Raw genomic sequence first — 104,653 nt, 5'->3', positions numbered from 1 at the left:
GCCTTTCTCTCTTCAGTGTGGCACTAAAGAAGATGTCAAGCAGAATATGTTGGCAACTCTTTGTATACTGTGAAAGTGAATGGCAACAAGCTCTAATAAGGTTAAAATAGCACAGTGAAAGTAACATAGTGAACTCTGGCACAAGGCACAGAAGAACCACACGTTTACATTGAAGACACCAGACAGACAAAGAACTGAACCGAGCAGAGGGTGTAAATAGACCAAACACTGGAGATAAAGACATAAGGGTACATGATGACAGAATTTTCTTTTTTGGGTGAATTATCCCTTTAAGATGAATAGCATAATCTTTTCCCATTTTTAGGAATCTTCATGACTAAATTGTTATACTTTTTTTTTTTTTTTTTTTTTTACATTAATGTGTTAATATAAGTGAAAGTTGATTTCATATAAATCCTGTACATTTAATAGTGTGTAAGTTGTCTGTTATTGGTGGTGTTTCGCTCTGATATGGGCTGTGCAGCTGAATGTAACTGATCTATAGATGCTGTACGTCACCGTCCACTGTGAGTGAGGACGTGATTCGAAGCCAAAGATCTAAAGGGGGAAAATAAGTGAGTTTCCGATGTAAAACACAGCACTTTAAAGTGATATTTTCCACATGCTGGGGCGAGGTATTATTATGGGAACTGATCACCTGAAATTAGGGATGCACCGATACGATACCAGTCTCCGTACTGCGCTCGTAGCTACTCATAAAAATGCAGTGTGTGTAGTACAGTGTTTGTGTCTTATTTATATAGTTTATTTATATAGCACATTTCATACACTATGGCAATTCAAAGTGCTTTGCATAGAAAATAAACACAAAATAAAAGCAAGGGTAATTAAAACAGTTATAAAATTGAATTAAAGTAGTAAAATGATGATACATTGAATAAACATCTCATCTGTCTAAACACTGGTGTATCTTATTTTGCATATAGTTTTATAACACTAACACTGTGTCTGTAGTGTTTATTCGGCGCGGCTAAAGAGATCTATTGGACGTCTCCGACGGACCCGATTTTTCCCTAAAATCGGAAAGGAGGAGCTCTAGGACTGACTCACGGGGTACCCTCGGGTTCACTGCCCCATCAGTCCAAACCCCAAAACCCATTTGTTGAACCTCGAGTCTAATCACGTCAAACTCGCTCCTCCACCGCAGACCCAGGCCATCAGCATCGTTTCATCTCTCAATTTCTCCAATTAAGTGATTTATGTTTCTCTATTACCCAATTCTCAGTGCCATTTGAGTTCAGTTCAGAATCAAAAGTAAGAATACAGTGCAATCAGTCGGACGTAAAGTGGATAGAGTTATAAAAATAATTAAAAGAGATAAAACTATCATATTTTGTACAGCTGCGTGTGAGATTATCCCATGTGGATTGTACTGTGTCTGTGGTACTTAATATGATCTATGAGAAATACTAATATAACTCATAGTTAATATGAACTTATATGAAAAGTTACAAATGCAGTGAAAATACAGGTATCGGTATCGGCAAGTACCAAAGGTAAAAGTATCAGTATTGCTATCGGACTCGTTCTGGAATGGTTCTGTAAAAAGTGGTATCGGTGCATCCCTACCCGAAACACATGCAATAACCCTGATCAGTTCTTTAAATATACCTTGTTTCATCTGCTTCACGTAATTGTAATTGTGCACCCAATCTGTTGGTCAAGACATATTATTCAGACCTTATTATATGGCCTTTCTCGTCCATCTCCCTCAGCGGTCAGTGCTGCTAACCCTACTGGAAATGATTGCTTTGCTGCATGAATTCACTATAGTGGGCTTATTACTCCGCAAGTATGAAGAACGAGTGCCCAACCCCATAGCAATATGTATTTATATACAGAAACTGCTGTGCTATTTGTGCATGTCAGCTACAAAACTTTTATTTACTGTACTATGCAAAAGAATTTGATGCACAAAGTGAAGAGTTAAAATATTAAAGTATCACAGTTGACCCTGTTTTTTTTAGCCATGATATGATAGTTATGCTGAGCTTCACATATCAGGAAAAATAACATCTTTGTTGCTCATGATCCTTTATAAAAAGGAATGAATGTATTTCCTTATGTTAATAAAAAATAATTCCCAGGTTACTTTTTCACATTTGAGGTTTCAGGTGCGATTTTTGGACACTTGCCTTTTATATTTTCTGTGTTTTTCATCATCTCTGTTCATTAGCCTAAATGTTCCTCCAATTACCTGCTGCTGTTACTCTGAACTATAGAGAAAGTCATCTAAATAAACAATAAAATCAAGAGTATTTTACACCTCTGCCTGTGGTTTCTCATGTTTAAACTGGGATTTTTTCCCATGGTTTTAAGATGGTGAGCTGGGAATAGTCCATCATTGGTTAATGGTTTACACAGGGATCCGGAAAAACAGTAAACATGCTGTTCACGATGATCCAATCTTAAGGTAGGCTAATTAAATATTACTCTTGAGATTTTCAGAAACAAATGGCATTCCAGCCCGCCAAAACGGACAAGGTTGACTCTATACGTTGAAATTTGGCGTCTTGGGTAAACCCGTTGTCTGCTGTGTATGGGTCGAGCCTACAATAAATGATCTATGCCAGGGCAAGTCAAATGGCGGCCCCCAGATAATCTTCATCTGGCCCTCAAACGAGTTTTTGATGTTAAAAAACCCTCGCAGTCTGATATCAAAGTGCCGACTGTGCAAAGGTTGAGCCTTCGCCAACTGCAGGTAAAACAGCATTCAGAGGTGAGTTTAACAACGGTCCACGGCACGTGAAAGTAAGCAGTTACAACAGAGACTTATTATATCAGCGTTATTAATTTAGAGGATTTTATAAATTGAAGATTAACACCACATCAGCAACATAAATTCATCAACTAGCCATTCAGAAACGTCCTGTTGCTTCTTGAGTCTCTCCGTCATTGTCCGACTCGACTCCAGTTTAAACATAAAAGGCAGAACAGTTTCTGACAGTGCTTGTCTGTGTGAAGTAATCGGAGCTGCTAACACACACACACACACACACTAGGGCTATAGTCAAGACCACCTTTGTCGAGTCCAAAGACAAGTCCAAGACCAGGACTAGTCGAGTCCAAGTCAAGACCAAGTCCAAAAAGGTTTGAGTCCAGGACAGGAAAAAAGTCTTATGCATGACATTATCAAGACAATCATTTTGGGTTATTATTTGTTGATCTAAAAGCAAAAACAGTGTCACAACACCCAGGATTTTTAAGTATAGACATTCCCCTTGATATCATATAATCTTAATCTAAAGAAAAAAGAATGATAACATGTGGTGATACCTCATAATAGCAGTGTAAAGGCCTGTTCACACCAGGACAAATTTCGCACGCGTTATTCGCCGACGTTTAACGCCTCGTGACTAAACAAAGGGCGCCTATGTGAGTGTGCACACCGACGCGAAAAACGCCACGCATAAAAGCGTAATTTTTTAAAAACGCCTCGGGTTAGTTTTTTTTGGTTTGACGCGCCGCGTCAAAAACTATCCGACCAATGAGATTGGCGCTTTTGCTCACGTGTCTGGAGCTTCTGAAGTTACAGTAAAACACAAAACGGTCTTGCCGAGCACACAAACGTAACGGCGAAGAAGATGCGCCAAGTAGCGTCTACACACCATAGATATCCATAATAAAGGTTAGATGTCTCGTCCGCGTTGCTGGCCAATGGCCTTTATTATGGATATCTATGGTCTACACTGCGAGGAAGAAGATGCAAGGCCAGATGAATGTAGAGCCGCTGGTCTCGTTGGTGTCGGAACATAAAGAACTACATGACAAACGCGACAGCAACTACAAAATATAATAGGACTATTTCTGTTTTACATTAAGCGCCATCAAATGTCAGGGAATGAATTTGCATGTTCACTCGGCTCAACGTCAGCGAAAATCGCTTGGGTGTGAACACAAAAAACGCGCTGAAAAACGCTGACAAACAACGCGCGCCGATATTCGTCCCGGTGTGTACGAGCCTTAAGAACAGATACAAACACCAACCCACTACTATTACCACTGCTAGGTATAGTAGCCTACTGAGCATTTGAGCAACTAAATACTCGTACTTGTCAATGACGGGCACTACAATCTGCGGTAATCTGCGGAGGTTTCTGTGGAAATCTGGGGGTGCATACTACAATAATACGTTACTGGGAACATAAAAAAGACACCTGGACTCGGTCGAGACCAAAAGCCATATTTGGCAAGACCAGTGGCCGAGACCGAGACAAGTCCGAGTCCGAATACCAGCGAGACCAAAAACGGTCTCGAGTCCAAGACCGGACTCGACTACTACAGCCCTGACACACACACAAGCTCTTGAAGCTCCACCCTCTGTGTCGGGAGCAGCAGACTCTTTTGCATTTAAAGGGACACACACGGAAAAAATGCGTTTTACTGACCTTTAAAAAGGGACCCACTTAACATGCTGTAAAAAATTGTCTGTGGGGTATTTTGAGCTAAAACTTCATATTCACACTCTGGGGACAACAGAGACTTATTTTACATATTGTAAAAAGGGGCATTACATCACCCCTTTAAGAGTTTTTGGGCACATACCAAATTTGTTCAGTCACCTGAGGAAGAAGATACGCTGATGGGCCTTCTTCACGACTCCGTATGAACAGAACAGGTGAGGTCCTTGGTGATGTGAACATCGAGGAACTTAAAGCTGTTGACCTGCTGCACTGAGGTCCCATCCATGATGATGGAGGAGCGTTCATTATCCTGTTTCCTGAAGTCCACCACTAGCTCCTTGGTCTTACTGATGTTCAGAGAAAGGTTGTTATCATGGTACCAGTTTGTCAAAGTGTGCACCTCTTCTCTGTAGCCTGATTCATCGTTGTCTGTGATCAGGCCTACCAACGTTGTGTCATCTGCAAATTTAACGATGACATTGGATGTGTATGTGGCCACACAATCATGTGTGTACAGGGAGTAAAGGAGAGGACTGAGAACACAGCCCTGTGGAGCTAATACTAATAAATTTACTAATACTAATCAATTTAAAACCTATATATGTTTTTTTTTCTGGGTTTTTTGGTTAATATTCTGTTTCTATCCGTTAAAATAAACCTACCATAAAATTATAGACCCTTCATTTCTTTGTAAGTGGGCGAACTTACAAAATCAGCAGGGGATCAAATAATTATTTCCCCCACTGTATATTCTCTTGCCCGTGTTAAAACAGGATATTTCATGATCAGTCGTATCAAATTACATTCATAATCATCCTTACAGTCGTTAACTGTGTCCCCAGCTTAAGCTGCCCTAACTCTTCTTTAAACACTTCAGCGTGTCTGTCTAGCACGTCTGCTAACTTCAGTGCTGTCTTCAGTGCTAACTTAAGTGTTGAGCCATCCTCTCAACACTTTAGACTTCTACCACGACCATTGTATGTTTTTCCGTACATTTTGGATTTCCACTGATCCTTTAGTCTGGCCCAGCACATCCATCTTTTCACCAGTATACATCTACAGTTTCAATCTACAACAGTTTCTCCCTCTTTCCGTGTACGTGATTTAAATGTATATCTATGCACAATTTCACTTGGTTTAGGATTGAAATGACTTGTGAGGACATTTGCCAACTCTTCGTATGTTCTCTCTCCTGGCTTTGCGGGGCACAGTAAACTTCTCAAAAAGCTATACGTTTTAGCCCCAACTCCACTGAACAGCACGGCCTTGTTTTTCTCAGCTGCCTCACGGTCATTCACTTGAAAGAAATACTCTATTTCTGCGACTCACTGTCGAATGGGCTCACCTTTCCCACCAGCATCGTGATCTTGACTCTTTAGACCTTGCCTTTATCTCACGCTGGCTGTTTCACTTCAGTGAAGATACTCATACGGCCATTAAATGCTCATAGAAGCATTTACTCCGTCACACAAACTCCATAGATCCTCGTCGCCAATTATGTGAGATTCTGTAGTGCAGCAGAATATGGAGATGGAAAGATAGATACTGTATATTTGACGTCTTTATTAACAGATGTTTACCCGGGAACACACAAGTAAGATCTGGCACTAAACACGGGTTACAACAACATTGCTAACTCAGATACTCAGCCACCTGTTGCAGAAGCAGCCTCTAGTGGTCACAAATAACCTTATACTTCACTACAGAGCGTGCATGAGTTCCCTTTCGTTAGGGAACTCCTACGTCTCGTCGGAGGAGTTTCCAACGAATTTGGATCACGCTAGGGAGACCAATTGCCTTCGAGTGAATTAAAACGAGCCAATGAATATTGGCATGCAAGACTTGCATTCCGCGCCCCGCCTGTCAGTGCGGGTATAAAGCGGAAGCGAGCGCATACACATATGCTTTTAGCTTCGGAGCCGACCGGTGGTGTCCTCTGAGTGGATGAGCTTCAAGATTAATAATTTATCTTCACGCTCAACGAGTCTGCTGTTTTCTCCGAGACCTCTCTGTGTTGGTGTGACGGTGCTTCAGTGATCTTCGCGATCTCCCGGGGACCAGCTGCTGCTTCACGCGATCTGCTGTTGTTTCAAAGAGCTGTTGTCACGGCTGGTATTCGGTTGAGTGCGCACAGCGAGCTTGCAGTTTTCCCGCTGTGTTGCCGCGTATATCCCTGTGTGCTTCAGCACAATAAGAGAGCGTGTTCTGTGAAAAGAGCAACACGGGTAAGGATCGCGTCCTTTTCAGGATGACGTTTCACCCGTGTGTTTCTGGATGCGGTCGTTTCCTGTCCTCATTTGACGGCCACAATCACTGTTTCACGTGCCTGGGCTTAAAGGAGAACTCCGGCGCAAAATGAACCTTTGGTCTAATAAAACATTGGTACCTAGTCAACCGTTATCTGAAATTTGTTTTCATGATAATCGAATGTAAAGAGTTTTATCTCTAAAAACTGTTTAGCGTATGACGCTAGTAATGGGGACATATAATAAGTAAAAAGAAATCGCTAGTTTATACCACTAAAAAGGCTCAAAATAACCCCACACGAACACAGTAACATAATGAGGGTCCCTACATACAAAACGAAGCATTGAGAACTTTGTAAGTGTACAGACCGTTTAATAAGAACATAAAGATAAAGACAGTCCACTTCGTGTATACAGACAGGAGCCATCTTTGGAAAACAGTCTCGACTAGTCAAACCACAAACGCCATTCATACAGTTCAGAAGTTCACTGAACTTCATACAGTTCAGCTCACTTAGCACGTCGTTCGTGGTTTGATTAGTCAAGACTGTTTTCCAAAGATGGCTCCTGTCTGTATACACGAAGTGGACTGTCTTTATCTTTATCTTCTTATTAAACGGTCTGTACACTTACAAAGTTCTCAATGCTTCGTTTTGCATGTAGGGACCCTCATTATGTTACTATGTTCGTGTGGGGCTATTTTGAGCCTTGTTAGTGGTATAAACTAGCGATTTCTTTTTACTTATTATGTGCCCCCATTACTAGCATTATACGCTAAACAGTTTTTAGAGATAAAACTCTTTACATTCGATTATCATGAAAACAAATCTCAGAGAACGGTTGACTAGGTACCAATGTTTTATTAGACCAAAGGTTCATTTTGCACCGGAGTTCTCCTTTAAGCATGATGGGACTGCGTTCGTGGGTGGTTTGTTCTCTCATGAGAGCTTGACCACGGCGGCGCGTTGTTTGTCTCCCCTTTCTCATAAGGGCTTGAGCCGCTCAGCGTGCCGTGTGCCGTCGAGCTGCCGGCTGACAGCGCGGGTTGTCACGGCAACCCAGCGCGCGTCATTCGGCGCTCTAAATGTGCGCCTTTGACTGTTTCCCGATCTAGTTCCTCTTCTGGTGGCCAACGGTGGAGGGCTTTTTTGGCTAATAGCATTGGTGATTAGAGGATTACAGTGAGCGTTCTCTGACGAGACCATCTCCTCGGAACCCTCACTCCTCTAGCGCATCGCAAACATGCTGAGACTGTGTTCGTGGGTGGTTTATGCTCTCTTACGAGAGCATGACCACGTCGGCACGTTGTTCGCTTGCCTTTCTAAAAACGGGGGGTTGAGCGCTCGGCGTGCCATGTGCCATCAAAGTATGGCCACGTTCACTGTTTGGCATGCCTGGCAGCTTGGGTGGAATCTCTGGTCCTTCTCATGAGGGACCAGCTATTTCATTCAGGGCTCCAGGGGAAGATCAGATGTCGATCTCTGCATCGGAGAGAGGGTTGTTACACTCTGGAAATGATGACGCTGAGTTCCCACTGTAATGGTGTGTGTGCTCGTGCTGAATCGGATTCAGACTCGACGGCCACACTTCCCGGGCTACTCTGGGGGCGCAGTGCAACGCGTAATCGCCTTGCCCCGCCCCCGTGCCTGCCCGGATGCGTGTGAAAAAGCTTTTTGCAGTGTGGAAGCATGTTGGTGCTGTGGAAAGCCAAGCGTGCCAAAATCTGCAGACAAGTTTTTTCCTTTCTCACTACCCTTAGTGGCTTTGACTACACAGGGGTAGTTCTGAGTCGGGGTTGAGCTGTGCAAGTTATAGCACTGGCCCTCGGTCAGACGATGTCCACACTGGTGGTCCAGAAGCATTCCAGGGCTAAGCCTTGTGGGGTACGAGACATCGCCAAAGTTCGCTTTCTCTGTGCTCCTATCTCACAGGGTTTGCCGTTTTCGGCGACACTGTTGGAGACTGTGCCCAGCGGCTCTCCACAGTTCAGAAGCAGGTTGAGGAGGCCAGGAGCTGACCCGATATGCTGTCGACTCGCTCCTGGTTTCTCCTCGGTCTGTTTGTCGCCAAGGGTGTCAGCCCCCTGTGGAAAGGATGTCAGACAGCTTTATGCTGACGTCTAGCTTTCGCAGGAGGACGGCGCCACCTGTCTCAGCAGCCCTGAGACGGGTGACACAGGGGTGGAGAATTTGTCAGTTCCTGTTCGGCTGCTGGCTCCCGGAGTCCAGTGGTACCCACATTTGCAAAAGATAGAGCAATTTCTTCCATCTCTGGGTTACAAGAGGTGCGGACTGCAGTGAGTGACGCTCCCATGCCTCGCCACTCCTTTCCCCCTCTTCCAGCGCTCAGATGGCAGTGACGCCGCTATGGCCTCGTCACTCTTGTCTGTCACTGGCCAAGGAGGCGCGGAAGCTAGGACTCGACTCAGACCCCACCCTCGGCCGCAGCAATGCCTCCGGGGGCGGGTCCCTGCCTTCCACCTCGCTGCCCCTCCGCGGGTACTCCGGTGGTCCGAGTGGGTTCGTTGGTTCGGTCTCGTGCTTCCGAGGCCGTCCAGGTGGCTCATTCGCACCATCCGGTTCGGCTATGCAATTCAGTTTGCCCGTCGGCCTCCCAGGTACAGGGGTGTCCTCTTCACCCAAGTGCGGAGTGGCGACGCCCCTGTCCTGAGGAAGGAGATCGCTGCCCTGCTGGTGAAGGACGCGATCGAGCCGGTCCCTCCAGCCGAGATGAGGGTTCTACAGCCCTCTGGGTTCTACAGCCCTTACTTCATTGTACCCAAGAAAGGCGGTGGGTTACGACCAATCCTGTCTGCGTGTTTTGAATCGGGCCCTTCACAGGCTCCCGTTCAAAATGCTTACGCAGAAGTGCATCTTCGAGTGCATCCGTCCCCAGGATTGGGTTGCAGCGATCGACCTGAAGGACGCGTACTTTCATGTCTCGATTCTGCCTCGACTCAGACCGTTTTAAAAGATTCGGTTTGCGTTCGAGGGTTGGGCATATCAGTACAAGGTCCTACCCTTCGGCCTGGCCCTGTCGCCCCGCGTCTTTACGAAGGTCATGGAGGCGGCCATTGTTCCCATGAGGGAATGTGGCGTTCGCATTCTCAGCTATCTCGACGACTGGCTGATAATGGCTCACTCGCGAGATCTGTTGTGCGATCACAGGGGCCTGATGCTCCGGCACCTCAGCCGTTTGGGGCTTCAGGTCAACCGAGACAAGAGCAAACTTTGCCCTGAGCAGAGGATCTCTTATCTCGGTATGGAGCTGGACTCGGTGAACCAGACTGCGCGCTTCACAGAGGAGCGCGTCCAGTCAGTGCTCAACTGCCTCAGATCCTTTCGAGGCAGGTCAGCGGTCCCACTGAAGCAATTTCAGAGGCTCCTGGGGCATATGGCAGCCGCAGTAACGCCGCTCGGCCTGTTACATATGAGACCGTTTCAGCACTGGCTTCACGATCGAGTCCCGAGATGGGCGTGGCAGAGCGGCACGTTCCGGGTCAACATTACCCCGCACTCTCGGCAAACCTTCTGTCCTTGGTCGGACCCTGCGTTGCTACGGGCCGGAGTTCCCTTAGTCCAGGTGTGAATGGCGACTCCATCCCCAGGCGGTCCAGCTGATTTGGGGAATCTTCAGAGCCGCTCAGATAGATCTGTTTGCCTCTCCGGACACGACCCACTGCCAGTGGTTTTATTCACTGACCGAAGGGTCTCTCGGTACAGATGCACTGGCGCACAGCTGGCCCCAGGGCCTCGCAAATATGCGTTCCCCCAGTGAACCTTCTCGCACAGACACTGTGCAAAATCAGGGAGGACGAGGAGCAGGTCTTGCTAGTTGTGCCGTATTGGCCCAACCGGACCTGGTTCCCAGAACTTATGCTCCTCGCGACAGCACCTCCTTGGCCCATTCCTCTAAAGAAGGACCTGCTTTCTCAGAGACGGGGCACTCTATGACACCTGCGTCCAGACCTCTGGAGACTCCATGCCTGGTCCCTGGACGGGACGCGGAGGTTCTAGGTGGTCTACCACAGGCAGTGGTAGACACCATCACTTCCGCTAGAGCCCCCTCTACGAGGCGCCTCTCTGCGCTAAAGTGGAACCTGTTTGTCGAATGGTGTTCCTCCCGTCAGGAGGACCCCCGAACTTGCTCGGTCAGAGTCGTGCTTTCCTTCCTGCAAGATGGGTTGGAGCGAAGGCTGTCTCCCTCCACCCTCAAAGTGTATGTTACCGCAGTAGCTGCGCATCACGATGCAGTAGAAGGTAAGTCTTTGGGAAGGCACGACCTGATCATCAGATTCCTTAAGGGTGCTAGGAGGTTAAACCCACCTCGTGTTTTGCACTCTGTACCCTCTTGGGACCTAGCTTTGGTACTTAGAGCTCTTCAAAGTCCTCCTTTTGAGCCTCTGTCGACAGTAGAGCTTAACCCTCTGGGGCCCAATGTGTTTTTGGGGTCCTTGAGATGTTTTGACATACTCTGACATTTGTGCTTTTTTCAGTTGCTTATAAACATATTACTGGCAAAGGTGTAATTACACTCTATTTAGCACACACAGGGCTACCATAATCTGTTATCAACATGTATGTACATTTTTGTATTTTTGAGAGAATATTGTTTATGCGTGGTTATTGAAAAAACTAAAACTTAAAGTTTCTGAAATAAGGCCACAAAACACATACTAAATATCTGTCCACAAGACTTTTGACTAATGGATGTTGTCGCCTAGAGTTTTTTCTTCAAAATGATCTGAAAATCATCCTGCCTTATCATTCACATAAAACAATAAATTGGTTTAAATTTAAAAATGACACTTTTTGTTGGGAAAGGCAATATGCGCAGGGGTGTGACCTGCTGTGATTCACACCTGAGAAGACAATGGGCCCGCATAATGAGCGCATAATGGGGCTGCATACTAATGACCCTTTCATTCAGGTGTGTCACTGAGCCACAAGAATGCAATGACAATATATATATATATATATATATATATATATGCCTATATAATACAAAATTGGTTCGCAGTTCCAATTATTTATTTATTTTTCAAATTGTGCTTGCAAATTGTATAATATCAAATGTAAAAATTTCTAGTAATTGTGCAGTTAATTATCATACTATTTTTACAGAAAGTTTGGGAATGTATCCCAAATGTGTCACTAATAAAACACAATACAAATAATTTAAAGAGGAGGCTTATATTGAGCTTTTAAGATTTACCTAAGATTTATTTATATGTAGCCTACATATATTTTTGCTATTTTAATAAAAAGGTTACAATTACAACAACAATTAAAATTTTAACTATATTTCAAATGTAATCTTTCTTTGTATTATATACTAAAGTATACATTTTATCATACATATTTCACAGTTGCGGATTAATTAGTTTGAATATAGCTTACAATCGAACAAACACTATAATAACATCTTAGCAAACAAGCTTATTTGATGTGGCAGTATTTTACAGTAAAAACGACATCTTGTCTTTCATATGTAACATATCGTTTTTATGATTAGGACATATAAATGTTAATTTGCAGTTTAATACGTTGCTTATACAAAAATATTTTATTTCAACATATTTCAGTCGATTTTTACTCATCTCAGTATTGGAATATAGTTAGGTAAAAGCTGTTCATTCATTCCACACAAAAACGCGATTCAAACAGTCTTTTTGTTTACAGACACTATTCCATATCGCGATTAGCACAAAGCACTTGAAAATAAAGAATGTACCTATTTCCTCGGCTGGATCTGTTGCTCCTCCAAATGAAACTACCTGTAGCCTACTTCTGAGGTAATTTTTTCCAGGATTAATATTAAGATAGTACTATTATTCCTCACAGCGTCGTAAATCTGAGTCTCTTTCGGTGGGTTATCCAGCTGATGTGGGCGTGGATCGCCTCAGAGCGTTTGTGTTTGAATAGAGCGCGCGCTCCGTGGGCATGGTCAAATTAACTTTAATGAGCTGAGACGAGAACGACTATCATCTCTCTCTTTTCGTACAGATTACATAAAATGAGAAATTTTTTTTTTATATAAATTACTTCATTTAAAAGAAGATAATTCAGGCTTCATGCCTGTGTGCCTGTATACCTGTTTGACTGAGTATTTGCAGAGTTACAGTTGATTTTTCGGACGCGTTTCAGAATGGACTTCACTGACAGAGAGAACGCAGAACGCGCATCATGTTTATTTTTCTTTATTAGGCGAAAAGCACAACACTTTGTTTTTATTATGAGGTTCCACCAAAAAAATACAAACTTAACAGGATCGAATGATGTACAACACTTATATGTAAGATCAAAATTAACAGAGTAATTTGTGTCTCTTTTGCACTGATAAGGAAAAAAGTGAGCTGGTATCGCCGGCGAGACCGCCGACCCCAGAGAGTTAATATCCTGTCCATTAAGACAGCGCTCCTGTTAGCATTGGCTTCTTTCAAGAGGGTCGGGGATCTGTAAGCATTTTCGGTCGACGAATCGTGCCTGGAGTTCGGGCCGGCCCTTTCTCACGTTGTATTGAGACCCCGGCTCGGATATGTGCCCAAGGTTCCTACCACTCCCCTCGCGGACCAGGTAGTGAACCTGCAAGCGCTGCCCCTGGAGGAGGCAGACCCAGCCCTAGCTTTTCTCTGTCCCGTCCGCGCTCTGCGGGTTTATATCGACAGAACGCAAAGCTTCAGAACCTCAGATCAGCTCTTTGTCTGTTACGGAGGCCAGCAGAAGGGGAATGCCGTCTCCAAGCAGAGGTTAGCCCACTGGCTAGTGGATGCTATCACCAGAGTGTATGAGTCTCTAGGTGAGCCTCCCAGGTTGCCTGCTCACTCTACTAGAGGTGTTGCCGCTTCCTGGGCTTTGGCTTAAGGCGCCTCGCTGACAGACATCTGTAGAGCTGTGGGCTGGGCGACACCTAACACGTTCGCTAGATTTTATAGCCTCCGTGTTGTACCCGTTTCCTCCCGTGTACTCGCTACGGCCAGTAGCGCGAGGAATTAGGTATGTCGGCTTGCTACGCCATTCCCGCCCCAGGGGCCGGATACGTGCGTCTTTTTTGCTCCGTTGGTTCCCCAACAAACGGTTAACCTTGTGAGTTCCTCCATCACCATGGCGTTTTATTAGGGATCCCAATTCGTTGGAAACTCCTCCGACGAGACGTAGGAGTTCCCTAACGAAAGGGAACGTCTCGGTTACGTATGGTAACCCTCGTTCCCTGAGTAGGGAACGGAGACGTCTCGTCCCGTCGCCATGCTTGCTGTACCTTCGCGGAGGACTGGACACTGTCCGGCTCCTCAGCGTAAAGCATATGTGTGTGCGCTCGCTTCCGCTTTATACCCGCACTGGCAGGCGGGGCGCGGAATGCAAGTCTTGCATGCCAATATTCATTGGCTCGTTTTAATTCACTCGAAGGCAATTGGTCTCCCTAGCGTGATCCAAATTCGTTGGAAACTCCTCCGATGAGACGTAGGAGTTCCCTACTCAGGGAACGAGGGTTACCATACGTAACCGAGACGTTTCTTTTTGTCCTGTGACTTCACTAAAAAAACTCTACTTTTACAACCATGGCAATAAGCTCTTTTTTTTTTTTTTATAAATATATGAAGGCACTCAGTTATAGACTAATCCAGTGTAGTCAGTTTTAGGCTACTATAACAAACCAGAAAGCAATAAACGAACAACAGGCCTACTGGAATGTATAGTGGAGTCAGTATTCATCAAGCCTCTCAGTGAAGCAGTTTTATATAATTGTTTATTTGAATATAAATGTATATTTAACAGTGTTGGATATGTGCAGCTCTTAAAGTGACAGTAGCCTAATAACCCTACTGCTGTCTTTGTTAATGTTCGTCTAACAATAGTCAGAGATAATCACCAATTACTCTTTATTAAATAACTTTAACGATGAATCTATATTTCATTTATACAGAGACTATGCCGAGTTATTTTACGTTTACCTTATTCAATATCTGTACTTGAAAATTGTGATGTTTCACTGTTAGACACTTTTACATAGAAATAAAAAACATGCATGTATTTATATAAAACTCTTATAATGACACATAATTCCTTATAAGTAATTCAAGTAATAACATTTTATTTAATTAAATGTGGAGGATTTGATCTTTGATAAGATGATTGACTAGTCGTTTTACGTGACAGGATGCGTAGAAGAAAGAAGAAATACACTTAAAAATTCCATAATTTAACAAAGTATACTACAACTTCAGGTTATTTAATAATGTACTTTGAAAGTATACTTTCAATGCATTGTTACAGTGATCATTTTCAACACATAGTTAAACAATATGCATAAAATATATTTAAGAAAAGTGCAAATAAATATACTTATAAAAAATAAACAGAACTTTCACTTCAAGTATATTTTTGTAAAATATATTTTTTAGAAAATATACTAAATTACAATTATTTTAAAGTGTGTTAAAAATTGTATTGTGAAAATAATCAAAAGTATGCTGCTAATATACTTTTTGTATATTTAAAAATAGTAATTTTTTTATTAGTATATTTGCAATGTACTAATAAATTAGGGAATATATTACAAATACAATAAAGTATACTTTTTTTCACTAGGGCAAGCATGAAAATACGCATGTACTTAAAGTGTACTAAGTATACTTGAAATTGTCTCAATTTAGCATCAAAAAGTACACTAAATACACTTAAAGTTATACTTTAGTATAATTTAATTATAACTAAAATACATTTAGTACAAAAGAAATATCCAAAATAGCACACTTCAAGTTAACTAATCATTAACACACTTGAAGTATACTGACAATTAGTCTGGCTGCAAGTATACTTAGTATACTTTTTTTTCACTAGGGTTAATCTAAACTTTAATTCAAATCTTGTTTGAACCAAACTCAAGATAAGTGTAAACAGTCAGAGGTAGGAGAATTGTTTAACATCCAATAATATTAGCACAAGCAAAGCTGTAAATGCGAATATGTATTGAAAGTTAGACAGCACATTTCAATAATCACAGGGAAAAATGGAATAGCAGGAGAGAATTGAGAAAAGAATGACCTATCTGCGAATGTTCACAAAGTGGCATTATTGCGCTCATGCAGGATGAAGTCAGGTGGTGGTGCGTAATTTGAGAACTGTCAAGCACTTAAAGCAACACTATGTACAATTTTTTACCTTAAAATAATGTTTCCAAAATCTTATCAGTGGTTCATCAAGTCGTAACAGGGTGAAAGGCACTTCTGCCATGGCCTGACGGGGTCTGTGTCGCTTTTACTGGCACTACTGAACTTCGGGGTTCGGGTAGTAACCCGACCACAAAAAGAACTACAAAATTCGACTGCTTTACGTCAAGCGCTACAATAGTCATTATTTCGTTTTTCTTCGTTTCTGATGTCGCAATACATCATCCTTTCATGAAATCATGCAACATACTCTACCTTGTCTGTGGACATCGTTCATTCTAAAGCCGGCGCTGGATAAACAGCGAGTGTGCGTGCGACGGTAGGCTAAATTATTTACGACAGCTGTAATGGACAATTTCATTTCCAACCTGTAGGGCGACCGAAGAGGAAAAGTTCCATGGTGTTGCTTTAAAGGCTGCCCTCCAGTGTTTGTCAGTGGAATTACAACCACTCTGCTTCCATGTGATTTAAAAATCTAAGAGCGTTTCTACGCGTTGATTCTTTGCACGAGTATACAATTCAGACCCTCGGCGGGTCTTTTCGGTGCTAAGTTGCACAAGCACGTTTGAAGCAGGATTTTTTTTCCGCTGCCTTTACGCGCAAATATGGACAACAGGAATTGTACGTCTGTTGTTCGCTCCCATACAAATTTGATCAAAATAGCACCATGATTCAATGTATTAGGTTTAAAATTGGTTAGCTAAGCAAATTTTCTGACCAGGAGTTATCGTTATCTAACGATAGAATACAAGGCCTTTTAACTGTAAATGGAGAACTTCGTCCATCCAGTTTTATTCACGCTGAGAAGAAGATTTCTTCGTTCTTAACAGGCGGTTTTGATAATATTAAAATGTACCTAATGCAAAGAGATTTCTTCGTCTTTACAGGGACAATTTTAACATTATGAACTGCAGTTTATTTTAGCAATTAACAATGGTCAATAATGTTAGACATATGGCAGCCGTTAATGTGCTGAACTGAAACAGGCTTTGTGCCAGTTTTTTAGTCAGTGAGTTCGCGGCGTTGCGCTGCTTGTCTCAAAATTCAAAACGCACGTACAAAAATTATACCAATAATACATACGTACATACATTGACACTGAGTTGCTCACAAACAAAGTTTAAAATGTTCCCGCATTAATCTCCACCATATAAACTGTTGCGATTCTCAGCTCAAATAAAGGGAATATCATTTTAATAACTGATCATGGATATGATCTAGCCTGGTAATACCAGACTCTGCTACTTCACTTTGCTTCGTAGACAGAGTCTGGAATAGCATAATAGAGAAGTGTTTTCTCTCTCGCTAGGGGGCGCTTGTCTGAAGTTTAAAATCATTGGTTACCCGTAAGCCAATCAGATAAGTTTATTTATGACATATGTTATGCGCCGACACAGCCGCATCGAACCACAGACATCATGCATCAAACTCAAATCTATGATCGAACTTCCACTGTAAACCTGCTGTAAACACTTGATGATGCAGCGAAATACCGGAGTGAACATGGCTGTAAACGACTTTTTTGATCGGTGAGTGATGGAGGGAGAGAGAGAGAGAGAGAGAGAGAGAGAGAGAGAGAGAGAGCGAGCGCACTCTCACGTCTTCAAACAACACGAGCGCTGTCTTGCTCTCTCTCCCTCGCGCATATTAATCAAAATCAATCGACAAGATAGTAAAAGGTCGGAAGACCGCGGTTTCACGTGGAGCATTTGGAGATTTTTAGAGATTAGAGACTCTAGGAACAACATCTCAATGAACAACATCTCAACACTAAATTATAAAGGCCTGTCTCATATAGACGCCTGTCTCAAATACAAGCCGGTGCAGTTCGACGATTTGGGCAAATAAAAGCCCGGGCTATTATTTGAAGTTTTACGGTATTTAAGACCTGGAAAAGAAAAGAGACACTGACCTGTCAAAAGGCTCCCCCAGTTTCTCGCTGACGATCGGTAATAGTTGATAAATTAAACTTTTTCCCAAAGGGAGTAGGGCCACAACATCACCTCCATTCAAAATGTTTAATACACACTCTTCGTGTTCGGGCTTCAGTTTGCAAATGCCGGGAATATTCTCCACAACAGAGCGAATTGCATCCGCGTCTCCGCATCCGCGTCTCCATATCCGCGGTTGTTTTCGATTTCCCTGACCTAATCTTAAACTCGGCGCTTAGTGACTACGTCACGGCTCTCAGCCCGCCCTCTGTTCGTTGATTGGCCCGGCTGTTTTCAGGCCGGAGGAAAACGGATAGATAGGCCGCTATCTAAGACTGAGTACAGAAGTGAAATGAATTTGAGCGGAAGTACGAAGTCTGACGTAGTCAGGCTAGATATGATCATGAAACGCCTTCAAATTATAATTTACCCTTAACGGGAATATTTTGCCAACGTATCTGTATGAACAACTAAGTACAACTGATTATAATCAATTATCCATACAGGGAGGCAAAAATAGATCAATTTTCTATATCAATAATCAATCACTAGTATTATAATTAAATATGAATATATCAATTGTCTAGAATAGATCGATTCTCAGGATAACTCTTAATGGAATTAATTTGTTATCGAATAATCTGTTTGTCCAGCAAACTGACCGTACGATCTTTTATCAAATCTCAAGAGGAGTTATCCTTCTTATAGACTTTCAAGAAAGACTGTTTCTCTGGCCATAAAAAACAGCTTTCTCGTTCTATAAAAGAAAATACTATTTAAAGTATCAACAATTGTAAAGCTGTAGCTTTGACCGAACATTAAAGGGACTTCGTAATATGAGCAAGAGACGGAGTCAATAAATGAATATAATGTATTTAATAAAGGAAGCTATGTACACTCACCGGCCACTTTATTAGGTACACCTGTCCAACTGCTCGTTAACACTTAATTTCTAAGCAGCCAATCACATGGCGGCAACTCAGTGCATTTAGGCATGTAGACATGGTCAAGACAATCTCCTGCAGTTCAAACCGAGCATCAGTATGGGGAAGAAAGGTGATTTGAGTGACTTTGAACGTGGCATGATTGTTGGTGCCAGAAGGGCTGGTCTGAGTATTTCAGAAACTGCTAATCTACTGGGATTTTCACGCACAACCATCTCAAGGGTTTACAGAGAATGGTCCGAAAAAGAAAAAACATCCAGTGAGCGGCAGTTCTGTGGGCGGAAATGCCTTGTTGATGCCAGAGGTCAGAGGAGAATGGCCAGACTGGTTCGAGCTGATAGAAGGGCAACAGTGACTGAAATAACCACTCGTTACAACCGAGGTATGCAGCAAAGCATTTGTGAAGCCACAACACGCACAACCTTGAGGCGGATGGGCTACAACAGCAGAAGACTCCACCGGGTACCACTCATCTCCACTACAAATAGGAAAAAGAGGCTACAATTTGCAAGAGCTCACCAAAATTGAACAGTTGAAGACTGGAAAAATGTTGCCTGGTCTGATGAGTCTCGATTTCTGTTGAGACATTCAGATGTTAGAGTCAGAATTTGGCGTAAACAGAATGAGAACATGGAACCATCATGCCTTGTTACCACTGTGCAGGCTGGTGGTGGTGGTGTAATGGTGTGGGGGATGTTTTCCTGGCACACTTTAGGCCCCTTAGTGCCAATTGGGCATCGTTTAAATGCCACGGCCTACCTGAGCATTGTTTCTGACCATGTCCATCCCTTTATGGCCACCATGTACCCATCCTCTGATGGCTACTTCCACCATGTCACAAAGCTCTAATCATTTCAAATTGGTTTCTTGAACATGACAATGAGTTCACTGTACTAAAATGGCCTCCACAGTCACCAGATCTCAACCCAATAGAGCATCTTTGGGATGTGGTGGAACGGGAGATTCGCATCATGGATGTGCAGCCGACAAATCTGCGGCAACTGTGTGATGCCATCATGTCAATATGGACCAAACTCCCTGAGGAATGCTTCCAGCACCTTGTTGAATCTATGCCACGAAGAATTGAGGCAGTTCTGAAGGCAAAAGGGGGTCCAACCCGTTACTAGCATGGGGTACCTAATAAAGTGGCCGGTGAATGTATACCGGTGACTACAATTACATGGAATAAAATGTATATACAACAAAACAAAGCAACAAACAATGAAAGAGAATGAGAGTCAGAGAGTGATAGAAAGAGATAGAGGATGAGAGAGATCACGGAAGGATCACAGAATGGCAAATTACCTGGACAATTAACCTTTGAGAGACAACACAAGGAATCACAAAATTACTCTAAATGGGAAAACAACCGTAACAGCTTTTAGATTTCGATATGAAATACGATACTTGCATTGTTTCTTTGAGTGGTTGAGGAAAGAAAGCGTGGTGTCGTTCCTTCAGAGCTTAGTGTTCTCGTGGTTCATCCGGGGCGAACAGAGTCACGGAAAATTTAAATGTCCATTGAAAGTAAAGTTTGCCAGATAATTCAGGCTAAGTTCATTTCACTCGTCGGTGGAAATGAACAAAGGAGAATACGAAAAGGGAAAACAAAAACTTAATGAAGACTGAAGAGAAAACAAAAAGACAAACTGAAGACAAAACAAGACGGACTGGAGAAGGTTGAAGAGAGTTGAAGAGGGTTGAAGAGCGCAATGAATACGCTGGTCAATGACTTTAAAGGGAGTTCGAGATCCCACCTTCAGGGGTGAACTGACCAATCGACTTGGAGTTCTCATTTGCATAAGTTATGAGGGGTGTCAGAATTCGTAATTTACACTACCGAGAATGGAAAACATATATTCACATATTTTACTGTATGCTCATTCTGACTTGGTCAGACCGAGAGGATTCTGAAGGTATCAAGAACTGCACAAAAAGGGCACAGAAATACAGAGATACATCTCAATGCATAATTACAGGCACTTAGAGTTCCACTGATACACTAGGAAATCATAACTAGACTAATGTGAACTGGGAAACATGCAAACACACAGGAATATATCGTATCCAGTTGGCAGTGGTTCATATTCTGAGTTTAATGTAAAAGTCTGTGTATGTGTGTGTGTCATGTCTTTGCTTCGGCCACCTGGCATTCCTTTCTTGCCGGGGTGGGGGTGTTGAGCGATACGAATCTGTTTGGAGCTTGGACCCAGAGCTGTGGAATGTGTGTGTGTGTGTGTGGTGGTGGGGGGTGGGGGGTGTTCTGGTGGTGCTCTAAGGGCCCATAAATGGTGTCAAAAAGGCCGTCTTCCCCAGACTTTCTGGAGCTAAGCTGGTGAATTATTAAACAAAGAACAAGTTGACAAGCTTTCCTGAGACTCAGAATGGTGAAGTCATGTGAGACTGTCCAGATACGCTACAGGGGAGTGAAGGAAAAGTGATATAACTAGTAGTATAATTACCGTTGTCAGAAAGTAATAAGTAATAATATTACTTTTTAAGGAGTAACTAGTAATGAGTAGTATTACATTTTTGAGTAATGAGCCCGACACTGGAGTCAATACTCAACATGCGACTGTAGGCTGACGTCTGAATGCGGCAGACTCACTCCTGAAACTAAATGAGGGTTTTTAATTCATTGACAAACTAAAACCATTTCATTTATACAAGACATAAGTTTACACCAAACACATCAATGAGAAGTTTGACATCCAGCAATCAAAAAAAATTAAAGGATTAAGTTTTTCATTCCTTTCCACAGTTGCCTTTGGCTGGCACACTTGGGGACTGAAGATTTTTAGTATTATGTATTATTTTATGTATTATGTCTTTTCTTAAACTGATGTTTATTACTGCTAATACACACGTGTTAACACACACACACACACACACACACACACACACACACACACACACACACACACACACACACACACACACACACACACACACACACACACACGTGTAATAAACATCCCCAATTAGTAAATAGGCTTGTTAGTACACCAAAATGTTATAAATTGTACAAAACCTTACAGATTTATAATCACAGCATAAATGAACAACGCCAACAACTATATACAATTTTATTTTATACAATCACTGTTACATGATCTATATGTAGCAAATCTCAAATGCAAATAAACCATGCACTTTAAAAAATCATTCTGCTCTAAAGTATTAAATTTAGAAAAAACATCAACATTGTAAAACTCTGTAAAGCTGCTTGGAAAAACACGATACAAACAAATTGACACACAACTATTATGATTAAAATGCATGTAAATGATGTTTGGTGTTTTTATTTCCATCCACAGCTCCAGGTAAAGATGCTACTTCTGCAGTTTTCTACAGGAGCTGTAAAGCTGTACCATTAGTCCCAAAACAAGGGCCTTAGAAATGGAGAGACGAGAGATAAATCATGAAATATGAACAAGCTGACCCGTAAGATAGGATCAACATTTAGTATGCAATGTTCAAGTGAAATTGTATAAATCATAAGAAAACTTTTGTTACTGGCTCATGTCATATTACAGTTCTCATTTTTTTTATTGGTGCTTTCTTAGTGTTAATCTCAGTCTTAACTTACTGCCGCAAAGTCTCCATGGAAAAGCCCTGGTCATTCAGAAGAATCTTCACATACTGGTTGCAGCGAGACCAACGGTCATCAGAATCTGTGCATTTTTGAGACGGTTTATTGCAAATGGACCTTCATAATCAGAAAGCACAAAGCACAGCATCAGTACAGAGTCTTTAACAAACATGATATTTGCTTTTAATTGAGTGTAATCATTGTTATAACTATAATTTGTGTGAGAAACAGACCAACATTTAAATTGTTATTGAATTGTTAATGAACTATGAGATCTAGGGTGGATGTAAAGAAAACTTAATTTATGAATAATTTGAATAATTTTTGTTCCTTACAAAAATGTATTATGTGACTCCAGAAAATATGGAATATGCCTCAAAAGTCGTTCTTTTCTGGTGTTTTTGTGTCTTTTTAAAGCTTGTAAGCTGAACTCTCCATGAAATTGCATGGAAAATCTATATAATGATAAACCAATACAAACCCGTTAAATGTCATCATACATCTTGGTCTTGTGTTTGAGCTCTGCAAGATCTCGACTCCATCCTCCAGTAATAAGCCAGCATCTAACCTAGATGTGGAAACACATTATACAGATAAAATTATTAAGATTGATAATGCCATTCTTCATCTGCTTCTTGCACATTCATTTAAACAATTTCATAACAGTTTAAACGGATGAAGGCGATGAACTACAGATGGGCGGATTCATTTGCTTTGTAAGGTTATCTGATATAGCAAGAGCATTGCAAAATTGCTAAACTGCAAAAATAAATAAATTAGACATAATAAAATAAATTATTAAAATAATAATAATAATAATGTTTCATTTCTAAGGCTATAAAAATGTTACTGAATGATCTATCAATGCATTTCCAGCAGATATTGAAATAATAAAGGGTCTCAATGAAATATGTGCAGTGTCGCATGTTTACTGTAAATTGTCACATGACCAGAGCTGTTTATTTCCTGTTTGTGCCAAGAGAAGAGGATGGCAGCAAGAAAGCTTCCAAAGAAAAGATTAGTAAAGTATGTTAACATAAAGATAGGACATAGATTGTTGGTACACATCATGTTTAAGGTGTCTAGTATTGATATATGCATTTGCAGTTACTCAACTTTGTTTAATGTGGTCATAGACCTCACAAACATGTCACCGGCAACAATAGTGACCGGTGGGATAACCCATTGTATCTACATGCTAATACACATAGGCTAACTGTTCTACCTTACTTTCTGCTGCTACCTAACTTTCTACCTAATTTTACACACACACACACACACACACACACACACACACACACACACACACACACACACACACACACACACACACACACACACACACACACACACACACACACAAAGACTAGCTAGCTAACTAATTCTACCTCATTTTCCACACACACACACGCAATTACAGGTAGGCACACACACGCACACCACACACTCCACACGTACCCCGCACACACACACGCACCCCGCACTCACGCACACCCCCCCCCACACACACACGCACACCACACACACACCACACACACCCCACACAAAGACTAGCTAGCTAACTAATTCTACCTAATTTTCCACACACACACACACGCAATTACAGGTAGGCACACACACGCACACCACACACTCCACACGTACCCTGCACACACACACACACACACACACACACACACACACACACACACGCACACCCCCCCCCCCCCCCCCCACACACACACACACGCACACCACACACACCACACACACACCACACACCCTACACACACGCACACCACACACCCCACGCACACCACACAACCCACACGCGCACCACACACCACAGACCCCACAGACCCCACACACACACCCCACACACACACCAGACACACACACCGCAGACCCCACGGACACCACACACCCCCCACACACACAAACCAGACACCCCACACACACACACCGCACACCCCACACGCACACACACACACCATACACCCCACACATACATCCCACACGCACGCACACCACAGACACACGCACACCACACACCCCACACACACGCACACCACACACCACAGACCCCACACACACCACACACACCACACACCCCACACACACCCCACACACACGCACACCCCCCCCACACACAAACCAGACACCCCACACACACACACACCGCACACACACACCACACACACATCCCACACACACGCACACCCCACACACCAGACACCCCACACACGCACACCACAGACCCCACGCACCACACACACACCACACCCCCCCCACACACACACACCAATTGTGACCGATCATAAAACTCATTTTTTCACACACTTTTCCATGAAAATTAAAAGAAATTATGATTGATTGTTTCAAAGGGATACTAATGACACATGATTTGGATATTTTTATGTCTGGGAAAAATTTTGGGATTAAATGGGTTAATGTTTTAAAGGCTAGTTCACCAAGAGAAAAAACTCTGTCATGTCATTCATAACCGGTGTGTCTTTCTTTCTTCTGCAGAACACAGAAGAAGATATTTTTAATAATGCTGGTAATAAAACAGTTTTGGTTCATTGCATTTCTTGTCTAAACAATGGAAGTCCATGGGATCTGAAACTGTGTGTTACACAAGCATTCGTTAAAATCACATCTTTTGTTCCTCAGAGGAAAATAGGTTTGGAACAACATGAGGGTGAGTAAATGATAACAGGATTTTCCTCTTTGGGTGAACTATCCCTTTGAATATTAAATACACAGTTCTCATTGTTATGGAATTTTTCAGTTATTACTCTGATTTCAGTGATTCCTAATGATGGCCTCATCTGTTCTCTCGCTTGTAGTGAGAGGGGGCCTTTGGGTGATAATTTACTGTGGTTGGGAGTCAGTGGAGGTAAGGAAAAGCAGGTGGTCAAGGGGTCATCTTGAGTGCATTTGTACGTTATAGCCTAAAGGGTTAAGGGGGCATTTACCTCTCAGGGCCAGGGAGAAATAGAAAAAAACAAAGTATATCTCTCCTGTGAGGGGAGGGCAGAAATAAGGCCTTGGAGGACACAAGATATAAACAAGACAGACACTTGTAAGGTATGGACTGTCAGTTGACTTCCTCCTTTCCTCAAGCAAGAACGTGTGTACAACACACACACACACACTCTCTCTCTCACACACACACACACAAAGAACGGGGTGTTCTGTTACAAGACTGAGCTTTATTACCCCTTGGAATGTCCCAGAGAGTGGGATTCCTCCTTATTCTTGCTGAGAAGAAGTAACGAACCCGGGTTTAAACCTATATATTCTATGTATATACATATAACCATGTGATACATGCATCTAATGTTCCATCTCATGATTTTCCTTTATGTTGTTTGGTCTGTGTGGCCTTGTAAACTCTAATGTGTTAATGTTGAGACGTGACTTGCATACTATGAGAAACAGAAATCACTCTGTAGCATGTTTAGTCTCGATAAACTCCAACCTTCGTTCCCATTTGTTGATTTACATTACATCTTGCTAACTTTGTGATGCAGGGGTGTTATAAGAAATCTTGAAGGTTCTTTCTCTTAAACACCAAATTAACTGACATATTCAGATGTCCTGCGAGATTCACCCGGACTGTAGCCCGCAAGCTTCAGAGGAATGGCCAGAGTCATAAAATGCTTGAACATTCCATGCCCTCCCCCATCTCTGCAAGAGAGATAACAGAACTCTAACACACACACACACAAACCAACACACACACATAATGGACCTTTACATTAAACTCATAAAACGAGCCATTACCAATTGTATACGATATATTCCTGTATGTCTGTGTGTTTCCCAGTCCATGGTAGTCTAGATATGATCTCCTAGCGTATCAGTGAAACTCTTGAGAGTTTATAGTTATGTATTAAGATGTATCTTCGTATTCCAATTATGTGTAAATGTTTTGTTTGGTACCGTTTTAATTATCTCGTTCCAACTGATTTGGTCAGATACAGAAGATTACAGTAAAATGTATGTTTTCTATGTTTTTACCATCTTGTGGAATGATTCTGACAAATTCTGACTGGTCATAAAAGAGGCCGACACGGCCATAGTTTAACTTTGACAAGACAAAGAGAATTTGGCCGCCAAAAGTTTCGTTGAATGTCATTGGCCAGTTCGCACCTCAGAGGTGTGGACTCCAGTTCCTCTAAAGAGGACTGAACCTCCCTCTGGACGCTCTCTTCCTCCCTTGTCCTCGTGTTATAATGTAACGTCTCGCCTCCGGGCGAGCTCTTCGCCTTTCTTTTATTTGTTTCTAGTTTAGTTTGTGTTTTTCAGTTGTAGATAAGTCTCTGTGTTTAATTCCAATCGACGATTGAAAAGAAAACCCCGTGACATATCTCTTCAGCAAATCCATCTACAAGGGACCTTTAAACGAGCGCGCGCTCGCTTTGAAGGAGAAACACGCGCACGTGACCGCGTGACGCGCCGGACCGAGCGACGCACGCGCTTCTTCACCAACCATGCAAAGATGTAACGTTAACTCCGCGTGATTTCCCCGTAGAGATCTTTATTTCTTTTCTTTGTTAGTCAAAGTTTTGTTTTCCGTAGTCGACTCAGTTCACTTCCACGAAGTGAAACGAACTTAGCCGAACTATCTTCCTTTGGTAATGTTACCCAAAGACTCTGAACCTCCGTTCAACACGCGCGCCAAGCAGCACCACGTGACGCTTCTTAAAGGACTCCGCTCACGCACGCGGCCAGACAAGGCCGCGCAGGAATGCCGGACACAGAGAGACCAAAACTTGTGCAAGTATCTCTTTTGAAGCTTCTCAGAAGCATTAAGATTATGTGTTTCGTGTTGTTGCAGAAAGGTGAAAGTCTAGGGAAAAATCGTACCCATGCTCTCTCTCTCTCTCTCTCTCTCTCTCTCTCTCTCTCTCTCTCTCTCTCTCTTACTCGCTCACGCGTGTAAGTTATCCATTGTCCAAACTTTACGCATTTCTCGTTCATTGATGTCTTATTGTATTGTTCATTGTTGTCTATGTGTTTGTAAATACATATATATCCCGTGTAACCGTAGTAAATACATAAGTAGTCATGCCTCTATTAAATTAAATATATATTCATTTGATTGATGTACTCTCTCTTTGCTCAGTTTCAAGTCCCTTAAGTGCCAAAGATCTTATGCTACAAGCTTACTAAAATTAAATATACCTTAAAAAGTATGTGTTTATAGGGCGGGAAAACCAATTCTTCTGGCCAGAGAATTGCGTTTCCTGAAATCCTATAAAGTAAGATGATATTGTGGATCCCACAAATATGATCCTGACAATTGAGCTAATTCATTTTACCTGTTTGTGAAACATGGTCCGTGTAATTAATTGCAATCAACTTGTGGTTAATTTCAGGGATTCACATGCATGCATGCAGGTAAAATGACAGATCCTCCCTTATCGGGAGATTTATTAACATGTAAGACTGATCTACTCCAAACATGTATGAATAATTATTAATTACCAATTATTAATTATGATATGCAAATTCCCCACGGATTAGATCCGCCCTTGAATCCTTACATTATTATGGTGGAGAAATATGCTAGGCACACTTTAAACTTGTTTTTGAGCAAAAAATCAGTTTTCAATCTATGTCTATATTGTGATTTAATATTGTACGCGCGCCTCGGGTGAGTGAACGCAATGCGAACTCACCGGCTGACTGAAGAGGCACAAAGGCAGTCCATGTCAGCGGAGCACATTGCAAACTGCTAAATTCGCCTAAACGTTTTAGTCGTTGTAATTGCTAAAATGAATTGCAGTTCGTAATACTGATATTCACGGTTAAAGTATTGAATGTAAACTGTAGTTCGTAACAAAAGAGATATTACCTCAGTAAAGACGTTTACATGTTAATATATTTTCTTTTGATCAGCCTGTTTTCAAAACGAGAATCTTTTGAGCAGAGCGAGAGAGGATCTGAATTACAGCGATGCTCCTGTAATTCAAACTAAAAGGCCTGATATTATAGTCATTAGACTAACGAAAACTCCTGGTTTCAACTTTGATGTAGCTAACCAAATGTTAAACCAGAACATTTTAATCATAAAATGCTATTTGATAAATGTATTTGGATCCGAACGACAGACGTGTAATTCCTGTTGTCCCTATGTGTGTGTGTAGAAAAAAAATCCTGCCACTCCGTTGTGTAAAATATAGCATCAAAAAATCCAAAACCTAAAAACATTTTAATCATAAAATGCTATTTGATAAATGTATTTGGACCCGAACGACAGACGTGTAATTCCTGTTGTCCCTATGTGTGTGTGTAGAAAAAAAATCCTGCCACGCCGTTTGGTGAAATATAGAACCGGAAAGAAATCCGTCGAGATTTAAATTCCGCACTATTTGTGATTTATGCAGCAATTGAGGCGTGTAATTCTTTGCACGTCCTCTGAGACAGTCACATGTGAAAGCAGGCGGGTTTGCAATGCTACTGCCAAACACTAGGGCGCGCCCTTGAGTTTTCCAGTATCAGACTGCCTCCACGTCCTGACTTTACCCTCCATGAACGAAATGTCGCCATCGTATGGACAATGGTAACAAGGTCATCCTTTCCTAAATAATTTTCTCTCAGCACCATTTCAGATTGTTCCAGTGAATTCCTGAAATTGTGTTTCTAACTTTCAATGCATGTGCAAGTTCCAGTTTTAATAACATGATTTCACTCCTGACTGTGTACACTTATTTTGAATTTGGTTCCAACCACATTTGAACTTAAAATTTAAAAGTAAGTATTAGCAGTTTCTAGCAGTTTGTGGCCACTCCCCCCTCTAAGTCAGCTCATCACTTAGTTCCTAACATCATTCTGTTCTGAAGTGGCTTTCTCCCAGCTGGCTTTATTTTGGTCATTATCATAGTCGTGATCATCATCAAATATAATGCCAATCCTTCAATTTCCTACACTTATTCAAATTTGGTTTGAAACAAACAAATTTCAAGATTAATTTGAATTAAGTCTCCGTTCCTGTCAGGAATGGTTTTATGGCTTTATTTCTATATTTCCTTTTTCAAATTATTTTTAATAAATTTGATTTGATATGTTATGACAACTATTCTAGAAATTACTTAACATCTACGCATACGCTCGATTTGAATTGTATTTAAACCAGTTGGAATGCAATTTAAACCAAGTTCTCTGTCAGACAGGTGGACCACTAAGAGGAAGTGGCCCAAACCCTTTGGGGCCCAAACACCCCACTACTGCCTGTCTTCTCCCGGGGTCCATCCCTACTTTATTACTTTTTATTATTAATTTTTTTTATTAATAATAAAAGTAATAATAATAAATAAATAAATAAAGAGGAGTAAAAAAAAAAAAAATTTGTAAAGAATTTTTTTTTGTTAAGTTATTTTGATAATTAACATCATTTTCATAATTTCCTTTTTACCATTATTTAGTAAAACCTTTGCTTCTATTTTCTACATACATAATTACTCAATTCAGTTTAAACAAGAAAGCTGTCAGTCACTGTTAAGCCACTTGTTCACACTGTTCTGTATTTATAAGTAGAATCCACTAAAGAGCTGTGGTGAGTTGACAATCATCTCTGCTTGGAGCCCAGCATGCTGGTTCACCTGACCTGCGTCACCAGCGCTGACTGAGCACGGGTCTCGGACTTTCCCGTGTCTCTCCGTTGGTGCGGCCCGCAACACAACACCACCAATTTGGCACTGCCGGTTGCGTGAGAGGGCGCACATCGGTACAGATATACGGAAGGGCCCGGGACACTGCTGTCAAGTGTTTGGGGACGACAGAAAGATCAACCACGATGCTGACTCCAACCCGAATGACCTCATTTCACCCCAGGCAAACTAGGAAAAGGTATTAAACCCATCCACTTAGTATTGGCCACAGAATCTATGAATTCCCCCGGTCATTGAAGCGTTTGGCTCCCTCCTCCTCTCCGAGCCACAAACCGCAGGCTTAGGCCTCCTCTTCCCTTGTAACACTTCCTGTGTACTATTGACGCCATTTCATTACAGACCTTTCCATCTGTGATGGTTGCATGTTACTTCAAACTTTGCTATCTTGCCACTGCTCTTTTCTGTTGTGCTCTGTTCCTTTCAGTTCACCTAGAAGACAGAACCTATCTGAGACAACAAGGAAAGCTTTTAATCAGAAAGTTAAACCAAAAGTTATTTGTTTATAGTAAAATTAGACCATATCTACTGCATTCTGTTTCTAAAACATATCTTCATGCCATTATATTGTCCACTCTGTCGTATTGTTTACCTGTTTGGTCACTCACAACAAATGAGATCCTTGAACCTGTAGCGAGACTCTACAATAGAGCCTATAAGATCCACAACAGGCTTCCAGGCTGGACTCACCACTGTGTTGCACTATCTTTGAGTAATGCCTTGACATTTCAGAACTATAGAATAAGCCATGGTTTGAACCTTTTTTATCAGATCTTAAATGGTCATACTACTGCGGGATTGACTGCGCTGGCTCCTAAACTCAGTTCAAGGCTCGTATGCACTACGAGATCTGTCGCAAATGGACTTCTCCCTATACCGGCTTTTAGGAACTGCTATGGACAGAGATCTTTCTTTAATTTGCTCACTAGAGCCTGGAATGAGACTCCACAGCACATCAGATCTATTACATCAATAAGACTATTTAAACAAACTTGTGCTCGCCATCTGATGGACAGGTATATCTGTGACCACTGAGATGGCTTTATGGCCTCCTGCTGATGCTTGTTTACTGGTTTGTGTGCTTGTTGTGTGTTTGTTATTGTATGGTCTTGGAGTTCTGTTGTGTTTGAGGTATTCATGTTCTGCAGAACAGGAACCTGCTGAAAATCAGTTTTATGCTGAGTCAGGCCCGATTGCTCTTAATCTTTTCCTGTTTAAATAAAAAAAAAAAAAAAAAAAAAATAAAGGAACGCTGAATAATAGTTTGACAAACCAAGCCGTTAGCATCAACAGGTGACCCCTAAGCTACCGCCCTGTTAAATTTTATTCAGGCCCATGCTGACCTACCTAAATTGTCCCACCGAATGATTTAACTGTCTGCATCAGTTAACCAAAATTTTCATACACGGCATAGCCCGTATTATAGCTCGTTAAACGTAGAACGAAATTGCACTGGTCTCTCTGCATGTGTTGTGTTCCTCTCGCCCACAGTGAAGCCAGTATGTTCCGGTCCTACAGTCCCACAACCCGCTGGGACAACCTCGACACATGGCTGACGGCCATGACGGCCAACTTCCTGCCCGAGGACGCTAGTGACTCAGAGCCTCGAGCCAAGAGCATCGCAGACGTGGACAAGCTGACGGCGCACAAACCAAGCCAAAGCTCCCACGACAAAGACCGGTCAGACACGTCAACCTCACTTGCCAGCTCATCACACAAGAACGTCTCCACGAAAGGAGCCGCATCGCCCTGGAGCACGAAGTTGCAACGCTAAGGATGCAAGCCGAGGATGACAACGACCCCTAGCTACAAGAAGGAAGTGGAAAGACTTCAAACTGCCCTGTCTGATCTTCATCTGCACAATAGACCGAAGAGAGCAGTCAGAGAAAAGAACCAGAGAGGAACTCGACGAGAAACTCCGACAAAAGTGAAGCCCCTTGCAAAGAGCAGAGACTGAACTTAAAGAGACTCAAAAGCCTTTCCAGGAGAGGCCTGCCACTAACCACGGCATGGCTCCCAAAAGACTTAACAAGCTAAAAGAAGCTTACACCAAGCAAAAGACTATGCACAACTCTTTTAAAAACAAACATTTGCGACATGCTGGTTGAAATGACACTGCTAAACATTAGTTCTCTTGCGAGAGTATCTCTCGTACTGCGTAATAGCTTTACGCTAGGGGAAAAACTCTTTTCCACGAGATATTGAAGCCAAAAATTATCCTTAATTTTTTATTAATGTAAAACGCTTTGCAGCAGCAAGCAGACATAGGCGAAACAGCTCGCGCGCCTATTGGTTGCTCTGCAGCAAATGCAGCAGCCTATCGAGAGAGACTCTGCGTGACGTAATGACCAATGGGGGCAATTCGCGCCCATATCGTCACGTCCCGCCAGAAGGGGCGTGGTCTCACCCTATAAATATGCTCGTTAGGCTGGTACAAGCTGATTTTTATCTCTTCAGCGACGCACAGCGACGTGAGAAGCCGCGCCGTCGAAGCAAGCCTTTCAGCGGGACGAGCTCTGGAGTCGCTGGCCTCGCCGCCTTCAACTGCCGTACCTGCTGCGCTTTCCGGCGTTCTATATCCTTTTTATACTCTGTGTATCTTTACTCTGTTGAGAGTGTTTGCTCGCTTACTTGACGCGACTCACACTTCTCTCACAAAAGAGCTGCGTCTTTTTAAAGATGCCTTCCTGTGGCTCGTGCCGCGCCCCGCTCAGCGATGGAGACCGGCACGTCATCTGTGTTTCCTGCCTGGGTGAGGATCACGCGGCTCTCGCGCTCGCTGACGGCGGATGCCCTCATTGCGAGCTTTTGCCTATGGTGACTCTGAGGACTCGCCTGGCATCATTCTCCGAGCCTTCACCGCAGCCCGCCGTGGTGCCGCGCCGCAAGAAGCGCCGCGCCCAGCGCGCTCCCGAGCTTTCTCCAGCCCACCAAAGCTCGCCGGTTCGCCCGCCAGCTTCGCCGGCTTCGCTCGAGTCGCTCACTGACGGACAACGGCCGCCGCCTGCCGCCGCGTCCATCCACGAGTTTGACGAACCCACCGAGGCGTGTTCTCTTCTGGCATCCGATAGCGAGGATTGGGCGAGCTCCGTGGACCTCCCCTCCGCTAGCGTTTCCCGCCAGACCACTGGTAAGAGAGCCGGCATTGAGACTGAGCTGATGCGTCTGCTCTCTCAGGCCGTGGAAAGCATCGGCCTCGATTGGGAGGCGCCCGCGCAACCGCCGCGCAACAGAATGGACGGACGCTTTCTCGGAAATGACGAGGCTCCGTCAAAATCAAGGCCCGCGCCCTTCCTCCCGGAACTTCACGAGGAAGTGACTAAATCGTGGAACGCCCCCTTCTCCGCCAGGCTGCGTACCTCTACCTCTGCTGCTTTCTCCTCGGTGGATGGCGCGAAGGACAGAGGATACCTTTCTGTTCCTCCTGTGGAACCAGCTGTAGCGTCTCATCTCTGCCCGCCCTCCGCTGGACGGCGCGCTCACACGACGCTACCATCTAAAGCCTGCCGAGTGACGTCAGCCATGCACGGACACGCTTATACCGCCGCCGGGCAAGCAGTTTCAGCGCTGCACACTATGGCTATCCTGCAGATCTTCCAGGCCGACCTTCTCCTTAAATTGGACGAGGAAGGACCCGGAGCGATCTGCGTGGCGGACCTGAGAAGCGCTACAGACCTCGCTCTTCGCGCTACTAAAGCCGCTGCGCAGGCCATAGGACGAAACATGGCCTCTCTCACCGTGGCTGAGAGACACTTATGGCTGACGCTGTCCGAGATGACGGAAGCCGAGCGCTCTGTGTTCCTCGACGCGCCCATTTCACAAGCGGGCCTTTTCGGATCTGCCGTCAAAGATTTCGCGGACAGATTCATGGAGGTGCAAAAGACTTCGCAGGCCATGAAGCACTTCCTTCCGAAGCGCTCGAGCTCCGCTGCAGGCCGCTCAAAACAGCCGTCTGCTCGCAGTTCTCAGCCGCAGCCTGCACCGCCCGCCGCCGCCGCTTCGCAGCGCCGCCACGCCCGAGACCAAAGACCGCGCTCTCGCTCTGCTGGACGCCGCCCCCCTCAGCGCGGGCCCCGGCCGAGGATTGAGATCAAGCCCGAGGCCTCAAAATCTTCCTAGCCATTCTAGGAAAGCGACGGTGTTCAGATCCCGCTGCGGCCAGATTTCCACCAAAACTTCTCGCTCGGTCAGTTCCAAACATCGCGACTGTCCCAGTGTATTTCGCAGTGAGCCAGCCGGTGTCTCAGCCCGTTTGCCTGCACACAAAAGCCGTTTTTACGGCTACCCAGATAAATCCAATAAAGAGTGCATTTTCTGGTGTTCCGGCCACGGCCGATGGTGTTATGAGTGTTGTAAGAATGCCCACCCAGTGCCCATTCCCACACCCAGACACAGCCCGCCACGGTGCAGGGCTAGCACAAAAAAAATCGACTCAGGTCGATTGTGCAAACAATGTAGTAAACGCGCCCATGTCACCATGCCCGCTCACACTACATGCTGCGTGTCCCTTGGTTTCTGTAAAAACGAAACCAACACACATTCAGTCGGCCATGACCGACAATGTTTTCAGTGTAATAAATGTGCCCGCAGCCCCGCGCCCACATTTTCTCACAGACACGCCGATTCCTACGGGATCTCCCCCGCTCGCTTTTTCTGCACAATCTGCCATAAAAAAGCTGAGCGCGGCCAGGCCGCCCGCTGTGATCAGCGCGCCCCCCGCCTCGAACGCTGTAAACACGGTGTTGTGTTCCCAGTATGCCCGGGCTCTCGAGCTGCCGTTTTGCCGCGACCAGAGCCCGGATTTCATTCTGCCTCTAGCCATTCACGCAGATGCGTGGTCAAAGCTTCCCGGGGTATCAGAATGGGTGCTGAACACTATAAAGAGAGGCTATTCGCTACAATTCGCTCGACGCCCGCGCCGTTATACGGCGCGTGTCGAAACTACGGTGAAAAACGAAGTGTCTCATCTACTTCGTGCCGAGATAGCGAAACTACTGAGCAAAGGGGCTATAGAACCTTTATCTCAGGCTCAGAGCGAAGGGGGCCTATACAGCAGATATTTTCTGGTACCGAAAAAGGATGGGGGTCTCAGACCCATTTTAGATCTACGACAGCTGAACAGAGTGCTTGTGAAACGCCAGTTCAGAATGCTTACGACCAGGAAAATCCTCGCGCAAGTGCGCCACGGGGACTGGTTTATGTCGATAGATCTGAAAGACGCCTATTTCCAAATACAAATAGCGTCCCATCACAGGCGATTCTTGAGATTCGCCTTCGAGGGCCAGGCATATCAATACACAGTCCTGCCGTTCGGCCTGTCCCTAGCACCTCGTACATTTACGAAGTGCATGGACGCGGCGCTCGCACCCCTGAGACTTCAGGGCATGCGCAGGCAGGGATTAACGCACGGGCCTACTGGGCACTTGCCCAGGGCACTGGGCCAGCAGGGGGGCCTGTAAAATGTACTGTGTCTATTCTTTTCAAATAATTATTTTTATTTTATTTTTATTTTCAGTAAAATTGTGTTAAATATTGAGGAATAATGTGATTTTTTTTGCAGTTGCAAAGTATTAACTAGTAAATAAATCAAATAAATAATTGTAATGTATTGGTGCGCTGTTGAGAAGGACATCTAGAGGCGAGTGAAAAGCATTGCGTAATATAAAAGTCACGCGTAAGACGGTTACTCAAAAACCAAAACAAAAATGAGTTTAAAACCACAACCAAGACAGAACATAGGCTAAGTTGTTTATGTTTTACAATAGTAGCCTATGGGCTTATTTTTTTTTAACGAAATGTCAATCTTCATCTTTATAACAGAAGATATAATACAATACAACAATCTTCAAGATACAGCAAATCTTCAAATGTGTAACGGATTGTCACCTTAAAAAGTGTCTTTTGTGGTGGAACAAGCAATGCTATATAGCATCTTAATTTAATCTTTGTTTTATTATTTTAGTTCATTAACTAATTGTTAACTCAACTAATTTAACGTAAAGACCTGGATACTAGAATTAGGCTACTAATTAAATAAATGTCAACTAGCCTAAATGCATTGATTAGAATTGCCATTGACTAAAGATTTTCTAGTCGACGACTAGTAGTCATTCCTTTAAGCAATTAGTCGACTAATCTCACGTTAATATTAATTTCTGCTTAAATACTGAGTGGAGGCATATAGCCTATTCCGCGCTCAAGCAAGCGCATGCATAAATATTGCCGCAAAGCACTGGCAAAAGCAGGCTAATGATAATATATGTCTGGAAAAAAACTAGGCATTTTTATTGTTTAATAATATATATATATTTTTTTAAATCAGTGTCTGCTGCAAACATATCTATATCTCTGCTGTAAAGTGGATGCGCCTTTAGAGAGAAATGCACCTTTCATATCATATCAGCCTAATCAGCCGGTATTTGCTTTCGATTCGAATTTTTTCGTTTAAAAGTGGACATTTCAAGCTTTATATAGAAATATTCATCATGTATGTGAGGCTATACACTGTGTTTCAGTTTTTTTTTTGAGACGCGCTCCAGTTCACGCCACGACCATGAAAGCGCGCCCTGTTTGTTTTATTTTATTTTACAAAAGCACAACGTTTTCTTGTTATTGTGAGTTTACAAATATAAAAGTAGCTACTTGCGACTGATGCATTATTCTTTTCTGTATAGACCTATGACCAGAAAAGATTGAGTAGGCCTATTTCAAGTTGTTTCCACTGTTGATAGGAAAATGCAAGTGTTCGCGCCGACGCCTGCCATGCAGTGCGCACTGCACACTCCGCACACGCACTTGGATATGCATTTATCTAGGTTAAAGTTAGAGCGAGCTGCCATGCCAGACGGATAAGTCCTTTTCATGTTTAACAAATCAAATCATGCATTTTCTACATACCGCGAGTAAGCGCTGCACCAGTTTGAAAAAGGTAAAAGCATAATGAGCGTAACGAGCGAGAGGCCCCACACTGGGGGATGCAGAGATGTTGCTGCGTCTGTTATTATTAACATTTCTGATTGTTTAAATGACCAGCCCTCGGGGGTCCCCTTAAAATGCCTTGCTTGCCTGCCCACTGTTGTCCAAAAAATTGGTGAAGGGGGCCTTTGAGACATCCGTGCCCAGGGCACATCATCGCCTTAATCCGTCCCTGGGCATGCGAGTCCTGAACTACTTGGACGATTGGCTGATTCTAGCTCGATCACGATCGGAGCTCATAGAACACAGGGCCGCATTACTCGAGCACCTCGAGGAGCTGGGCCTCACAGTCAATTGGGCGAAGAGCTCACTGTCTCCCAGTCAGAAAATTTCCTTTCTGGGAACCGTGTTGGACTCGCTGTCCATGACAGCACGCCTGTCACCAGAGCGCGGGCTAAATATTCAGCGCGGCGCGAAATCCTTCCGCCACGGCGCGATAGTTCCGCTCAAAAGGTTTCAGAAAATGCTGGGGCTGATGGCCTCAGCAGCCTCTGTACTCCAGTTGGGCTTGCTCCGCATGCGCCCACTGCAGATGTGGCTGAAAGCGCGGGTTCCACCCAGGGCATGGACAGCGGGTCTGTTTCGCCTCAGGGTCGACCTTCAGTGTGTTTCAGCTCTGGAACCTTGGAAAATAACCGACTGGTATCAGTCAGGTGTGAGTCTGGGGACCGCTTCGAGTGTGAAGGTGGTGTCTACGGACGCCTCCACCTCGGGGTGGGGAGCGCTGCTCGAGGGCAGACCGCTAGCTGGCCTGTGGTCAGAACGGGAAAAGCTCCTTCACATAAACTGCTTGGAGATGATAGCAGTCGACAAAGCGCTACGGCGTTTTTGTCCCCAGGTAACAGGCCACCACGTCTTGGTCCGGTCGGACAACATGTCAGTGGTGGCATACATAAATCGCCAGGGCGGCGTCAGGTCACGAAACCTTCACAGGCTGACGGAACGCCTCCTGGTCTGGGCTCAGCACAACCTGCTCTTACTGAGAGCAGCGCACGTGCCTGGTCAACTGAATGTGTGACCAGACAGACTGTCCAGGAACAATGTTCCAGCAGGGGAATGGTCGCTGCACCCGCAGACGGTCCAGCTGCTGTGGAAAACGTTCGGCAGAGCACAGGTGGACCTATTCGCGTCCCACGAAAACGCTCATTGCCCGGAGTTTTTCTCGAAAAGCAAGGACGCGCTGGCTCATGTTTGGCCCCGCTGCCCCCTATATGCTTTTCCTCCTGTCTCGCTCCTGCCTCAGGTGTTGGAACGAATCAGGGAGAACGGATGCCCAGTGCTGCTCGTAGCTCCGCTCAGGACAAACCAGACGTGGTTCCCTGCCCTGATGCAGCTGACCAGCACTGCCCCATGGCCTGTACCATTGAGGAGAGACCTCCTCTCTCAGGCGGAGGGCTCGATTTGGCACCCTCACCCGGAGTTGTGGTCCCTGCACGCATGGGCCATCAACGGGTACCTGCTAGCCTCCCAGAAGGAGTGTTAAACATGATCGCGCAGGCAAGAGCTCCGTCTACCAGGCGGCTCTACTCCTCGAAATGGTCTGTTTTCTCTGCATGGTGTCAAGCCCAGAGCTTTTCACCTGTGGAATGCGGGGTTTCGGAAGTGCTTTCCTTCCTTCAAGAGCTACTGGATAAGGGCAGGACCCCATCCACGCTCAAAGTATATGTGGCGGCCATAGCAACGTTTGCAAAACCGGTGTCTGGCCAGTCGCTGGGGAAAAACGACTTAGTCGTGCGTTTCCTTAGGGGAGCTCGGAGGCTGAACCCTCCCAGGCCCCCTTCAGTCCCGACGTGGGACCTTTCCACGGTCCTGGAGGCCATGAAAGGCGCCCCGTTCGAGCCAATCCAGCTGGTGGACATGAAACACCTGTCGTTCAAAACAGTGTTTGTCATGGCTCTCGCTTCAGTGAAGCGCATAGGGGACTTACAGGCGCTTTCAGTAAGCGCGTCGTGTATGGAGTTTGGGCCTAATGACTCGAAGGTCATTCTCAAACCAAAGCACGGGTATGTCCCGAAATCCCTCAATACACCGTTCAGGGCCCAGGTAATTTCCCTGTCCGCCGTTCCGGTTCTCAGTGAGGAGGAGGATGCGAGTCTCCTTTGCCCCGTCAGGGCATTGAGAGCTTATGTGTCACGCTCGTCTGTTTTCAGACAGACGGAGCAGCTTTTTGTTTTGTTTGGCGGGCGTTCCAAGGGACTCGCCGCCTCAAAACAGAGCCTATCCAGATGGATAGTGGATGCCATTGCGTTTGCTTACTCTGCAAAGGGCCTACAGTGCCCCTTGGGTGTCAGAGCGCACTCCACGAGAGGCGTGGCCTCTTCGTGGGCTTGGTCGAGCGGGGTTTCCCTGCAAGATATCTGTACGGCCGCGGGCTGGGCCTCGCCGTCTGCATTTATAAAATACTATAACCTGGAGGTACCCGCCTTACAAGCTAAGCTTTTGGCGGTCTAAAATTCAGTGCTATCTGCCCCGCTGTGCGGCCCAGATGCTGAGTTTACTGCAGCCCCATGAGTGTTGACACACGTATGGCCACCCAGATCAGGCTGAAACTTTCACCCTGGCTGCGCGTTTTATTGTCATATGATAGCCCCGCTGGGTGCTTTTTTTTATAGGGAATGACGCTTCCAGCCTCTCTTCCTCCACTCTATGTGAGTTTATGGTGATTATGCACTACATGAGCCCTGGGCTTCGGCCCTCGGGACTTTGGTGTTGGATCCCTGTACGCACGGCGTGTTGCATTGTGTTACCCTAGCGTAAAGCTATTACGCAGTACGAGAGATACTCTCGTAAGAGAACGTACTCGGTTACTAACGTAACCTCAGTTCTCTCTAGAGAGGGAACGAGTACTGCGTATCTTGCCGTGCTTGCGTATACGCTCTGGTTCGCTTCAGCGATAAAAACCAGCTTGTACCAGCCTAACGAGCATATTTATAGGGTGAGACCACGCCCCTTCTGGCGGGACGTGACGATATGGGCGCGAATTGCCCCCATTGGTCATTACGTCACGCAGAGTCTCTCTCGATAGGCTGCTGCATTTGCTGCAGAGCAACCAATAGGCGCGCGAGCTGTTTCGCCTATGTCTGCTTGCTGCTGCAAAGCGTTTTACATTAATAAAAAATTAAGGATAATTTTTGGCTTCAATATCTCGTGGAAAAGAGTTTTTCCCCTAGCGTAAAGCTATTACGCAGTACTCGTTCCCTCTCTAGAGAGAACCGAGGTTACGTTAGTAACCGAGTACATTTCCATGACAATGAAGGGTTACAAGAAACACTAGCTCCAAATAGAGCATACGTCCCCTTTAACGCCAGAGTGTAGGAAAACTACCCCAGTTTTAAACTACTGTTAACCTACAGGCGTGCTTTTGGTCGTTGCGATCCAACCTGAACACAACGTGCAATACGCATTTTTGATCGCTGGCTTGTCTAAATGCAGATAAAACGATAGCTGGAATTGACATCTCTACTTTAAGTAAAATAGCCTTAGATTTCCAACTAAACTTAGCACGTTCGGCAGTAAAGCGTAAGTCTGTTTGACGAAGAAACCCCATCTCAGCAGCTTGTAAACTATACCGATATCTATTCTGCTTTACTTAAAAGAAATCCAAATTGTAATATGACTAAACCTGTGTCTAACAAAGAAAGCTCAGGAAAAAGTTAATGAAGTTCCTAAACGTAAATTAGGGAGGAGCGAGCCCATCCAATCTTTCAATCAACAAACAGAGTATATAAGCAGCCGCTTACCTCTCCCTAGTATCAGCTGTTCCAGTATGCATTACTGCCGCAAGGAATAATGTCCGACATCACGGAAATCCAGCTCTTTCCTTCAGACGACGAACTGTCAAGCCTTCCTGGGACACAGCCAGTCACACCCCGCGTGAGATCGAATCTTACGGATCATCTTCATGAGCGTTCTGATCGAGAAATCCAGCGCTCATATAAACCACGTTCCAAAAGGCAACGCTCTCCTCTATCTTCAAGATCGCCAGTTTTAACTGAGCCTCGTCCATCTTCTCTCCATTCTTCCGCTGCTAATACACCGATTCCACCCATTTAAAAATGTTCAGTCAACAGCCTACGTCAAGTCCTCTCCAGCTCCGGAATCCATTTCTCCTGCAGATCAGCAAAAGCTCAACTCTACGATCTTTACATCAGTTCTTACAGTTCCAGCATTCCATCAAACACTTCAGCATCTTATAAAAGCAAGACTCGCACCTCTTCTACCTCCGTTTCTCTCCCGGTTTGGCGTTCTGAACCCACACAATCCCAACGCGCCGATCCAAAGCCCGCCGGCGCCGCCGCGCAATAGCATCCAGCTGCAGCTCACACTTCCTTGTCCGCCGGTATTTCCACCCGGCCAGCAACAGCGGCCGCAAAAAACAGTTCCGCTTCTTCTCCAGCTCTCACAAACTTCATGCAGTCAGCCCCACTCCCCAGGCAAGAACCAAACTCACAAACACATTCCTCCGACTTCCCTCTGCTTCTCCAGTTCTCTCTAAACTTCTTTATAATAACCCTTGTGCCAGGTCACCCTCGCACACCGTTACATTTTCTCTCACCCTCAAACCAACCTACTCAAAGAGCGGATCCTAGCGCGAGGTTGCCTTCGCTAGCCATCTTCCCTCTTTCCTTCCATTCCAATTCGCCTCACCCCTTTTTCCCCTTCTATCTTCCAATTGTCTCCTAATATTCTTTCCAGTTCACATCAGAGCGTGAGGTTGCCTCAGCAAAGGATTTCTACACTTTTCCACACAAAACCTCCCCTTCCTCTCACTTCAGGCCATGCCAGCCATCTTGGACACCAGCAGTGTTCTTCTTCTTCTTCGTCTTTTACTGGCGACTTGCAACCAATTGGAGCATTATTGCCACCTACTGTATCTTATTTACTTTTGCTTAAATCCTTAGGTTTAGTCCAGTTTGTTGTAGATAAGATGATATGATTTTAAGCACCATCTTTCTGGATTTATTTGAGAAGATATTTGTAATGTTCATTTGTTTGATTCCTTCATGTTCCAGTCCATTCCTTAAATCCATTCTTTGATTTGAGTATTTAATACACTCAAACAGCACATGTTCCACAGTTTCCACCAGCAGTGTTGGGGAGTAACGGAATATATGTACTGGCGTTACGTATTCAGAATACAAATTATGTGTAGGCCCATCTATATTCCGTTACAGTTACAATTTAAATAGTTGGTATTTAGAATACAGTTACATTGTTGAAATCATTGGATTACATTACGATACTTCTGTTTCACGAGTTTAGTGACTCTCTAAATAAATTAAGGCAACTCAGCATTTCCCAGAAGCCCCAATGTGAAAACGAAAAATGCGCGGTTTGCGTGATCAGTCACAATGAGTCGGAAGAGGAGCAGCGGGAGCTAGAATAGAGATGTAGCCGGAACTACAACAGAGACGGGGCAAGAATGCGTTTCGATCTCGGAAATTCAAACAGCATTTCACTTTAAAGAAAGAGAAGGGAGAACGAAATATAGCCTAACTGTGCAGTGCAACCTCTGCTTGCCAGCAACCAACCTCCTTTCAGCGTCCAAAGCAAGGGGGTAATCCATCAGCCGGAAGTTGAAGCTGCCTCCGGGGGCCGCCATTGTAGCTGGCTATCACCTGCTGTTAGCATCCCATTGACTCCCATTCATTTTGGCGTCACTTTGACAGCGAATAACTTTACATCTGAGGCGTCCAAAGACTCCATTTGTCCATTATTTATTTCTAAAGAAACACGACAATGTATAAAAGACTCCATTACTTTGTATCTTACACGTTATGGCCCCGTAGAAGCCATTCTTGTAAAAATAGGCTAACGATTGCGTCATAACCACGGGACGCTCTGTCGTACAGTAGAGAAATTACCGTGTAGACAGAAGGAGAAGCTCGTAGGCAATCGTTTACTGTCTATGAGGCAATCGGGTGGACATGGAGGCATAAAGTCAAGGGAGAAGCCCATAGATAGAGAGTTCATAAAAGCAACGGGACAAAATATTTCAACAACAGATTTGTTTCAGATTTCAATTCAGATTTGTCCCGGCACAGCTACTAGAAGGTCAGATTTGTCCCGGCACAGCTACTAGAAGGTCAGCTCGTCGTCAAGCTCAGTTTGAGCCTGCGCCGTGCGCTTGGCTATCAGGAAGTGAGTGCCCATGTTGGGCTTCAACTCTCTCCGTTGAAATCAACGGGGTCGCTGTGTCCATTTCTTTTACTGTCTATGGTCCAAAGACTCCACCTCCAACCTGAAGAAGCATCTTAAAGTACAATCCGCTTGCCAGCCCATTCACTCTCAACAGCAGTCCATCTTCCAGCTCCTAACAATGCAATCGCCATGGAACCACTACCAGTCCCAGCCCATCTCCGTTCCCTAATTCTATCAGGTGCAACTATCGATCTTCCTTCTCTACTGACTTTCGTCCCTCTCAATGAATCCCACCGCTCGTTTGACTTAAATCGTTGATCTTACAAATTCTGTACAACCTTCAAAACGAGTTCTCTCACTTTCAGAATTTTGCGTTGCTTTTGCCAGATACACAGAAGTAATTTGCTCTTCATTTCCAGCCAGACGCAAGGAATTAAATGACTACCTCTCTACCATAGCAGAGCTCAGTCTCTCTTTCGGAGGTAGTAATTTTTTATACATACCATAAGCTTTTTCCAGCTAAATCCTAAATGCGCCGCCCGCGTCACACCCTGGAACCAGTGTCCTTACTGGGAGCCTTGGACCTCGAACTATATAACAGAGTCTTCTTAGGCGTTCGAAGCCCTTCTTGCGCCATCTGCAGGTCTATCATTCATTCTACTTCAGAATGTCCCCAAACCGACTCAGATCTTCCGAACCATCCAGCTCCTTTCCAAGAAAAATCCACTTGATATGTCCCTCAATCAAGGAATGACCGTAACCAGATTTCTACCTCAGTTCCAGGCAGACAAGTGTGCAACAGCTTTAATTCATCACGTTGCAACAGACAACGATGCCACTTCCTCCATGTCTGTAATTTCTGTGGCGGAGCTCACGCCCGTTCTATGTGCCCTGTGCGGCGCTCCTTTAGCTAACTTTAACCGTCGACATTCTTAGCGTCTGCCTAACCACTCTCCGCTCAGGTCTTGTTCTCCTAACAAAACAAGAGCCCCAGACGCCATGTTCAATTTGGCTTTCTTCCGATCACCAAATCAAAATGCTAGGTCGATGGTCGTCCCTCGCCTTCGAAACATACGTTCGTTCAGATCTGCATAACATTAGGCAAGCACAGCAAACACTAGCATCCCTCTAAGTCTGGACCGCTTCTCCCTACTATTTTGCATCTCCCCGCTTACCTAGCCCCGCAGGGCGTGTATTCATCTGGATGCAGTGAGAGCTCTCCCTTTTCAGATGTGCGTGACCTACCACTCCTGGAGTGGGGTCTCCCATCTGAATCGCCGTGTGGGCTCTTCCGTTCAGAAGCATCATAGGCTCTCCCGTTCGACTTGCTGTGTGGGCTCTCCCGTTTTGATCGCCGAGTGAACTCCCTATTTATACATATGGGGGGGCTCTCTCCTTCGAAACGCTGCGGGAGCTCTCCCGGTCGAATTGCAGTGTGAGCTTTCCGTTCGGGCGCCGTGGGGGCTCTCCCTTTCCGAATCGCTGTGTGATCCTTCATGTTTTTAACCATGGAGGCTCTCCCGTTCGGATCGCAGTGTGGGCCCTCCTATCCGAATAAATCAGGACTGGAGGTACCAAGGATCGTACGTCCCTCGAACGCGACGGGCCATTGTGTCTTTATGTGATCTCCGCCCCCTGCGTCAGAAGGATGGTAGTTCTGCTTTTCCTTTGTATACCGTAGGCTCCCTCTTGCTGCGTAGGGAGTTTCGCTTCAGACACCGGTGGCCCGTTCGCCTTTAGGGACGAGGACCTTCTTCCCCATTTGTGACATCTGGAAGCCCCATGTTCTCTAACTCCATGGAGCTCCATGTCATGGATGTGGCAGGGCGTTCTCCAACCTCGTACTCAAACCTCCAGTCCCAAGATACTCCCGCAGGAGTCATTTCTGAAAGTCACTGCCGCAGCAGTGCAGCGGTGAGATGTACCCCAGTCAAATTTCCACAAGCCCATGTCGTTTCACTCCACAACGAACGCAGGCACACTCTTTAAAACACAGCTCCCGCCGGAGCTCCACTCATAGCCCCACATGGTGGGCATAGTAGGGAGACGCAGTTCCAGCCAGGAGCCCCTTTAAACATATCACTGCCGCAGCAGTGTCCATCCATGCTCCATACAGCTTTCAATTTCCACTCTTTTGGGGGGTAACATACTTTAAGCTTATAGGCATCCCGTATTTGATCACGTTATTCTAACTTGCTGTCCCAAATATTTATTCAACACTTTTGGGGGGTATATCAGAGCTCGAGTTGAAGCTGCTTCATCGAGCCCCTCTCCAGCGGACAGCAAGCCAAATAAGTTTAACCTAATATCTTAAAGATTTTATGGGCAAACGAACTCGTTAAATGAAGTTCCTAAACGTAAATTAGGGAGGAGCGAGCCCATCCAATCTTTCAATCAACAAACAGAGTATATAAGCAGCCGCTTACCTCTCCCTAGTATCAGCTGTTCCAGTATCCCTCCACCTCCCCAAACTCCACCTTCATCTTAGGTACCTTGCCCTTTAATTAACAGGTCCTACATTTAGCCACTGGGGGGTATATCAGAGCTCGAGTTGAAGCTGCTTCATCGAGCCCCTCTCCAGCGGACAGCAAGCCAAATAAGTTTAACCTAATATCTTAAAGATTTTATGGGCAAACGAACTCGTTAATATCTAGGTAGACCTGGGTGATGCTCCCCTTTCTACAAATGTAAAGGCCTTACAAATTATTGTTAGATTGATGTAATTCACCTAAATTTTAGCTGCATCTACAAACAGAGAGCTACCTAGCGATCAAAACAAGTCACTCGCCGAGAAGTCAGCATTTATGCACGAGAGGGACATAACTATATATGCTTAGACAAGCTTTGACTTCCAGCAAATCTATTTCCTTACTCTGTAAACAAATAGATTAAGTTGCGTAAAATAAAGAGACTATTCCACGAGTAGAATTAGCAAATGCCAAAACACATCTGCATTTTACTTAATGTAACACCAAGTTCTGGAAGGTCTTAAAATATAAGTGCCTCCTGTTAACCCGTTTAAACATGCATAATTCATGTAAAATGTACAGACATTTTTCAGAAACTGTTGAATTGTCTGACATGCTCTGGTTCCCATGACAACAACCTGTCACAGGAAGTGCTAACTTGTGATGTCACTTTGTAAAAAACCAGCCTAGGAAGCTAAGATAACCTACCCTAGCGTCCATCCAGCTTATGCTAAGCTAAATAATAACTTCTACAGTTAGCAGTTAGCATCATTTACTTGAACCCTTAATCACCGCTTGTGTTCACACAATGCAACGTATTCTAGAATACTTTCCTTAACTCTGGTTAGGTTTTCTAATTATTCACTTTCCGTGTTTGCAATTCCTCTTAGCTAAAGTTTACCTTCCCTAGTTCAGGCATAGTCCTTACTAACCGTCGGAGGATAACTTCGCAGATGACCTGTTAATTAAACTTAAGTTTAACTACATGTAAACTGTGTAGCTAGAGAAGAATTCATATAGCAATAGGGATTTTCATCGGCAGGTGACTAACCCTTTGATGGGACACACACGGTGTGGTCTGGAACACGCAATCGCCGTAACCCACTATGAAGTGTTGACCCAGGTAAATCCAAAGTTTAGTCACTAAGGCCACTGATTATTCTCGCCTTAAGATCATTCCCGTAGTTTTGACCACTTTTATTTCTTTTCGCTTTTAATTTTTTATTTTTTTTTTGCTCTTCGTTAATTCTTTAATTTCTTTGACTTTGATAATAATAGCACTCAGCTATTCCCTTGGCTATTCGATCATCTATATGATTTACTTTTATTTCCTCTCTTATTCAAATGTGGTTCCAGTCCCCATAGGGCCCAGAAAGGAAACAGAGACACCTTTACTTGTGATTGTGTTTATTTTCAACAAGCGCACTCATTTTTGTGACCCTGAAACACAAGTATTTCAGCACTTTACTAGGGCACAACTATAGTCCAGAGAATTGATAATAAGCATTATTCGAATAGGACAGCTGTCCTTTTTCCCCCTATCATTCACTTCGTCAAGCCGTAGTGACCCACTAGTTAAGTCCAGAGAAATAATTTCGTCTTAAGACAATTATTTCATCTCGGCTATCCCCTTCACAGGACATACTCTCGGAACCACATAAAGTCTTGGCCTCCTAACATCCACAGCTAAGATAAGGATACAAGACACACTTCACTAGCTAGCCACACGTGAAACACCTAGCTTTATGCTACATACCTAGTGAACCCGTTAAACCGTGGTTCTGAACTTTTAGGGTCATGCATTAGTCTCTCCCCACAAGTGTGACAAAAGTCACAGAGCCCCTGCTTCACCTGACCTTAACCTTTCAGCTTACCAAAGACTATGACAAAACAATGGACACTATGAGAAACCACCTCTCATACCCCTCCAACCACCCACGGACGCCGTCTGCACAAACCGACAACCGGTGCCCCAGACAACCTACGTCAACAAGCACATGCTGCGTGTACTAAACAACATTCAGCGTTCTGCACCTGATGCCATCACCGCGCCACAGCTTGTGATGCCACTGTGCAAAAGGGGGGTAATGCCAATGTATGCCGCTGCACGCCGCAGCACCAGAGACACTTGCAAGACACCGAAGCAAGTGGCATACCGGCGTTCTCAAAGCGGAAAGACTGTCCTGGGCAACCAAGGACGAGACTCGCTGAAATTTTTCCTCCCTTTCTCTCTTTCTCTCTCCCTTTCACCTTTACCAGGATGCTGCTGTGCCTCCAGCCAACCAGAGGGCAACCGCAATCGGACATCTCACCAGGTCTGGCACCAGGACTCCTTTTCTGCCGGACCCGCACTCAGAAAGTGAATGTGCCACCTGATCCTCACAACGCCTACAGAACACACTACCCCAGCGTAACAACACAATACAGCTGGGTAGGTGCCGATGGACAAAGGACTCCCGCACTCACGCTGAGACCGTGGTTGAACACATGCTCAAGCAACTTGAGAAAATGACTGTCACGCTAGCGGAGCCAGGTGGCCACAACCACCGCCGCACTGCCGTCAGAACTCTGTTTAACACTTGTATGTCCAGCATGAATGCAGCAAACCTCGCCAACATGGGACAGCATGTAGCCGAAATACAGACTGAGATTCCACAGATAAAAGAGCACTCACAACAGATTACATCCCTGCAGACCATCGACAAGACACTGAAGGGAACTGTGGTAACTTTCAACACTCACAGCGTTGAACCCCATGCACTCCAACACTCACTCCATGAAACAGCTGTTTACTGTCTTCCAGAATGACTTTGCTCAAACTCAGCTGGTAACAGCCCTGATGACAAACCTGCTGCAGGGGGTGAACTCCTCCATCGACAGCCTCGCCGTGGGTAGAATTCCACCGCACCTGATACCCTTAAGCCTCGTGAAAACCGTGCTGGCGTCCGCCATCACCACGCCAACTGACTCTTTACAAATACACCTTTCCTACTCTCTGGGTAGTGCCATCCCTCTCTGCGTCGACTACAAGCAGAGAAGGGGGGGGGGGGGGTTTCTCTTGAACTTGCCCATCATAGAGTCAAGCCGAATCTACCGGCTCAAGAACATTGTCAAGGTCAGATTTTGAAAAGTAACATTCACATCAAGATCCACACGCCGGACGGGGTTGACTGCAACGACAGCAACACAAAGCCGTCCTAAGCTCCGAACCCGTACGTGTGCACATTGACCAAAGAAATTCACTATCTCTGCCCTAACAAGCCTTTCCTCAGAGACAACACTGACGGAATCTGCGGGCTGCAGATCAGCGACACCCGCTGCCCTGCCGAAGCCAAGCCACGCACTCAAGGCATCAAGACCCAAGCAGAGAGTGTAAGTGACAGGCGGCTCGCTAACACTCCTGTGCGCACAGCTGCACTCACTTACGACCAGAATGACACTGACACCTGTGTCACCTCGCTCCACTAGAGCCTGTGAATCCAAGCACCGAAAAGTGCCATCCTTCACCTTGACGACCTGGCATGGTACCATCTTCCATGCAAAGAGTACAAATTAAAACTGGAAATCCCATCCTTCTCCAGGAACCACACTTTCACCCTAACTCCAGAACGGGAGTTGTGGTTTGCGAAAGGGGGGTGATCCCAGCTAATTGACATTGCTCCTATCGACACAGCCCTCCAAGCTTTGTCTCGACTACCCATTCTGACTACCTCACCTGTTGTCCAAGCCTGGACCGCAGCCGACACTGCACTGTGTACCTCTATGGTAGTCAGACACACCCTGACACTGGGCTTGACCTTCATCCTATACAGGAGACTTAACGAGATACAAACATCTTCAGCCAAGCTCACGAAAGGTTTCGGACGAAACCCGCAAAAAGGGGGTGCCAAGTCAGAGACCAGGCCAGAGGCAGCTTCGAACTTCATAGAGCTGAATCCTCAGCCCTAATAACCACCTGCTGCATGAGTCATGATTCACCTGCCATCCGCCCATTGTGATGTGTCGTCCGATGATGTCCACAAAGGGACGTCATCGGACGAAAAGGGGGACTGTAAGGTATGGACTGTCAGTTGACTTCCTCCTTTCCTCAAGCAAGAACGTGTGTACAACACACACACACACTCTCTCTCTCACACACACACAAAGAACGGGGTGTTCTGTTACAAGACTGAGCTTTATTACCCCTTGGAATGTCCCAGAGAGTGGGATTCCTCCTTATTCTTGCTGAGAAGAAGTAACGAACCCGGGTTTAAACCTATATATTCTATGTATATACATATAACCATGTGATACATGCATCTAATGTTCCATCTCATGATTTTCCTTTATGTTGTTTGGTCTGTGTGGCCTTGTAAACTCTAATGTGTTAATGTTGAGACGTGACTTGCATACTATGAGAAACAGAAATCACTCTGTAGCATGTTTAGTCTCGATAAACTCCAACCTTCGTTCCCATTTGTTGATTTACATTACATCTTGCTAACTTTGTGATGCAGGGGTGTTATAAGAAATCTTGAAGGTTCTTTCTCTTAAACACCAAATTAACTGACATATTCAGATGTCCTGCGAGATTCACCCGGACTGTAGCCCGCAAGCTTCAGAGGAATGGCCAGAGTCATAAAATGCTTGAACATTCCATGCCCTCCCCCATCTCTGCAAGAGAGATAACAGAACTCTAACACACACACACACAAACCAACACACACACATAATGGACCTTTACATTACACTCATAAAACGAGCCATTACCAATTGTATACGATATATTCCTGTATGTCTGTGTGTTTCCCAGTCCATGGTAGTCTAGATATGATCTCCTAGCGTATCAGTGAAACTCTTGAGAGTTTATAGTTATGTATTAAGATGTATCTTCGTATTCCAACTATGTGTAAATGTTTTGTTTGGTACCGTTTTAATTATCTCGTTCCAACTGATTTGGTCAGATACAGAAGATTACAGTAAAATGTATGTTTTCTATGTTTTTACCATCTTGTGGAATGATTCTGACAAATTCTGACTGGTCATAAAAGAGGCCGACACGGCCATAGTTTAACTTTGACAAGACAAAGAGAATTTGGCCGCCAAAAGTTTCGTTGAATGTCATTGGCCAGTTCGCACCTCAGAGGTGTGGACTCCAGTTCCTCTAAAGAGGACTGAACCTCCCTCTGGACGCTCTCTTCCTCCCTTGTCCTCGTGTTATAATGTAACGTCTCGCCTCCGGGCGAGCTCTTCGCCTTTCTTTTATTTGTTTCTAGTTTAGTTTGTGTTTTTCAGTTGTAGATAAGTCTCTGTGTTTAATTCCAATCGACGATTGAAAAGAAAACCCCGTGACATATCTCTTCAGCAAATCCATCTACAAGGGACCTTTAAACGAGCGCGCGCTCGCTTTGAAGGAGAAACACGCGCACGTGACCGCGTGACGCGCCGGACCGAGCGACGCACGCGCTTCTTCACCAACCATGCAAAGATGTAACGTTAACTCCGCGTGATTTCCCCGTAGAGATCTTTATTTCTTTTCTTTGTTAGTCAAAGTTTTGTTTTCCGTAGTCGACTCAGTTCACTTCCACGAAGTGAAACGAACTTAGCCGAACTATCTTCCTTTGGTAATGTTACCCAAAGACTCTGAACCTCCGTTCAACACGCGCGCCAAGCAGCACCACGTGACGCTTCTTAAAGGACTCCGCTCACGCACGCGGCCAGACAAGGCCGCGCAGGAATGCCGGACACAGAGAGACCAAAACTTGTGCAAGTATCTCTTTTGAAGCTTCTCAGAAGCATTAAGATTATGTGTTTCGTGTTGTTGCAGAAAGGTGAAAGTCTAGGGAAAAATCGTACCCATGCTGTCTCTCTCTCTCTCTCTCTCTCTCTCTCTCTCTCTCTCTCTCTCTCTCTCTCTTACTCGCTCACGCGTGTAAGTTATCCATTGTCCAAACTTTACGCATTTCTCGTTCATTGATGTCTTATTGTATTGTTCATTGTTGTCTATGTGTTTGTAAATACATATATATCCCGTGTAACCGTAGTAAATACATAAGTAGTCATGCCTCTATTAAATTAAATATATATTCATTTGATTGATGTACTCTCTCTTTGCTCAGTTTCAAGTCCCTTAAGTGCCAAAGATCTTATGCTACAAGCTTACTAAAATTAAATATACCTTAAAAAGTATGTGTTTATAGGGCGGGAAAACCAATTCTTCTGGCCAGAGAATTGCGTTTCCTGAAATCCTATAAAGTAAGATGATATTGTGGATCCCACAAATATTATCCTGACAATTGAGCTAATTCATTTTACCTGTTTGTGAAACATGGTCCGTGTAATTAATTGCAATCAACTTGTGGTTAATTTCAGGGATTCACATGCATGCATGCAGGTAAAATGACAGATCCTCCCTTATCGGGAGATTTATTAACATGTAAGACTGATCTACTCCAAACATGTTTGAATAATTATTAATTACCAATTATTAATTATGATATGCAAATTCCCCACGGATTAGATCCGCCCTTGAATCCTTACACACTGCTTCTCTTTATCTCTCCTCACTGACTCACGAATGTGTATTGGTGACGAAGATCTCTCTTGCAAGAGAATAAATACTTTATAAACTATTAAATTGGACTCAGAGTGTCTCTTACTCAGTGATAATGTTTGTTGGAAAGAAAAAGCCACAACATCATCAACGGACAAATTCACATTGAAACAGGACAGAGGTGATTTCAGATGTTTCTCACGTGAGTTCGGTTAGTTTGGGGCAGTTCTGGCTCATCTGGAGGATCCAAACAGACAACTTCTCAGTTAGACACTTCACGCTCATTTCCATCTTCTCCAGGTTAGAGAAGGAATGGAGAACAGACAGGAATGCTTCTAAATCCCTTTGCTTAATTATCTGAAAAAGTCTGGTCCAGTCGATGTTGAGAACTGGGTGTGAAAAGGTGAGACTGAATGAACCCAAATCCAGATAGTGATCCTGGTGAATCTTTATGTAGACACTATTATAAAAAAAAGAAAAAAAAAAGAAGATTTAAGTTGTTGTTTCTATAAGTCAATTTCTTGCTTAGAATATCTTTTTTGTGATTTCTTTTTAAATTATGATTAATTGGTGGTTTGTTGGGCACCAGACAATATTTGCATCATTAGCAATAGTCAAACAATAACTATTTGATGAAAAGAATTCACTTGTTCTTCACCTGGACGGCTCTTTGATGATTGACAGAGAATGTGAGTGGTAAATGGATACACAAACACTGCAAACCAAAACAATGATCAAATAGAGCATGTGAGCTACCGAATCTTACATAAAAACTGCAAATCAAAGCACAGAAAAAATATACATGAACCTTAAAGTTAAACAAAAGCACATTAAATGATAATAGCATGTGTGCATAAAACACATCAAATGTATAAAATACATTTTATAACATTACCTCTGTGAGCTCAGGGTCTGTCCTCTCGTGACAGTGTTGATCAGTTCACCGAGATCAGAGACTGATGGATCTTCTATAACAAAGCTTCAAAATCAAATACAGAACATCACTGTAGAGACTAATTAAGTTCAACTTGCAATAGCAAATTAGAGATTAGATATAAATTACATCCACCAAATATCTGTTTTAGACCAACGCATTTACCTTGCATCTTTAAACTTGTGAAGTATAGGCAAAATCATAGACAGATATTCCGATTTCAAACTCAAACAATAAAGTTCTTCAAAGCTCTGACAGCACTGACAGCAGTACAGCAGGGCACAGCAGTCTGTTCTACTGAGGGATTTATCAAATAGATTAATATATTTCCAGAATGCCATTGCTTCTTTCACAAAGTCTTCTTCATGAAGTTCATAGAGAGAGTGAAGAAGAATAAATACTAAATTCGAAGACCTGGAAAAACCTTTAACCTTTTCCAAAATCCATTCTTTCAGATGAGCCTGTGTTTTTGGACGAATGAACAGACCGTGTTCTTTAAGTGTGGATCTCACATCCTTATTCAACAAACCAAATGCAAATTGCACCACAGCTTCAAAACGTGTTTCTGAGGAACTATCCATTAAAAGTTTCCCCAGGGACTCTTCTTCATCCAGAAGGACATAGTACAGAGCACAGAAGAACTCCTGAAAGCTGAGATGCATGAAACTGAACATCGTCTCCAGGTCGACTCGTCTCTTAAACAGGAACTTGCACAAGAATGGATTTCCAGCCGGGTCTGAAATGGTTTCATTCACACTATCCTCATCCAGCAGGACTTGCTGTTCCCGCATCCCTCTCTCTGCCAGCTGACCCAGACTCCTCAGCAGGGTCAGGACGGACTGACTCAAACCCTGGCAGTGATGCTTCAGAAGAGTGCACACAAAGTCCACGTAGATGGAGGTGGTGGTTTCCAGTCCGCTTGTCTCATTTTCACCATATTTGAATCGCTCCTGGATAGCTGTGCAGATGATCCAGCAGATGACAGGGATTGAGCAGGCAGTGATGAGGGTTTCATTTGCCTTCACATATGTATAAGCGTCCCTGAAAAGTTCCTCATTTTGAAAAAACTTCTGGAAGTACTCCTTCACCCCCTTCTCTGAAAATCCCACAATCTCAGAGAAACGCTGAGGTCCTTTGAGCAGATCACTGAGTGTGTCTGTAGCTGTAGATCTGGAGGAGACCAGCAGGAAAGACTCTGGCAGGATTCGACCCCTCAGCAGGGCACAAAGAGTGTCCACAGGTCGGGCTTTCTGAAGCAGATCAGTGTGTGCTGACGTGTCATTAATGTCCTGTGGGAGTTTCAGCTCATCAAATCCATCAATGACCACAAGCACCTTCTCTGGCGACTGCTGTAAAATCTGTGAGATCTCATGTGATGTTAAACTACAACTGCAGCTCAAGATCTCCACCAAACTCTTCTCGCCAGGAATGCGATTTATTTCTTTACACTTTAAGTGGAACACAATATCAAACCGCCCTTTGTAGAGGTCACCAGATGCCCAGTCCATCATGATCTTCTGCACAGTGAAAGATTTCCCGTTTCCAGAATTTCCCTGCAGTATCACAGAACTGGGACTGATCCCGTGGTCATCTGGGTCGAACAGAGAGTTGAGATGAGAGTCTCCACTGCTCCTGGAGCTGAGGACCTGCTGGAAGCTCTCTCCACTGGAGCGGATCTCTTCTTCTCGCTCTATTCGATCTCTATGTTTCCGAAGGATCAGAGGTTGTGTGAAGCGCTCAGACAGCAGCACATGTTCACCAGGCAGTGAGTTATACTCAGTCACATACTGATACTCGCTGCAGATCCGCTTCATATATTTGTGAATCACTGGGCTGCTTTCTGTAGAAACAGTCAATGTTCAAAGAGTTAGTTTTTTTTCCTGATTATAATACAGTAAGAAATTCCAGAGCAGACAAATACCAACTCAATTATGAGGTCGATGGAGTGCAATATTTAAAACGTATTATTATAAAATTCATCAGTCACCTGAGGAATGTGTTTTTTCAGAGCGTGTGTGATGTCCTGTGGAGACTGTAGAACATTAGACACACTTGATTAACACATTAATTGATTTATTCATTTATATATTGATTAAGGCATTTCACATATATTTTCAAACATTTTACATCAATCTATCTATCTCACTATCTATCTATCTGTCCGTCCGTCCGTCCATCCATCTATCTGTCTATCTATTATGTATTAGACCACCACCCAATGTAAGGTTTGTGCCACAACTGCCCTAAACTAACAGTATTGGTGATACACATTTTTTGAGATGGGAACAAATATGTACAGACTGCACGTTATTCGAAAACACTAAAAGTACTCATAAAGTCTATCCATAAGTGGAAATTAGTTATTTGTGATTTTTTTTTAGCAATTTTCTACTTCCAGTTTGAAAGGCAAAGACTCTCAGACTCTCAACTGATCCACATCTACCTATAGGAATATGACGCCCATCACTATATTCATATATAAGCTCCTCCAGTATTATCAGCAGCTATCGCGTTTCTCAGGAGCGAATTACCCTCCAACCTCCCCAGCTCCACCTCTCATCAGTCAGGATTTGGCTTTCTGATTCCCCTTTGAGTCAGACTAAATTCTCGAATTATGTTGTACATTAAAATATTGACATTAATGATATCTGCAATTCATTCATGTTGGTTCTGTTCTGTTTACCCTAAAGGGTGTTATTGTTGCTCTCCTTGCTCTTATCCATGCCAGGCGGCCCAGAACAGAACCATACCGCCAATCCAAAATATATGCTAATTGTCAAATTTGACGATAGTGGTCCTGACAGAAATAAGTTAACAGGATGGAAAGTTAAGACAAAATATTTAAGGTTTCTACAAGAGCTTCTGCAATTTGTGCAATGCCTGTTAAAGTACATAATTTAACAGTACATATCTCAGTACATACTATAGGTCTAGACACATGTGGTATAATAGCCAAAATTAGTGTGCTATTACCTAAGTCTCTAAACAGAGATGGCTCATGGATTTCCAGTCTAGAATACAAGGCAGATTTAACCTTGTCTCCTCCAGATTGTAACACTTTATAAAACTCTCTCATTTTCTCCTGGTTAGTATCTGCTGCTCTGATCTTACAGTACGGCTCCCATTCCAGCATGCCACCGGACAGCAGCTCATCCGCTATCGGCATCACCATCTGTACTCTCTGGACAAGTTTCGCCCAGTGTTCGTCCACAAACCGAGCACCTGGTTGAGAGATAATAACATGATAACTGCTCACAAGGAAGAACGTGATTTTATAAGATTCAAGAACGGCATATTCTATAGTGTAGCAAGTACTTAATTGGGCCACTTCACATTTAATCAGTGTAATGCAGTTTTTTTTCATATGACTATCTCTGCTTTTACTGTGGTAACTACTTACGCTCTGAGTCTTGGTCCATAGTGTCTCATAAGTGTCTATGACGTGTTGTAGAGAGCTGTCTTAAGTTGTCCTCTAGGAAATGAAACATAATGCACAATCACATAGTGTGAGATGGTTGAAGAGAGCTTTTGTGACCCATGGTCAAAGATTACACTATTGGTATGCAGTAAATTAAGTGACGTGTGACACGCGAGTCCTGAGAAAATGGCGTTCGTCAGCTCCAGTTTGTATCCAGCCTCTCACGGAGACTTCAGATGCCCCAATCACAAAGCCTGTGAAGTGATGACTCAACACGGGCGATATGGACACAACTCGTCTTAATACCGGTGTGATTACTTGGACTTCCAAAAGATGGAAATGGATAAATACTCTAAATGTTCCGATTCCAATCTGACTTGTAATACTGCCCGAATCATGCACTGTTCCTTCGTTTGGTCAGAGGAGAACTGGCCCCCCGACTGAGTCTGGTTTCTCCCAAGGTTTTTTCTCCATTCTGTCATTTGATGGAGTTTTGGTTCCTTGCCACTGTTGCCTTGGCTTTTGGCTTGCTTAGTTGGGGACATTTAACATTTAATATTCAATAATATTATTTTTGTTATATTGTTATATTGTTTTTGTTATATTGTTTTCATGTTATCACTGTGAAGCGCTTTGATACAATCTGTATTGTAAAAAGCGTTATATAAATAAAGGTGACTTGACTTGACTTGACATGTACAAAAATTAATCTAACATGCAGGCCCGCCCCCCCTAGTGGTGATCTGAATGATTATGTGACTGAGCGTTCGTGCAGGGTTTTTCTAAACACTTATGAATAAGATAACAATAAACGAGAACCATCTGAACTGTTCTTGACTTTACCCCATTTGTACACTGCACACGTCTGCAGCGCATTATGGCTCCGACAAGATTTTATTCCGTCCTCCACGCTGTGCCAACTCACACCAGGAGCATTTCAGAAGCAAAGCTACTGGATGCGTGAGACCATGTGAATTGCCCGTTCGATGTGGTTTTTCTTGATTTTGGGGTTTCTACCTTACAGTCTATGGTTTCTACCAAGGATATATTGGTGTGCAATACAATTGGGAGTCCTTACAGACCTTACTGTCTCGAAAATAGCACCTATCTTTAGTGAAGCGGTGCGGAGAGCTGCTTCTAGGATGCTTCTGAAATGCCGCGTCGCGGTTGGTGTAAACACAAGCATTGACTAGAGTGGGCGTGATGAGCTCCGGTAGCCGTGTCGCAGCCGTAGCGCGCCGCAGACTAGTGTTAACTAGTTTAACACTAAATAATTCTCATTTTTTTCAATATGGGGCACAAGAGAAACAAAGTCGTTTGTCCTGGCGCCAGGACTGCTAACCTGCACAACCCAAATTTGGCCTTTACTGAATATACATTCACAAAACAAAATGGTAGAGGCATAGGAGATTGATTAATTTTCTCTGATAAATAAATGTATCAGTCAACTTCTGCTTTTGACTCAGTATTGTCAAATTTCATATTGTATAGTTCTGTCATTACATGGCATGATAATGGATATGTCACCAGAGTCCAGTGCAGGTTGCAACCCCTGACCAGAGCCCAGTGCAAGCTCCAGCCCCTGATCAGAGTCCAGAACAGGCTCCAGTCCCTGACCAGAGTCCAATGCAGGCTCCATCCCCTGACCAGAGTCCAGTGCAGGCTCCAGTCCCTGACCAGAGTCCAGTGCAGGCTCCAGCCCCTGACCAGAGTCCAGTGCAAGCTCCAGCCAATGACCAGAGTCCAGTGCAAGCTCCAGCCCCTGACCAGAGTCCAGTGCAAACTCCAGCCCCTGATCAGAGTCCAGTGCAGGCTCCAGCCCCTGACCAAAGTCCAGTGCAAGCTCCAGCCCCTGACCAGAGTCCAGTGCAAGCTCCAGCCCCTGATCAGAGTCCAGTGCAAGCTCCAGCCCCTGACCAGAGTCCATTGCAGGCTCCAGCCCCTGACCAGAGTCCAGTGCAAGCTCCAGTCCCTGACCAGAGTCCAGTGCAGGCTCCAGCCCCTGACCAGAGTCCAGTGCTGGCTTCAGCCCCTGACCAGAGTCCAGTGCAGGCTCCAGTCCCTGACCAGAGTCCAGTGCAGGCTCCAGTCCCTGACCAGAGTCCAGTGCAGGCTCCAGTCCTTGACCAGAGTCCAGTGCAGGCTCCAACCCCTGACCAGAGTCCAGTGCAAGCTCCAGCCAATGACCAGAGTCCAGTGCAAGCTCCAGCCCCTGATCAGAGTCCAGTGCAGGCTCCAGCCCCTGACCAGAGTCCAGTGCAGGCTCCAGCCCCTGACCAGAGTCCAGTGCAGGCTCCAGTCCCTGACCAGAGTCCAGTGCAGGCTCCAGCCCCTGACCAGAGTCCAGTGCTGGCTTCAGCCCCTGACCAGAGTCCAGTGCAGGCTCCAGTCCCTGACCAGAGTCCAGTGCCTGACCAGAGTCCATTGCAAGCTCCAGTCCCTGACCAGTGTCCAGTGCAAGCTCCAGTCCCTGATCAGAGTCCAGTGCAAGCTCCAGTCCCTGACCAGAGTCCAGTGCAAGCTCCAGCCCCTGACGAGAGTCCAGTGCAGGCTCCAGCCCCTGACCAGAGCCCAGTGACAGCTCCAGCTCCTGACCAGAGTCCAGTACAGGCTCCAGTCCCTGACCAGAATCCAGAATTACCGGTTTTCTGTCAATATGTTAATATAGGAGCCTAATATGATAATGCTGTAAATACAAATGTGCAAAGGAAGAAGCTTTTAATAAATATTTTTAACGTGCGTGAATAAATCCAAACACCGTGACAGATTTAAGTTTCACTTTCGATCCGTGACCAAAAGAGGAGCGTTTTGGCGGCAGGGATTTAAATCATTAAAAATGTCTGGGAAAAGAAAATCTAAAGTGTGGATGCACACCATCAGAAAGGATATTCTCCAAGGCTGGATTTAGCATCAGGAAAACCATGATCGCACTTCTGCAGGCCAACTTTAACAAATTTGTTTTCCTCAGGACATTCTAAAACGCTTAACGTGAAAAAAGCTTTAAAACGTTTAAAGGGCACTTTTACGTGGCATAGTACATACCTTATTAAGAAACCATACTATGTGCAGATAAGCAGATGAACCCAGAATATGAACGCAACGTGTTCCTCCTATAGAAAGTCACGTAAAGTGTTTTCTTTATAATAACGGTTTTCAATGGGAGGAAATTTAGCATTTAATTAGACGTGTTGCGTTCATATTCTGGGCTCATCTGCTTTTCTGTAGACTATACAGTATGCTTTATTAATAAGGTGTGTACAGAATTTGATCTTTTAATATAACTGTCTTAGGACATTAAGCCGTTAAACGTTTTACAATGTATTTTATCCTAGCACACAATTTGAAAAGACTCAAACGGACACAGAGACACAGACAGAGTGAAAGACTAGTTCCCTTTCGTTCGGAAACTCCTACGTCTCGTCGGACCAATTGCCTTCGATTGAAACTAAAACGAGCCAATGAATATTGGCATGCAAGACTTGCATTCCGTGCCCCGCCAGCCAGTGCGGGTATAAAGCTGAAGCGAGCACACACACATTTGCTTTTTGCTTCGGAGCCGACCGGTTGTGTCCTCTGAGTGGATGGCACAACGAGTCTCTGTTTTCATGAGACCTCTGTGTTGGTGTTACGGCGCTTCAGTGATGTTCGCGAGCTCCCGGGCGCTGGCTGTTACTGCACGCGATCTACATATTTAAACAAAGAGCTGTTGTCACAACTGGTATTCGGTTGAGTGCACACAGCGGGCTTGCAGTTTCCCCGCTGTGTTGCCGCGTTGATCCCTGTGTGCTTCAGCACGATAAAGAGAGTGTTTCTGTAAAAAAGAGCAACATGGGTGAAGACATCCTTTTCAGGATGATGTTTCACCCGTGTGTTTCTGGATGCGATCATTTCCTGTCCTCATTTGACGGCCACTATCACTGTTTCACGTGCCTGGGCTTAAGCATGTTGAGACTGCGTTCGTGGGTGGTTCATGTTCTCTCATGAGAGCGTGACCACGTCGGCACGTTGTTCGTCTCCCCTTTCTCGTAAAGGCTTGAGCCGCTCAGCGTGCCGTCGAGCTGCCGGCTGACAGCGCGGGTTGTCACGGCAACCCAGCGCGCATCATTTGGCACTTTAGATGTGCGGTCAAGACTCAAGTGCCTCAAATGAGTTGGAGTCCCTTTGCCTATTCCCCGATCTTGTTCCTCTTCTGGTGGCCACCAGAAAAGGGCTTCTTTGGCTAATAGCTTTGGTGATCTGAGGATTACAGTGAGCGTTCCCCGACGAGACCCCCTCCTAGGGGTCCCTCACTCCTCTAGCGCATCGCAAACATGCTGAGACTGTATTCGTGGGTGGTTTATGCTCTCTTATGAGAGCATGACCACGTCGGCACTTTGTTCATCTTGCCTTTCTCACGAGGGCTTGGGTGCTCAGCGTGTCGTGTGCCATCAAGGTTGATTGCCACGTTCACTGTCTCGCATGCCTGGCAGCATTCGGGTGGAATTACCGGTCATTCTCGTGAGGGACCAAGTATTTCATTCGGGGCTCCAGGGGAGGATCAGATGTTGATCACTGCATCTGAGAGAGGGCTGTTACACTCTGGAAATGATGATGCTGAGTTCCCACTGTAATGATGTGTGTGCTCATGCTGAATCAGATTCAGACTTGACAGCCACACTTCCCGGGTTACTCTGGGGGCGCAGTGCAACGCATATCGCCTTGCCCCGCCCCCGTGCCTGCCCGGATGAGTGTGAAAAACTTTGGCAGTATGGAAGCATATTGGTGCCAATGTGGAAAGCCAAACATGCCTTTGCTAATGGCAGACCACCTCTTCCCTGCATGTGATGGCCACACTACAAGTCTGTGTAAGGCCAAAACAAACAGTGCATGAGGGTAGTTCTGAGTCGAGGTTTAGCTGTGCATAGTGACTGACCGTGGTTTAAGTCACAGCACTGGCCCTCGGTCAGACGATGTCCACACTGGTGGTCCAGAAGCGTCCCGGGGCTAAAACTTGCAGAGGTGCGAGACATCGCCAAAGTTCGCTTTCTCGATGCTCCCATCTCACAAGGTTTGCTACCGGGTCACTCGTGTTTTCTCCTCAGTCTGTTTGTCGCCAAGGGTGTCAGTCCCCTGTGGAAAAGCTGTCACAGCCAGCTCTACTGTGACGTCTAGCTTTCGCAGGAAGTTGCTCTCCGGGAGATGGTGTCCTTGCCTCTCCCTCCCCCGGAGGACGACCAGGTGGAGAATCTTTGTTTCATTCTGTTCCGCCGCTGGCTCCCCGGAGTCCAGTGGTACCCATATTTTCTATAGAGCAATTTCTTCCATCTCTGGGTCACAAGAGGGTGCGGACTGCAGTGAGCGACGCTCCCATGCCTTGTCACTCTCGTCTCCCGCTGGGCAAGGAGGTGCGGAAACCTGGACTCGACGCCCCCGGGCCTCGCTCCTCGTTTCCCCTCCTTCCTTCGCCTCGGGACAGCCAGCAGCCAAACGCCTCCGGGCCTTCCCTGCCGTCTGCCCACCGGTAGCAGGTATGTGTTGCCGCACACCCAGACCTCTCTCTCGGCCGCAGTAATGCCTCCGGAGTCCGGTCCCTGCCATCCACTTTGCTGCCCCTCCGCGGGTACACCGGTGGTCCGGTTGGGCTCGTTGGTACGGTCTCTCGAAGCCTGGCTAGTACTTCCGAGGCCATCCCGCGGGCTCATCTGTACCATCCGGCTCGGCTATGCAATTCAGTTTGCCCACCGACCTCCCAAGTACAGGGGCATCCGCTTCACCCAAGTGTGGAGCGTCGATCCCCCTGTCTTGAGGAAAGAGATCGTCGCCCTGCTGGCGAAGGACACGATCGAGCCGGTTCCTCCAGCTGAGATGAGGTCTGGGTTCTACAGAGCTTACTTCATTGTACCCAAGAAAGGCAGTGGGTTATGGCCGATCCTGGACCTGCGAGTTTTGAATCGGGGCCTGCACAAGCTCCCGTTTAAAATGCTCACACAGAAGCGCATCTTCGATTGCGTCCGTCCCCAGGATTGGTTTGGAGCGATCGAACTGTTGTGCGAACACAGGGACATGGTGCTCCGGCATCTCAGCGGCTTGGGACTTCAGGTCAACTGGGACAAGAGCAAACTCTGCCCCACGCATCTCGGTATGGAGTTGGACTCAGTCGGTCAGTCTGCGCGCCTCACCCAGGAGCGCGTCCGGTCAGTGCTCAACTGCCTCAAGTACTTTCAAGGCAGGTCAGCGGTCCCACTGAAACAGTTTCAGAGGCTCCTGGGGCATATGGCAGCTGCAGTAACGCCGCTCGCCTGCTTCATATGAGACCGCTTCAGTGCTGGCTTCACGATCGAGTCACGAAATGGCCGTGGCAGAGCCCGGAGAGGGCCGGAATGCCCTTAGTCCAGGTGTCCTTAGTCCAGGTGTCCAGGCATTCTGTGGTTTCACAGATGCCTCTGCCAACGGATGAGGGGCCACGTACAACGGGCATGCAGTTTCAGGTCTGTAGACGGGTCTCAACTGCATTGGCACATCAACTGCCAAGAGTTGCAAGCAGTACGCTTAGCCTTGTGCCACCTCAGGGGGCTGCTTCTGCACAAGCACGTACTGGTCCGAACGGACAGCACTGCACTTTCGGACAGAATAGGCACCTATTGTATCTATTCCCGTTCTTTTTAGGGGCCAAGCACCGAAGGTGCGGAGGCACCTATTGTATCTGTTCCAGTTCTTATTATTATTCTGTCGTTTCTTCTTCTTCTTCTGACTGGGCGTCTATGGTAGCCCATAGAACCGTTTGCGGGAAAGTTGTTTTGGTTTGACATTCTGATAGAGGACAGTCCCAACATTAAATACACCAATTTTGGTGTCTCTAACTCATTGGACTCTATCTTGCACCCAGCGCAATTGACTTTGTACACCGACGCATGTATCATTCGTATTTTGCACCCGTGCAAAGCGGACTTTTCCCTCCACAGACGCACGCCGGCAAACTATGGAATGAACTTGCGCTCCTTGGGCGGTTCAGCGCAAAAAAGGAGGCGTGTTCCGGCGCAAACAATCCCTGGTGCTATTTTGCAGTTCCAGAAAACAATTGCGCCACTGACCAGAAAAAAACCTAGTTCAAAGTTAGTGGCGCGTTGCGCGTACATTCAGATGCTATTTTAAGCGCGCATGCTTGGCCATAATACAGAGTGTGAATAACGCGCATACACTATAGATGATTCTCTCATCTACACAGATGCATTTTACTTTTTGCTAATGATACATTATTATAAGTAAAAATATTAAAACACGAGGGAAATCATTGTTGTGTCCATGACGATGGGAAAAATAGGCATAAAGCTTACACATTTACCCAAATTATCATATGCATGTTTAACCAAAGCTAATTTTGGTGGGTTTGTCCCATCCCCATTGTTACTTCTCTTTCTTTTACGGCCCTGACGAGAACATCGATCTCCTCGGCTGTGAACCGATTCTGAAGCGCGCCAAATGCGCCGTTATAATAGTATTGCGCCATGGAACAAGCGCACCTCATTCATCATGCTCTTAAAGGGAATGTGATGTGACACTCTTATTGGTTTGTTTCCCGTTACGCCCAAACCACACCTATGAATAATGAAGCTACTTCAGACCAACCCCTTTTAGATTTGCGTCGAGCGCAAGAGTCATTTATCCCGCCGGTTAAACAGCAACAGCGCCGTGATCCGCCCACAAAGTTACTTGCGCTTTGCGCTTGACACTTGCGTTTTAGATTGTTAAAATAGGGCCCATTGCCTCTAGCGCCACCACCTGTCCAAAGTTTCACTCATATTATGCTAATAACTTTTGAACCGTAAGGCCTATCAACAAAATTCTTTTTTCCTCTGATTCCTGAGCTCATGACGATATCGATTGCATCTTATGACGTCATATTCCATCATAAAAATATGGCCGCCATTTTGAATTGTCCAAAAAAACTACTTTTTCAAACTCCTCCTATATGGTTTGTCCGATTTGCACCAAAATTGAACCAGATCATCTTCAGGTAGTGAGGATAAAAAGTTATGAAATTCAAGTTGATTTGTCAAATCGTTTTCGATAAACGTACAAACAAATTTTAAGTAGCGCTTGCAAAAACAGACTTAAGACTGTATCTCCGCAATACTTTATCGAATTCAGACCAAACTTGGTACATGTCATCACAAGCATGACCTGAGGCTACATGCTGCGTTTCGGCACAGCGCCACCAACTGGTCTGGAGATATGAAAAATGGCTATTTTTGCTTATAACTTCTGATTAGTTTGTCCAAAAATCATAAATGTGGTCTCGTTGATATCCAATTTTTCCAGATCGGCGATTTTGGCTGTCGGCCATTTTGAATTATGTGCTAAAATGCTGTATTTTCTGAACGCATGAACAAATTGTTACGAAACTCGGTATGGGTCATTAGTACGATGCCTTGAAGGAGCCTGAGAAGTTTCGAAACCGCGCCACCTAGTGGTAAAAATTATTTTTCAAATGCTTATAACTCTGGGTGTGGTTGACTGATTTTCATGGGAGTCATCTCGTTCGGTTCCTGACTCCTTGCCGAGTCCACAGATACCAAACATGCTAGGTTTCGTCTTACGGTTTATGTAGCGTTGTGATTTAGCGCTTAAATAACATTTGCCGATATCTTCGAAGGTCGCTGGCCATAAAGTATTGCCCAAATGCCAAAATACTGATAGTAAGGGGTAGTAAAATTCAATCAAATTCACGTGTCAGTCATTTTTAACTGCTTTTTCATATATAAATGTCTATAACTCAGAAGTGAATTGAGATATTTTCACCAAATTTGGCACACACATGTATGGGCTCATTCTGAGGACACATTAAACATTTTGGGGGATTTTGCCTCTTGGTGGCGCAATAATAGAACAAACCATGAAATTCCCGTTGACTTCAATACAGTTTTGTGATGTAAAATGCTATAATTAACAAATGCATTGCTGTAACATTATGAAACACAGAATTTGCCACCAGCACCATCCCCTCAAGGTACTCAAAAGATTTTGAGACAGCGCCACCTGTTGGTCAAAATTTACAATTAAATTTCCAAAAATGCTAATAACTTTTGAATAACTATGCCTATTGTATTGACACTGGTCTTAATAGATTACTTGGGTCATGTCGAGAACATAGATCCCAAGTTTGACGTATTTGGATGAACTTCCTTTTCGCCATTTTGATTTTCATTGAATACCTACTTTTTCGAACTCCTCCTAGCCTGTTTGTCCGATTTTCACCAAATTTGAATCAGTGTTAATTTTGTCAGCAAATTTTGATTTAGTTTTAGTCTTAGTCTTTTGACTAAAATGCCATTTAGTTTTAGTCATATTTTAGTCATCTGAATTGTTTTAGTTTTAGTCTAGTTTTAGTCGACGAAATACAATAACATTTTAGTCGACTAAATCTACAGTAGATTTAGTCGACTAAAATATAATGGGTTTAGTTCAATTGTAATGCGTTAATTTAGAATTTCTCTAAAATTTCCAAACCCATATACTCCCGGAGAAAACATCTATTAACCTATTAATATGAATGATTTTTAAGTTTGAACATGCAATACAGATACAGATTTAACTGCTGTTACTTAAAAAATATCTTAAAATGAAATAAAACCACTTTTCCTAAAGTACAACACAGTCTTCTTTACAATGAATGATATATTCATTCCTTATAACTACTTACACATCATTCTTTATTCTTTCAAGCAGACATATTTATTTGTATGAATTAAATATAATTAATCCTTATTAAAGCTATTAACAAACAGTGAATGCTTTTCTCTTTTTCTTTTGTTGCTTGATCAAAATTAAGGACAAGGACCGCATTAGGTTTATTGCCACTGTCACTTTAAGACGTCGGATCATGTCCAATGACATGCGGATACAATTGCACTGATGCACATCCGACACACTCACAGTTTAAGACATAACCAGCATAGTTTACATGAATAGTCTCCAAAAAGGACATTTAGACATACTGTTGTGTATTTCTCCATTCAGACACGAAAGAGAGCTCAATTCAGTAGCCTACTCGCGCGCTGTAGGTGTATTGTGCATGACTGCACGCTTCGGGTTAGGTGTGTGCGCACAGAAAACCGCACCGAATAGAGCTCTTTTTTGCATCGTCACTCTTATTCAGAGATCTATATGTCTGCTCTACTCATTCTCCCAGACGTTCACATTTTTTAACGTTTTATGACCGCGGGGTAGATCACGTTACAGTAGCCTACAAATGTGCGCATCTACCACACACGCAGGACATCAGTTCTGACGGATCGCTTCCCAAATCGTCACTATCTAACATTTTCGTCTAGTTTTTATCATACCTGTCAAGTTTTGGATTTGAAAATAAGGGAAATTTTCCGGCGCCCACTGCGAGCAGTCCCACCACCCCAACCAAGCTCCAGTATCCCTTACATTTTAAGACAGGTGTTTTAGCCTAAATGAAACACACACACACACACACACACACACACACACACACACACACACACACACACACACACACACACACACATACAAAGTGTGTGTGTTTTTCATTTAGGCTATAACACCTGTCTTAATAGGCCTATGTATGGGAACATTAGGTATTCAGAGCATTTATTTAAAGGCGCATATTTTCTGTTCATTTAACATTGCTTGTCTTTACATTTACATTTTATTTTCATTCCACACATTATTTTCATTTCATATTGCTTTTCTTTCACAGTTTTTCTTTTCATTTGCAGTTTTTCTTTTCATTTCACATAACTTTTCTTTACTCTTTTAGTGAGTTATTGAACAAATTTGTTGCAGACTTTAACTGTTTTGGAAGGAGTGTATTTGTGGGCTGGGCCAGAGTGGTTAATTTTACATGAGAGTAGAGCAAACAGTTCTGTGTTGTCTAACGTCATCCTATTCTCTGTAACAATCTTTCGTACCATGCTAAACACCCTTTCTCGTGCTGACATACATCATTCCTTCCCCGTGTGAGATGCTAAAGTCGCAGTTACAAAACTTACAAAACGCGTGACTGTCAGTCCCCTGCTCCTCTTCAGAAAAGTAAATTCGCTATCCCATTGATCGCGGTATTTAGTACATGAGGGTTTTGGTTTTTTGGCAGGAGTACCTTGCTCTGTCATAGCGTCCATCATCCGTCTCTGTTTTTGTTTGTTTTTTTGTTCCCCCCCCCCGGTTTCCCCCGCGTTGTCACTCATCATCTGACCTCACACACTATCGCGACAACTGCCACCTACAGTACCTGTAACGTTAGTTATCGCGAGGCTAGTGACAGAGCTCAGATTGGGAATGTTTTTTTGTTTTTTTTTTACTCCGCCCGGGGTATTATTATTTTTCAATAACGCAGGTTAAAATACGGGAGATTTACGGGAAAATCCTAATACGGGAGGACGGCGGGAAAGAAGGGTTAAATACGGGACTTTCCCGGCCAAAACGGGATACTTGACAGGTATGGTTTTTATTCGTTGACGAAAATGTCAATAGATTTTCGTCATAGTCTTTGTCATTCAAAACTAGGTTTTATTTAGTTATCGTCTCGTTTTCGTCTGTGAAAAAATGTCGTTGACGAATAATTTTCGTCGTTATTTTCGTCAACGAAATTAACACTGATTTGAATCGTATCATCTCCAGACCGTGCTGAATAAAAGTTATGGATTTCGTGTTGATAGATGAAATCGTTTTCTTATACTGCAGCAGCATATTTGAGGCATGTGGCCAAAAGGACCATTCAGGCTTTATATCTGCAATGCCTCGACATATTGACACCAACCTTTGTAAGTGTCATTGTTACCTCACTCTGACCACACCACATCAATTTCGTAACTGCGCCACCTATTGGTCGAAAGTACGGTGGCCGAGAGAGCTCAACGCGATGCAACTGAAGCAAACACATGCAAATAGAAAAAAAAACGCATGCAAATAGAAAAAAAAACATCATCATCAGTTTCACAACACACGTGTGCTCCAAATACAGAAATGCGCTGCAAAAGTTCACAACACAACCAAATACAGAAACGCGCTGCAAATAACAGACCACAACGTAAATGTTTCCAGGGGAACCAAATAAGTGACGAACCCGGCTGGGACGTGCTTATTGTGAGCCATACTCCATACATACAGAGCCTATGCCATACTCCCTTCGAAGGGCAGACGGCAGAGCCCTTAAAGTGGGACTTTGGAGTGAGCAGGGCTCTGGCGTGCTGTTATGTAGCCGTGTGGAACGTACTTGATGAAGGAGCAGCGAAAGACAATGTAATTCCTCATCATTTTCACCTGGGATGTTCCCATGACAACGCAGCACGGCGTCCATCAGCTGAAGAGCTGTTCTTACCACAGAAATATAATGCTGTCAACATAACGGTTGCAAATACATTTTTATTTTTACTTTACAAAAAAGCTTTTAAAATATGTGTGTCTCAACTTTAAAACTTTGGACCCTACATTACCTAACATTGCTTAAGAAACTTTTCTTTATGAAAATTTAAACATAACATGAAACAATTTGTACAGTGTAACTGATGAAAGATAAATATCTTCTCTATCTTTTTTATTTATTTATTTTAGTTTTCAGCTCATTGTTGTTTTCTCATTTGTATTCTGATGACATTGAACATATTGTTAATACATTTTGTATATTGTATACAAGGTGTATGTCATAAAAATATAATCTCTGTATGTTTTGCAAAAATAAATAAATACATAAAGTAGAATTTTAAGCTGTAAGCACCAGCACGTCCCAGCCGGGTTCGTCACTTATTTGGTTCCCCTGGAAACATTTCCGTTGTGGTCTGTGTTATTTGCAGCGCGTTTCTGTATTTGGGTCATATTGTGAGTATTTGGAGTTCACGTGTGTTGTGAAACTGATGAAGATTTGCGGTTGTTTTTTCTATTTGCATGCGTTTTTTTTCTATTTGCATGCATTTTTTTCTATTTGCATGCAGGTTTTTTTTGTTTGCATGCTTGCGTTTTCTTCTATTTGCATGCGTTTTCTTCAGTTGCAACGCGTTGAGCTTTCTCGGCCACCATACGAAAGTGATAATCCATTAAATCATACTTTTAGTTAATGTATATGATTTTTCAGCCATTTTGCCAAAATTATCTTAAAATGTCTTTAATTGCTCTTTGCTGCAGTAGATCTGCCACTCCCACCCATGAGGCCATCTGTTGCCGCTTCTTGCGCTTGGCCCCGGTAATGGCTGCTTGCAGCTATATTTTTTTGTTTGTTATTGATGTTCTAATCTAGGCTACTTGTCCGGTCGGGCAAGTAAAATTCTGTCCCTTCAAAAAATCCACTTGTCCCAGACAAGCGGACAAGCGTTAATGTCGAGTCCTGCATTATCATTATCAATCACTGTTTATGTAATAAAATCAGAATCATTCTCACGATTCGATGCTTCACTGGTTATTTGACGGGCATTGGGTCCGTCAGACTGGAGAAATTTTAGCGGTAATGTGACCAGAAATATTTAAGACCCATCGAATCTGAATTTAAGACATTTTAATACTTTAAGGCCTTTTATTAGGAAAACTTTATTTAGGACTTTTTAAGACTTTTTAAGGACCCGCGGCCACCATGAGACATGCTCAAATCTGCTGAAGTGCTATTGCCACTGGTGTCAAACGGACTGATCTGAGTATTTCGGAATTTTGATCTACTGGGATTTTCAGACACAACCATCTCTAGGGTTTATAGAGATAGTCTGATAAAGAGAAAAGCTTTTTTGCCTAGTTTCAAGCCTTGTTGAAGTCAGAGGTCAGAGAAAGAATGGCCAGAATGGTTGAACTGAGAGAAAGGCAACAGTAACTCAAATAAGCACTCGTACAACCAAGGAGTCTCAATTTCTGCTGCAACATTCAGATGGTCAGGTCAGAATTTGGCGTAAACTACATGGAAGCATGAATCCATCATGCCTTTTATCAGCGGGTCAGGCTGCTGGTGGTGTAATGGTGTGTTGTATATTTTCCTGGCACACCTTGGGCCTCATGTATCAACACTGCGTACACACAAAAACACTGCATACGTCAACTTTGACGTTCACGGCCAGATGTACTAACAGTGAAATTAACGTAAGAATGTGCGTTCCTCCAAGTAAACTTCATGTCTTGCGTACGTACATATGTCGTGATTTTTGTCCGTTGGCGACTCATAGTCAATGGCGCCACCAGGGGGTGGCCAGGGGTGGCCACTCCTGGCCACCCCACTGGCCACCCCACTGGCCACCCCAATGGCCAGAATAAATTTTAGTAGCATCAGTTATGCATTTCATAAATAAGTCAAAAATATTCTTTAGTAAAAGAAGACGGGGCATTATGTGTCGTGACGTGCTTTTTAAGTGCCAATGGTTAACAGTATAGCTACTGTTACAGCAGCTTTTTGATGCGTCTTTGCCACGTTTTGACAAGCAGGGATGCAAACAGCGCGCTTTTCGGCGCCTCTCACTTTTTTCACGTCAGTTTGGGTGACAAAGTCATCTGAAGTCATTCCATAGCTTAATGTGAGGGACAGAAGTCTATTTACACCATTTAAGTATACGGAAACTCGTTTTCCCTCCTCTGCGGCTGTCAATCATTCTCCATTCATATTCAAACAGCGCGCGCGCCTCTTGGATGCACGGTAAAACTCTCTCCAATATGATATATTCACATTATAATGCACGATCTGTAGATAAAAGGCTGTATATTTGCATAAAATTACTTTATTTTGTTGGAGTTTGTTGTTGTTTTTAAACAACTCACTACCGTGTGCTTGCTAGATCATCACACACATCACAAGGACTATGAATCGGCATCAAACGCGCAATAACTGGAATATAAAACTGAAACAAAGGAACAAATCGCACTAGGATTTGTGCGCTCGACATTTCTTCGCTTTGTGACGTGAACTTTTAAATACGCACTTATGCAGCGCAGCGCTGCACACAGAGTCGCCATGTTGCTTTGAGCACATCATTCTGCACCCGCGATGCGCATACACACTGTGCGCTCTGTTTTTCATGTTATCATGGGTTTGCGCACTGAAATATTATTAAAAGCCAATATATTTTGTTATACCTAGCCTGCTCATTACATTTAAAATAAGCATAGTTTAATTGTATATTATTTCTTTGTAGTGTAGGCTATATATGCACTTCTGAATTCTTGATATTAATATATAAATATAAAATTGTGAAATGTATGATTGCCTGATTGAATTTTATAAGAGAACTAATAGTAATTTGTTTTTATTAACATATTTAGATTTGATAAAATGACTGTGCAGATTTTTTCAAGAATTACTTTTTGCTGCTGATTTATACACTCATTAAGTTTATTAAAAATTCATAGTACATTTATGTAATATTTAAAGGTGTTAACTGTAATCTTACACTGCAAAATAATAACTTAAAAAGAATTAAATTCATCACAATTATGTAAGTATCTGGAAATTTGCTGCGGGGCGAGGGCCCTTATATATATCATATATATATATATAATATATATCATTATATATAATATAATATATATTAGTAGGGCCCTACTAATATCATTAGTAAGCTAACATTAAATATAACACAATAAACCAAAGTATAGCAGTAGGAGTTTCCTTAAGTCTTTCTGATAGTTTTCTACAGGCCGGTTTACTACAAAAGTAGAATAAAATTCTGAAATTATGGTTTATAGTTTTGGTGTGCCACCCCAAGATTTTAAGTGGCCCAATCTGGCCACCCCTATGAAAAATTTCTGGAGGCGCCACTGCTCATAGAGGCAATAAAGTGAAGTGGCAAACATTACACTACGAATTGTTCTATCGCACCTCCAGCTGTCGACATTGCTTATAATTTGTAATTGATAAATTATTTGACATATTTTTGTCACACGAGTCTTATTAAAATATTCTATTATGCAATTAAGTAAGAACATATATAAAGCATGTGCAAATTGATACAACCCGTCTAGCAATGTCAGCGTTGGCTTAACTAGGAATAAAAAATAAACTTCATTAAAGTACAGTAACACCAAGTAACTTTTCCTCTGCGGTCGCCCTACTGGTTGGAAGCGGAGTTGTCCATTAGCGCTGTCGTAATTAATTTAGCCTACCGCAGCCTACTGTCGCACACGCATGCGCACGCTCGCTGTTGATCCAGCACCGGCTTGGGAATCAACAATGGCCACAGACAAGGTAGAGTATGTTGCATGATTTTATGAAAGACATCACAAACTAAGAAAAACGAAATAATGACTAGTCCAACAGCATGACGGCCAAGTAGGGCTGGGCGATTTCCCCCCCAAAAAAAATCTGCGATTTTTTTATAAAAAACTCGATTTACGATTTTCGATTCGATTTTTTTCCCCCCTTCCATTTAAAACAAAATAACTGCAAACTGTAAATATATTTTGAAAATATATATTTATTGTATTTAATTAGTGCATCAACATAAACAAAATTGCACTGTCACTGTGCAACAAAGATTGTGCAAGATCCAAATTATTTGTAGTGTATTTGGATTGAGCTAATAAAACAACAAAAAATAATAATGATTTATTGTATTTAATTAAAGTGCATCAACATGAACAAAATTGCACTGTCACTGTTCAGTGTGCAACAAAGATTGTGCAACATCCAAATTATTTGTAATGTATTTGGATTGAGCTAATAAAACAACAAAAAATCATGAGGTAACTCTTAATGGAATTGAACATGTACAGTTGAAAAGTAACACCACTCTCGACTCTCCATAAAAAATGCATTTTAAACATGCATTTTAAACAACATAAAATGCATTTTAATTGCATTTTAAACATTCTTTGCGAGGAAAATTAGCCTATCAACTACAGCAGGCTTGAGGCAAGCTCGGTTACAGGTGACAATACCCCCACCCACACTAAAGACCCTCTCCGATGGGGCGCTAGTTGCTGGAATGGCCAGGTATTTTTTTGCCAGATGACTGAGTCTTGTGAAGTTGGGCTGATGCTGCTTCCACCACTCAAGTGGGTTAGTGTCAGGATCCACCTCAGGACCCAGTAAGTAGGAGGTGAGCTCTGCTTCAATTTTCTCCTTTGTTGACTGGTGGGACAGTGATGCAGCAGGTGCTGCTTTCTTGAAGAAGGCAGCTAAAGTTTTCTTCTTAGGTGGGCTCTCTTCTTGACATATTTGTACAGTAGGACCTTCTTCCTCTGAGCAGAGGGCAGAAAGCTCAGTGACCGCTCTTTTCTTAACAATGTCCAACTTGTCCAGGGTAATGTAGGTGGTACGGAACCGTGGATCCATTAGAGAAGCCATGTCCAGGAGCTCGTCATTCTCAGGGTCACTGTATTTCTGTTCAAGGTAGCACATAATGTTTCTTTTTATTGTAGCGGTGAGATCTACATCTTTCTCTTCTCGCTGAAGGAGACTTGTTTTGAACAGATGCAGCACAGGTTTAATGTATGAAACGCTTACATAAGATTCTCCGGACAACGCGTCAGTAAAGTCCTGAAGGGGTTTGATCGCTTTATTTGTGGCATCTAAAACCTCCAGATCTTGCCATGTAGGAACAAGATGGCGGGTCTTTTTATCAGCACCCAGAACACGGACGATGGCTCTCTCTTGTTCGAGAAGACGATCAATCATTTTTTGGCGCGAACCCCATCTTGTCAGTGACTCGGTTACCAGTTGATGAGGAGGAAGACCCAGCTCTGCCTGAACCTCTGCCATGTCCCGTCTTTTTTTCCAACTGTATGAAAAAGCAGAAACTGCCTTTTTACACACTCCAATGGCACGGTCAATCCGTTCATCTTTCACACCATTCACTATAATAAAAAAAGAACAAAAAAACAAAAACAATATTTAGTTTTAGTAAGTGTACATTTTTTAAACATTCCCTACACACACAGCTAAGGTACAAAATACAAATTATTTTTATCTTTATTTTAGAAATGTATTTTTCCCATATTTATTGTAACACCATACTTATACCATATAGTATTAAATGGTAATAGATAAATCAGTGTAGTACTAGTAGTATTGACCAAAAAACTACCTTTTAAAATAGTCAGGGGAAATGCATATAACAATGTTGAGTTGAAAAAATATAAACTTATTTTCACACAAACTTACCGACAGCATTGTGCAGTCGATGTCCAAAGCACTTGAGGTTTGGCCAATTATTGTCCTTCATAGCCCTGATTACATTGGAGCCACTGTCGGTCGTCATACAGGAAAGGCGCTCCTCTGAAAGGCCCCAGGAGTTCAGAGCATCCTTTAACTCTTGTGCAATAGTTTGGCCCGTATGGTCCTGAGGGAAATATGACGTTTGGAGACAGACGCTTCACATCTCCCAGCTCTCGCTGACATAATGAACCGTAAGACACATATAAGGCTGCATGGTTCGGCTCGACCACAGGTCAGTAGTGGCAGCGTAAAAGTCAATTCCCTTCAACTCGCTTATTATCTTTTGCCGAGTGTTGTTATACAGCTGAGGAAGAGCAACATCAGAGAAATACTTGCGGCTGGGTACTGTATATCGAGCGTCCAAAACTTTCAGCAAGTTGTTAAACCCTCTCTTCTCAACAGAGTAAACTGGCAGCATATCCGTAGCTATGTAGAGGGTAATTGCCTCCGTTATGGCTTTCCACCTTGCCCCGCTCTTCTCATACGGTACACTGCTTGAAAAGCTTTGTTGAAGAGTTGTTTGCTTTGCTAACGGGGTGCTAGCGCTAACGCCACTAGAGTCGTTTTCTGATCGAAGGCGGCGACACTTCTCCCACTCAGCCGCATGTTTTCGCTTTAAATGCTGAAACAGATTTGTCGTACTGCTACCAGCAACAACAACAGCCTTTAGACAAAGTTTGCATCGAGGTATTTTCTGTTCCTCATCAGATTCTGTAAATCCATACCAACTCCACACTACTGACGTCGATGAGCATTTCTTCGGAAGGAGCTGCTCTCTTTCTGCCATGTTGTTGTTTGTATATGAATACGCTGCCGTCGGGGGAGTGGCAGAGGGTTGCGCCGTAGGGAGCGTGCTACGGAAACTCTGAAGGAAGATTTGGCGAATGCAAAATGTATATGCTATACTGATGAGGGAGAGAAAAAAAATCTAAAAAATCGAATTTTTGAAAATGTGAATCGATTTGACCTACCAACTCGATTTTTATTTCAAATCGATTTTTTTCCCAGCCCTACGGCCAAGTCAGCATCGGTCGGGCACCCCTCCTCCTTAAGCTCACGCCAGCGAGTAAACACTGGCCCAATATTGATCCTTGTCCGGCCTCTTGCTTTATCACTCAGCCTTTTCCTCTTCCGAGTCTCCTCCAACAAAACCTCTGTCTTCTTTTTTTTTTTTACCGCTTCGGCCATGACAAAAGCAAACGGAAAACAAACGCTGGTTGGTCACTCACGTCCGAATTTGAGGAAGTGGTGGGGGAAGTGATGTATGCCGTAAAGCAGTCGAATTTTGTAGTTCTTTTTGTGCACGGGTTCCTACCCGAAACCCGAAGTTACATAGTGCCAGTAAAAGCGATACAGACCACGTCAGGCTATGGCAGACGTGTCATTTAACTTATTTTAAGTCGATGTACCATCACAAGGGTCTTGGAAATATATTATGAAGGTTGGAAAACTACATAGTGTTACTTTAATTCGGTCAGTAAAGATAAAAAAGAAAGTAATATTTTTATTCAGCAAGGACACATTGAATTTGTTTAAAAGTGAGAGTAAATGCATTTATAATGTTACAAAAGATTATAAGATTTCTATATCTGTTTGATTTAAGTTTTTATTCATCAAAGAATCCTGAAAATACTATATCACGGTTTCCACGAAAATATGAAGCAGAAGCACAGCTGTTTTCAACACTGATAATACTCAAAAATGTTTCTTGATCATCAAATCATTTCTGAAGGATCATGTGACACTGAAGACTGGAGAAATGATGCTGAAAATTCAGCTTTGATCACAGGAATAAATTACACTTTCACACAGAAGACATTTTCAGTGAAATTTCGTTTCTTGCTTGCTTTAGCCATGTTCTTGCAGGTTTCTTTTGCCAAATTGGACTAATTACCATATTTAAATTAATTTAATTGTGGGAGGAGACTGGGTGGGGCGTTGTGCATGTGCGCTCAATTTTACGTTAATTCGTATGATGACTTCCAGCACGATAACATGTCATGCAAAAAAAAAACACACAAAAAAACCTCAAAATGGTTTCTTGAACATGACAATGAATTCACTATACTCAAATAGCATCCACAGTCCCCAGATCTTAAAGGGATAGTTCGGCCAAAAATGATATTTAACACATGCATTACTCACCCTCAAGCCGTTCGAGATGCATATGTCAATCTTGTTTCAGACGAACACATTTTCAGTTATTTTAGAAAATGTCTTAGACCCTTCAGTGGATATAATGTGAAGCAATGGGGTCCACCTCCTTCAAGTCCCAAAATGTGCATACATCCTTCACAAAAGTAATCCATCCGGCTCCAGGGGGATAAACGAAGGCCTTCTGAGGGTAATCCGTGCGGTTTTGTCGTAAAAATATACATATTTAAAACTTTATAAATGAAAATATCTGACTTCCGGCAACGATCGACGCGCGTTCACGGGTGATGGAAGTCGGCGTACGAGGTAGGACGTAGCGTAGGAACCGTCGTGATGTAGAACGAACGCGCCTGCGCAGCCAGAGTGCAGAGCAAAACAAAACTCCACTCAGTTCACCCGTGAACGCGCGTCGATCGTTGCCGGAAGTCAGATATTTTAATCTATAAAGTTTTAAATAATGCTTCACATTATATCCACTGAAGGGTCTAAGACATTTTCTAAAATAACTGAAAATGTGTTCGTCTAAAACAAGATTGACATATGCATCTCGAACGGCTTGAGGGTGAGTAATGCATGTGTTAAATATCATTTTTGGCCGAACTATCCCTTTAATCCATAAAAGCGCCTTCGGGATGTGCTGGAACGGGAGATTCGCAGCATGGAATTGCAACTTACAAATCTGAAGCAACTGTGTGATTCTATCATGACAATATGGACCAGAAACTCTCAGGAATGTTTCCTGCACCTTGTTGAATCTATGCGACAAAGAAATAAGGCAGTTCTGAACGCAAAAGTGGGTCTAACTCGGTGCTAGCAAAGTGTATCTTATAAAATACCCAGTGAGCATTGTGTCTAAGTATTTACAGTCTCTGTTGTGCAGACTGTTTTAATTTTAGTTTTACTTTCAAATATTACTAAGCATTAAGTTGTCCTCTAGCATATTAAACAAAATGCACCTAGTGTGTCTTCTAGCAATTGTTGAAATGCTATTGATAAAGGAGGTGCTTGAAATTTAACCATTTGAAATGTACATAGAACAATGGCTAATATGAAGTAGAGTTGTACAGACTTTAATTTTAGGACAGTTTTACTTCCAAACATGTAATGGGTACCTTTGGGAATCACTCCTTACGGAGGCGTATTGCATTCACTTGAGGAAAAAAATCGACCCTGTTTTTCTGAATTAATGAGATAATTTTTCATGGAATTTATTTTTTTTTTTTCTCTGTTTTTCTGAATTAACGAGTTAATTATCTCAGAATTACGAGATAATTTTTCATGAAAAAAAAGTTTTTGCTCTGTTTTTCTGAATTAACGAGTTAATTATCTCAGAATTATGAGATACATTTTTCTTGAAAAAAAATATTTCACTCTGTTTTTCTGAATTAATGAGTTACTCATAATTTTGAGATAATTAAGTCATTAATTCAGAAAAACAGAGCAAAAACTTTTTTTCCATGAAAAATTCTCATTAATTCAGAAAAACAGAGAAAAAAAAATGTTTCTGTGAAAAAATATCTCGTAATTCTGAGATAATTAACTCGTTAATTCAGAAAAACAGAGCAAAAACTTTTTTTCCATGAAAAATTCTCTCGTTAATTCAGAAAAACAGAGTCGATTTTTTTTCCTCAAGTGAATGCAATATGCTTCCGTATAGACCTGATAGTGGAAATCTTTTTTTTTTTTTTTGCTAGCAGGTTGACGACCCGGTTGAACCAGTTCACAAAGTTAACATGCTTGCAATTTGATTTACACCTTTACGATTCTTTATGAGGGTGACATCCAATTTTACACAGTCTATATTCCTCTGACCTAGATTTCATCTGAACCTTTTTAAAAGTGTACGACTGATATACAGCATAGACTTGTCTTTTGCTAACCAGGAAAAAAAGCAACCTCCGACATTTGATCTAGTCAAACAATCTCCAGATTATATAATACAACAGAGAATGTAGAACATATAGTAATTTAAAAAATGCATAACTTTTAGTATGTGGGAAGCATTCATGGAAATAAAAAGATAACAAATGATATCTTTAATATCTATCGTTAATGGTGGGAAGTATTGAAACATCAATACTATCAATACATGAATACATTTCAGAGACGTTTGTGATTATACTAACAAAAAATAATTTAAGATGACTTCTGGTATGCTCATTGTTGAGAGACATCAGTGCAATGGTAGCAATAAGAAAAATGGTTGAAAATGTTACCTGATCCTCCCCAAAATGTGGATTTTAGTTCTGCAGGTCGAGGTAATGTGGTTTATATATGATCTATCTTTTTAAAATAAAACAACTAACATCAATGTTGAAGGTTTCTCCTCTACTTTTGATTTTCTTCAGGCTCAATTTAGAGTTGAAACTGCAGGAACTGTAAGTTATGGAAACATGAGAAACAGGTTGAACCTGAATTTGAAGGCAGTCCAAATATGTGACCTGTGGTGAGGGTTGCGTCACGTGGTTCAGCGTGGCGAGCGGTGGGTGGGTACCCAGTCAACACCTGAGATCATACGATGTATGATCTCAGACTTCCAGAAAACGGACTTCCAGATAACAAGAGCAGTTCAAGAGCCCAACTAAAGCAAACACTGATCTACATTATGATAACATCAAATGAAACAATAAACCATCCACCTCTGAACCTTTGTTAATTCTCAATAAGAACTTATTTAGACGTGTGACAGAAATAAAGTCAGTCTGGCTAGTAATAAGTGAAGCTGGTAATGCTGTTTGTGGAGTTGTTTAATCCTCCTTTACTGAGATCTGCTGAGATCTTCAGAGATTTACTGTCTTCTTTTATCTTCAATGGATTTCATCTAAGCCTGGAAGTCTTGTGTTTCTGCTCGTCCCTTCTCTTTTTTTCAGTCTAAACATGTTACTTAGTTTAAGTTTTGGAAACATGAGAGAACGGTGTCGTCTTATCGGCCCCTAATTTAATAACAAATGATCATTTCGACTTAATTGAATACATCAAAACTAACTTTAGCTGGAACTAACATTATTCGAGAACCGCTATAAAACCAAACCAATCTCTGTTACCTTAAAGTATATGTTTATCTCTGTAAAGCTGCTTTGAAACAATCTACATTGTTAAAAGCGCTATATAAATGAGGATGACTTGACTTTATGGTCTTTGACTGTTATTTCCAGTAATCGTAAACGTTTGGCACCCTGTGCTGCCATGCATTTCACTTCTTTCTTTTTTTTTGCTTTGTTTTTGACAGTGTGATTCTGGATGTGGACAACGAATTGTCAATCATCACTTGATTAATCATTTAAAAGAACACACCATCTTTTTTTTTAAATGGGGCTTTTTCACCATCTCCCCTACATTTAGATAGGTGGGCAAACGCATTTTTGTCTCAGTGCATGCATTGTCTTAGTCTGGCTGCCGCTAGCTTAGCTTAGCATAATGAATGGAATCCTTTGTTGCCGGATAGCATGTCGTGAATAAAAGTGATAAAAAAAACGTCTCGGTTACGTATGTAACCCTCGTTCCCTGAGTACAGGGAACGGAGACGTGTCGTCGGGGAGTTCCCTGACGAATTGGGATCACGCTAGGTAGCCTAATTACCTCTGATAGAATTAAAAACGAGCCAATAAAAATTGGCATGCAATCTTTGCATTCCGCGAGCCGCCTACAAACACGGATATAAAAGCGGAAGTAAAACATTGCATAGACGCTTTCGCTGAGGAGCCGAACAGAGTCCAGCCCTCCGCGAAGGTACAGCAACATGGCGAAGGGACGACACGTCTCCGTTCCCTGTACTCAGGGAACGAGGGTTACATACGTAACCGAGACGTTCCCTTTCGTCCTGGGAACTCCAACGTGTCGTCGGGGAGTTCCCTGACGAATTGGGATCCCTAATAAAACGCCATGGTGCTGGCCCCTTCCAGCGCCCAGCTAAGCTACCCAAGCAGTTTCACAAATTACGGGAGCTAGCAAGGGAGTCACACTGCTGTTCCGCAAGACCCACACAGTGGATTGGATAACACTGGGAAAGCGTGCCCAACCCGTAAAAGGGGGAAGGGAATGCTGCGGAAGCCAGATGCCTGAAGAAGGCCTGGAATACACATATGTACTAGCCGAGGGGGATAGTGAAACATATGGCAGTCCCTGAGGTAGTCCCCTCCAAGGGAAGAGGGAGCGTAAGTCAAGTCAAGTCAAGTCACCTTTATTTATATAGCGCTTTTTACAATACAGATTGTATCAAAGCGCTTCACAGTGATAACATGAAAACAATATAACAAAAACAATATAACAATATAACAAAGTTTGTTTCTAAAAGAAATTGCGTCAACGTCCACCTTACGTAAGGCAGATCAATAATATTATTGAATATTAAATGTTAAATGTCCCCAACTAAGCAAGCCAAAAGCCAAGGCAACAGTGGCAAGGAACCAAAACTCCATCAGGTGACAGAATGGAGAAAAAAACCTTGGGAGAAACCAGACTCAGTCGGGGGGCCAGTTCTCCTCTGGCCAACGAAGGAACAGTGCATGATTCGGGCAGCATTACAAGTCAGATTGGATCGGAACATTTAGAGTATTTTTTGGAAGTCCAAGTATGCACGCCGGTCTTAAGACGAGTTGTTGAGGATCAGTGCCGTCCACCATAGAGAGTCCATATCGCCCGTGTTGAGTCGTCACTTCATAGGCTTTGTGATTGGAGCATCTGAAGTCTCCGTGAGAGGCTGGATACAAACTGGAGCTGACGAACGCCATTTTCTCGGGACTCGCGTCCCGAGATAACAGCAGAAAAGCAAAGGGAAAATAATTAGCGTAGCTGCTGTTCATAATGATGATTTCCATAACACAGGCGTAAAAGACAAAACATGAAGACAGTGACTCTTGCGTCCCAAAATCACCCCCCTCCGTCCCCCACTCAACTCAGCCCAGCTTACTGACCTCTACGTCCCTCCTGCTGCTGAGACCTAACCACAATCTCACAATCTCTCCGCAACCCAACCATACGCGCCAACCCGTTGACTAAGGCTGTCGAGCCCCACTGGTGCGTGAATAGGCAGTTTCAGTGGACAACGGTTCCGTATGGCATACTACCTACCGCAACACAATATCTGCCCAACCACCCGTCATTCACGCAATATACACAGGAACGTAATGACTGCAAATACTATGCAACCTATACAGATAACCTACAGTCTCTTCAAGTTTTATAGTATTAAATGCATTTGATCTGATTCAGCAGTATAATAAAAGGTAAGCATTATGTAAATGCTTGGCTAAAAAGATGCGTCTTTAATCTAGTTTTAAACTGGGACAGCGAGTCAGAGCCTCGGACAATATCAGGAAGGCTATTCCAGAGTTTAGGAGCTAAATGTGAGAACGCCCTCCCTCCTTTAGTGGACTTAGATATCCTAGGAATGACCAGAAGCCTCGAATATAGTGATCTTAAAGAACGCGATGGATTGTAGGGCGATAGAAGGTCCATTAAATACACAGGAGCTAAACCATTTAGGGCTTTATAGGTCAGTAATAGTACTTTGTAATTGATACGGAACTTGATAGGTAACCAGTGTAGAGATGATAAAATTGGTGTTATATGATCATATTTTCTTGACCTAGTAAGAACTCTAGCGGCTGCATTTTGCACGAACTGTAGCTTGTTTATTGAGGATGCAGGACAACCGGCTAATAAAGCATTACAGTAATCTAGTCTCGAGGTCATGAATGCATGAACTAACTTTTCTGCATCAGAAACAGATAGCATGTTACGTAATTTAGCAATGTTTCTAAGATGGAAAAAGGCCGTTCTTGTAACATATGAAATATGATTTTCGAAAGACAAGTTGTGGTCTAGTATAACTCCCAGGTCTTTTACCGTAGAGGATAAAGTAACAGGACATCCTTCTATATTAAAGTTGTATTGTAAGTGGTTTTGTGGATAGTTTTTTGGACCAACAAGTAATACCTCCGTTTTATCTGGATTTAGTAGCAGGAAATTATGCGTCATCCAGCATTTTATATCTTTAAGACACTCTGTCAATTTTGATGAGTTAGTGTTTTCATCTGGCCGTGATGAAATATTTAATTGAGTGTCATCAGCATAACAGTGGAAATTAATTCCATGTTTTCTTATAATATTACCAAGTGGCAGCATATATATTGAGAATAGCAGAGGGCCTAACACTGATCCTTGCGGCACTCCATAGTCTACTGACGTTATCTTCGATTTTTCCCCATTTAAACAAACAAAATGGTAACGGTCTGATAAATACGATCTGAACCAGCTTAATGCCTGTCCCTGAACACCAGTGTAGTTTTGTAGTCGATCCAAGAGTATTTTATGATCGATAGTGTCAAACGCAGCACTAAGATCGAGTAGAACTAGTATTGAGATACAGCCTTGGTCAGAAGCTAAAAGTAAATCATTTGTAATTTTAACTAGCGCAGTTTCTGTGCTATGATGCGGTCTGAATCCTGACTGAAATTTTTCATATATCTAATTTTCTTGCATGAAAGAGCACAATTGAGCGGACACAGTTTTTTCTAGTATTTTAGACATAAATGGAAGACTTGAAATCGGTCTGTAATTTGCTAAGTTATTTGGATCTAATTGCGGTTTCTTAATGAGAGGTTTTATTACTGCCAGCTTGAATATTTTTGGAACATGACCTAAAGATAAAGACGAGTTAATAATATTAAGAAGAGGCTCTTCCACTACAGGTAACACTTCTTTCAGAAATTTAGTTGGTATTGGATCTAATAAACATGTTGTTGGTTTAGATGCAATGATAAGTTTATTTAGCTCTTCCTGTCCTATAGTTGTAAAGCGGTGTAGTTGTTCTTGAGGGGCGATAATTGAGGCTGAATCATAAGACACCATAGAGGATTGTACATTTACAATTGTGTTTCGGATGCTTTCTATTTTCTCATTGAAGTAGTTCATAAAATCATTACAGCTATACTGTAACGGAATAATTTGCTCGGGTGATGTCTGTTTATTTGTTAGTCTAGCCACGGTGTTAAATAAAAACCTTGGATTATTTTGGTTATTTTCTATTAGTTTGCGGAGATGCTCAGCCCTGGCTGCTTTTAGAGCTTTTTTATAACGAGACATACTGTCTTTCCACGCGATTCTAAAGACCTCTAAATTAGTTTGTTTCCATTTACGCTCTAGGTTACGAGTTTCTCTCTTGATAGCATGCGTAGCACTGTTGTACCATGGTGCTTTAGTTTTCTCTCTAACCTTTTTTGATCTAATTGGTGCAACAATATCTAATGTACTAGAGAAAATGGTGCTCAAACTGCTAGTCATTTCCTCTAGTTCATCTGTTTGTTTGGGTTCACTGAGCAGCTGAGATAGATCAGGTAAGCTATTTGAGAATCTATCTATAGTGGTCGGAAGGATTGTTCTGCCTGGTCTATAACGTGGCGCAACATGACAAATTTCAGCAGTGCGTATTATACAAGTTACCATGTGATGATCGGTGAGATCGTCACTTTGCGGTATAATATCTATATCGGTTGGATTGGTTCCGTATGATATAATTAAATCTAGTGTATGATTTAGACGATGAGTGGGACCACTGACATTCTGCTTGACCCCAAAGGAGTTTAATAAATCTGTAAACGCAGTCCCTAACGCATCGTTTGTGTTATCTACGTGTATGTTAAAATCTCCAACAATTATTGCTTTATCGGCATTGACCAATAGATCTGAGAGAAAGTCTGCAAACTCTTTTAGGAAATCAGCATATGGTCCTGGAGGTCTATATACAGTAGCCAAGGCTAGAGATAATAGGGATTTATTTCTTACATCTAAGAGCGCAACGTTTAGCACCAGTACTTCAAACGAATTAAACCTGTGACCTGTTTTCTGAGTTACATTAAGAATATCTCTATAGATTGTTGCAACACCGCCGCCACGACCGATCAGACGGGGCTCATGCTTATAACAGTATCCTGGCGGGGTAGACTCATTTAGACCGAAATACTCGTTTGGTTTAAGCCAGGTTTCAGTAAGGCAAAGTACATCGAAGCTATTATCTGTGACCATTTCATTTACAATAACCGCCTTAGGTGTGAGCGATCTAATGTTTAGAAGACCTAGTTTTAGAAATTGTTTTTGTTCACTGATATTTAGATTTTCAGGTTTAATTACAATAAGATTTTTCCTAGATCCTACAGTGGATTTATTATTTGGCCTCACTAAACGAGGAATAGACACAGTTTCTATATAATGTTCTACACTACTTATATCAATTAAATTGGCACAGCAAAGACTGTGATTTGGAATTTGATTTTCTAGTCATACGGTGTGTAACGTCTTGGAGATGTTGTCCGACAGAACAGCCGCTCCGATTCTGCTGGGGTGCAGGCCATCAGCACGGTAGAGCCTAGGTCGCTCCCAGAACAGATTCCAATTATTTACAAAGAGCAGTTTTTGTTCATTACACAATGACATTAACCATTCATTTAGTGCAAATAATCTACTGAACCTTTCCTGTCCTTGTCGGTACGTGGGAAGCGGTCCAGACACGATGATCGTTGCCTCAGGCGCTGTGCTGCGTACCGCCTCGATCAGGCTCCTGTAGTCCTTCTTCAGAACCTCCGTCTGCCGCAGCCTGATGTCGTTTGTTCCAGCGTGAAGCACCACAGCTCCGACGCGCTCTTCACCGTTCAGGATCTCGGGAACCTGTGCGGCGACATCAAGAACACGAGCACCAGGAAGGCAGTGAGTGCGCACCTTACCCTTACCTGAGGTAGCACGGACATGACGGACCATGGAAGTGCCGATGATCACGGCGTCGTCGCGTTCCGACTCGCGAAGAGGGGAGAAGCGGTTCCGGGTGGAGATCTCGAAGACCGGGAGGGGCGGAGAGGTTCTTGCTCTGGTCCTGGCTCGTGTCTTCCGCTGTGGGATCATCCAGGGTCCATGGTGTTGGGTTGGTGCCGGAGTGAATGATGCCAGAGATGATCGCGTCCTCCTGGGCAGAGAAACGCACGGAGTGGACGAAGTCGGAGTCAAAAAGTTACTAACCACTGACTTGTGTGCATCGGCGCGTGACGTTTCAAGCGCTGATTACTAGTGATTATCACTAGTAATTTAGGACTGAAATGCTGGATATAACCTGTATCCTTTCAGTGAAACGGGTGTAAAATCAGACGGTCAATAGGCGCGAGGCCACGCGTGAAATGCTAGCGGACTAAAGGCTAGTAGCCGAGATTCGCAAAGTTGGGTCTAAGTAGCGATATCAAAGCAATCCGATTGTTTTTTATAAGGAATAGTATCGAGGATAAGTTCCCATGATATAAAAATAGAAAGTGCTTGTTTATAAATGAGTGGTAAAAAAGAAAATCAAGGATTAATGAATTGATTCGACGGAGCTTTCAAACACAAACACCGACTGCTCGCGCATGCGCATAATCAAAAAATGTCGTCCCTGTTGAGCGTACTCAACAGGGACGACAGAACGAGTCTGTCAAGGGGAAGACACGGCTGGACTGCACGTGGCATAATGGGTCACCGAAGAGACCACTGGACATAACACCCAGTCTACACAACAACTCCCTTAGAGGTAGTAGACCTGGCGCCGGCGGTCCGCCACACCTGGCACCGAAGGGGTGATGGAGGAACTCACGAGGCTAACCACGTAGGGCGCCAACGGAGCGAAAGACGCACGTATCCGGCTGAGGCACGGAGTGGCGTAGCAAGCCGACACAACCTATTCCCTCTCACCACTGGCCGTAGCGAGTACTCGGGAGGAAACAGGTTCCACACGTAGGCTATAGAACCTAGCGAACGTGTTTGGTGTCGCCCAGCCCGCAGCTCTACAAATGTCTGCCAGCGAGGCGCCTTGAGCCAATGCCCAGGAGGTGGCAACACCTCTCGTAGAGTGAGCACGCAACCTGGGAGGACAAGGCTCACCCGTAGCTTCATACGCTTGGGTGATAGCATCCACTAACCAGTGAGCTAACCTCTGCTTGGAGACGGCCTTCCCCTTCTGCTGGCCTCCGTAACAGACAAAGAGCTGATCTGAGGTCCTGAAGCTTTGCGTTCTGTCAGAGTAAACCCGCAGGGCGCGGACTGGACAGAGAAAAGCTAGGGCTGGGTCTGCCTCCTCCTGGGGCAGCGCTTGCAGGTTCACTACCTGATCCACGAAGGGAGTGGTAGGAATCTTGGGCACATATCCGGGCCGGGGTCTCAATATCACGCGAGAAAGGCCCGGCCCGAACTCTAGGCATGATTCGTCGACCGAAAAAGCCTGCAGATCCCCAACCCTCTTAAAAGAGGCCAATGCCAACAGGAGCGCTGTCTTAATGGACAGGATATTCAGCTCCACTGTCAGCAAGGGCTCAAAGGGAGGACTTTGAAGAGCTCTCAGTACCAGAGCTAGGTCCCAAGAGGGTACAGAGCGCAAAACACGAGGTGGATTTAACCTCCTAGCACCCTTGAGGAATCTGATGATCAGGTCGTGCTTCCCCACGGACTTACCTTCTACTACATCGTGATGTGCAGCTATTGCGGCAACATACACTTTGAGGGTGGAGGGAGACAGCCTTCGCTCCAACCCATCTTGTAGGAAGGAAAGCATGACTCTAATCGGGCAAGTTCGGGGGTCCTCCTGGTGAGAGGAACACCACTCGACGAATAGGTTCCACTTCAACGCATAGAGGCGCCTCGTAGAGGGGGCTCTAGCAGAAGTGATAGTGTGTACCACTGCCTGTGGTAGATCACCTAGAACCTCCGCGTCCCGTCCAGGGACCAGACATGGAGTTTCCAGAGGTCTGGACGCGGGTGCCATAGAGTGCCCCGTCTCTGAGAAAGGAGGTCCTTCCTCAGAGGAATCGGCCAAGGAGGGGCTGTCGTGAGGAGCATGAGTTCCGTGAACCAAGTCCTGGTGGCCCAATACGGCGCCACTAACAGGACCTGCTCCTCGTCCTCCCTGACCTTGCACAGTGTCTGTGCAAGAAGGCTCACTGGGGGAAACGCATACTTGCGTACTAGGCCCCGGGGCCAGCTGTGAGCCAGGGCGTCAGTGCCGAGGGTCCCCTCGGACAGGGAGTAAAACCACTGGCAATGGGTCGTGTCCGTAGAGGCAAACAGGTCTACCTGTGCGACTCCGAAAACACTCCAGATCAGCTGAACCGCCTGGGGATGGAGTCGCCATTCTCCTGGCAGGGGAGGCAACCGTGAAAGCTCGTCTGCCACACGGTTGAGCTCCCCTGGAACATGAGTGGCGCGAAGCGACCTCAGATGCTTCTGACTCCATAGGAGGAGGTGGGAGGCGAGTCGCGACATACGACGGGAGCGTAGACCACCTTGTCGGTTGATGTACGCAACGGTCGCAGTGCTTTCCGTACGGACCAGTACGTGCTTGTCTTTGAGAAGCCCCTTGAGGCGGCACAAAGCCAAGCGTACTGCTTGCAACTCTAGGCAGTTGATATGCCAATGCAGCTGGGGCCCCGTCCACAGACCCGAGATTGCATGCCCTTTGTACGTGGCCCCCCACCCCATGGCAGAGGCATCTGTGAAAACCACAGCATGCCTGGAAACCTGGACTAGGGGCACTCCGGCCCGTAGAAACACAGGATCCGACCACGGGGAGAAGGTTTGGCGACAGTGCGGGGTTACTTTGACCCGGAACGTGCCGCTCTGCCACGCCCACCTCGGGACTCGATCGTGAAGCCAGTGCTGGAGCGGTCTCATATGTAACAGGCCGAGCGGCGTTACTGCGGCTGCGGCTGCCATATGCCCCAGGAGCCTCTGAAATTGTTTCAGTGGAACCGCTGTCCTGCCTCGAAAAGACCTGAGGCAGGTGAGCACTGACTGGACGCGCTCCTCCGTGAGGCGCGCAGTCTGGGCGACCGAGTCCAACTCCATACCGAGATAAGAGATCCTCTGCACGGGGCAGAGTTTGCTCTTGTCCCAGTTGACCTGAAGCCCCAACCGGCTGAGGTGCCGAAGCACCATGTCCCTGTGATCGCACAACACATCTCGCGAGTGAGCCAGAATGAGCCAGTCGTCGAGATAGTTGAGAATGCGAACGCCTTGTTCTCTCATGGGAACAATGGCCGCCTCCACGACTTTCGTGAAGACGCGGGGCGACAGGGCCAGCCCGAAGGGTAGGACTTTGTACTGATACGCTCGACCCTCGAAAGCAAACCGTAGAAATGGTCTGTGTCGAGGAAGAATCGAGACGTGAAAGTACGCGTCCTTCAGGTCGATCGCTGCAAACCAATCCTGGGGACGGATGCATTCGAAAATGCGCTTCTGCGTGAGAAATCTTGAACGGGAGTTTGTGCAGGGCCCGATTCAAAACTCGCAGGTCCAGGATTGGTCGTAACCCACCGCCTTTCTTGGGTACAATGAAGTAGGGGCTGTAAAACCCGGACCTCATCTCGGCAGGAGGGACCGACTCGATCGCGTCCTTCGCCAGCAGGACATCGATCTTTTTCCGCAGGACAGGGGCATCCACTGACCGCACACGGGTGAAGTGGATGCCCCTGAACCTGGGAGGCCGGCGTGCAAATTGAATTGCATAGCCGAGCCGAATAGTGCGGATAAGCCATCGGGACGGACCCGGAAGCGCTAGCCAGGCTTCCAGGTACCGACCCAATAAGCCCACCCGAACCACCGGCGTACCCGCGGAGGGGCAGCGAGGTGGAAGGCCGGGACCCGGCTCCAGTGGCAATGTAGCCACTGGAAGTGGGGTCGTGGGGCAACAGCACGACCCGCTCCGAGACACCAATCATCTAGCCGCGAAGGTTCGGGACCCGGTGGAGGGTTCCACGCAAGCCAGACATTCGCGGCCGCCCGTTCGAGCATAGCGGCCATTTCCGGGTTAGGCTCCACCGACGCCACCACACCCGAAGGGGGCAGCACCGTAGAGTCTTCGCCAGAAGATGACCGCTCTTCCTCCGATGCCGCGATCGACATCTGATCCTCAGGTGGCGCACCGAAGGAGACAACCGGAACCGCCCGAGGGGGCTCCGGCCGCTCCACCGGAAGCGCCGATGGCAGCGTGCAACTAGAGGTGTGAGGCGCCCGACAGGATCTTCCACCTGTCGCGTTTCTCACAGTAATCCTCATTCGCTCACCAACAGGAATCACCGAAGTAGCCGTCTGCTGAACTGAACCAGCAGACGAACTAGACCGGAGATTCTCTGAAGGGACTCCCCCATGTTTCAGGGATCTCAGTCTCGAACGTAGCATCGCGAGAGTCATACTCCCGCAATGAGAGCATGACTCATCCACAAACGCCGCTTCAGCGTGTGCTAAGCCCAGACACGTAAAGCAGTGTTTGTGGCCATCAGCCTGAGGGAGAAGTCGACCGCATCCAGAAACGCACGGGCGAGTCGACATCCTGAAAAGGACGCGAACACACCGTGGAGCTCTTTTAGCAAAAAACAAAAAAGAAACTGCTCTCCAGTGCCGAAGCGCCGAGGGACCACCGCCGCAGACACCGCCGGAAACTGCAACCGCGTGCTGCACTTGAGACGAGAAATACTGAAGCACCGTCACACCAGCACACCAAACGTTTCTTCTCCAAGCTCGTTCCAAACTTCAGAACAGCAGGTAAGCTCTGAGAGGCTCCGAAGCAAAAAGCGTCTATGCAATGTTTTACTTCCGCTTTTATATCCGCGTTTGTAGGCGGCTCACGGAATGCAAAGATTGCATGCCAATTTTTATTGGCTCGTTTTTAATTCTATCAGAGGTAATTAGGCTCCCTAGCGTGATCCCAATTCGTCAGGGAACTCCCCGACGACACGTCGGAGTTCCCAGGACGAAAGGGAACAAAGAATTACTTCTTGTGGCCTGCGTATCCACAACGAGTACAAATAGCAATGCAGATTAAGACTAGATTAAGCACAGCTACTTGGGCGCAGAGATATCATGCAACACCCGAAAGCTTTAACTTCTCAAACTCAACACAATCCAAAAGCGAAGATGCTCAGTGCAGGTCACGCCTGTATGTTGATGAAAGTTGGGGGATTTCAGGTGTTGCGTGATATCTCTGCGCCCTATTACCAGTCCACCGACTGCGCTGATCAAAAGCATGATGGGAAACGACTTGCTGACGACACAGCTTAATGATCATTGGTTTAAACAACCGTGATGTATTGCTCTCTTTTAAAATGTTTGATTTTAAAACTCTGATATCATGTTTTATGTGTATAGCTACGTTATGTGTGAATATTCCCAAACTCTCTGACAGTGCGATATGGGTTATGTGATGTCATTTATTTTTATTAAAAAAATTATATAAAAACACATGACTAAATGTATTTTTTCCAGGTACTCTCTGATATGGACTTACTGTAAAGCTTCTTTAAAACCCTATGATTGTTAGCCAGAGGAGAACTGGCCCCTGACTAGCCTGGGTTCTCCCAAGGTTTTTTTTCTCCATCCAATCTGATGGAGTTTTGGTTCCTTGCCACTGTCGCCTTGCTTTTGGCTTGCTTAGTTGGGGATATTTAATATTCAACAATATTATTGAACTGTGTTGTACTACTTTCATGTTATCACTGTGAAGCTGCTTTGATGCAATCTGTATTGTGAAAAGCGCTATATAAATAAATGTGACTTGACTTGACTTGACATGACTATATTAAAGAAAAAATGATTGATAAACACGTATTTGGAATGTAATTAAATAACAAGTACTAAGTGTCTAGTTAATTATATTTATTTTCATATAAAAGCAACAGAACTTAAATTACATCCAGTTTATTAGCAACACCGTGCACGAGCGTAAATCCCGTGAATCCCGCGATATCCGCCTTTGATCTCACAGGTGTCAGACCCACTGCGAGAAGAGCGATCTGTCCGTCTTGCCTGCACTTTTTTCACTCCTCCTCTCCCTGTAGCCGCCTACTCTCGCATACATTCCAGGCGAGGCAAGGCGCATCTCAAACAAGCCTATTCTGAAGCACCTATGTCAACTAGTCCAGTATGGCGCGTACTTCGTGCTAAAATCAAACATCCGAACGACCGACCTGATCGAATGTCTATCTGAACGTCTTGTACTTTTGAGCGTCTTACCGAGCGGGTGACCCACGTGACGACCTGGCGTGACGTCAGCATCTTGAAATGAGCAGTTTTTTTTAACCATGCAAGTTTCTAAGCTGATGTGTAAATACTATACATGGATTTCTCGGCGACATCATCACTGCTTGCGCACGCAACCAGGAGGCAAAAGACGTACCGGAGTAAAGGGTTTAGGCTAGTAGCATAGTGGTGGTGTTGTCGCTAGTCAAAAATCCGGTGCAGCATCAAAGTATTTGACGAGCTGCACATGACCACATAGCACGTAGTTGTATGCATCAATGGATTTGTACGGTCTAATCATTTCTCTTGTACTTGGTGTCTGAATTAGATAATTATATATATCAGGCCATACAATTGCTGGCCACTTCTTGTCATCCACAATCCAAAGATCGTCAGGTATTGCGTAGGGATCCGGCAAGATCTCACCATTGCTGAGAGTATTTTTTTTTTATATAATCGCCACGGTCGGAGGTACTAAGGCTTCCCACATAATCCATCGTCAAATCTTTGATTTACAGTAAAGTAACGTTATATGTGTGCAGTCATGATATGTTGCAGGTCGTAAAGTAACGTAAACAAACTTATATAAAAGCAAATTCGGGCTCTATAGAGGCTATTACATTACTAACTTAGGCTAACATACATGCATCACAGTATGTCCGGATTTTGATTCGTAAACAGTTGGACGTTTTACATAATGTTATGTTAATATGAAACACAAACAAACAGATCCAACTCTGAAATTGCAGTAGATTATTGAGTCAACAAGAAATTACAAACAATGCGAAATCTACGTTAATTACGTTAATTACAATGTTCTTTTACAGAACTCTTTTGCCTCCTGGATGCACGCGCATCCGGTATTGTTTGTATACAAGAACCCGTGTATAACCAGACATGAAAGGCAATAAACAACACTAAAACATTTTTCCTGAATCCTGTGCAGGCTATGTGTTTTACTTTTCAAAGAGCAGAAATACTATACTATATACAGACATTCAATAATCTTAATTTGACCAATATAATAATTTTAACTAGTTTTTATTGTTAATTTTATTGCCCAATGTGTGTGTATATATATATATATATATGCCTATATAGAATATCCATATATATATATATATATATATACACTCACCTAAAGGATTATTAGGAACACCATACTAATACTGTGTTTGACTCCCTTTCGCCTTCAGAACTGCCTTAATTCTACGTGGCAATGATTCAACAAGGTGCTGAAAGCATTCTTTAGAAATGTTGGCCCATATTGATAGGATAGCATCTTGCAGTTGATGGAGATTTGTGGGATGCACATTCAGGGCACGAAGCTCCCGTTCCACCACATCCCAAAGATGCTCTATTGGGTTGAGATCTGGTGACTGTGGGGGCCATTTTAGTACAGTGAACTCATTGTCATGAACTGATTCGATAAAACCGTAACCATACATGGTAGACTTAAAACCAGCTACGGCTGTACTAAGCGATTGTATAAAACTTCATGGGGCACTAACCTTGTTTTGAGATAAATGCCTTTTATTCCCAATGTCTTGGATAAGTACTTCATTACCCACAATGATGCATCTGATTGGTGGAAGTCGTGGAAGTGTCTGGTTACCCCGCGAAGGTCCGTGAGGATTGAAGATCGTGTAATGACGTAGGGCTAGTTCATTGGTCGCATGTCAGAGGCGCCCGCGCCGCGCCATTGGATGAGCAGTTGCCGCAGCACAGCCTATGAGCGAGCCAGATGCTGAATGTGCTAGCTGTGCAGATGCAAATGCGTTTTACACATAAGCTTCAGTAAATCGAGGAAAAGGAGTTTCCCTGTACATTCACTATATAAAATTATTTAATTATATTTTTTATTTATACACTTTTTATATATAAAATTTGTGTATAAAATTATTTAATTATACAAAATTATACAAAATTATTTAATTATACACTATATAAAATTATTTAATTATATTTTTTATCTATCCTTGTCTCATCAGAAGGTGCCTAACCTGTGGAAACAGTCTATTATAGTCCGTGTTGGCAAATCTAAACATCCCAAATCATTAAATGACTTTAGGCCTATAGCCTTGACCTCATTAGTTATAAAGTCACTGGAAAAACTGATCAAAGCTGAACTGTTGAAAACTACTGAACACCTGATGGATCCCCTGCAGTTCGCGTACAGGACCAAGAGAGGGGTTCAGGATGCCACTATAACTTTGTTGAATTATATCTGCAAGCACCTTGACAGTCCAAACAATCATGTCAGATTGATGTTTGTTGATTTTTCATCTGCCTTCAACACTATTCAGCCTCATCTACTAATCCAGAGACTAAGGGATAACTTTGGTCTGGAAGGTAGTATTGTTGGTTGGATTTTGGACTTTCTTACAGGCAGAACACAAAGAGTCAGAGTAAATGGACAATTTTCTGATCTATCTGTAACATCTACTGGCTCACCACAAGGGTGCGTTCTCTCTCCTTTGTTGTACATATTGTACACAAATGACTGTCGTAGCATTTTTGAAAAAGTTTGCGGATGACACAGTTATAGTGAGCCTGTTAAATAGTACTGAAACTTCGCATGGTCCTGTGATTGATTATTTTTTAAAATGGTGTCAGGAATCTTTTTTATCATTAAATGTTTTAAAGACAAAAGACATGTGCATTGATTTTAGACGTGTTCAGCCTTCCCCTGACATCACAGTGATTGATGATCAGACAGTCGAATCGGTGGAGTCTTATAAATACTTAGGCACTTTTCTCGATAACAAGTTGACATTTAAGAAAAATACTGACTCGATTTATAAGAAAAGCCAGCAGCGTCTTTTTTGTCTTAGAAAACTATCTAAATTCCAGGTTGACTCTACTTTGATGACTTTGTTTTATCATTCTTTTATTGAGTCTACTATTACGTTCTCCTTTGTTTGTTGGTTTCAATCCTTGAGGGTAAAGGAGAGGAACTTACTGAACAAGGTCGTTAGTTTCAGTAGTAAAATTATTGGGTGTCCACAAGAAACTTTAAAGGATCTTTACAAAAAACAGCTGTTTAAGAAAGCAAACTCTATCTTGACTGACTGTTCTCATCCTTTATATCAACCGTTTCAGTTTCTACCATCAGGTTCATTGCTCAGACTCCCATTTGCTAAAACAAACAGATTTAAACACTCCTTTGTTCCGTCTGCTGTCTCTCTTCTAAATGCAAGGAGGGAAAGGTAGCTTACACATTATTGAATTTGATCAGAATGTGCATTATGTTATTTTTATCATATTATGTGTATTTGTGTTTGTAAGTTTGTGTGCTCCCATGCTGTGAAACTAATTGCCCCACTGGCGGGACAAATAAAGGTATTGAATTGAATTGAATTGAATTGAAAATTCAGTGGAGGAAAAAGTTCACGTGGCCGTCGTCAGATTTGGAAGTCGCTCAAAAGGCTCTTTCGCGGTTGTGGCTTCAGTCGACTTCAGTGAGGCGCGGTGGTTTATGGGATGAGTAGTTCCTTCGCTCGGAAATGAAAATATGTACACAGTCTTGTACCTTTGACTTATGAGTTCAGCCGTAGCTGGTTATCCTCAGACATGCTCTAAAACTCTTTAGATACGGATTTTTCCAAACGTCAATGGGAGAAATGAATGGGAAATTTACTTCCGGCACCAAAGCTCTCTCGGGCTGTGGGCGGGACTGTGATGCTCTATTGGCACTAAGGGGCCTAAAGTGTGCCAAGAAAACATACCCCACCACCATTACACCACCACCACCAGCCTGCACAGTGGTAACAAGGCATGATGGATCCATGTTCTCATTCTGTTTACGCCAAATTCTGACTCTACCATCTGAATGTCTCAACAGAAATCGAGACTCATCAGACCAGGCAACATTTTTCCAGTCTTCAACTGTCCAATTTTGGTGAGCTCTTGCAAATTGTAGCCTCTTTTTCCTATTTGTAGTGGAGATGAGTGGTACCCGGTGGGGTCTTCTGCTATTGTAGCCCATCCGCCTCAAGGTTGTGCGTGTTGTGGCTTCACAAATGCTTTGCTGCATACCTCGGTTGTAACGAGTGGTTATTTCAGTCAAAGTTGCTCTTCTATCAGCTTGAATCAGTCGGCCCATTCTCCTCTGACCTCTAGCATCAACAAGGCATTTTCGCCCACAGGACTGCCGCATACTGGATGTTTTTCCCTTTTCACACCATTCTTTGTAAACCCTAGAAATGGTTGTGCGTGAAAATCCCAGTAACTGAGCAGATTGTGAAATACTCAGACCGGCCCGTCTGGCACCAACAACCATGCCACGCTCAAAATTGTTTAAATCACCTTTCTTTCCCATTCTGACATTCAGTTTGGAGCAGTGGTGTGTCCAGGATTTTATATTTGGGGTGGCAAAGTGGTGGGCAAGAGCAGAATGAGGGGTGGCAACTAGGCTTCCCATGATATATGTAATATATGTAAAAAAAAAAATTAAAAAAAAAAATAGTGTGTTACTGGTTATGAGGGACAAATGCTTATTTTCATGAATTTCTGATGTTCAGAGAGGGCTAACAGTAAATTCTGAACTATCAGCCATTTCAACTGAAAGATGAAGGCTGTAATACTAACGTTGGATAAGAAATCTTTAAAGTAAATCGTTTTCAATCTGTTTCTAACATTGTGTGTAGGAGTATGTTTGTGAGTGTGTGTGTGTGTGTGAGAGAGAGAGAGAGAGAGAGAGAGAGAGAGAGAGAGAGAGAGAGAGAGAGAGAGAGAGAGAGAGAGAGAGAGAGAGAGAGATAGAGAGAGTGAAATAGAGAGTTTTTGAGTTTTTCACAACAACTTTATTTGACCCACAGAACTTCATATTATAAATGTTACATTTACATTATAAATAATCACTTGGGTTGGGTTCTCCACACCCAACCACTTATTCCAATACTAAAGCAAAAAACAACATTCCATCCACAACTGTGCAAATAGCTACATTATATCCCCACCTTTGCAAAAAGCCTTCATAATCATTAACCAACTTATAAAACTTAAAATCAATCAGAACCCGACTTTTCACCAAATTTTTAAAAACCATCTCAACTTTTTGCCCTACTAAACCTTCTAACTTCTTTTTCCTTGAGATATAAATAGCTCTTTTAGCTTGTCCAATCAAGAAGTTTAGCAACTGACATTTACTTCTTTGTGCCGCTCTATAACATGGGCCGAGAATAAAGCTTTGAGTGGAGAAGTTTTCACCAAAACTTAAAAACATTAATTTAAGTATACTAAACAAATTGTTCAACCTTAAACATTCTAAAAAGCAGTGAAAAATCGTTTCCCTTATTTCACAGAAAGGGCATTCATCAGACACATTAGTATTAATCGTATTCACAAAAGCATTTACAGCAACTGTGCCGTGCAATATTTTCCACTGAAGATCACCGGTGGACTTTTCTAACGGTGATTTATACAGAATTCTCCATACAGGTTTTACATCATCTTCCAACCCCAGTTTTTGTCTCCACACTGTATCCTTTCGTTCCTTCAGACTGATCTCATGAAATGGCGTATGTATGACACGCCAATTCGTATTTTCATTTTTGGCGTGCTATCAACACGCATAATCGCTTTTCAGCGTGTTTATCAACGCCTTTGACTTAACGTTATATTACTGTATTATGTATATATAAATATATGACCTACCCCAACCCCGTCCCTAAACCTACCCGTCACTGGGGTTAATACCATTTATGAGTCTTCTCCTACCATCCTAGGAAAAGAAATATCGCTCCACAGATGTAGATATAGATTTTGCTTCGTTTCGCTCGGACATTTAACGGCGTACACATACACGCGGAATCACTCGGACATTTAATGGCGTAGACATACACGCAAAAGATTTCGGCGTGGACATACACGCGGATACCTCAAAATGCGTATAGATAACACGCCACTTGAATTGAAAGTGGCGTGTATGTTTACGCAAAGTCATGATGTCATGTTGCGTTCCTTAAGAATTGTTTTATTTAACACCTTTACACAGCATTTATATAACACTTTACTTTGGACCTCTTGAAAGTTCAGATTCTCCAGACTTTCCAATTCCAAAAAGCATCCATTTAAGCCCTTTAAATCAGGAGTAATTATAATTACTGGAAATGGATCTAAAATAATAGAAGCCACTCTACCTTTTTTTTTTTTTTTTTTTTTTAAAAAAAAAAAAAAAAAAAAAGAAGCCACTCTACCATTATAATAATCTTTCAATAAAATTTTTTCTTCTACTGTCAACCTTTGCATTAATAAATCTAACATTTTTCCAACCTGTCGTACAGACTGAACTCTCAAATGAGAGGCCACAGCTTGAGAATTGCTTAGCTCAGGACCACCAATGTCCATTAAATTATGCAATTTTAATGTTTTGGATGAACACAATATTTGAGATAGTCCTGGTGTGACTTCACAAGCCACATCCAACCTCGCTCCATGAACAAGAGGTTCCTCGAGCAGCCAGTACAGAGATGTTGTGTCTTGCCTCTGTTTTCTAAAAAGTTGCCAGACATTAAAAAGTCCTTTGTAGAATTGAATCGACGTGTTAAACTGTAGTTTGCTGAAGTCTGTTAAAAAGAGTCCAGAGTTCAAGTTCAATCCACTCACTTGATTAAAGATAATATCGGCTACTTTCCTCCAGACCAACTCCACTGGTCCCGTCAAGTATCTCTGTATAAACAACAGTCGAAAGGCCGCTCTTCTGCTGGCCAGATGTATGAGTCCTTGTCCGTCCTTCTCCGTGGGCAGAAACAGTACACTCTGGGCTATCCAGTGAAAGCCATTCCAGAAAAAGTCTACTATAATGGCTTGTAATTTAGCCAAAAGCCCAACGGGAGGATCAATACAAGTCAAACGGTGCCATAACATTGATGCAACCAAATTATTAATAACTATAACTCTCCCCCTGAATGACATCTTCGGCAAAAGCCACTTCCATTTTTCAAATGTTCCTTTTACTTTTTCTAAAATACCTTCCCAATTTTTTTGTAATACAGATTCATTCCCAAGATAGACTCCCAGATATCTTATGCCATCACTTTTCCAGGACAGGCCTCCTGGTAATTTAGGAGGATCTTCATCCCACTCACCACACATCAATGCCTCACTCTTTGACCAATTTACTTTGGCTGAAGAAATAATGCCAAATTCATCAATAATTTCTTTTAATACCATTATGTCATTTTGATCATTAATCATAACAATAATGTCATCAGCATAAGCTGATAGCTTCACTTTTTCACCTGAGTGTGGTATAGACCATCCTTCAATACTATTTCTAATTTTTACCAGCAAAGGTTCAATAGCCAAGGCATAAAGCATTCCTGATAATGCACATCCCTGTCTGATCCCTCTTTTTACTTTAAAAGGTGCACACAAACCTCCATTTATTTTCAGCACACTCTCAATGTCCTGGTATAAAACCCTGATCATAGCAATAAAACCTGAGCTGAACCCAAACTCCTCCAGTGTACGCCAGAGATAGCCGTGCTCAACCCGATCAAACGCCTTTTCCTGATCTATTGAAATCAGACCAGTGTTTTAACTCAATAACCTAGAGACTTCCAAAATATCTCGAATTAAAAATATGTTATCAAAGATGGACCTATTAGGCACACAGTATGTTTGATCATGATGAATGACCCTACCAACTACCTCCCTCAGTCTTATTGCCAAAACCTTAGATAAAATTTTTAAATCAGTGCACAGAAGTGAAACGGGTCGCCAATTCTTTATATCTTTTAAATCTCCCTTCTTTGGCAGCAGAGTTATGACTGCCCTTCTGCAGCTCAACGGTAGCAAGCCATCAGCCAGACTCTCATTGAGTACTGCAAGCAAATCATCCCCCATTACTGACCAAAACATCTTATAAAAGTCGATGGGGAGACCATCCATTCCAGGTGCCCTGCCACATTCCATGCTCTGCAGTGCAATCTGCAATTCTCCCGTGGAAATGGGCTTCTGAAGTTCAACATTAACTTCATCTGGCACTTTCGGCAACCCTGTATGAAACGAATTGACTGGCTCATCCACTTCTGGGCTCTCACTCCTATACAATTCTGAATAAAAAGACACCGCCCTTTTTCTAATTTCCTTAGGCTCTGTTATGTCTATTCCAGTTGTTGAGTATAGCGAGTGAATAAAACGACTTTGACCATTCTTTTTTTCTAGACCAAAGAAGAACTTAGTCGGGCCATCCATCTGCTCAATACTCTGAAATCGAGAGCGGACCAACTTTAACGCCTAGCAGCTCATCTAAAATCTTCTTTTTGGATTTGAGGAGCTCAGTATGCCCTCGATTTCCTGTGGACGCTGCTGAGTTTTGCAGTTCCACAATTTCGATCTCTAGGTTTCTCATTGACCGGGAAATTTCCCTAGAAACATTGAGTGTGTACTGCCGGCACAGTTGCTGTATTTCCACTTTACCATAATCCCACCACTGTCGTAAAGATCTATATTCATGCTTCTTCAACCCAAACTGTTTCCAAAAATATGTAAACGTCTCAATAAAAGCCTTATCTTGTAACAATAAGACATTAAAGTGCCAATAAGCACTCTTGGGTTTTATATTTGCTATATAAATACTACATTCTACTAAACAGTGATCAGAAAAACTTACAGGTAAAATCACACATTTCTTTATAACATTGAAATGATGTTTAAAACAATAAAATCTATCCAGTCTAGCCAAAGTAATACAATTCTCTCTTGCTTGTGCCCATGTATATTGTCTTTCATTCTTATGCAAGACTTTCCAAATATCATACAGATCATTTTCAACAATGAGTTTCACTATTTCATGCTGGGATGCAATATGAGGCTCTTTATGGTTCCTATCTACTTTATGATCTTCTGTACAATTAAAGTCTCCTCCCATAAACATATACTCTTCTTGTTCAAAGCTAGAAAGAGCATCATTCACTTTTTTTATAAAATAAACCCTCTCAGGACCACAAACAGGAGCATAAATGTTTACAAAAACTAAAACAAACTTTTCAAATTTTGCTCTGACTTTCAATAGTCGCCCTTCAACAATGTGTTCAACCTCATTTGATAAAGGTTTTATGTGCTTTTGAAAAAGAACAGCTACACCACCACTAGATGAACTTTTATGACTTAAAATAACTTCTCCATCCCATTCCATTTTCCAGTCACTCTCATTTTTAGCATCACTATGGGTTTCTTGAACCAACATCACATCATATTTCTTTTGTCTTATTAATTCATAAAGCATTGTTCTCTTCCCACTTTCTCGTGCACCATTTATATTGAGTGTGCCCAGTCTTAGCGTACTCATAGGGCAAAACAACCAAAAATACAACACAAGAAGAATAAAAAAATCATTCTGCTTCAAATTCATCACTCAATATATTCAATTTCAGCTTTTGCACAATCTTTTTCAATCTGTAAATTTCTTGATCAGTTAAATTATTTGCACCCTTCTCTTTCATTGACATTCTAGCTGAATTAATAAACAGCTCTCGATCTGGGAAATAATCTTCCACTCTCACTCCTTTCATTCCTTTAGTTGTTTGAAGGAATATTCTAATTTTCTCAAGTGTATAGTCACTTCTAGCAGATCTTAGTCACTTCTAGCAGATCGCAGACCCTGAAGAATCATCTCCACTTTCTGAGGCAGACTGAGGCTCGTCAATATTGCTCGTATCTGATTCCATCTGAATCCCAGAATTTTCAACATCTTTTCCTGAATTTTCATCTCCCGTTTCTTTCCTAACTCTCTTCCCATTGCCTTTTTTCTTCAATTTCCGTTTTATTGCAGGTGTTTTAAGGAATCAATTAAGGAACTTGTCAACTTCTCCATTATTACTTCCATCTCCCCTCTCCGTGTTAATCCTTGATCCTTCGGGTTCTGGCTGTCTCTGCTCTTCACTTCTTCCTACATTTGTCTGCTCCTTTTTCCTATTCTCATTCAGAGGCACTACCGAATCATCCTTCTCAGGACAAGCACGAATTATATGTCCCTCCTGTCCACAACCAAAGCACTTCATACTTTCTGACGTTGCATAAATCACATACTCATAGTTATCCACCTTAAATTTCATGGCCAAACTTAGCTCTTCATTTTCATTTTTTAGAATCATGTGTGTCTGTCTTCTAAATGAAACCATATGTTTCAGCTGAGGTAGCTTGCAACCTAACGAAATCTTCCTGATTTTAGACACAATTTTACCATGTCTCATTAATTCCCTTTCAATCACGTCATCTCTGATAAATGGTGGTACATTCGACAGTGTAATCCTTTTTGCCGGCTGGACCAAAGGCATTACTGGGGTAAACGCACTGTTGACAACAATCCCTTTCACTACAACGTCATTGACTTTCTCTACACTACTCAAAAAAATCACTATAGCACTATTCATTCTGGCTGCAGACAAAATCCTAGAGTATCCAACTACTTCAGCGACTGCAATAGTGCAATCCTCAACAGAACAACGCTCCGCGGGGATAACTTTAATGCCATGTTTCCGCGTCAAATTATCCAAACTTTGAGACGCTGCCATATCGGCCAGCGTCTCTTACTCAACAATATTCTTGTCAAATAAAAGATTTACACAAACAAGCCGCAAAAAAGACAGAAAAAGATAGAAAAACTCACTCATTCAACAGCGTTCTCTTCCACTCACGCGCGTCGCGCGCTAACTCCGCCCACTCACTCACAACATCCGCTCAGAGAGAGAGAGAGAGAGAGAGAGAGAGAGAGAGAGAGAGAGAGAGAGAGAGAGAGAGAGAGAGAGAGAGAGAGAGAGAGAGAGAGAGAGAGAGTATGAGTGTATGTGTGATAATGTGTGTGCATGAAAATGTGTGTATAAGCATATTAATGGGGTAATCATGGAAAAAATGCCCTTGCTTTAGTGGAGATTACTGGTAGAAACAAACACTTGTAAATAAAATAAATTGATTCCTTAATTTGTACTCAAAGTACATTTATTTATTCATATTGATCAAAAAGATAAGGAATCCATAATATTTCGATTACCAAACAACTATCTTTCATGTCAAATGTTTACATTTGATCAATAAATCACGTGTTAATAGTAACACACTAGCAATATACCAATCAAATTAAATAATGTACACTGCGAAATTAAAAATGCAATAAATAATGTTATAAGATTAATGTTTTAATTTAACCTTTGAATATACAAATAAGACATTTTGGGAAAAAATGTATGATACTTTTGAACATGAAACTAAACTGCCAGTAGGTGGCAGAAGTCACTTAGCCTAATAATGAGTCATTGATTCACCCGATTCATTCAAAACGATGAATCATTTAGTAAAACACCATTGAGTGCTGTTTTTCTTTGTTTAGAACTCTGTTTTGTTTCGATGATAAAATAGAACAAAAACAGTTAATAATGTGTCTAAAATGCAAGTAACTTAATATGAACTACTTGTTTATTTAACTTAAATCAATGTAACATTTGCAATCGTAATAATATTCGGCAAAACATTTTAATAATATATTTGAATAAATATTAATAATAAACTCATTTTGAATGTATGTTTCTTCAGTGAGTTTCTTGTGTGTGTTTTGTTATGCTCATTTGGTTTGATTTCTCCACTAAAGTCTCTCAAAAAGAGCTTTACCAGCGTTACCAGAAATACACTGTTATCCATTTGTAATCGCTGTCTGAATGTAATAAAATCAGAACCGTTCTCGCTTTTCTCCTAGTTATTTTTTGTCACTGAAGTTTTAATCAGGGGACTTGGTCAGGCAAGTAAATGTCTTTTACTTGCCCCTTCAAAAAAATCCACTTGTGTCGTCGCGGACGATGTCGTCGTAGGCCTAATGAGCTAACGATAGCAACTTTGCATTGATTAAAAATATACATGAGTCATTAAGTCATAACCACCACTCAGGTAACTTTTTTAGATTAACGAGTAAGATAGACACATGATTGACTTTACCTGTTTCTGTGCATTAAAAAGAGAAAAGTCTAAACTTCTAGCTTCAGCTTGGTGGTCGCGGGCCTGCCACATGTGGTATTTTTGGCAATATTAGAGAATGGGGGAGATTGGGACGGTGATCTCCAGCCCAAAAGCTCACCAAAACCCGCCCAATACATGAAAAAACCGCCCAAAATTTTACTGCCAAAATAATGTGATATAAATTCATTACCATGTCATTTAAGGTTGATAAGCACAATTTGTATCTACTTAAAACAAAATAACGATGATAAAATAAAATAAAAAATAAATAAATTTTCCAGCAAAACAGATCAAAACAGGGCAATAATTAAGGAGAATTAGCCAATATGACTAAAATGTCCAGGTGGACACTGTCAAAACGGCAATCAAGAAATGAACCGATGACTTTAACCCTCGGAAGTACACATTGCAGAACATAACGCAGAATTTAGCAGTCAAAACGGATTCATCGTTGATTCAAACCTTTTTCAGCAGCTGTCAGGGACAAGTAGAGTGCAGTCTGGATGGTGTAAAGTTGCAGATGTTTGGTTAGGCTAGTGTGCACATATGACATGGACAGGAATCGTCCCATATTTGATTTCAATTCAAGTCATTCAACTGTGCTCTCCTCTCAGAGTTATATTCACCATAGAGTGATCTCCTTCCACGTGTGCGTTTTTTAGAGTTGCTCACTACTGTACACTCTTTTGTATAGTAGGCTATGTCACTTTGCCTTAGCGATCACTTGAATATGCAGCTACAACTTCTCGCGCTCAACCGCGTCTGCCTGCGGATCGCTGATTGGCTAAAAGTGCGTGCTCGTCGGTGATGTCAACACTAACGCCAGCTGACTCTGCATGAGCGTGTGTGTACAGTAATGTCATGATGACTGATTTTATGGACTTCATGCACTTTAGTTTCGTTTTTTTAACCAATTAGACTTTAAAATGTAGATGTTTGAAAACCGCCGAAATGATCCCAAACCAGC

General features: G+C 43.3%; 2 protein-coding genes across 2 annotated transcripts; both read right to left on the bottom strand.

Annotated features, from left to right (window-relative positions):
* Window positions 1-22,263: 22,263 nt before the first annotated feature.
* LOC130077238 (NACHT, LRR and PYD domains-containing protein 1 homolog) lies at window positions 22,264-56,498 on the bottom strand. Its single transcript, XM_056242406.1, has 8 exons — window positions 56,415-56,498; window positions 55,988-56,236; window positions 55,002-55,046; window positions 53,180-54,854; window positions 52,976-53,059; window positions 52,283-52,540; window positions 22,788-22,874; window positions 22,264-22,423 (listed from the first exon to the last, which is right to left on the bottom strand). The coding sequence occupies exons 1-8, from the start codon at window positions 56,431-56,433 to the stop codon at window positions 22,300-22,302; spliced, it is 2,541 nt and encodes an 846-aa protein (XP_056098381.1). The 5' UTR covers window positions 56,434-56,498; the 3' UTR covers window positions 22,264-22,299.
* A 16,702-nt stretch (window positions 56,499-73,200) lies between these two features.
* LOC130077237 (zinc finger BED domain-containing protein 4-like) lies at window positions 73,201-74,703 on the bottom strand. Its single transcript, XM_056242405.1, has 2 exons — window positions 74,503-74,703; window positions 73,201-74,195 (listed from the first exon to the last, which is right to left on the bottom strand). The coding sequence occupies exons 1-2, from the start codon at window positions 74,597-74,599 to the stop codon at window positions 73,201-73,203; spliced, it is 1,092 nt and encodes a 363-aa protein (XP_056098380.1). The 5' UTR covers window positions 74,600-74,703.
* Between the last annotated feature and the right edge of the window lie 29,950 nt (window positions 74,704-104,653).

The sequence above is a fragment of the Rhinichthys klamathensis genome, unplaced genomic scaffold (genome assembly GCF_029890125.1).
Source record: "Rhinichthys klamathensis goyatoka isolate OS25496 unplaced genomic scaffold, OSU_Roscu_1.1 h1tg000726l_1, whole genome shotgun sequence".
Lineage (NCBI taxonomy): Eukaryota > Metazoa > Chordata > Actinopteri > Cypriniformes > Leuciscidae > Rhinichthys > Rhinichthys klamathensis.
The sequence above is the reverse complement of the archived record's forward strand: the minus strand, read 5'-3'. Positions and strand labels throughout refer to the sequence as shown.

Excerpts from the sequence above, each read along its gene's own strand:
- LOC130077237 (XM_056242405.1), bottom strand. The coding sequence starts at position 74,599 with ATGACGACCGACAGTGGCTCCAATGTAATCAGGGCTATGAAGGACAAT. Across the intron at positions 74,196-74,502 it reads TCGACTGCACAATGCTGTCG|TGAATGGTGTGAAAGATGAA; the intron begins GTAAGTTTGTGT and ends TTTTTATTATAG.
- LOC130077238 (XM_056242406.1), bottom strand. Across the intron at positions 52,541-52,975 it reads CAGACCCTGAGCTCACAGAG|TGTCTACATAAAGATTCACC; the intron begins GTAATGTTATAA and ends TTTTTATAATAG. Across the intron at positions 22,875-52,282 it reads CCCAAACTAACCGAACTCAC|GTTAGATGCTGGCTTATTAC; the intron begins GTGAGAAACATC and ends TTCCACATCTAG.